Source organism: Rana temporaria, chromosome 1 (genome assembly GCF_905171775.1).
Source record: "Rana temporaria chromosome 1, aRanTem1.1, whole genome shotgun sequence".
In the NCBI taxonomy this organism is placed as follows: Eukaryota; Metazoa; Chordata; class Amphibia; order Anura; family Ranidae; genus Rana; species Rana temporaria.
Genome location: NC_053489.1, coordinates 50834274 through 50978452, shown reverse-complemented (window position 1 = coordinate 50978452; position 144179 = coordinate 50834274). Strand labels below are relative to the sequence as shown.

The window sequence follows — 144179 nt, the reverse complement described above, 5'->3', positions numbered from 1 at the left end:
TCAATGTATTAGTGTAGTTAAATTCACTAATACAGTTAACACTATCTGAAATGACACTTTTCTACAATGTAAAGTAGTGAGTGTACAGCTTGTATAACAGTGTACATTTGCTGTCCCCTCAAAATAACAACAGCCATTAATGTCTAAACCGCTGGCAACAAAAGTGAATACACCCCTAAGTAAAAAATTCCAAATTGGGCCCAATTATCCATTTTCCCTCCCCAGTGTCATGTGACTCGTGAGGCCGGGTACTCACGACCAAACATGTATGGTGAAAGCGGTCCGTCGGACCGTTTTCACCATACATGTCTGCCAGAGGGCTTCTGTACGATGGTTGTACACACCATCGTACAGAAGTCCGCGCGTAAACAATACGCGGGGCGTGTCCGCGGTGTCGCCGCGTCGATGACGCGGTGTCGCCGCGACAATGACGCGGCGACGTGGGCGGCCCGCCTTTAAAATGCTTCCACGCATGCGTCGAAGTCATTCGACGCATGCGAGGCACGGCGGGCGGCTGGACATGTACGGTAGGTCTGTACTGACGACCGTACATGTCCGAGCGGGCTGAATTCCAGCGGGCTGTTTTAAAACAAGTCCAGGAATATTTGTCTGCTGGGAAAAGGCCCGGCGGGCAAATGTTTGCTGGAATTCGGCCCGCTCGCGCCCACACACGACCAAACATGTCTGCTGAAACTGGCCTGCGGGCCAGTTTCAGCAGACATGTTTGCTCGTGAGTATGGGGCCTTAGTGTTACAAGGTTGTAGATTGCCAAGACCCTGAAACTGACTTGTAGCACGGTGGCCAAGACCATACAGCGGTTTAACAGGACAGGCCTCAGAACAGGCCTCGCCATGGTCGACCAAAAAAGTTGAGTGCACATGCTCAGCATCATATCCAGAGGTTATCTTTGGGAAATAGACATATGAGTGCTGCCAGCATTGCTGCAGAGGTTGAAGGGGTGGGGGGTCAGCCTGTCGGTGCTCAGACCATACGCTGCACACTGCATAAAGTTGGTCTGCATGGCTGTCATCCCAGAAGGAAGCCTCTTCTAAAGATGATGCACAAGAATGCCTGAAAACAGTTTGCTAAAGACAAGCAGACTAAGGACATGGATTACTGGAACCATGTCCTGTGGTCTGATGAGACCAAGATAAACGTATTTGGTTCAGATGGTGACAAGCGTGTGTGGGGGCAACCAGGTGAGGAGTACAAAGACAAGTGTGTCTTGCCTACAGTCAAGGATGGTGGTGGAAGTGTCGTGGTCTGGGGCTGCATGAGGGCTGCCGGCACTGGGGAGCTACAGATCATTGAGGGAACCATGAATGCCGACATGTACTGTGACATACTGAAGCAGAGCATGATCCCCTCCATTTAGAGACTGGGCCACAGGGCAGTATTCCAACATAGCGAGCCCAAACACACCTCAAAGATGACCACTGCCTTGTTAAAGAAGCTGAGGGTAAAGGTGATGGACTTGCCAAGCATGTCCCCAGACCTAAACCCTATTGATCATCTGTGGGGCATCCTCAAACGGAAGGTGGAGGAGCGCAAGGTCTCTAACATCCGTAAGCTCTGTGATGTCATGATGGAGGAGTGGAAGAGGACTCCAGTGGCAACCTGTGAAGCTCTGGTGAACTCCATGCCCAAGAGGGTTAAGGCAGTGCTGGAAAATAATGATGGCCACACAAAATATTGACACTTTGGGCCCAATTTGGAAATTTTCACTTAGGCCCCGTACACACGAGGGGATCTCCGCTGGAAACGGTCCGCCGGACCATTTCCAGCGGAGATTCCTCCTCTGGATTTGGATCCGATGGCGTGTACTCACCATCGGATCAAAATCCGCGCGGAATTCATCCGCGGTAACGTGTCGCTCCGTCGCTGCGATGATGACGCAGCGATGTGCGCGACGCTGGAATGTAAGTACCTCCACGCATGCGTCGAATCATTACGAGGGGAGCGGACGGATTGATCCGGTGAGTCTGTACAGACCACCGGATCAATCCGCTGGACCCGATTCAAGCGGATAAATTTCTTAGCATGCTAAGAAATTTATATCCGCTTGAAATCGATCGGGCCGAGAAATGTCCGCGGATAAATATCCGATAGGCCGTACAGACGACCGGATTTATCCGCTGGAACTGATCCGCGGATCTATTCCAGCGGATAGATCCGGTGGTGTGTACGAGGCCTTAGGGGTGTACTCACTTTTGTTGCCAGCGGTTTAGACATTAATGGCTGTGTGTTGAGTTATTTTGAGGAGACAGCAAATTTACACTGTTATAAAAGCAGGGTGTACGAATATCTGTGCTAACTTTTGGAAGCAAGAAGGAATTTGTACAGCTAGCACAGTTTGTTGATTTGGCAAACACAAATATAATAGTCCAAAATGCAGCGCTTCAGTGAAAATAAATAATGGCAATGTGATAGTCCATGTATATGTAGCACTACCCCCGAAGGAGCTGCTGGTTTGTTTTGGGCGGCACGTTACGTCGTGTTTCTCTGATGTCTAGGGTTGTTTGGTGAAAGTTGTAGTAACGGAATGTCCATGACGGGTGTCTTTTTCTGTGCTCTTTATTACCCAGCCGGGTAGATACAATAAAACTTTGGTGAAAAGTAGAGGTTTAGAAGAAATGAAGATAGCTGATCCAGATGTCAGAAATTGGGAAACAGTCCTGCTCCCACGTGTAATGTCTCTTTCACCACTCCTGCCAGAGTGGGTATAGTGCTCCTGGACAGGCCTCTCTCACCAGCCTGGCAGCCAGAATGTCACTCGAACCTTAGGAAGAAAAGTCTCTGCCACAGACCCTCCTGGTAAATGAACAGCGGAGATAATCCTCCTTAGACTTGGCACCTGGATCTCTTTCAGGTAGTTTTGAATTTGGGTACCGACTGACGGGCGGCCAACATCCAGCCTTTCAGTGTCCAGTTCCCCTGGTCCCCAATGGATAGTCAGGCCCCTATCGGAACACCAGCCTCTCTTGGTACTCTTCAGGCAGACTGTCCACTGTACGGCCTCCTCCAACTGGATGGACGACCCAGGACCTTCTTAGGTGGGACCCAGTCGATTACTGAGTCCCCAAGCGGCAGATCAATTGCTACGGGCCAACGTGGTCCCGAAGCCAGGATCCTTGCGTTGCACGCGCAACCCCGGCCCGGAAAGGCCATTCGCCGGAGAGGCGTGACGTGGCTACCCTAAAGGTGGGCGCCACACGAGGCGAGACCCAGGAAGGTGGCGTCTGCCTCATAAAAACTCTCTCCCAGCATGCACAGCGAGGCCGAACCCTCCTGATAGGCTGCTGGGCAAGAGCACCTAATCCTTGACTCCACTGCTGCCACCTGCCGACCCGGGGTGAGATCAGCACCCCAAGAACAGCAGAATGGACCCACAGCACAGCCAAAGCTGAGACAGAGACCCAAATTGGAACAAATCAACATGGTCAGAGCTGAATAACTCTCTGACCCCCTCTAAATTTAGAAAGTAACCAGGCGCTACATATATAAAGTCAATGGGGTAGATCCACGTACCTACGCTGCGCCCGGCGCAGATGTCATATACGCTACGCCGCTGTAACTTACTTTGGCTTAGTTTGAATCCTCAACGAATTTGCGCCGTGAGTTACGGCGGTGTAGTGTATCTCTCGCGGCGTAAGGGTGCGGAATTCAAATGCGGCGGGTAGGGGGCGTGTTTCATTTAAATGAAGCGCGTCCCTGCGCCGAACAAACTGCGCATGCGCCGTCCCTAAAATTTCCCGCCGTGCATTGCGCTAAATGACGTCGCATGGTTTTGACGTGAACGTAAATGGCGTCCAACCCCATTCACGGACGACTTACGCCAACAATGTAAAATTTTCTAAATTAGACGCGGGACGGACGGCCATACTTAACATTGAGTACGCCACCATATAGCAGCTTTAACTATACGCCGGAAAAAGCCGAACGGAAACAACGTAAAAAAATGCAACGGCCGCTCGTATGTTCGTGGATCGTTGGAAATAGCTAATTTGCATACTCAACGCGGAATAAAACGGAAACGCCACCTAGCGGCCGCCGGAAAATTGCATCTAAGATCCGACGGCGTACTAAGGCGTACGCCTATCGGATCTAACACAGATGCCGTCGTATCTTGTTTGGTGGATACCAAAACAAAGATACGACGTGCGAAATTTGAAATTACGCTGCGTAATTTCTTTGAGGATCTGCCCCAATATGTGATAAAACTGATAAAAAGGCGATGTGAAACATCCACCAAGCTTCAATGTGCAAAGCAAAAGCACACCGCACCAACGTGCTATCAATCTTGTAGTCTACTTACAGGAATATAGGAACATTATGACATATAAAAAAACTCTGCGGCTCTTAGTGTGCTTGTATCGGCCAGCCTGACATGTTTCCACATTGGATGAAACATGTCAGTGTGGCCGATACAAGCACGCTACAAGAGCCGCAGAGTTTTTTTATATGTCATGATGTTCCTATATTCCTGTAAGTAGACTGCAAAAAATACTGTATGCTTTTACCTTTAGGGGCTTCACTATTATTGCTTCTCTCTTCATAGTGGGTAAATTTCCGTTGATGATTGAACAATATATCCACTTGATCTTGTGAGTCCTGGAGGTCTTTCTGATGCTGGCGACTTTGGATATTCCTTTGATTGATCTATCAAGTCTGGAGTGTTGTATCTACCACTGACCCTCTGCATTGTATGATCACTTCGCTTATTGTCTTATCTTTCTGGTAAGCAGATTGATAGCACGTTGGTGCGGTGTGCTTTTGCTTTGCACATTGAATCTTGGTGGAGGTTTCACATCGCCTTTTTATCAGTTTTATCACATATTGACTTTGGCCCGGATTCACAAAGCACTTACGCCGACGTATCTCGATATACGCCGCGTAAGTGTAACTATGCGCCGTCGTATCTGTGCGCCGTGCCCACAGAACTAGATATGCCTGAAAATAGGCTTCATCCGACCGACGTAACTTTCCTACGCCGGCATATCGTGGGTGCATATTTACGCTGGCCGCCTCATTGCAAATATGCAAATGAGGAAGATACGTCGATTCACGAACGTAGTTGCGCCCGGCGCATAATATACGCGGTTTGCGTAAGGCTTACGTCCGGCGTATAGTTATTCCCCATCTATGAGGCGCAACTCATGCAAAGGTATGGACCAGGGAACAGCCGTCGTATTTTACGTCGTTTACGTAGTAGTACATGAATAGGCCTGGGCGTAGGTTACGTTCACGTCGTAGGCAGTTATTCGACGTATCTTAGGGAGTAGTTTTGACGTGATTCTGAGCATGCGCACTGGGTTGCGTCCACGGGACGGCGCCGTTCATTTTAAGAACTTGTCTGTCACTCGGCCCATCATTAGCATGGGGTCACACCTCATTAGCATGGCTCACGCCCACTTCCACCTACGCTGGCTTACGCCGAGGAAACCCAGCGTATCTTTAACAGCGAGTGGGAGCAAGTGCTTTGTGAATACTGTGCTTGCCGCTCTGCGCTGCGCTGGCGTAGCCTAAAAAAGATACGCTAGGCCGGCATAAATATGCGCCGATGTCTGTGAATCCGGGCCTATATATAAGGGGCCAGATTCACGTAGCTCAGCGGATCTATAGATCCGCTCGATCTACGTGAATTAAGATCCGCTCCCGCAAGTTTAGGAGGCAAGTGGCTAATTCACAAACCACTTACCTCCAAACTTGCGACGGCGGATCCTAAATCCCCCAGCGGAATTCAAATTCCGCGGCTAGGGGAGTGTCATATTTAAATCAGGCGCGTTCCCGCGCCGATTTAAATGCGCATGCGTCGTCCGGGGAATTTCTCGGCGTGCATTGCTCCCACTGACGTCACTAGGACGTCAGTGGTTGCGACGTGAGCGGGACTTGCGACGCGCGTGTTCGTGAATCGGCGTACGCAAACGACGTAGGAAAATTCAAATTCGACGCGGGAACGCCGGCTATACTTAACATTGGCTGCGCCTGATAAAAGAAAGGGTAAGTATACGACGGAAAACCGCTACGGAAACGACGTAAAAACAATGCGTACGTTCGTGAATTTGCGTATCTCGCTGATTTACATATTATTTATCGTAAATAACCGGCGCCATTTTTAAATTTTAAAAAAGATCCGACAGTGTAACACAGTGTAACACTGTCGGATCTAGCCCTATCTATGCGTATCTGATTCTATGAATCAGGCGCATAGATAGGACCAGTTTACGTCAGAGATACGATGGTGTATCTGTAGATACACCGTCGTATCTCTTTGTGAATCTGGCCCATAGAGACTATCACCTTGTCATTATTTATTTTCACTGAAGCGCTGCATTTTGGACTATTAAATGTACACTGTTATACAAGCTGTACACTCACTACTTTACATTGTAGGAAAGTGTCATTTCTTCAGTGTTGTCACATGAAAAGATAGAATAAAATACTTACAAAAATGTGAGGGGTGTACTCACTTTTGTGAAATACTGTATGTGCCACTTTGTGTTGGTCTATCACATAAAATCCCAATAAAATACATTTACGTTTTTGGTTGTAACATGACAAAATGTGGAACATTGGGTATGAATACTTTTTCAAGGCACAGTACTAGGGTCTGCCAGGGCAAAGGACTCCATTTGGGGAATCAGTAACGGTAAAGGTATAGTAGGTGCTACAGTATGATAACTGTTTCCTGGGTTATCAGCATTTGCTGCCTGAGCCATTTTATTAAAGGGGCAAAAAAGCATGTCTCCAGACCTAAAGCATCTGTGGGGCAATCTCAAATGGAAGGTGGAGTAGCGCAAGGTCATTAACATCCACCAACACCGTGATGTCATCTTGTGAAGCTCTGGTGACCTCCATGCCCAAGAGGACAAAGGCAGTGTTGGAAAATAATGGTGGCCATACAAAATATTGACACTTTAGGCCCAATATGGACATTTTCACTTAGGGGTGTACTCAATTTTGTTGCCAGCGGTTTACAAATTAACCACTTCCAGACCGCTGCATGTACATTTACGTCGGCAGAATGGCACGGACAGGCACATCAACGTACCTATACGTGCCTGCCTAGACGTGGGTCGGGGGTCCGATCGGGACCCCCCCCGGTACTTGCGGCGGTCCCCGTGGCTTCAGGAGCGATCCGGGATGAGGGGGCGGCGGTTCGTTTTTGTCCGCCCCATCCGGATCGCTCTCAGCCAATGCGCGTCCTCTGCCTGCACTGTAAACACAGGCAGAGGAGGAAGTGATGTCACCGCTCCTCCCGCCGGTATTTTCATCCGGCGGAGGAGAGGAGACATCACAACAGTGAGTACACAAGCACTACACTGACACCAGTACACATAGGCACACAAATCCCCCCCCCCCCCCGATCAACCCCCCATCATTTACTGATCACTACATTTAGTGTCAGTGTGTCAGGCAGTTAGTGTTAGGTCCAGGGTAGCCCCCTACCCCCCCAATAAAGGTTTTAACCCCTTGATCACCCCCTAGTTAACCCTTTCACCCCCCTTTTGCCAGCGTCACTAAGCGATCGTTTTTCTGATCGCTGTATTAGGCCGAGTACTCACGGCAGGACATGTCCGATGAAAACGGTCTGCAGACCGTTTCCATCGGACATGTCTGGCCGGGGACTGCCCGGGGACTTCTGTTCGATGGCTATACACACCATCGAACAGAAGCCCGCGCGTAAACATTACGCGGGGCGTGTCCGCGGTGTCGCCGCGTCGATGACGCGGTGTCGCCGCGACAATGACGCGGCGACGTGGGCGGGCCGCCTTAAAAATGCTTCCACGCATGCGTCGAAGTCATTCGACGCATGCGAGGGATGCGGGCGGCAGGACATGTACGGTAGGTCTGTACAGACGACCGTACATGTCCGGGCGGACAGGTTTCCAGCGGACTGTTTTAAAACAAGTCCGGGAAACAGTTGTCCGCTGGAAACCTGTCTGATCCGTCCCAAAATGGTCCGCTCGGGCCAACACACGGCCAAACATGTCTGCTGAAACTGGTCTGCGGACCAGTTTCAGCAGACATGTTTGGTCGTGAGTACGGGGCCTGAGTGTCGCTTGTGCCGCTAGGTAGCTAGTTCTTTTTTGAGGTTCGCCGCCATGTTTTTATAGCGTTAGAAAATTTATGGGGGTACCTAACGCTATAAAAACATGGCGGCGAACCTCAAAAAATAACTAGCTACCTAGCGGCACGAGCGACACTAATACAGCGATCAGAAAAACGATCGCTTAGTGACACTGGCAATAGGGGGTGAAAGGGTTAATTCTAGGAGCAATCAGGGGTTAAACCCTTTATTAGGTACCCCCATACATTTTCTAATAACGGTTTTAACCCCTGATTGCCCCTAGAGTTAACCCTTTCACCCCCTATTGCCAGCGTCACTAAGCGATCATTTTTCTGATCACTGTATTAGTGTCGCTAGTGCCGCTAGGTAGCTAGTTATTTTTTGGGGTTCGCCCGCCAGGTTTTTATAGCGTTAGGTACCCCCATACATTTTCTAATAAAGGTTTTAACCCCTGATTGCCCCTAAAGTTAACCCTTTCACCCCCTATTGCCAGCGTCACTAAGCGATCGTTTTTCTGATCGCTGTATTAGTGTCGCTGGTGCCGCTAGGTAGCTAGTTATTTTTTGAGGTTCGCCCGCCAGGTTTTTATAGCGTTAGGTACCCCCATACATTTTCTAGTAAAGGTTTTAACCCCTGATTGCCCCTAGAGTTAACCCTTTCACCCCCTATTGCCAGCGTCACTAAGCAATCATTTTTCTGATCGCTGTATTAGTGTCGCTAGTGCCGCTAGGTAGCTAGTTATTTTTTGAGGTTCGCCCGCCAGGTTTTTATAGCGTTAGGTACCCCCATACATTTTCTAGTAAAGGTTTTAACCCCTGATTGCCCCTAGAGTTAACCCTTTCACCCCCAATTGCCAGCGTCACTAAGCAATCATTTTTCTGATCGCTGTATTAGTGTCGCTAGTGCCGCTAGGTAGCTAGTTATTTTTTGAGGTTCGCCCGCCAGGTTTTTATAGCGTTAGGTACCCCCATACATTTTCTAATAAAGGTTTTAACCCCTGATTGCCCCTAGAGTTAACCCTTTTACCCCCTATTACCAGCGTCACTAAGCGATCGTTTTTCTGATCGCTGTATTAGTGCCGCTAGGTAGCTAGTTATTTTTTGAGGTTCGCCCGCCAGGTTTTTATAGCGTTAGGTACCCCCATACATTTTCTAATAAAGGTTTTAACCCCTGATTGCCCCTAAAGTTAACCCTTTCACCCCCTATTGCCAGCGTCACTAAGCGATCGTTTTTCTGATCGCTGTATTAGTGTCGCTGGTGCCGCTAGGTAGCTAGTTATTTTTTGAGGTTCGCCCGCCAGGTTTTTATAGCGTTAGGTACCCCCATACATTTTCTAGTAAAGGTTTTAACCCCTGATTGCCCCTAGAGTTAACCCTTTCACCCCCTATTGCCAGCGTCACTAAGCAATCATTTTTCTGATCGCTGTATTAGTGTCGCTAGTGCCGCTAGGTAGCTAGTTATTTTTTGAGGTTCGCCCGCCAGGTTTTTATAGCGTTAGGTACCCCCATACATTTTCTAGTAAAGGTTTTAACCCCTGATTGCCCCTAGAGTTAACCCTTTCACCCCCAATTGCCAGCGTCACTAAGCAATCATTTTTCTGATCGCTGTATTAGTGTCGCTAGTGCCGCTAGGTAGCTAGTTATTTTTTGAGGTTCGCCCGCCAGGTTTTTATAGCGTTAGGTACCCCCATACATTTTCTAATAAAGGTTTTAACCCCTGATTGCCCCTAGAGTTAACCCTTTTACCCCCTATTACCAGCGTCACTAAGCGATCGTTTTTCTGATCGCTGTATTAGTGCCGCTAGGTAGCTAGTTATTTTTTGAGGTTCGCCCGCCAGGTTTTTATAGCGTTAGGTACCCCCATACATTTTCTAATAAAGGTTTTAACCCCGGATTGCCCATAGAGTTAACCCTTTCACCCCCTATTGCCAGCGTCACTAAGCGATCATTTTTCTGATCGCTGTATTAGTGTCGCTGGTGCCGCTAGGTAGCTAGTTAGTGCCAGTAACGCTTACACCCACGCGCAAAGCATATTCCCCCCATATGTGGAATTACACCCCAAAATACATTATGCTGCTTCTCCTGAGTACGGGGATACCACATGTGTGAGACTTTTTGGGAGCCTAGCCGCGTACGGGACCCCAAAAACCAAGCACTGCCTTCAGGCTTTCTAAGGGTGTAAATTTTTGATTTCACTCCTCACTACCTATCACAGTTTCGAAGGCCATAAAAGGCCAAAATAGCACAAAAACCCCCCAAATGACCCCATTTTAGAAAGTAGACACCCCAAGCTATTTGCTGAGAGGGATGTCGAGTCCATGGAATATTTTATATTTTGACACAAGTTGCGGGAATATGATAAACGGATTTTTTTTTGCACAAAGTTGTCACTAAATGATATATTGCTCACACATGCCATGGTTATATGTGGAATTGCACCCCAAAATACATTCTGCTGCTTCTCCAGAGTACGGGGATACCACATGTGTGGGACTTTTTGGGAGCCTAGCCGCGTACAGGGCCCCGAAAACCAAGCACAGCCTTCAAGATTTCTAAGGGCATAAATTTTTGATTTCACTCCTCACTACCTATCATAGTTTTGAAGGCCATAAAATGCCAAGATGGCACACAACCCCCCCAAATGACCCCATTTTGGAAAGAAGATATCCCAAGCTATTTGCTGAGAGGCATGTTGAGTCCATGGAATATTTAATTTTTTTGCCCCAAGTGATTGAATATTGACCAAAATAAAAATTACAAAACATTGTCACTAAATGATATATTTCTCACACATGCCATGGTTATATGTGGAATTGCACCCCAAAATACATTCTGCTGCTTCTCCTGAGTACGGGGATACCACATGTGTGGGACTTTTTGTGAGCCTAGCCGCATACGGGTTGACTGATTAGGAATGCCCGTGGGATAGCGTCAAATGCTGGTTCCTTACTCCAAATGCGTTGTGTCTTTGTGTGGACTTCTTCAGTGGGGTTTGTGCTCTGGTCCAAATCATTTGGTGGAAGGGGGATTATGGTATGGGGTTGTTTTTCAGGGGTTGGGCTTGGCCCCTTAGTTCCAGTGAAGGGAACTCTTAAGGCGTCAGCATACCAAGACATTTTGGACAATTTCATGCTCCCAAGCTTGTGGGAACAGTTTGGGGATGGTGCGAAAAAGGAACGACCAATCATTTTTGTTTGGTTTATGGCCTGCTTAAAGCGGAGTTCCACCCAAAAATTGAACTTCTGCTTAAAGGGAAGGGGACCCCCTGACATTCCCCATTTGGCATGTCATTTTTTTTGGAGGGGGGACCGAAAACCCTCTTTTTAGAGGGTTCCAGCTCGCACTTCCTCCTGAGGCACCGCGGCGCCGGAAGGAAGTTCAACTCTCCCTCTTGGCAATCATCAGGTCCCAGATGATTGATCGCCCAACTATAATGGGGACATTATAGTTCAAGCCCTGATATACCCTCCTCTGTGTTGACCAGTTACAGATTGGTTACAGAAAGATCTGCAGCTGGGCCGGGTCAGAGTAGCAGCACACTAAAAGGAGTACACGGAGGTGCTCAGTACTGAAACTATGACTTGTGGGTTTTTGGTGTGCAGAGGAGATCAATGAATGAAAATGTGGGAGAGAGGCATGTTCAACTATGTTTGGTGGAGGCAGTGACAGGAAAAACATCTACAGTACACCAGAAACATATAAGGCTGTATTTCATCTTCCTTTTAGGATATAGGATATTAAACTGTATACATTTTCTATTTTTGATAACAATGTGCTTTAAAGTGACATTAAACGCTGCATTAAAAAAAAAAATGATATTCTAGCAAACGAAACACAAGAATTCTGCAATGAACAATCTGATTATTTTATTGACAAAATTGAAAACATTTGTGAAATAATTTTGCAGAAAAAAAACAACCAACCTCATCCAGCCAAAGGAAAAAAAAGACATCAACATAAATATTCCTCAATCGACGCTATTCACGCTGCTACCCAGGGCCGGATTCACTCTCCCTGCCGCCCCAAGGCCAGGTTCCACAATGCACCCCCTCCCTGCCAACCGACCCCCCCCCCAAATCAACAGAGAATGTGCGGCACGGTTAGATCAAATATGTTTTGTTTGTTTTTTTACTTTTTTATCACTTTTTTTTTGTAGCTTGTCGCTTACTTTTTAAAATTTTTGTATCATTTTCTTATTATTTTTCTTCTTATTTTTTTTTATTCTTTACTTTTTTATTTTATTAATTTAATTATTATTTCTTATTATTTACTTATTTTTTATCAAATTTTTTCACTTAACTTTTTTGCTATCACACAGGAGAAAACAATTTCCTGTGTGATAGCAATTGGAGGTGACATGTTCTCTATATTGACCCTGTCACCTCCAAAACAGGAGTCCCAGCACTGTGCTAGAACTCCTGTCACAGCTGAGATGGGAAGAGCACCGCTCTCCCCTCTCACTGTGTACATCGGCAGCAGGGACAGGAGACAGACTCGGTGGCCAGGGGGGGGGACGGAGTCCCGAAGACAGAGCCAGCAGAGAGAGGTATGTGGGGTGGGGGAGAGGGGAGAACGGACGGGAGCACATATTTTACAAGTGATTTTGGTGACATTGCCGCAATCACTTGTTAACGAGCGAGCAGATTCCCCCATAACTTACCGCCCTAACTGTATGTTCCGGGCATCGGGGGACTCCATGCCACTGCCGCCCCTTGGAGCCCTGCCACCCCAAGGCCTGGCCTTAGTAGCCTTGTGGGAAATCCGGGCCTGCTGCTACCAATCACCATCAACACCACCGAAAGCATCATCAAAAATCTCCGAGACACTACAGCACCAAACGACATAATTTCTACAAAACTCTTGAAAGAATGTTCCGATATCTTGGCACCCACCATAACACATCTCATAAACCAATCATTCAAAGAAGGTATTGTTCCAATTTCTCTCAAGCAAGGCATAATCAAGCCCCTGCTAAAAAAAAAAACCTTGACCTCAAAGACCCAAATTGCCGAAGATCGATAACAAGCCTTAGCACCATCTCCAAAATCATGGAGAAAGCAGTAGTACAACAGCTACAACTCCATCTGGACTCCAACAACCTCCTGGACCCACTACAATCGGGTTTCCGCCCAGGCCAAGGGACAGAAACGGCACTTCTCAAAATATGGGATGATGCTCTCCAAGCAGCGGACGAAGGAGTATCTTGTCTCCTGGTGCTGCTGGACCTAAGTGCAGCTTTCAACACAGTAGGCCACAAAACTCTACTCACGCGGCTCACAGAAGTAGGTGGAGTCGCAGACTCAAATCTACCATGGTTCGCATCGTTCCTAGAAAATCGTTTACAGACAGTGAAACCGGGAGCCTTCACATCAGAAGCCCGCACCATCACATGCGGAGTCCTTCAAGGATCACCCCTGTCACCGTACTCTTCAACATCTACCTCCGCCCACTCCTCACAATCATTAGCAAACAAAACCTGTTCTGCCACTCCTACACGGACGACACTCAACTTTATCTGCGTATCACCAACAAAAAAGACCAATATCACAGATTGGAAAAATGCCTGACATTGAAAGATAATTGGATGACGGAGAGTGCCCTCAAACTCAATGGATCAAAAACAGAACTTCTCTTTCTCCTCGCAAACCATAAGACAAAATCTAGAACGACATCGACTCCTCCCACAATCTTTGGACAAACCATCACCCCAAGCAGGAAAGTAAAAAGCCTCTGAGTTATCTTTGACTCAGACATGTCTATGGACGCCCAAATCGGATCAGTGGTCAGCGGATCTCACTATCTTCTCTGCTTGATACGTAGACTCATCCCCTTCATCCCGGAAGAAGACACAGCAGTAGTAGTGGGAACACTCATCAATTCCAGACTCGACTGCGCAAATTCCCTCTACCTAGGACTACCCAAATACCAGATGTCTCGTCTACAAGTCGTTCAGAACACTGCAGCCAGACTGGTAACAGGTAAAAAAAACTCCCCAGTCTTGAGGTCCCTCCACTGACTAGCCGTAAAGGATCGGGTGACATTCAAGACCCTCTGCCTCACCCTCTGCCTCACCCACAAATGCACGCAAGGAAACGCACCGCAATACTTATGCGAGAAAATAAAACACTACACCCCAAATCGGGCCCTACAATCAACTAATCAGAACCTCCTCCACATCTACAATTCTTGCTACAAATCTAAAGAAGAACGAAGATTTGCAGTCCAAGGACCACGACCATGGAATGCTCTACCTACAGACATTCAGATGGAAGTGAACCATCGGGCCTTCAGAAAAAAACACATCTATTCTGAAGCGTGGCTGGATGACGACATCAGATACAGTGCTTTGAGGCAATTTAGTTTGCATTTGTAGCACTATACAAGTTACTCACTCACTCTAGATATTTTTAACTCAGAAAAGTCCATTCTATTGCTCTCAGCTTCCTCCACCTTTACAAATTCCTTTTTTTTTTGCTGCTGTTAGAGGGTGTTCATTCTCCATTGTTCCACGGTCTGTAAGAACATAGCCACCCTCTCTAGCCACCCTCTCTAGCTCTCTCCCAGGATGGACTATAGAATATGGGATGTATAAAGGGGTGGAACTACCACCATAGCGACCCAGCCGGGCACACTGCCCCCTCTCTCCTGCACCGCTCTAATCACCATAGATAGATTCATGCATTGCATGAATCTATCTATGGCCATTGTGTATTAGCAAAGCAAAGGAATTCTCTTTGCTAACATTGAATCCGTCTCTCAGCCAATCAGGTTGCCGGGTCTGTTACCAGTCACCTGATTGGCGGAAATGTCAGGCGCTGTGATTGGACGCCTAAGAGAGGACAGAAGAAGACATAGAGGACATGCAGGAGACCACTGCTGACCCACTGCGAGACAGGTAAGTGCTGGGCAGCATCTGATGGGGCACAGTAGCGGCAATTGATGGGCACACTGGCAGCATCTGATGGGGCACAGTTGCGGCAATTGATGGGCACACTGGCAGTATCTGATGGGGCACAGTAGCGGCAATTGATGGGCACATTGCAGCATCTGATGGGGCACAGTAGCAGCAATTGATGGGCACACTGGCAGCATCTGATGGGGCACAGTAGTGGCAATTGATGGGCACACTGGCACCATCTGATGGGGCATATTAGCGGCAATTTATGGGCCCTGCCTGCGGACCGGTTATAAATGGCCCGCAGGCAGGGCGGAGGGTGGCGCGGAAGTGGGGGGGAGTAGATTTCCTTCACATGCAAAGTAGCACAGGAAGTGTCTCTGTCATAAGTTCACTTCTCTGTCTCACGCTGCGGCTGCTCTCCGGCCCCCCCCCTCTCTTCTCGTCCATCCCCATTTGCTTGTGATATCACCTGGGATGGACGGGAAGAGGGGGGGCCGCCGGGGGGCGGGGAGCAGCCGCAGCGTGAGACAGAGAAGTGAACTTATGACAGACGCTTCCTGCGCTATTCTGCATGTGAAGAAAAAAGACAACAAGTAAACGCTGACCTGTACCCCATGTACCCTGATTGTGCCCCATGTACCCCGATTGTGACCTCATGTTCCCCATGTACCCTGAATGTGCCCCATGTACCCTGAATGTGCCCCATGTACCCTCATTGTGCCCCATGTACCCCGATTGTGCTGTCATGTGCCCCATGTACCCTGATTATGCCGTCATGTTCCCCATGTACCCTGTTTGTGCCCTCATGTGCCCCATGTACCCTGAATGTGCCCCATGTACCCTGATGTGCCTTAATGTGCCCCATGTACCCTGATGTGCCTTAATGCACCCCATGTAATCTGATGTGCCCTGATTGTGCCCCATGTACCCTGATGTGCCCCATGTACCCTGATGTGCTGGGCTCTGTACCCTGATGTGCTGTGTCCTATGCCCTGATGTGCCGTGTGCCCTGTCCTGATGTGCTATGCCCTGATGTGTCATGTGCCTTGTCCTGATGTGCCATGCCCTGTACCCTGAAGTAGCCTGTTGTGCTGTGCTCTGATGTGCTGTGCCCTGTACCCTGATGTGCTGTGCTCTGTACCCTGATGTGCCCTGTGCCCTGTACCCTGATGTGCTGGGCTCTGTACCCTGATGTGCACTGTGCCCTGTACCCTAATGTGCTGGGCTCTGTGACCTGATGTGCTGTGCCCTGATGGTGAGTGGTCAGTGTGTAGTGTAGTGGTCAGTGGGGTGTGTAATGGTCAATGTGTAGTGTAGTGGTCATCGTGTAGTGTAGTGGTTAGTGTGTAGTGGTCATCGTGTAGTGTTCAGTGGTCAGTGTGTAGTGTTCAGTGTAGTGTGCAGTAGTGGTCAGTGTGCAGTGCAGTAGTCAGTGTGCTGTGTAGTGGTCAGTGTGCTGTGTAGTGGTCAGTGTGCTGTGTAGTGGTCAGTGTGCAGTGTAGTGGTCAGTGTGCAGTGTAGTGGTCGGTGTGCAGTGTAGTGGTCAGGGTTAATAATGCAATTACTTGGCACTCTAGAAAACAGGACGTAGATCCTGTCCTTCAGATCAAAGACAACCAATCAAATTGCTCAGCTATTCAGAGGAATGAAAATATAATGTTGGGAGTTTTGATTATCAGATAGAGAATATGTCCCCGGTATATTCTCTATATGGACATGAAGGCACAGATCTAGAAGTGGAGAGAATATATATATTCTCTAAGATGAGACTTTGAATTACTTTGTTGGACTTTTGTATCATCTGTGGAATTTGGACTTTGTATGTTATTGGAAGTTAATTACATTTTGCGTTCTTTGGAGAGCCTGGTGTGTTGCTGCAAAACAATGTAATTTATAAGTCATCATACTAACCGGAGTACTGGAGGAACACTACACATCTAGATCACTACATTGGTGCCGTGACCCGGATGTACATCCGGGTCACGGCACCAATGTAGTGATAATGTATCCAGAGAAGGCATTTAATGGATCTTCCACTAACAAACAAAGTCCAAATTCCACAGATGATACAAGAGTCCAACAAAGTAATTCAAAGTCTCATCTTAGAGAATATATATTCTCTCCACTTCTAGATCTGTGCCTTCATGTCCGTATAGAGAATATACCGGGGACATATTCTCTATCTGATAATCAAAACTCCCAACATTATATTTTCTTTCCTCTGAATAGCTGAGCAATTTGATTGGTTGTCTTTGATCTGAAGGACAGGATCTACTTCCTGTCTTCTAGAGTGCCAAGTAATTGTCACTCCCAGAAGGAGTCACTAATTAGTATTAGGGAGCTAACTAGAATACATCCTTGCATACCAATAACCTCCAATAAGTAATTAGATTACCTGTGGCCTAAGTAATGGTTTGATGTGTAAACTAGATTCCTCCTGGACCCCTGCACACTGAAAATTGACAAACCTCCTTTGATGTGTAAAATCTAAATACAGGTCTGATGTGTAAACTAGACTTCGTCCTGTCTCTTTGAATTATTTGGTTCGAAATCCGGCCTGATCAATTTTAGACCTATAACACAATAATACAACACTATATATATCAATATTACAACAACCTGGCGCAGCACCCCATCACTCTCCTTCTTGGTCAAATAGCCCTTACACAGCCTGGAGGTGTGTTTGGGGTCATTGTCCTGTTGAAAAATAAATGATGGTCCAACTAAACGCAAACCGGATGGAATAGCATGCCGCTGCAAGATGCTGTGGTAGCCATGCTGGTTCAGTATGCCTTCAATTTTGATTAAATCCCCAACAGTGTCACCAGCAAAGCACCCCCACACCATCACACCTCCTCCTCCATGCTTCACGGTGGGAACCAGGCATGTAGAGTCCATCCGTTCACCTTTTCTGCGTCGCACAAAGACACGGGGGTTGGAACCAAAGATCTCAAGTTTGGACTCATCAGACCAAAGCACAGATTTCCACTGGTCTAATGTCCATTCCTTGTGTTCTTTATCCCAAACAAGTCTCTTCTGCTTGTTGCCTTTCTTTAGCAGTGGTTTCCTAGAGGATATTCTACCATAAAGGCCTGATTCACACAGTCTCCTCTTAACAGTTCTAGCGATGTGTCTGCTGCAAAAGGTGGCTACTTTGAAGAACCTAGAATATGAAATATATTTTCAGTTGTTTCACACTTGTTTGTTATGTATAATTCCACATGTGTTAATTCATAGTTTTGATGCCTTCAGTGTGAATCTACAATTTTCATAGTCATGAAAATAAAGAAAACTCTTTGAATGAGAAGGTGTGTCCAAACTTTTGGTCTGTACTGTATACCCTCAGAGATCCCAGGCATGCACTCGATGTGGGAGAGATGTCGGCACTTATATGCATATGTTTTGGAGCTGAATGACCAGGTTCTTCTGGGGTGAGGTGATTAACCTTATAAACTCTGCCTTCAGCTGGCCCTTCCAGTTACTCCCAAATTGCTGCTACTAGGTGCCCACGATGATGACCAAAGGCCTACATACACCAAATTGCTGCTTTTTTACTTGTATTATGCTAAGAGAGAAATTATCCTAAAATAGAATTCCCATTCCCCTCCCCCGTAGCCTCTTGGGAAAAGTCCATAAACAGTACACTTCATATGTACAAACTGACATATGTCAGCAGGAACTGCCCTAAGAAGTTTGACCGAGTGTGACAGACGTGGACTGCATAGGAGGGGGTGCCCCCCAGTGCTTTTGCTTGTTTGCGGATATGGCTGTTATACTCTCTCGGGATTCTCCTTAATTGACTCTGTAAATGGGCTCTACTGTTGGAATTTCTATAATTTACCATTGCCATGCATAATTTGGTTCTAAGGACTAAGCTCCTCACTTAATGTAACTGCATAACATGTGACCTTGCTATTTTACATGTTGTTTTAAATATTGTACCATGCCTAAGTTTCAATAAAGGAACATTCTGTTTGTAAAAAGAAAATATATATATAATAAAATATTTACAAAAAAAAAATATTTAATGGAAAATAGATTAAGGGCCATTAAGTAATGGATGTGTATGTATTAATTTTGGAGAATAAGATATTGTTTAGTGTCACTTTAAATGATGAATTTCTATACTCATATTTCACTTCTCTTCCTTCCATAAATTACCTTCTCTTCTCTAGAAGCAAACTCAATAATATCTCAGACAACTTGCAAACGCACATATTAGTTTGCATCTGAAACATTGCAAAATACACTATGCAAGTCATGTGCAGTGCCTTGAAAAACTATTAATACGCCTTGAAATTTTCCACATTTTGTCATGTTACAACCAAAAACGTAAATGTATTTTATTGGGATTTTAAGTGATAGACCAACACAAAGTGGCACATAATTGTGCAGTGGAAGAAAAATGATAAATGGTTCTCAATTTTTTTTACAAATAAATATGTGAAAAGTGTGGGGTGCATTTGTATTCAGCCCCCCTGAGTCAATACTTTGTAGAACCTCCTTTCTCTGCAATTACAGCTGCAAGTCTTTTTTTGGGGATGTCTCTACCAGCTTTGTACATCTAGAGAGGGACATTTTTGCCCATTCTTCTTTGAAAAATATCTCAAGCTCTGTCAGATTGGATGGAGAGCGTCTCTGAACAGCAATTTTCAAGTCTTGCCAAAGTTTCTTAATTGGATTTAGGACTTTGACTGGGCCATTCTAACACATAAATATGCTTTGATCTAAACCATTCCATTGTAACTGACTGTATGTTTAGTGTCATTGTCCTGCTGGAAGGTGAACCTCCGCCCCAGTCTCAAGTCTTTTGTAGTCCAACAGGTTTTCTTCTAAGATTGCCCTATATTTGGCTCCATCCATCTTCCCATCAACTCTGACCAGCTTCCCTGTCCCTGCTGAAGAAAAGCATCTCCACAACATGATGCTGCCACCACCATGTTTCACAGTGGGGATGGTGTGTTCAGGGCGATGTGCAGGGTTAGTTTTCTGCCAGACATTGCATTTTGCTTTTAGCCCAAAGAAGTTAAATTTTGGTCTCATATGACCAGAGCACTTTCTTCCGCATGCTTGCTGTATCCCCCACATGGCTTCTCGCAAACTGCAAACAGACATCTTATGGCTTTTTTTCAGCAATGGCTTTCTTCTTTCCACTCTTCCATAAAGGGCAGATTTGTGGAGGGCACGACTAATAGTTGTCCTGTGAACAGATTCTCCCACCTGAGCTGTGGATCTCTGCAGCTCCTCCAGAGTTACCATGGACCTCTTGGCTGCTTCCCTTTATAATGCTCGCCATGCTCGCCATGCCCGGCCTGTCAGTTTAGGTGGACGGCCATGTCTTGGTAGGTTTGCAGTTGTGCCATACTCTTTCCATTTTCGGATGATGGATTGAACAGAGCTCCGCGAGATGTTCAAAGTTTGTGATATTTTTTTATAACCTAACCCTGCTTTAAACTTCTCCACAACTTTATACCTGACCTGTCTTGTGTGTTCCTTGGCCTTCATGATGCTGTTTGCTCACTAAGGTTCTCTAATACAGTGGTTCTCAACCCTGTCCTCAAGTACCCCCAATATGCCATGTTTACAGGTTTTCCTTTATCTTGCACAAGTGCTTTAAATCAGAGTCAATGGCTTGGTATTTTGGACAGCTATTTTCTCTAATGCTGCGTACACACGACCGTTTTTCATGACGTAAAAAATGAATTTTTTTTACATGGTCATTAAAAATGACCATGTGTGGTCTCCAGAGCATTTTTCTCGATGTGAAAAATGGGCATTAAAAATTTAGAACATGCTCTAAATTTTCACATCGTTTTTCACGTCGTGAAAAACGGTCGTGTGTAGGCTTTAACGACGTGAAAAAAAATGTGCATATCTCAGAAGCAAATTATGAGACGCGAGCACACGTTCTGGTAAAACTAACATTTGTAATGGAGATAGCACATTCATCACGCTGTAACAGACTGAAAAGCACGAAGACTGAGGCCCCGTACACACGACCGAACATGTCTGCTGAAACTGGTCCGCGGACAGGATTCCAGAACGGACAGGATTCCAGCGTACATTTGCCCGCCAGACCGTTTTCGAGCGGACAAATGTTTCTAAACTTGCTTAGAAACATGCCCGCTGGAATCCTGTCCGTCGGACATGTTCGGTCGTCTGTACAGACTTACCGTACATGTCCAAGTGGCCGCCATCCCTCGCATGCGTCGAATGACTTCGACGCATGCGTGGAAGCATTGACCTTTCAGCGTCGCGCACGTTGCCGCGTCATCGTCGCGGCGACGGCGCAAATACGTCACCGCGCTGTCTGTCCGCGCGGATTGTCTCTCATTTCTGTATGATGGTGTGTACAGCCATCATACAGAAATCTCCGGGCGGGCATGTCCGCTGAAAACGGTACGGCGGACCGTTTTCAGCGGACATGTTTGCCCGTGTGTACAAGGCCTAAAAGGCGTGAATCGTCTCTCACCAAACATTTTACTAACACAAAATCAGCAAAAGCAGCCCCAAGGGTGGTGCCATCTGAATGGAACTTCCCCTTTAGTGCTGTCGTACGTGTTGTACGTCACCACGCTTTGCTCCAGCATTTTATTTTCACGATCGTGTGTATGCAAGGCAGGCTTGACAAGAATCACGTTGAAAAAAACGTTGTTTTTTCTAGGACATTAAAAATGGTCGTGTGTACGCGGCTTAAGAGAAATTCCCAAAACATGGCCTGTCTGGGGTACTTGAGGACAGGGTTGAGAACCACTGCTCTAACAAACCTCTGAGGGATTCACAGAACAGCTGTATTCATACTGAAATTGAATTACACACAGGTGGACTCTATTTACTATTTAGGTGACTTCTGAAGGCAATTGGTTCCATAAGATTTTAGTTAGGGGTATCAGAATAAAGGGGGTTGAATACAAGTGCACTCCACACTTTTCACCATAGGTGTGCGTAACCTATTGTATTAGGGTGTGCATCCTAAAGCTCAAGCACACATGTGTGTCTACATATATATGACGCTGACAGGGAGATCAGTCTCTCTGCCGACACAGTGGAAGAGAAGTGTGTAAGTACTTCTCTTATGACAGAGCTGATAAGATGGAGATCTTTCCCAACTTCCTGCTGGCACACAGATCGAAAATGCTAATGTACATGGGGTGATTAGAGTGTGCCAAGGCCAGAGGCGTATCTAGTAAAAATGGCGCCTATGGCCAGGGCAGCCATCAGGAATTATGGGGCCCCTTACACAGCTTCAGGCATGGGCCCTCCTGGAGCAGAGAACCAGGGGGGGGGGTGCTGCCACCTCCTGAAATTGAGAAGCGGGGGGGGGGGCGCTGCCGCGAATTGAGAAGCGGGGGGGGCCCTTTACAAACAAAAAGAAAAAAAAGAAAAATATATATTAAAAAGGGGGGTAGCCATCCGGGGCCCTGAGGACCTCTGGGCCCTTTAATAAAAAGAAAAAAAGGAAATAATAAATATAATTTTTTTTTTTTTTTTTAAAGGGGGTTGCCATCTGGGCCCTGGGGACCTCTGGGTCCTTTAATAAAAAATAATAATAATAATAATAATAAATATATATGTGTGTATATATATATATATACACACATATATATATATACACAAATAATTACAAATTACAAAAAAAGGGGGGTTGCCATCCGGGACCTCTGGGCCCTTTAATAAAAAATAAATAAAAAAAAGAAAATAAACATTTATAAAAAATAAAAAAGGGGGTTGCCATCCAGGGCCCTGGGGACCTCTGGGCCCTTTAATTAAAAAAATATATAAACAAAAATAAACATTTATTGAAAAAAAAAGGGGGGGGGTTTGCCACATGGGGCCCTGGGGACCTCTGAGCCCTTTAATAAATATATATATATATATATAAAAAGGGGGGTTGCCATCCGGGGCCCTGGGGACCTCTGGGCCCTTTATTATTATTATTATTAATATATATATATATATATATATATATATATATATATATATATATATATATATATATAAAACATAAATAAAAAAAAGAGGGGTTGCCATCTGGGACCCTGTGGGCCTCCGGGCCCCTTACAGGTGTACTGCCTGTACCCCCCTGATGGCGGCCCTGCCTATGGCAAGCACTGAAACTGCGCCCCTGTCAAAACATTTGAAACCCGTCTCTTAGATAGAGTCTGAGATGAAAGAGGGAAAGAAAGAAGGATGGAAGGACAGCGGGCCCAGATCCTACACTACAATAGCAATATGTGTATTCCAGAAAGTTTAAAGAGGAAGTAAACCCGGATGGCGGCCATATCTCTTGTCATGTGACTGCAGTCAGCTGACACCTGTGACGGCGGGGCCTTCTGTACCATAGACACTGATTGGCTAGGACATGGTGCAGCCCCTGCTATCTCTGTAGCTGGCTGTTACATCCCTCTCAGCATTCTGTGTGGGCGGCACCGGGTGAGCTGGAGCGGTTCATCTTTTTTTAAAGGGGGGAGGGAATATCACAACTCAGTCCAAGTCCATCCCTGCCTAAGATAAAAAAAATTTTTTGGGAAACTACCCAGGACGGCCATAGCCTGGGAATGTCCCAGTAAAATTGTGACTGTTGGCAAGAGCCTTGCTGCACAGGCCACTCACGAGTGCCCCCTTCAGATGGCGCCCATGGCACTTGCCATATCTGCCATACCCTAGATACGCCACTGGCCTAGGCACACCCAGCACACCCTTAGGTAGATTCAGTAAGAGTTAGGCAGGCTTATCAGTAGATAAGCCGACCTAACTCAGAATCTAAGCCGACTTATGTTTAAGTGTATGCTCAAACAGAGATACGCTTAAACATATCTAAGATAGGACGGCTTGCGCCATCCTATCTTAGATTGCAATATTTCGGATGGCCGCTAGGTGGCGCTTCCATTGCGGTCGGCGTAGAATATGTAAATGAGTAGATACGCCGATTCACGAACGTATGCCCGGCCGACGCAGTACTTTTACGCCGTTTACGTTAGAGATAGGCCGCCTAAAGTTAGAGCTTAGCCCTAATGGAATAGTAATGTTAAGTATGACCGCCGTTCCCACGTCGAAATTCAAATTTTTTACGTTGTTTGCGTAAGTCGTCCGTGAATCGGATTTACGTCGTTTACGTCCACGTCAAAATCAATAGGCCCGTGCGGCGTACTTAGCCGCAATGCACACTGGGAAATGTAGGCGCCCGGCGCATGCGCAGTAATAAAAAAAACGTAAGGTCAAGCCTTATTAACATAAAACACGCCCCCTTTACACACATTTGAATTTGGCGCCCTTACGCCCGCCCGCTTTAGGCTACGCCGCCGTAACAAAGCAGGCAAGTACATTGTGAATCATGTACTTGCCTAGCTAACTTACGGCGGCGTAGCCTAAACACGCTAAGCTACGCCGCCGCAAGTTTAGGGCAATGCACGTGAATCTACCTACCTGTGCCCACACCTATGCTTTTCACATATTTATTTGTAAAAATAAAATAAAAACATTTAACATTTTCCGTCCACTTTGTATTGCTCTAGCACATAAAATCCCAAATAAAATACATTTAAGTTTTCGGTTGAAACATGACAAAACGTGGAAAATTTAAAGGGGTATGAATACTTTTTCAAGGCACTGTATTTTTCTGATCTTTTGCTCATTGTATTTCTGCTCCAGGACAGAGAAACATGCTTGTTTTTCAATAAAGAGACCCAATAAATACATTACAATTAAAGGGAGGTCATTAGTGATTGCAGACAAAAGATTGGGTGCACTTGAAAGCTTCTCAATGCTATCTCACACTCCTAAAATGTCTATCAGGGCTGACAGAAGCCTCGTGAATGTTTTCTGGAAATGCACACTATACTGGAATATATAAATTATGTGCTATAACAGAAACTGTCCATTATCTGATCGGACTGTCAAAAACCGGCACACTGCCAGCCCCGAGCAACTGTCTCAGCATACACAAATATCTTCTAGGAAGACAGCAGAGATTAAAGCCTATCTATAGCCAAAAACCTTTTTGTTTTTGTTTTGGATAGAATGTTGAAGGATTAGACCACCTGTAAGGTTTTACTGCCATGAGAGGCTCTATTAGACAGATTTCCCTTTCACTTCCTGTCCTGGGGACAACCCTTTAACTAGATCCTTGGGTCCAAACCCAACCAGGATACTGTTTGCATGTTCTCCCTGTTATTATGTTTGGTTTTCCTCTCGCACTCGAAATGTATGTATGTGAGATAGAAACCTTAGATTGTAAGCTCCTTGAGGGCAGGGAATTTATAATATGTAAAGCACTTTGTAAATAATAGTTCAGCAAAGTCTTAAAGCAGTATTACACCAAGATGACCAAAATGAATTACAGATGAAACTCAAAAAATTTGAATATCGTGCAAAAGTTCATTTATTTCACTAATGCAACTTAAAAGATGCAACTAATATATGAGAGAGACTCATTACATGCAAAGCAAGATAGTTCAAGCCGTGATTTGTCATAATTGTGATGATTATGGCTTACAGTTCATGAAAACCCCAAATCCACAATCTCAGAAAAATAGAATATTGGGGAAAGGTGCAATATTTTAGACTCAAAGGGCCAGATTCACAGTGCAAGTACGCCGGCGTATCTACTGATACACCGGCGTACTTTCAAATTTAGTTTTAATCCTCAAACCAAGATACGACGGCTTCTGGCTTCTGGCTTCGATCCAACAGGCGTATGGCTTCGTACGCCTTCGGATCATAGGTGCAATACTTCGGCGCCCGCTGGGTGGAGTTCGCTTCGTTTTCCGCGTCGGGTATGCTAATTAGCTTTTTCCGGCAATCCACGAAGGTACGCGCGGCCATCAAATTCTCTTACGTCGTCGCTAGTCGGCTTTTCCCGGCGTATAGTTAAAGCTGCTATTATGAGGCTGTAACGGAATGACCCGGGACATCCAGAGACTTTGTGAGGATGGGGGATACTCCTATGTCAGCGTCACTGATAACTCTTGGGTCTGAGTCCACCCTGTGCCTTTTGGGCATGGGGTGGCAAGGGAATCATAATTCATGTATTACATGAGATAGGACATCAATAATAGTTCATATTGCAGGATCTTGAGAGATTGCAAGATGTTGGCCCAACCAGTCAATAGTGACTCATTTCTAGTGACATGCTAATTGCATCAGGGCTTGGAAGACATTCCATTGTCCTTGTGTAAAGGTGTTGTAACGGACAGGTGTTAATCCCAGGTCTGCTCCCAGAACTCTAATTATGCATACTAAATACCGCTTACGTGTGATAACACTGTCTACCACCTATTGATGCTCAGAGGTGTCAAGCTGTATGCGGAGACGGAGTGGGTGAAGGTGTTTTGATGTTGATTAAGGAATGTTAAGTAATTAGCCTTAGTGTATGATTAGGGGGGTGGAGATCTCATTGTCCCTTTGAATACTGTCACATGGTTGTACTTTATATAAGACTGAGAAGAAACCATTAAAATTGTCTTCATTTGAAACCAGAGAACTCGGAGCAAGTCTCGTTATTCTGGGAAATGGGAGGCCTGCTGGTTTGTCAGATAAGCTGTCGTGACTGGGATGGAAGGTCGTAAACGGTGGTGACCGTTACAGAGGCGTATAGATAGACTTGCCATGTTAAAGTATGGCCGTCGTTCCCGCGTCAAATTTTTATTTAATTTTTTAACAACGTCATTTCGCGCAAAGCACGGCAGGAAATTTCAAAACGGAGCATGCGCAGTACATTCGGCGCGGGAACGCGCCTAATTTAAATGATCCACGCCCCCTACCCGGATCATTTGAATAAGGCGGGCTGGCCCGTTTAACTTGCGGCGGCGTAACGTAAATGCGATACGTTACGCCGCCGCAGATCTACCTGAATCTGGCCCAAAGTGTCCTACTCTAATAAGCTTATTAAGCCATAACACCTGCTAAGGGTTCCTGAGCCTTTAAATGGTCTCTCAGTCTGGTTCGGTAGGAATCACAATCATGGGAAAGACTGCTGACCTAGCAGTTGTGCAGAAAACCATCATTGACACCCTCAAGGTATGTGGAAGGGAAAAGTGTGGAAGAAAAAGGTGAACAAGCAGCAGGGATGACCGCAGCCTTGAGAAGATTGTCAGGAAAGGCCATTCAAAAGTGTTGGGGACTTTCACAAGGAGTGGACTGAGGCTGGAGTCAGTGCATCACGAGCCACCACACACAGACGGATCCTGGACATGGGCTTCAAATGTCGTATTCCTCTTGTCACCCCACTCCTGAACAACAAACAACGTCAGAAGCTTCTTACCTGGGCTAAAGAAAAACAGACCTGGTCTGTTGCTCAGTGGTCCAAAGTCCTCTTTTCTTTTTTGTTTCAATAGTTTTTATTTGTATTTTGAGTCTTATACATAAACAAGTTGTACTTATTACTTTTAGGATACATTAATAAATAATATCTTGGAGCATAAGAGACAAAAGGAAGAAACAATAAGTGTGGATTCACATAAACATATGAATCCTTGTAGAAAAAGAATACGTTAATCTTCAGAAATATCACATTAGATAAGTATCATGGGATACTGTAGTAAGTCAAAATAGCTATAACTTCAGGACAAGAAACATATTTGAAAAAAATTTATCAAACCTAAGTATGGTCATGAAGTCGCCAAATTCGGGACAGGATTTTCATATATAATAAATTATCCAGGAATCGAACACATAAATATAGATCTACTCCTTGTGTTCGAACCATGCTCTCCAGGGGGCCCATGAAATATCGTGTTTATGAAAAGTATTCAGGGAGATAGCTAGTAAACGTTCATACGTCATGTGGAGATTGGTCAGATCAACAGCTTCAATAGCAGATGGAGGGCTAGAGTCCCTCCATTTCCTAGTGATAGACAATCTGGCTGCAAGAAGCAGGTGGATGATAGAATTTCGTAGATTGATCGGAAAATTGTCTATACCTAGGGACAGTAATGCCAATGCAGGGTTAAGGTTTACTCTGGTACCTGTCATAGCGGCTATTATACTGAATATGTCCACCCAGTAATTTTGGAGTTTAGGGCAACTCCATAATAGGACACAAAGTCTTCTTTTCTGATGAGAACAAATTTTGCATCTCATTTGGAAACCAAGGACCCCCAGAGTATGGAGGAAGAATGGAGAGGCACACACTGCAAGATGCTTGAAGTCCAGTGTGAAGTTTCCACAGTCTGTGTTGATTTGGGGAGCTGTGTCATCTGCTGGTGTTGGTCCACTGTGCTTCATTAACCACTTAAGACCCGGACCAAAATGCAGGTTAAGGACCTTGCCCCTTTTTGCGATTCGGCACTGCGTCGCTTTAACTGACAATTGCGCGGTCGTGCGACGTGGCTCCCAAACAAAATTGGCGTCCTTTTTTCCCCACAAATAGAGCTTTCTTTTGGTGGTATTTTATCACCTCTGCGGTTTTTATTTTTTGCGCTATAAACAAAAATAGAGCGACAATTTTGAAAAAAATGCAATATTTATATAATAAATATCCCCCAAAAATATATAAAAACATTTTTTTTCCTCAGTTTAGGCCGATACGTATTCTTCTACCTATTTTTGGTAAAAAAAATCACAATAAGCGTTTATCGGTTGGTTTGCGCAAAATGTATAGCGTTTACAAATAGGGGATAGTTTTATTGCATTTTTATTAATTATTCTTTTTTTACTACTAATGGCGGCGATCAGTGATTTTTTTCGTGACTGCGACAATATGGCGGACACTTCGGACAATTTTGACACATTTTTGGGACCATTGTCATTTTCACAGCAAAAAATGCATTTAAATTGCATTGTTTATTGTGAAAATGACAATTGCAGTTTGGGAGTTAACCACAGGGGGCGCTGATGGGGTTATGTGTGACCTGAAGTGTGTTTACAACTGTAGGGGGGTGTGGCTGTAGGTGTGACGTCATCGATTGTGTCCCCCTATAAAAGGGATCACACGATCGATGATGCTGCCACAGTGAAAAACGGGGAAGCTGTGTTTACACACAGCTGTCCCCTTTCTTCAGCTCCGGGGACCGATCGCGGGACTCCAGCGGCGATCGGGTGCTCGGGTCCCACGGTCCCGGAGCTTCGGATCGGGTCGCGGCCGCGCGCCCACAACCCACGGCTGGACAATAGCACAGCACATACCTGTACGTGCATGTGCCCAGCCGTGCCATTCTGCCGACTTATATGTGCAGGACAGGGCTCAAGTCCTGCGGGAACGCAAGGGAACAGAGTTCCTGCACTTTTTTCACAGCAGAAACTCAGTTCCCTTTGCAGGACTAGAGCAGCCGAGCCGCCCGAGCCAATCCTTCACTAAGCGGCGATGCCCAGCTCGAGTCAATGTCAGGGGCAGGCGAACCTTAGTAATCCTTTATGTTACTGGCCGCTTCCTGTATATGGATTCATCAGGTAGTGTGCGGGTATTCCGTCACTTCCTCGATGCCGCAATGTCTCCTGGGAGCTTTTGTCATTGTTCCCAGGAGACATTGCGGAGGTCTGCCGCGAATTATCGCGGGATTTAGAAAGAACTTGCTTAAAAAAAAAAACATGAGGTTTAGTAATTATGCATATGAGCGTATAATTTTTTTTTTTTTGGTGGGGGAGTGGATCTTGGGTGGGAGTTTCCACACTTTTTTCCCCAGGACTTGACCCCTGGTGCAGGAGGCGGTCCTTAAGTGTTTAAGTCCAGGGGCACCACAGCCATCTACCAGGAGATTTTGGAGCACATCATGCTTTCTTCCACAGACGAGATCTATGGGGATGCAGACTTCATTTTCCAGCAAGACTTGGCACCTGCCCACACTGCCAAAAGCACCAAAATCTGGTTCAATGACCGTAGGATTACTGTGCTTGATTGGCCAGCAAACTCGCCTGACCTGAACCCAGGTCCGAACTGGGAATAAAAACAAGCCCAGGGACTTTTGTCACAGCGCAGTCAAACTTTTTACACTGAACTCTGTGCCTGATGTGTGTGACAGGAGGAGGGAGAGGATCATTGCAGCCGCCCACAGCCACAGCTTGGCTCAAAGTGGCCCAGGGCAGGCAGCCTACCGGGAAGTGTGCCGGTATCCCGGTAGGCCAGTCCAGCCCTGCCTGAACCCCATAGAGAATCTATGGGGCATTGCCAAGAGAAAGATGAAAGATCCGCCCCTGCCTCTGAGTTTACCAGAAACCAAAACCTCTTAATGGGATTTTGAAGGGCAAAAAAACAAATGCATGTGTACAAATTACAATAAACTTTATTAATACATGTTAAGATCGGAGGTAATTACAATGGTAAAATAATGGATGCCGTATCAAGGTGGAGATGGATAGCCATGTTTTTCTGCCAACCCATGGAATGAGGGGAACAGAAATTACCCAATGCGTTTCGAAGCTGCCTCTGGGTTTATGTCATCAAGCTGTCCTTGGCTTATGGGAGAATGCTGCAGAGAACTGTGTCCCCATCAATATGGGGACTTGTTCATTCATGGAGGACCAAGAAAAGCAGAGGATTGGTGATGTTAGGTGGCCAGAGTGAAGAATAGTGAAGAAAGGTATGTCTGAAAAAAATAAATAAAAAAAATAAAAGGCAGATTGGGTTCTCCAAGGTGGAAGGGAGAAATGTAATTGAGCTTCAAAAAATGTAATTGATTAATATTTTGAAGTCTGGAAAAAGTAATTTGATCAGAATTAAACAAAGTTTTCCCACAAACAAAATTTGCCAAAAAGAGCTTCAAATTAACAAGAAAACAACAGCATATGCTAAGAAGGACACAATAATAAAATCTAGTATTACGATACAAAAAAAGCACTTAAATAGAAGCTAGACTAAAATCAATAAATATATGTTATTATGCAATACAATCAATACTAAATTCAGATGGATAGTGTCTAAACCACTGAAGATAAAACTTGAATATTATAAAAAGGCCAAATGTAATGTATTATGTATTCAAAACATTTTGTTTAACACACGTGGATGAGAAGCTGCCTCAAATTTTGGCACAGAAGGTGTGGATCATTGTGTTAACTCTCCATAATAAATTCCCTAGGGACTTTACACACTTCAGATCTGAAAGGTTTTGCCCGCTTTATGACCAGGCCATTTTTGTTGCTATTTAGCACTGGTAATTGTGCAGTAGGTACCTAAAATTAAATTTTTATATTTTTTTCACACAAATAGAACTTTCTTTTGGTGGCATTTGAGCACCACTGGGGTTTTCGTTTTTTGAAATATAAACTAACAAAATACCTTAATTATTTTTTATATATATATATAATTTCTTTATAAATTTAGACCAAAATGTATTCTGCTACATGTCTTTGGTAAAAAAAAAAAATGGCAGTGATCAGCGACTTATAGTGGGACTGTGATAGTGCGGTGGAAAATCTAAGGCCTCGTACACACGACCGAACATGTCCGCTGAAACTGGTCCGTCGGACCAGTTCCCGCGGACATGTTCGGTCGTGTGTAGGGCCGACCAGACAATTTTCCGGCGGATCGGACATGTTTCCAGCGGACAAGTGTTTCTTAGCATGCTAAGAAACATGTCCGCTGGAACCATGTCCGCCGGACATGTCCGATGGTCAGTATGACTCATCGGACATGTCCGCTGGCCCGAGAACCCACGCATGACGTCGAATTGATTCCACGCATGCATGGAAGCTTTGAACTTCCGCATCAGAGAACGTCGGTGTCGTATACGTCATCGCGTTCTCTGTCCGCAGGGATTTTGGTTGGATGGTGTGTACAACCATCAGACCAAAATCCGGCAGCGTACATGTCCGATGAAAACAGTCCGGCGGACCGTTTTCATCGGACAGATCCGGTCGTCTGTACGCGGCCTAACACTAACTGATGCTGGCTGGGAGATACACTAACTGACTAACTGACACTGACATCACCAGTGATACTATTACAATGATCAGTGCTAATACTATAAACTGCCACTGTACTAATGACACTGACTGGGAAGGGGTTAACATCTAGGGGAGATCAAAGGGTTAACTGTGTGCCTAAAAATGTGTAATGTGTGCTGCTTTTTACTAAATATCTTTGTTCCTTCTCCCTGTTTTGCGGGAAGAAGAAACAAGAAGATCGTTCCATGCGGCTGGGACTGTGTGGGGCTAGGAGTTAGAGCAGGGGTCTCAAACTGGCGGCCCTCCAGCTGTGGCAAAACTACAAGTCCCATGAGGCATTGCAAAGCTGACAGTTACAGGTGTTCCATCAGATTAGGCAACCCATCAAATATTTTAACTGAAGTGACATTTCGTCACGGCCATGGTGGTACACCCCATACTTAGCCTACAGTCTGAAGTCGCCAAGCGGACATCTTTTTACACCCAGTGAAGTCTTGCATTTCACACGTATTTTTACCACTAAACTGAGCATATTGTGAAATACAGTATTTAGAAGTCTAGTCTGTGACACTGTTTTGATGTTGAATTTTAAAAGCAGCGGTCTTCTGTCAGATTAGCAAACGTGTGAGATCAGCAGGCTTGCCGCTGCTTTTAAAATTCAACATCAAAACAGTGTCACGGAGTTCTAACTACTGTATTTCACGATATAAGCTCAGTTTACTGGTAAAAATCGGTGTGAAATGAAAAACTTTGCTGGGTATAAAAAGATGTCCGCTTGGCGACTGTAAGCTTAGTGTGGGCGACTGCAGGGTGTATCAAGATGACCACCACAGAACCTCACTTCTGTTACGAAATATGACGGGTCATGAAATCTGACAGGTCGCCTAATCCAACGGGAAACACAGGCATTACTCCCACAGGTAGAGGCATGATGGGACTTGTAGTTTTGCAACAGCTGGAGGGCTGCAAGTTTGAGACTCCTTAGAAGAAACAAATACTAGTAGTAACTGCAGACTTCACAGGGAAAAAATAGAGGCCAGAGACTGAAACGCAGACAGGAATCCTTTGTTTTTTTTAAATGTAGTTTCATGATCAGAAATGCATCTCAGTCCACCCAAAATTCTGTAGCTGGTGTCTCACTCTATAACCCGCAACCCTGCCAAAAAAGCCACCGCAATGTACACAGGCTTTCCATCCTAAAAGAGGGAGAGAGCTGCCTGTCACGTCTGTGCATGGGCTTTTTCACCCCCTCCTTCTCCCTGTGTCACTAAATTACTGAGTTTAATGTGCTGACTCACACAGGCTATTCTGTTCTTCCCTGTGTTCCTATTAGCAGAAGGAATAAAGCCAATTAATGGAGCAGTTACAGGAGCCAATCGATAGGGCTTTAACAAGCAGCTGATGCAAAGGATTCTGGAATGTGTAGTCCCTATCTGAAACGGCCCCATAGCTTTCTATGGGGACAGAAATACAAGAGCCAGTATGCTCTAGGAGGCAGGAAACAAAAGACTCCATTTTAATTCCTGAAGAGATCTCAGTTACCATGAGGCAGTGAAAGAGATCAGACCTGAAGGAGAGATGCTGTCTCTCAGATGATCTCCCCACGCAATTCAGGCCTTCACCGCCAGTTGGGACATCCAGCACTGAGAGAGGGGGATTCCAAGTGCATATCCAGGCACACTTGCACTGACGGTGAAGTGTTCCAGTGTGAGGTGACTAGTTGGGTCACCCGGAAAGCCTGCTGTTCCAGGATGATGGTTTGGGCCACAGGATTTGGTGAGAGGGTATTTTTCCCATCTGCAAGGAGGAGAGACACTGCACCATAGAAGAAGTATGAACACTGCATACAGACATTGTTGCTGGTAGTCATCTTGCTGAAACTTGTAGTGCCACAGGGATAAGGCTATCCATTTCTGGGACACTGTATACAGACACCATTGTCCTCTCACTTTGTTGAGGAGGATCCTACCTGTTTCACGTGATAATCTGGGCCAGTAGTGTTGTTTGGACCTGCTATACAGGAGTTTAAGCACACCAATGAAAGTGGCTAACTGAAGACACCAAATCCTATCTTTTCTTCAGAAGGACTGAAGCTACTAGTGCCATACGTATCCGCACACACATATTCAGGGCTCTGCATATGCATTGGGTGTGTGGGACAGTTTATCTAGAAAGTTAAGCCATTACTTGTTGACTTGAATTGGTGTGTAAAGTTGGGCCTGTGGTGTCCGGGGACAGGAGAGAGAGGCCTGACACAAAGGAGTCATCCTCTGCTCTCCTCCTGCCTGGACTCATAGAGCTAATCTGAGTAAATCAATTTAAAGTGTCATATTGTGCTTTATTTACCATTAAAGTGTTCCCCTGCTCTTGGGGACATTCTAGTTGTTGGAATCCCCTGAAAGCAGCTTGAATATAGGATTGGGAGCTATATTGCGCCTAAATCGCTATTATTGCTCTCTAGCTGATTACTTGAAAATATACGGTTACTGTCTGTTATTCTTCTACATAGTTACATATAGTTACATAGTTACATTACATAGTTACATAGTTAGTCAGGTTGAAAAAAGACACAAGTCCATCCAGTTCAACCACAAAAAAATAAACAAACAAAATAAAAAACACAGTACAATCCCATACACCCAACTCCATACCCACAGTTGATCCAGAGGAAGGCAAAAAACATCAGCAGAGCATGAGATCCAATTTGGTACAGCAGGGGAAAAAATTCCTTCCTGATCCCCCGAGAGGCAATCGGATTTACCCTGGATCAGCTTTACCTACAAATCTTAGTACTCAGTTATATTCTGTACATTTAGGAAAGTATCCAGTCTTTTCTTAAAGCAATCTACTGAGCTGGCCAGAACCACCTCTGGAGGGAGTCTGTTCCACATTTTCACAGCTCTTACTGTGAAGAAACCTTTCCGTATTTGGAGGTGAAATCTCTTTTCTTCTAGACGTAAAGAGTGCCCCCTTGTCCTCAGTGATGACCGTAAAGTGAATAACTCAACACCAAGTTCACTGTATGGACCTCTTATATATTTGTACATGTTGATCATATCCCCCCTTATTCTCCTCTTCTCAAGAGTGAATAAATTCAGTTCTTCTAATCTTTCCTCATAGCTGAGCTCCTCCATGCCTCTTATCAGTTTGGTTGCCCTTCTCTGCACTTTCTCCAGTTCTCCGATATCCTTTTTGAGAACTGGGGCCCAAAACTGAACTGCGTATTCCAGATGAGGTCTTACTAATGATTTGTACAGGGGCAAAATGATATCTCTGTCTCTGGAGTCCATACCTCTCTTACTAGGTAACCGCAGCTTGGTATTGCATGCCATTATTCTACAGAAATATTGCAGTAAAGACAATTTCTATGTTTTATCATAACGTGTGTGTTTCTCATTGGTCATTGCACTTGTCCAAAGCTCCGTGACCGTGCCCGCGGGACCCGCGAACCCGATCGCCGCCGGTGGCCCGCGATCAGTCACAGGAGCTGAAGAACGGGGAGAGGTGTGTTTAAACACACCTTCCCCGTTCTTCACTGTGGCAGTGACACTGATCATGACATTCATGAATGACAATCAGTGACGTCACGCCTACAGCCACACCCCCCTACAGTAAGAATCACTTCCTTAGGGCACACATAACCCCTTAGCGCCACCTAGTGGTTAACCACTGCCATTGTCATTTTCACAGTAATCAGTGCATTTTTATAGCACTTTTCGCTGTGAAAATGACAATGGTGTCAAAAGTGTCCGATGTGTCCGCCATAATGTCGCAGTCACGAAAAAAAATCGCTTATCGCCACCATTACTACAAAAAAAAATATTAATAAAAATGCCATAAAACTATCCCCTATTTTGTAAACGCTATAACTTTTGCGCAAACCAATCAATAAACGCTTATTGTGACTTTTTTCCTACCTGAGCCTGTTCGTTCCAGCGATGTATACAAGTCCAGCGACTCCAGCCGCTGTATCTGTCCTCATTGGGTAGATTGATAGCAGCAGAGGCCATTGGCTCCCGCTGCTGTCAATCAAATGCAGTGACTCGGGAGCAGAGGGCGGGGCCAAGTCCTACTGTCTGTGTAAATGGACGCAGCAGCAGGACTCATGAACGCGCCCGCACGGGTGCCCCCATGGAAAGCAGCTATCCATGGGGGTACCTGATGAAAAGCTGGAGCCAGTAGCGCAACTGGGGGACCCCAGAAGAGGAGAATTTTGGTTGTTCTGTGCAAAATCCTTGCACAGAGCAGGTAAGTATAACATGTTTGTTATTTTTTTTTTAAACTAACCTTTACAATCACTTTAATGAACATATCTGTCCTCCGCCTAAATAGTGCAAACATTTTAGCGGAGCGCAAGGCTTCCTTTCTGGAAGGAACGATAACTGCAAACAAATTGTCACCAAGTTGCCATTGACATCAAGTACAATATTTTGTTGCATAGTTGCTCTGTTTTTAGCTGATAGGTGCGGATATCAGTCTGGATAATTCTATGTGACCTTGAGACCTGCACATGTCTTATGTTGTCTCCTGTAAACATCACTATTCTACAAAGCCAGGCCTGTTCTACACCAGATTCCACTATGACCAGCGCTCAGCACCTGCTCCGTCTCATTTCCTACATTAACTTTTATTGATACATAAATGGGATTGTACAATGATTAACAGACAATCCTAATCAGCTACCTTGCAGCTAATTTATTGGTGTCTGCTGCTGTTTTGACACCTGCCTGGAGTATCCATAGGATCAGCTGGTGACAAAGAAGAGGAGACAGATGAATTGGCATTGGGGATGAAAGCTGCATAGTTACAGCAAGGCCAGACCACAGGAAATCGTTTCAACAGCCGAGCAGAAAGAATGAAAGTTCAAACCGCAAACCATCCTTCAAGTTCAGCTTATGACGCCACCATGGTTACGCCCAAATATTTTCACAAAACACAACACTGGCAATTATTGACATCTTATTTGTGTGCGAATCTAAGTGAAACAATGTATCATAGAAACCATGCTTCTGTATTTCATTTGTGTCTTTATTATTTTAGAAACTCACCTGTTTATTCGAGGTGCGCATCTTCGCTGGTCTCACGATTCGATTACGATTATCTGGTCAACGATTCGATTCCGCGATGCATCACGATTACTGACGAGCTCCCACTTCTGCTTGGGCTGCCTAGGCGCCCCTTACGCACCGCTATCTTCTGGGACACATCACAGGTCCCAGAAGATTGCTATGCAGGACAGCGCAGTTAGACAAGCACTTTAACCACTTAAGCCCCGGACCTTTAGGCAGCTAAATGCCCAGGCCAGGTTTTGCGATTCGGCACTGCGTCGCTTTAACAGACAATTGCGCGGTCGTGCGACATGGCTCCCAAACAAAATTGGCGTCCTTTTTTCCCCACAAATAGAGCTTTCTTTTGGTGGTATTTGATCACCTCTGCGGTTTTTATTTTTTGCGCTATAAACAAAAATAGAGTGACAATTTTGAAAAAAATTCAATATTTTTTACTTTTTGCTGTAATAAATATCCCCCAAAAACATATAAAAATGTTTTTTTTTCCTCAGTTTAGAAAAAAAGTTTAAAAAAATCGCAATAAGCATTTATCGATTGGTTTGCGCAAAATTTATAGCGTTTACAAAATAGGGGATATTTTTATTGCATTTTTATTAATTATTATTTTTTTTACTACTAATGGCGGCGATCAGCGATTTTTTTCGTGACTGCGACATTATGGCGGACACTTCGGTAAATGTTGACACATTTTTGGGACCATTGTCATTTTCACAGCAAAAAATGCATTTAAATTGCATTCTTTATTGTGAAAATGACAGTTGCAGTTTGGGAGTTAACCACAGGGGGCGCTGAACGTGTTAGCCGCGTGCCGTCGTCCTGGATCGCTCCCCGAGGTAAGCCGCCCGCTGTGGGGGGGTCCCAAACGGACCCCCGACCCGCGGAAATGCAAGGACGTTAATATACGCCCATCTGCCTGTCCGTGCCATTTTGCGAATGTAAATAGTCGTGCGGCGGGCGTTAAGTGGTTAAATAAAAAACAATTGTTTTTTTTTTTCCATTGTGTTTTAAAAAAAAAAATGTGATCACTTTTATTGCTATCATAAGGAATGTAAACCAGAAGTGACGTCATGACGTTGTGATGTCGCTTTCGTGTTTACATACAGGAGACTGGAACAAAGCCGTTTCCGGCTCCGTGTCAGTCTGTGTGTAGACGCTGGAAGAGGCGGATCAGGTCTCCCGGTGGGACGGGAGGCCCGATAAGAGCGACGGAAGGCGGTGGGATAGGGGATGCTCCAGCTCCTTCAAGTTGGATGGTTTGCGCTTGTGAGCAGCAATCTTTAAGTCCGACCACAGATTTTCTATTGGATTGAGGTCTGGGCTTTGACTAGGCCATTCCAACACATTTACGTGTTTCCCCTTAAACCACTCAAGTGTTGCTTTAGCAGTGTGTTTGGAGTCATTGTCCTGCTGGGAGGTGAACCTCTGTCCTAGCCTCAAATCACACACAGAGTGGTACAGGTTTTGCTCAATATATGCCTGTATTTATCACCATCCATCTTTCCCTCAACTCCGACCAGTTTCCCAGTCCCGACTGCTGAAAAACATTCCCACAGCATGATGCTGCTACCACCATGTTCTCAATCATCGTCTGGGAAGACCAGGTGATGTCAATCTCAAAGGTTTTAAATGCCCAGACTCATCTGACCTTGCCCCAACAATCAGCACCATGGGTTCTTCTAAGCAGTTGTCTAGAAAACTGAAACTGAAAATAGTTGACGCTCACAAAGCTGGAGAAGGCTATAAGAAGATAGCAAAGCGTTTTCAGATGTCAATATCCTCTGTTCGGAATGTAATTAAGAAATGGCAGTCATCATGAACAGTGGAAGTTAAAGCAAGATCTGGAAGACCAAGAAAAATATCAGACAGAACAGCTCGCAGGATTGTGAGAAAAGCAATTCAAAACCCACGTTTGACTGCACGATCCCTCCAGAAAGATCTGGCAGACACTGGAGTTGTGGTACACTATTCCACTATAAAGAGATACTTGTACAAATATGGTCTTCATGGAAGAGTCATCAGAATAAAACCTCTTCTACGTCCTCACCACAAAAATCAGCGTTTGAACTTTGCAAATGAACATATAGACAAGCCTGATGCATTTTGGAAACAAGTTCTGTGGACCGATGAGATTAAAATATAACTTTTTGGCCGGAATGAGTAAAGGTACGTTTGGAGAAGAAAGGGCACAGAATTTAATGAAAAGAACCTCTGTCCAACTGTGAAGCATGGGGGTGGATCAATCATGCTTTGGGGTTGTATTGCAGCCTGTGGCACAGGGAACATTTCACGAGTAGAAGGAAAAATGGATTCAATCAAATTTCAGCAAATTTTGGATAGTAACTTGATGCCATCTGTGAAAAATCTGAAGTTAAAGAGAGGATGGCTTCTACAAATGGATAATGATCCTAAACACACCTCAAAATCCACAGAGGCGTAAACTGAAGGTTTTGCCATGGCCTTCACAATCTCCTGACCTCAACATAATTGAAAATCTATGGATAGACCTTAAAAGAGCAGTGTGTGACAGACAGCCCAGAAATATCAAAGAACTGGAAGACTTTTGTAAGGAAGAATGGGCAAAGATACCTCAAACAAGAATTAAAAGACTCTTGGCTGGCTACAAAAAGCGTTTACAAGCTGTGATACTTGCCAAAGGGGGCAGTACAAGATATTAACTCTGCAGGGTGCCCAAACTTTTGCAGATGACATTTTTTTGTTTTCTGTAATTTTGAAAGTGTAAATGATGGAAATAAAATCTAACTTTTTTTGACATATTATAAGAATGTCTAATCTGTAATTTGATGCCTTTTGGAGATTTTTCCATCTTTCCTTGGCTTCATTATGCACATTAATACAAATTTTTACCTGGGGTGCCCAAACTTTCGATCCCCACTGTACTTCACAAAAGGGAAGCAATACAAAGAACAGGAGAATACTTTTTCATATAGGTACATGGTACAGCAGGCACATATCAGGAATATGACATGTTGGGGTGACATATCCTTTAAATGTGCTGCTACAGTGGAGGTTGAAGACCTGGGTGTGCTGTCTGGTAAAAGTGCTTGAATCACAAGTCTAGAAGAACAGAACTACAGATCTTTTAGCAAATCTTGTCCAGAGGTAAGAGTAAATAAAGCAACCCCATTTCTCAAAGCTGATGAGAAGCACCTCTTGATGGTGTCATGGAAGACATTAACATTTTTCTAAAGGCAGAAGGTTTTTCATCTTAATGCATTCTATGCATTAAGATAAAAAACCTTCAGTGTGCAGGAGCCCCCTCAATGCCCCCCCCCAATAATTACCTGAGCCCCACCTGGGTCCAGCGATGTTGCACGAGAACCTCCACTGCCTGGGACTCTCCCTCTTGATTAGCTGAGACAGAGTAGTGGGAGCCAATGGCAAAAGTCAATGAGCCAATAAGGAGAGAGGAGCAGGGCCGAGCCACGGCTCCGTGTCTGAATGGACACACAGAGCAGCGGCTCAGCTGCAAGCTGCTTGCTGTGGGGGGGCACTCGGCAAGAGGGAGGGGGCAGGAGCACAAGTGAGGGACCAGCGAAGAAGAGGATCTGGGCTGCTCTGTGCACAACCACTGCACAGAGCAGGTAAGTATAACATGTTTGTTATTTAAAAAAAAAAAAAAAACAAGACTTTAATATAATTTTAAACAATTGTTGGTAAATAGAAATTGGACAAACTTAAAAGAAAGTTTTTTTTGTCTGTTGCTAATGAAGAGTTCTTCCTGCCTGGTAAAATATTGTCATCTGGGCAGAAAATCTCAATAATGGAGCCTCAGGTTGCAGAAGAAACTAGACAGAGATTTTAATCTTTTCTCATTCTATCCAAAACAGAGAAAAAAACATTTGGTTGGACATACACTTAAAAAACAAAAAAAACACCCGTCCCATTCACCATCTGTACAGGACTAGAGAACGCCGTATGAGGACACACGTCAAGGGAGTGAAACTTTCTTATTTTTTTTACAGATGGAGGCTTTCAGTTGTTTACTGATAAATTATTAAAACGCCCAGGTTGTGTAAGCAGTTCTTTATTTAGAGGACATGAAATGCATAAACAGTGTAGAACAGATACAAGGTAAAAAGCACAAGCGCTTCCAATTCTAGGTTAATATCCAATCCAGGAAACATCCAAAAAAAATCCAGATACACCTGCAGAAGAACAGGAGCCAAATCCTTAGGAGGTAAAACGGGAGGATTCACGTTTTTAGATCAAGAAGGGTAACAATCAGTGGCGGCCCGTCCATAGGGTCGCCCGGGCGCCGCCCCCCATCCCACAGTCAGAAAAAAAAAAAAATATATATATTTTTTTAAGTCTGTCCCTTTAAGAATTTTTTTTCCCAAAAACGGGCTTTATGTGCTCTGTGTCCGCGCGCCGGACGCCGGGAACAGTGCTGTTGGAGTAGCGCCACGTCTGTGCAATCACGGGATTGCAGACGCGGCGCTACATTGGCACAAAAAATATGCCATTGTGGCGTTCTCCATCGCGCCACTCGCTTCCGGCGCGATGGAGTGTATTGTTATGGCCGGGCGGGTGCATACACTGTCTGTGTGCACCCGCCCGTCTCTGTGCTCGCTCCGACGTCACTGGGAAAACAGGAAGTGACGTCGGGGCAGCTCGAGCTCAGTGCGCCCGACCGTGGAAGAGGTAAGCCTGCCTGTCTCTACATCGGCGGCCGCTTCACAGCATCCAACCCCTCCCACGATTTCCATAAAGTATTGTCGTATTCGCGTATTCTTTTTTTTGCATCTAATATTCGGCGGCGGCCCCCCCCCTGCTTATTCAAAGTCTTTTTTTGCATCTAATATTTTATATTATATTTATTTTATATTAGTTAAATATATTAAGCTTATTAACAGTTTATTTTTTATATTTGATTCAATTTAGCATTAAGTATAAAAAAAATATATATTTTTTTAATAACTGGGGGGGGGGGGGGGGAGATGGTCTGGTGGGGTAGTGTTACCGCCCGCTGTAGTGTCACTTGTGCTGTAATGAATTTTTACATAGAAAAGAAATGTTGTTAATAAATGGGTGAATGAATTATAAAAAAAAGATTTTTTCCAATAACGGTTATTAAAAAAATCTTTTTTTTATAATTAATTTACCCATTTACAGTGGCGGCTGGTGAAGTTTTATGATGGGGGGGCGCAATACCCCGCCCTTCCACATTTGGTCCCTCCCACTTCTCATAAGCCACACCCCTTATACAATCCACCACTCCGTCCCCTGTATTCCACTCAATGTCAGGAGTATACAGCTCAGCGTCACAGCACAGAGTATATAGCCCCAGCATCACAAATCATGGTATATAGCGCAGCCTTACAGATCGGTGCAAACAAACTAAAATATGACACTGTTAGTAATGAAGGACTCGAAATGGGCAGGAGATTACCAGAGACTGCGGACATACTGCACAAGATTACCAGAGACTGCGGACATACTGCACAAGATTACCAGAGACTGCGGACATACTGCACAGGATTACCAGAGACTGCGGACATACTGCACAGGATTACCAGAGACTGCGGACATACTGCACAAGATTACCAGAGACTGCGGACATACTGCACAGGATTACCAGAGACTGCGGACATACTGCACAAGATTACCAGAGACTGCGGACATACTGCACAGGATTACCAGAGACTGCGGACATACTGCACAGGTTTACCAGAGACTGCGGACATACTGCACAAGATTACCAGAGACTGCGGACATACTGCACAAGAGTACCAGAGACTGCGGACATACTGCAGAAGATTACCAGAGACTGTGGACATACTGCAGGAGATTACCAGAGACTGCAGACATACTGCAAAAGATTACCAGAGACTGCGGACATACTACACAAGATTACCAGAGACTGCGGACATACTGCACAAGATTACCAGAGACTGCGGACATACTGCACAAGATTACCAGAGACTGCAGACATACTGCACAAGATTACCAGAGACTGCAGACATACTGCAGGAGATTACCAGAGAATGCGGACATACTGCAGGAGATTACCAGAGACTGCGGACATACTGCAAAAGATTACCAGAGACTGCGGACATACTACACAAGATTACCAGAGACTGCGGACATACTACACAAGATTACCAGAGACTGCGGACATACTGCACAAGATTACCAGAGACTGCAGGAATTACTTGTCCTGCGACTTGGGACTTAAATGTTGCATGACAAGTCGTTTCCAATGAGAACCGTTCATATCTGTGCGACTTCAAAGTAGTCCCTGCATTACTTTGGTCCCACTTTGATGCAACTTGAGGTCCGTAGACCTCGAGAATACACAGGCATTGCTTTAACCACTTGCTTACTGGGCACATAAACCCCCTTCGTTCCCAGGCGAAATCTCAGCGTCCGGCACGGCGTCGCTTTAACTGACAATTGCGCGGTCGTGCGACGTGGCTCCCAAACAAAATTGGCGTCCTTTTTTCCCCACAAATAGAGCTTTCTTTTGGTGGTATTTGATCACCTCTGCGGTTTTTATTTTTTGCGCTATAAACAAAAAAAGAGCAACAATTTAAAAAAAATAGATATTTTTTTTACTTGTTGCTATAATAAATATCCCAATTTTTTTTAAAAAAAACTTTTTTTTTTTCTCAGTTAAGGCCGATACGTATTTTTCGACGTATTTTTGTAAAAAAAAAAAAAAATCGCAATAAGCGACTGGTTTGCGCAAAAGTTATAGCGCCTACAAAATGGGGAACAGAATTATGATTTTTTTTATTATTTTTTTTTTTACTAGTAATGGCGGCGATCTGCGATTTTTATTGGGACTGGGATATTGCGGCGGACGTATCGGACACTTTTGACACAAATTTGCCGCCATTCACATTTATACAGCGATCAGTGCTATAAAAATGCACGAATTACTGTATAAATGTGACTGGCAGTGAAGGGGTTAACACTAGGGGGTGAGGAAGGGGTTAACTGTGTAGCCTGGGTGTGTTATAACTGTGTGGGGGGAGGGGGGTGACTGGGGGAGGGGACCGATGCTGTGTCCCTATGTACAAGGGACACAGATCGGTCTCCTCTCCTCTAACAGCACGTGGAGCTCTGTGTTTACACACAGAGCTCCACGTCCCTGCTGTTACCGGCCGTGTCTCCGACAATCGCGTGTACCCGGCGGACATCGCGGCCGCCAGGTACACGCATCGGGTCTTCGGCGATGCGCCGGGACAGTTTTTACCCGCCGCGCGCCACCCAGTGGCGCGCGCGGGTAATGCACATAGAAGGCCGTGTTTAAACGGCCACTTGGCACTTGAGAGCCGCGCTGCGGACGTATTTCGTCTATAGCGCGGATCTCAAGTGGTTAAAGGAGTTCTCTGAGCTAAAACTTTTAACCCCCGCTGTGCCCGGGCTGTAAAACTATACAAAATAAACTTTCACTTACCTGCCTACGATCCCCCGTTGTTCCGATATGGCCGTCCCGTTCTCCGGTCCCGGTCTCTTCCACTTCCTGGGGGTCGGTGACTCACAGTGCGCTCAGCCTATCAGCGGCCGCGACGGGACATTGCTGCGGCCGCTGATAGGCTGAGCGCACTGTGAGTCACCGACCCCCAGGAAGTGGAAGAGACCGGGACCGGAGAACGGGACGGTGATATCGGAACAACGGGGGATCGTAGGCAGGTAAGTGAAAGTTTATTTTGTATAGTTTTACAGCCCGGGCACAGCGGGGGTTAAAAGTTTTAGCTCAGAGAACTCCTTTAAGTCACATCAGAATTGCAGTAGAATTGTGCAACTTTAAGACTGCATTAGCCTGAAAGTCGCAAGATTCTGCCACAATTTTTTGGTGCGATTTTGCAGCGACTTGAAGCAATGCCTATGTATTCTGGAGGTCTATGGACCTCAAGTCACATCAAGGTGGGACAAAAGTAATGCAGGGACTACTTCAAAGTTGCACAGATATGAACAGTTCTCATTGGAAATCATCGGGTCCAACTTATCCTGCAACTTTCCAGTCCCAAGTCGCAGGACAATTTGCAAGCGGGGGGTGGGGTGGTGTTGACGGCCGATATTTTCCCTGCACATTAAGTATAAAAAAGTTTTTTTTTTAATAACCGGGTGGGGGTGGGGGGCTTTGGTCTGGTGGGGTAGTCTTACCGCCCGCTATTTGTGCTGTAATGAATTTTTACATAGAAAAGAAATGTTGTTAATAAATGACAATACGGTCAGAATCCACAGAACGAAAGAACCTGCATTGTTTCCCGCTACTGGCTGAAATCTTCAGATACGGGTTATTTGGGAATTTATTACAGAATTCTGTGTTTTGCCTGGGGGGGCCTTCTTCAACCACTAAAGGACTTCGATTTCCCTTCTTAAAGTTTTTTCCTGTCGCATCATGGCAGCATACACCTTTGGGTTGTGGCTCCGCCTCCACAACCTGATAGGACCGCATAGCTATTAAACCCAGAGAGGGCCCCCGTCCAGGTATTCTCCTTTTTTTCTTCACCTGATCAGGACTGGAATCGCGAGGTATCCCTTACTGTTTGTCACCCCACCCAGGTTCAGCCTCTCCTGGGTGAAAGTCCTTCCTGTACAGCCTCTAAATGAGCTACATGGTTGGAGCCCTATTCTGGTGGTGCAGGCTTCTCAAAGAAAGCTTTAACCACTTAACCCCCGGACCATATTGCTGCCCAAAGACCAGAGCACTTTTTGCGATTCGGGACTGCGTCGTTTTAACGGACAATTGCGCGGTCGTGCGACGTGGCTCCCAAACAAAATTGGCGTCCTTTTTTTCCCACAAATAGAGCTTTTTTTTGGTGGTATTTGATCACCTCTGCGGTTTTGATTTTTTGAGTTATAAACAAAAATAGAGCGACAATTTTGAAAAAAATGAATATTTTTTACTGTTTGCTGTAATAAATATCCCCCAAAAATATATAAAAAAAACATTTTTTTTCCTCAGTTTAGGACAATACATATTCTTCTACATATTTTTCGTTAAAAAAAATCACAATAAGTGTTTATTGATTGGTTTGCGCAAAAGTTACAGCGTTTACAAAATAGGGGGTATTTTTATGTCATTTTTATTAATATATTTTTTTTACTAGTAATGGCGGCGATCAGCGTTTTTTTTCGGTACTGCGACCTTATGGCGGACACTTCGGACACATTTTTGGGACCATTGGCATTTTTATAGCGATCAGTGCTATAAAAATGCCACTGGCAGTGAAGGTGTTAACACTAGGGGGCGGGGAAGGGGTTAAGTATGTTCCCTGGGTGTTCTTACTGTGGGGGGGGGGGGGTGGCCTCACTAGGGGAAACACTGATCTTCTGTTCATACATTGTATGAACAGAGGATCAGCGTTTCCCCCCCTGACAGGACCGGGAGCTGTGCGTTTACACACACAGCTCCCGTTCACGCGCCCCTAGTGGCCACTAAAAGAGCCGACGTAGAGCTACGGGCTCTCGCCCAGGAGAGCCGACCTGCCGCCGTAGAATGACGGCGGCTGGTCGGCAACTAGTTAAACAAGCTTTGACGTAAGTCACAGCGTTTCCTTTTGCGTTCCATATGCTTTTACTTCCTTTCTCTGTGTTATGTGCGTTTGCCATTACCAAGATGGCTGCAGCAGAGCAAGTACACGGAGCTTGAGAGGCAGGAAGTGATGTGGCCTCTGTGTTTCCTGGCTAGAGCTTTCCAGGATGGTGATCCGATCATGCTCAGGCACTGATATCATCACTAATGGAAAATGTGAGTTCTAAATGGTTTCACTGCATTTTTGGCAACAAATGGTGGAGATCTCTACTCATGCATGCTGGATGCTCATGTGGTCAATGTTACAGGTATGTATTCACCTTTTATGGCATTTACCTGGGTTTTTCTTATGTCCTTCTCAATGTTGCTCTAGGATCATTGTGCTCTTATGGCATTTACCTTAACTCTTCCTATCTCCTTCTCAATGTTTGCTATAGGATCCTTGTGTTGGGCTCAGTTTCCACTAGTGCGAATTGTCACTGCAAAATTGCATTACAAGCCGTACCCCATGATTTGCAATGAGTAACGTTCATATCTGTGTCCATAGACCCCAAGAATACACATGCATTGCTCCAAGTTGCATCAAATCATGCGACTTTCGGGTCACAATAGTGGAGACTTAGCGTTATGCTGTTTTTCTTTTCAATCTGCCGCTTTGCTCTGTTTCTAGGGAAACGCTGTCCAGTCAGACCACCCATTGCTTTAAGGTATAGGGATTAGGTAAGTAGTGAAGATTGAGAAAAAGAGAGCCAATATCTATAGTCCTGTAAGACCACAGGGAGCCTTCTGACGGTCAAGACAAGTTACCATCTAAAGCCCCATACACACCATCAGATTATCTGCAGATTTTTGTCTTCAGATTTACCAAAACCATATAATATAAGGTCAAACCTTAAGAGTTTCAATTTGTATGCAATCAGGCAGGCCCTTGTACTACATGGTTTTGGTAAATCTGAAGACAAAAATCTGCAGATAATCTGATGGTGTGTATGGGGCTTAAGAACAGACATCCAGACAATGTGAATTAAGCTCATCAACTCGCCCCTCATTATCACTGCTCTCTGTTTACAAACATCACAATTTACTAGCCCTAATAGTTGCTGCATTTGTGCTGGAAAGTCATTGCCTGCCAAGCTAGCACTATACAGTCCTGCAAGGATCTCAAGATGAAGAGAGTCTGCTAAAAGCCAGAACAGTCACCATTCAAGAGCAGTCATACAGGCAATTGATCAATGTCATCGTCTCACCTCTGATTATGTTTGCTCCCCGCTTACAAACACCACAGGTTACCAGTCCTAATAATTGCTGCATTCGTGGTGGAAATGTATTGCTTGACAAGCTACAGTGCATGAATTGCCTAGCACTTTCAACCAGAGCCAGTAGATGGGGTCCAAATTGGAAAGTTTGCCATGGGAAGAAAGCATTAAAGGGGCCACAAGCTTTGAAGCTAGACCATTTTTCTGCAAGGGCAGTTAAGGACGCAATTACCTGGGGTGAAGTGGAGTAAACTCTCCACAAGGTTAGAAAACCAATTCCCTTCACTGAAGAACTGGAGGAGTTAATCCAGAAAGACTTGAAGGGGTCAAAGAAAAATGCCCTTATAAATAGGCGGTCAAAACTGTATACCCTGAAAAAGCTAAAGGTCAACATGCTGTAGTCTTCTCCAATGGTGGATGCATTATTAATGTAGCTGGCAAGACATGCTACTTTACTGTCACATTCAAGGAGGCTCTAGTCCAAAGATTTGATCTAGATCTGAAGTGCAACTACATACTGTAGCATCTGCAGGTGCCGGCACACCAGCAGTAACCAGCCCATGTGCTGAGTGAGTCTAATGGGAATGGTTCATAATTATCAACAAGCTGCTGCACCTGCTGGACTCTGGAAAGTGGCAGGGTCTGCATCCCTTTAGACATGATTCCCTTTTGGGAGTATCTTATCAAAAATAAAAATAATCGCAGTATATGACAAAATCTGTCTTTTATCTTGGTGCAGACTTCTGGAAAAATTAGTGAGCCAGTCATACAAGCAGGAAATGATGTTTCATTGCTTTTTACAGGCATTTGCAGCTCTGCAAAAGTGGAGTATTTCTTTTAATAAGCCCGTCTGGAAGAAGTGAAGAGACAATGTGGTAACAGCTTTGTAAGAGCTGAAATTGGTGGCATACTTTGTGGTGGACGTGTCAGAGGTCAATCGATGTTTTCTCAAGAGCGGTGTTCCCCGCGGTCATGGCAAGGAGTGCATTATGGCTGAAGCCATGGTTGGTGGATCCTGTTAAAAAAAAAATGGTGCAAGACACCAGACTACCGATCCAATCTATTTGGGAGTAGACAGGATACAGCCATCTCAAGGGTGACCATTAGCAGGTCAAGGTGAATATCATCTGTAAAAAAAAAAAAACTTCAGCATACAGGTGGCGACCCTCAAGTGGATACATGGATGCAAAATCCTACGGACTGGGGAAAAGATTAGTAATGAACTGGAGAAGTACCCAATCATCATTATTGAAGTCTTAAAGATCTAAGGCTCCTGTCTTGAAAGAACGACGGAAGTCCCTTTAGGGGCGCACTAATCCAGAGGGTGCCTGTGTGAAGCTTCACACACATAACTGGATGGAAAACCTTTAGGATCAGTGGGCCATATCAGCTATATTGGTGGAAAGTTCACCTTTCAATCTCTTCCAGTCAGCCAGGCTACCAGCGTTGATGGAAAAGTAAAACATTCTGGTCCAGTTTTTAGCGGTTTAAAAAAAAAAAAAAAAGAGCAATCGCGAAGGTTCTAGTTACCCAGAGGAGATGAGGATTCGGTTCCCCTCTGTTCCTAGCAAAAAAAAAATTAACAAATAAATAAAATAAAAAAATCAGGTAATCTATGCCCAGTTAAAAAAAAAAAAAAAACTTGACAAGTAAAGGAAGTTGGAGTCGTGCAAGATGGAAAACCTCCAAGCAATTACATTATTCATAAACCTGGGAGACTGGATGCTCTGTAGGTTTATCAGACACCTACTTGTCCCTATTCATCCTCAATTCCTCTACCAGTTTGAGTCCCTCCCCGGGAGGTGATCCCTTCGGACACCAGCAGGGAGGGCTGGGGAGCACACTACCAGCACTTTGCAGTCCAAAGCCGTTGGCCATTCGAGACACAGGAGGTGGTATTGAACATCCTAGAAATGAAAGCAGCATTCCAAGTCCTCCTGGCCTTCAGTCTTCTTCTGAAGGGGAAAGAAGTCCTGTTGAAGATGAACAACAGGGTGGCAGTTGCCTATATCAACAGGCAAGGTGGCACCAGAAGTCGCTCCATGATGCAGGAAGTTCGCCCAGTCTTCGAGTGGACGTAGTTGAACCTCTCGTGGCTAAGGGCGATGTATGTCCCAGGAGCCCAGAACCAGCTGGCCAACATGCTAAGCAGAAGCTTTGTTTCCAACAACGAACGGACTCTGAGCCACCAAGCATTCTCCCTCATAACCAAACTTGGGGCATGCCGGATATAGAGTTAGCAACACCAGACAGCGCAAAGTGCCAGAGGTATCTGACAAGAACCGCTTGCCCATTAGCGAAGGGGACGGACTGCCTACAGCACTCTTCTCAGGCTCAAGAGGTCAGCATCTACAATTATAGCAGTCCTTCCTTTTTGGCCGAGGCAGCCACGGTTCACAACTCTCCTTTAGCTGAATACAGCAATGCCATTACCGCTTCCACCAGCAGCGGATTTACTCTCAGGGGCAACTTCTTCATCCATCCCCAGAAAGAATGCACCTGACAGCCTGGAGATTGAAAGGGCTAGGTTCCTAGACCAAGGTTGCTTTTAAAAAGTGGTAGAGACTCTTCTTCAAGCCAGAAGGTACACCACCAACAGTACCTACAAGAGAATCTGGGAGAAGTTTCTCTCAGTCGCACAGCAACAAGCCTGGAACCCATCATCTCCAACAGTTGCTCAATACCTTGAGTTTCTCCAGTTAGGCTTAGATAAAGGCCTTGGGTCAAGTACCCCGAAAGTCCACGTATCGGCCTTATCTGCCATGACAGGAGTCAAATGGGTGCAGGAACCTCTCGTCATTCAGTTCCAGAGGGCCTGGCTAAAGATAAGGCCCCCAGAAAGCATTCCTTCCCGACCTGGGATCTTTCAGTTGTACTAGAAGTTCTATCCCATGAACCATCCGTTGGAAAACATCTCCTTGTGGGACCTAACGCTCAAGGTCACCTTCCTATTAGCGATAACATCGGCCAAGAGAGTATCAGAGATGCGAGCTCTATTGGCGAAGGAGGCAAACCTAATCGTCTACCCAGACCATCTGATTGCTTCATTCCGAAGGTTTCATCCTCCTTCCACTTCAATCAGGAGATTAACGTCCCTGCGCTCTCCACAGAACAAGAGAAACCACATCCGCTGGATGTGAGAACCAAAATCATGGCATACCTCTCGGCAACCAATGACCTGAAGTCTGAAAACCTCCTGGTTATCCCACACGGCTTTAGAAGAGGGCAAGTGGCAACCTCTCGCACCATGGTTGGTGAAGACTATCAAAAAGGCTTACTCACTGAGTCAAACACAAATACCTGAGGGCTTGAAGGCACATTCCACAAGGGCAATGGCGACCTTAGGAAGTCTGAAAACCTCCTGGTTATCCCACACTGCTTTAGGAGAGGGCAAGCGGCAACCTCTCGCACCATCGCAGCATGGTTGGTGAAGACTATCAAAATGGCTTACTCACTGAGTCAAACACAAATACCTGAGAGCTTGAAGGCACATTCCACAAGGGCAATGGCGACCTGGGCGGCCTACTGCAGGGTGTCCTCGGAAACTATTTGCCGAGCAGCGACTTAGAAACCCCTTTATATCTCATTACAAGGTGGACTCTGACCAACTGTCCACGGCTGAGTTTGGATGAGCAATTATTCAGTCCAACACCTCCATTCCATGTAAATAAACTTGACTTTATGCTCAGACCCACTCAGTTTGCGAGTTATTCCCCAAAGGTGTATGCTGCCATGATGCGACAGGAAAACAGAAAATTGTGTCCTCACCTTTCCGTAATTTTCCTTTCCTGTTGCATCTTCATGGCAGCATACAGATGCCCACCCATCTGAGGTGAGGTATATATATATACTGAATACCTGGGCGGGGGCCCTCACTGGGTTTAATAGCTATGCGGTCCTATCGGGTTGTGGAGGCGGAGCCAAAACCCAAAGGTGTATGCTGCCATGAAGATGCAACAGGAAAGGAAAATTACGGAAAGGTGAGGATACAATTTTCATTTTTTTCTTTATCTGAATTTCTCGCTTCCTGTTCCTCCTCAATAAGCTGTTCTGGCTGACTAACCCCCAGCCAGAACGGCTCGGATGATGGGGGAAAGCTTACTGAGGAGGAACAGGAAGTGAGAAATTCAGACAAAGAAAAAAACATTTAGAAGGGAAATCGAAGGAAAAGGTAAGTTAACCAACAATGCACTAGTTTAAAAGGAACCTATTTAGAACTCAACTTTGAAAGGGTAATGGAGCAGAACTTCTCAGTCACACGACTTTGATAACTGCTCTTGGTGTTGGCAGAGTAAACTAGATCAGTCGTTGTAATTAGAGAAGCACTGAATGGAAATTTAGGTGCCGTAACCGAAGATTCAGGATGTATAAAGGAAAGGTTAATGGGACTTTAAACGAAGCATGTGCAAGCACATTCCTCCATCCCTATATAAGAAAATCAAAGAGGAAGGTTTGGGATTTCATGACAATATACATGTCTATACTCTTTTTACTTAAAGGGTCACTAAAGGAAAAACATTTTTTGCCTAAAATTAATGTCTGCAAGGTGATTCTGTTAAGAAAAGAGTAAATACCTATTTAATTCCTTCATCTATATCACCTCCGGCGTTCTAGTTTCTGTTCTCTCATTCACGTCCTGGTTTGCGGCGCTCGTTCATGTAAGAACTACATTTCCCAGTATGAATTGTGGCACGCCCAGTAATTCACACCTCCTTGAAGTCTCTAACACGTAGAGAGCGTCCTGCCACACAGATGTAGTTCCCAGGAGGGGGTGAGCACGTCACTGACCACCGCAGTAAAGCCTCCCGTCACGGTGGTCAGTAAAACCAGACAAGCAGGAAGTGAACAGAACAGAGAAGAAATAGAGCAACTTCTGAGCAAAAACAAACAATGAGGAAGTGAAAAGAGGAATGTCTGCAGGTAAAGGATGCTTATTATGAAAAAATAATTTCCTTTACAACCCCTTTAATTGTCTGTAAATTGCCTCATAAAAAGTCCCAAACCTTCCCCTTTGAAGATTCAGGACGCATTTTGCCCAAAATGATGATGTTTTTAAAAAAAATATATATGTTTTTATATATAAAATTGTATTATAGTCGACTTTTTTTTTTTATTAAAGGGGTTGTAAAGGTTTGTTTTTTATTTTCTAAATAGGTTCCTTTAAGCTAGTGCATTGTTGGTTCACTTTTAATATCCCCAAAAGGGTTAAAAAACACTTACAAGATGGAAGATGTAAAGGAGCATGTAGTAAGCGTATCCAAATGATATTCCAGTGGCAGGGAGATCCCAGTCAATAATACTTACAGTACAATCCAAAAACAACAGCTGATGAATGGATGAGTGAAAAAAACAAATTTAGTGAAAAATAAGGAAAAAGACCCCAAGGATAACAAAGGGTTTGTGTTAAAAATTATGATCAAAGAAGTAAATTAATTAGTACAATAATAAAGTCTATTAACCACTTCCCGACCGCCGCATGTATATGTACGTCCACAGAATGGCACGTACAGGCAAATGGGCGTACATGTACGTCCTTGCCTTCTAGCGGGTGGGGGGTCCGATCGGGACCCCCCCCCCCCGCTACATGCGGCGGTCGGATTCCCTCAGGGAGCGATCCGGGACGACAGCGCGGCTATTCGTTTATAGCCGCTCCGTCGCGATCGCTCCCCGGAGCTGAAGAACGGGGAGAGCCGTATGTAAACACGGCTTCCCCGTGCTTCACTATGGCGGCGCATCGATCGAGTGATCCCTTATATAGGGAGACTCGATCGATGACGTCAGTCCTACAGCCACACCCCCCTACAGTTGTAAACACACACTAGGTGAACCCTAACTCCTACAGCGCCCCCTGTGGTTAACTCCCAAACTGCAACTGTCATTTTCACAATAAACAATGCAATTTAAATGCATTTTTTGCTGTGAAAATGACAATGGTCCCAAAAATGTGTCAAAATTGTCCGAAGTGTCCGCCATAATGTCGCAGTCACGAAAAAAATCGCTGATCGCCGCCATTAGTAGTAAAAAAAAATAATTAATAAAAATGCAATAAAACTATCCCCTATTTTGTAAACGCTATAGATTTTGCACAAACCAATCGATTAACGCCTATTGCGTTTTTTTTTTACCAAAAATAGGTAGAAGAATACGTATCGGCCTAAACTGAGGAAAAAAAAATAATTATATATGTTTTTGGGGGATATTTATTATAGCAAAAAGTAAAAAATATTGAATTTTTTTCAAAATTGTCGCTCTATTTTTGTTTATAGCGCAAAAAATAAAAACCGCAGAGGTGATCAAATAACACCAAAAGAAAGCTCTATTTGTGGGGAAAAAAGGACGCCAATTTTGTTTGGGAGCCACGTCGCATGACCGCGCAATTGTCTGTTAAAGCGACGCAGTGCCGAATCGCAAAACCTGGCCTGGGCATTTAGCTGCCTAAAGGTCCGGGGCTTAAGTGGTTAAATGATGGGAAGTGAAGGGAAATAAAGTTGATTTCTTTCACCAAAAGGAACACCTGTGTGGTGAATAGCAATCTCCTTACCAGATCCACTGACCGTTAGTACAGCGGTCAGTAAGGCGCAGAGATGTTTATAGTCTTCTCGATCAGACTTAGTTCCAGCCGGTAAAAAAAGAGGGTCAGGTCCTCAACAACAGTCCCCAGCACATGAGAGATTATGGCTCATAAATTGAAAGAAACAAATAGAAACACTCCATGGTGGAGTGGCCAGCAGTGCGTGTCACGTCATCACGTTTGCGGAAGAGTTACACACACACGGAGAACAGCGGACAGGACCCGATCGGATGCACACGCCGCGTTCTGTTTATACCACGCTGTAAGACATCAGCATAATTGTAAGTGCAATCTATTTTATTAAAATCCCCAAATCCTACAGTACTTCACCATGGAGTGTTTCTATTTGTTTCTTTCAATTTATGAGCCACAATCTCTCATGCTTGGGACTGTTGTTGAGGACCTGACCCTCTTTTTTTACCGGCTGGAACCAAGTCTGATCGAGAAGACTATAAACATCTCTGCGCCTTACTGACCGCTGTACTAACGATCAGTGGATCTGGTAAGGAGATTGCCATTCACCACACGGGTGTTCCTTTTGGTGGAAGAAATCAACTTTATTTCCCTTCACTTCCCATCATTTAATGGACTTTATTATTGTACTAATTAATTCACTTATTTGATCATAATTTTTCACCCAAACCCTTTGTTATCCTTGGGGTCTTTTTCCTTATTTTTCACTAATTCGTTTTTTTCACTCATCCATTTAGCGCTGTACCTTCTTTGTATATATGTTTTTTTTGCTTTGGGTATATTGAGCAATAGGTACTGGCAGCTTCTTAATTGGTTTCATTCAAATTATTCACTCAATTATCTTAGTCGAGACATTATCACTTGTTAGCACAGTGTTTTTCCTAGGGTTCTCTCTAGGAATTTTTTTTACAACAGCTGATGAATGCTGCAGGCTCTGGAGACACAATAAAGCTGTCCAGATCAGTGTGGAGTACAGGACCCGGAAGTGACATCAGAGGAAGTGGGACAGAAACAGGGTGCTATGGGGGCACCTGAGCCAAACCGCAGCTCCATGTGTCCATTCAAACACAGAGCCTCGGTTTGGCACCCTCTCTCCTGATTGGTCAACTGGATTTTGAGTGACAGCAGCAGGAGACAATGGCAGCACTGCTGTGTCTCAGCCAATCAGGAGAGTACTGGAAGACTGAGGCACTCGGTTTTTGTTTCCCTGCCTCCTTTAAGAGTTCACCTTCCAGTGAAGAACCAATTGCACTGTTAGCATACCCTCTGTAAATGTTTCCACAGACATGACAATGTAATAATAATCACGAAGCGCTCGGTGTTTCAGCATTTTATTGGCTCACATTATTAGAAAAGCACGTTGCCATAAAATCTGACATGATTCGATGTACAAACGAAAACCCCCTAACAGTAAAATAAATAGCAGTAAGAATGACTTCTGACATTTACTGTACAGGTCAGTGATGGATGGCACGATTGCAATTATTCTGTTACAGAAATAAAAATCCATGGAATATATTAAATACAGTGATTCCTTTCTTCATCCTGTGAACGCCGGCTTCCAAAGGTTAAGATTCACGTTTTAAAAGTACAAAAGCTCCCATGATTGCCAAAACCGCGTACTGAAATTAGAAATAAAAATATTGGATGTTTAAAAAAAATATATATATTTATATAAAGAAAAATAATATTGAAGATACATAGGCCGATTAATGTTATTTCAAATAAGCAAAGTTGGGAAATTTGATTCACACTTGCTCTTACTCCCTCTTTATATAATGTATTCCCTTTTTACCTCTTTTTTTTTTGTGCAAGATTGTATTCATGTGTCAACCCCACTACGTTTTTATATACTTCCTTTTTATTTAAAAAATAATACAAATTATTGGAAACAAAAAACTCCAGGGAAGTATATTCAACAGAAACAATGCAGCTCTGAATTTATTCATATACCATTAGCTGTAATTTAACCACTTGCTTACTGGGCAATTCCACCCCTTCCTCCCCATGCCAATTTTCAGCTTTCACAAAGCTTTCTTTTGGTGGTATTTAATCCCCACTGGAATTTTTTATCTTTTGCTAAACAAATGAAAAAAGGTCGAAAATGTTGAACATTTTTTTTTTCAGAATTGATATAAAATTTTGCACACAAGCAACTTTTCTCCTTCACTGAAGTGCACTGACAATTAGTGTACATGTCCCATAAGAGAAGTCAGTTATCGGCCCTCTTCTCCTCGTGCTGTCAGCATGAGGAAAGGGGTGCCGATAACCAGCTTCTATTTACATCCGTGATCATCTGTGATTGGACACAGCTGATCACGTGGTAAAGAGCTGCTGACTGGCTCTTTATCTAAATCTGTGATTAGCAATGTCCTCCAGACACAGAGCACGCCACTCGCAGCGGTCATGCGGCAGGTGTGATAACGGGAGAAAAAGAAGACATGGCTGCACATCCAAAGTTTCCAAAAGTGCCTTTTATTGCAGACGGTCAAAATACACCAGGGACACCAGGTGTTAGTCACGTAGATGCGTTTCACACATCTAATCTGTGCTTAATCAATATTAATGATTAAGCACAGATTAGATGTGTGAAACGCGTCCAAACTATGGCCCTCCAATTGTTTTGGAACTGCAATTCCCATCATGCCTGGTCATGTCTGTGAATGTCAGAGTTTTTACAATGCCTCATGGCACTTGTAGTTCCGAAACAGTTGGAGGGCCGTAGTTTGGAGATTCCTGGTCTAGCAAGCAATTAACCCTTACAGTATGGGCACAGCCCCACTTCAAGGGACAATTAAAAAATTTCCAAGTTGAGATTTAAACGATCTTAGCAAAGTGTGTGCTCCTTTAATAAACAAAGTACAATTTGGAAGTCCTAGTGGTACCAACAACTTCCAGTATGAAAAAAATAATAATAATAATTAAAAACGTTTATATTTTGACGATTACCTACCTATATACGTAGGGCTTTGTCTTCTGCACATATAACACTTAGGCCTTGTACACACGACCGAACATGTCTGCTGAAACTGGTCCGCGGACATTTGTCCAGCCGACCGTTTTCCAGCGGACAAATGTTTCTTAGCATGCTAAGAAACATGTCCGCTGGAAGCCTGTCCGTCGGACATGTTCGGTCGTCTGTACAGACTCACCGGACATGTCCGCTCGGCCGCCATCCCTCACATGCGTCGAAGTGATTCGCGGCCATGTCACCGCGTATCGTGTACGCGCGGATTTCTGTCCGATGGTGTGTACAACCATCAGACAGAAATCTCCGGGCGGACATGTCCGATGAAAACGGTCCGGCGGACCGATTTCAGCGGACAGTCCGTCCGTGTGTACGAGGCCTTAATTGTGGTAGGGGGAGAGGACAGATAAAGAGAAGGAGAGGGTTTAGGTCAGCTGTAAAAAAAACATTACGTTCTGCTTACCTTAAATTTGGGATAATCATTCATCACGATAGTTACCATTCCGACATATGGCAAGAACCTGAAAATTGAATAAAAACAGTACATCAGATTTTATTTATTTTTTAGGAAAGTGAATGTTTTTTTATTAAATGAAAGAAGTTTTGTATTTTTTTGTATTATGTTGAGTACCTTCCAATTCCTGCCCAAATAAACCCCTCACAAGCATATATTACCGTATTTATCGGCATATACCACGCACTTTTTTCCCCATAAAATCAGGGGAAAATCGTGGATGCGCGATATACGCCGAAGCATACCTCGGAGGGGGAGGAGCACCCGCCGGAAATCACTGAGCCGTCATCTCCTCTCGGCTCTCACGTCACACACGCACAGTCCCGCCACCGCCACCAGCATTGGGCCAGTGTCCTGTCTGTCACAGGAGATGGTCCAATGCTGATGGCGGAGGCGGGACTGTGCATGTGTGACGTGACAGCCAAGACGGCTCGGTGATTTTTCCGGCAGGCGCTCGCACCCCTCCTTCTCCTCTGAGGTATGTGTTACTTCTTTCTATTCCAGCCACTGAATGGTAATCATATCCTAGGACTTCTGTGCTGGATACTTTGTGCCCCCCCGGGAATTTTTGTTTTTGCTAAACTCGTGGTTTTGCGCCATCGGCAGTGGCAGGAGAAAGAAGTGACTGAAAACAAAAGATGTACGGGAGCGGTCTTTAGAAGTTGTGAACATTGCTGTTGTTTGCTTATATAATACTGTATAGAGATTTGACAATGAACTGAGAACTTTGCTCTATACTGACTTTAAAGGGTTTTTAAATCTTGCCTTATAATACTAAACTCGTGGTTTTGCGCACACCTACGCATCAATTTGCTCTGTCATTCCAGGTGTCTATGCACCTTAAGTCATCAGGGTGTACAGATTGCTTCTTCAAAGTTGTTTATTTAAAAAATTAGTTTTTTCCAGAAAATTCCCTCTTAAAATTGGGGTGCGTGTTATACGCCGATAAATACGGTAATCTTTTTTATCTCAGGTATTTATATAGTGCTGTCAATTTATACATATACATTATGGGCCAGATTCAGAGAAGAGATACAACGGTGTATCTCCTGATACGCCGTCGTATCTCTGAGATACGATTGTCGTATCTATGCGGATGATTCATAGAATCAGTTACGCATAGATAGCCCTAAGATCCGACAGGTGTAACTTGTGTTACACCGTCGGATCTTAGGCTGCAATTCTAGGCCGGCTGCTAGGTGGCGAGGCCATTGCGGTCGGCGTAGAATATGCAAATGACTAGTTACGGTGATTCACGAACGTCCGCGATGCCCGTCAATCTAAATTTACGTTGTTTCCGTAGCGATATGCGTCGTAAAGTTAAGGCTGCCTCCTAGGTGGTCTAAGCAATGTTAAGTATGGCCGTCGTTCCCGCGTCGAAATTTTAAATTTCACGTCGTTTGCGTAAGTCGTCCGTGAATGGCGCTGGACGCCATTTACGTTAACGTCAAACCAATGACGTCCTTGCGACGTCATTTAGCGCAATGCACGTTGGGTAATTTGACGGACGGAGCATGCACAGTACGCTCGGCGCGGGAACGCGCCTAATTTAAATGGTGCCCGCCCCATTTGAATTAGGCGGGCTTGCACCGAGCGGATTTACGTTACACCGCCGCAAGTTTACAGGTAAGTGCTTTGTGAATCAGGCACTTACGCTGTAAACCTGCGGCGGTGTAACGTAAATGGGATACGTTACGCCGCCGTTGCGCAACGTAATTCTTTCTGAACCTGGCCCAGTATATTTAGTCCCTACCCTCAAGGAGCTTACACTCTAAGGTCCCTAAGTCACATGTATACAAACACATACTAGGGACAATTTAGAAAGGATCCAATTACCTACCAGCATGTCTTTGGAGTGTAAGAGGAAACCCACACAGGCATAGGGAGAGCATGCAAACTCCGGGCAGGTAGTGTCGTGGTTGGGATAGAGAAAATGTTATACACACACACGCATATATATATACACATACACACACACACGCATATATATATATATATATATATATATATATATATATATATACACACACACGAAAGCTTAGCGATGCAGGCAGGTGACATAGAGGGGGTCAGGAGTACAATAGAGGTGGTGCATACACCACATCAGCAGTTTTAGAGGAGAATAGTCAGTCCAGGCGAAGACAAGTCCATATATTCTAAAAGGTGTCACAGGTGTAGACAAGCAGCCAGCTAGCAGAGAAGAAGTGGCCCTGTGGAGACAAGATTAGGAAACGTGCAGCGCCGGTGCGGCTCGTTTCCAAATCTTATAAGCTTTTCTCCCCTGCCAGACAGGGCTGTGCTATGTGGCAGAGCTGTATACATCTCAGAGATGAATGGTCAATGTAATACAAATATCTCTTACTAATGCATTTCATCTGTGTATTTTGCTGCTTAAAGTGGTTGTAAACCTTCGTATTTCTTCACCTTAATGCATCCTATGCATTAAGGTGAAAAAACACCTTGCAGTCACCACTCCCTGAGCCCCTGTTTTACTTACCTGAGCCCCAAATCTCTGTGGGCATGATCCGGCGTTGCTTTCCCCCAGCTCTTGTTGGCTATTCATTGGATAATTGATGGCTCCTGCTGCTGTCAATCACATCCAATGACACGGCCTTGGAACCCCCCCCCCCCATTGGTGGCTATGGAAGCCGATTTTATGGCACGGGAGCACGCCCGCAAGCTAACCCCCTTGGGAGAGCGCTTCCCAGAGGGGGGGTTAGCTCTTGCGGGGAGGAGCCACGAGAGCCGCCGTGGGACCCCTGAAGAGGACGATAGGGGCCACTCTGTGCAAAACGAACTGCACAGTGAAGGTAAGTATAACATGTTTGTTGTCTTTTTTTTTAAAGTCATTTGCGAACCTTTACAACCCTTTTAACCACTTGCCGACCTCATGTAGATATACGTCAGCAGAATGGCACGGACAGGCACATGTACGTACCTGTACGTGCTCTGCTTGACGTGGGTCGGGGGTCCAATCGGAACCCCCCCCGGTACATGCGGCGGTCGGGTTCCCTCGGGGAGCGATCCGGGCCGACGGCGCGGCTATTCGTTTATAGCCGCCCCGTCGCGATCGCTCCCCGGAGCTGAAGAACGTGGATAGCCGTATGTAAACACGGCTTCCCCGTGCTTCACTGTGGCGGCGCATCGATCAAGTGATCCCTTTTATTAGGGAGACTCGATCGATGATGTCAGTCCTACAGCCACACCCCCCTACAGTTGTAAACACACACTAGGTGAACCCTAAATGTTACAGCGCCCCCTGTGGTTAACTCCCAAACTGCAACTGTCATTTTCACAATAAACAATGCAATTTAAATGCATTTTTTGCTGTGAAAATGACAATGGTCCCAAAAATGTGTCAAAATTGTCCGAAGTGTCCGCCATAATGTCGTAGTCACGGAAAAAAATCGATGATCGCCGCCATTAGTAGTAAAAAAAATAAAAATGCAATAAAACTATCGCCTATTTTGTAAACGCTATAAATTTGGCGCAAACCAACCGATAAACGATTATTGCGATTTTTTTTTTATACCAAAAATAGGTAGAAAAATACGTATCGGCCTAAACTGAGGAAAAAAAAAAATTATATATGTTTTTGGGGGATATTTATTATAGCAAAAAGTAAAAAATATTGCATTTTTTTCAAAATTGTCGCTCTATTTTTGTTTATAGCGCAAAAACTAAAAACCGCAGATGTGATCAAATACCACCAAAGGCAAGATACATCGGTCCTAGGAAGCCTATTTTCAGGCGTATCTATCTTTGTGGGCACGGCGCACAGATAAGACGGTGCATAGTTACACTTACGCGGCGTATCTCGAGATATGTCGGCGTAAGTGCTTTGTGAATCTGGGCCTAGATGTGTAAAGTTAGTAGAGACATATCCCAACAGACTAAATGCTGTAATTAAAGCAAAAGGTGGTTCAACAAAATACTGACACCAAGGGGGTGATCCTTTTTCCAACTCAGTGATTCTGTTTTTTCTGATATGTTGGTGTTATATCTTTCACATGGATGTTATAAGTTGCACCGAGTACAAATACAGCTGGATAAAACAAAAAATGTGTGTCTTCATTTCAGGCTGCAAATCAACAACATGTGACCAATTGAAGGGGGGCGATTATTTTCTATACCCTCTGTATACATAGAAACAAGGGGGCAGATCCACAGAGAGAGTACGCCGGCGTATCTACCGATACGCCGGCGTACTTTCAAATTACCCGCGTCGTATCTTTAGTTTGAATCCTCAAACCAAGATACGACGGCATCTGGGTTAGATCGGACAGGAGTACGTCTTCGTACGCCTTCGGATCTAAGATGCAATACTTCAGGCATCCGCTGGGTGGCGTTCACGTCGTTTTCCGCGTCGGGTATGCAAATTAGCTATTTCCGACGATCCACGAACATACGAGCGGCCGGCGCATTTTTTTTTACGGCGTCTCTAGTCGGCTTTTTCCGGCGTATAGTTAAAGCTGGTATTTCGTCGCGTATAGTTAGATCTGCCATGTTAAGTATGGCCGTCGTTCCCGCATTTATTTTGAATTATTTTTTTTTTTTGCGTAAGTCGTCCGTAAATCAGGATGGACGTAATTCACGTCCAAGTTAAAAAAAAATACGTTGTTGCGACGTCATTTAGCGCAATGCACGGCGGGAAATTTAGAAACGGAGCATGCGCAGTTCATTCGGCGCGGGGACGCGCTTCATTTAAATGAAACACGCCCCCTAATCGCCAATTTGAATTACGCGCCGTTACGCCGCCAGAGATAGACTACGCCGCCGTAACTTTCGGTGCACAATCTTACAGGATTCGAACCAAAGCCTGGAAAAGTTACGGCGGCGTAGCGTATCTCTGATACGCTGCGCGGGTGCAGATCTCTGTGGATCTGCCCCAAGGGCTTCAAAACATTTACACATACTGATAAATGTATTCACATCAATTTGATCTCTTTAACATTGAATTAGCGAATGACTGACCACACAGTCAAGTCATTTGCATTGCTTAGAATGATTGCAAATCATTGTAGAAACACAGGAAGTTGTTATAGGGGACCTACATCTGTGGTGGTGATATGGATGATGGGGAGTCAAGGGGACTAGGGCTGAATATTGCTGCAGAAAGGAGAGGGTTGCCAAGAGTTAACAATTTAAAATTTAAGACCCAGCCCCTGAACCCCCTGGGAAGAAAAGCATTCAGTGAGGGGCAATGCACTCTCTAACTAGCATGGAGATGGTATTCTAGAGCAGGGGTTCCCAAACTACAGCCCAGGGGCCAATTCTGGCCAACTGCAAAGTTGAATCTGGCCAGTATCTAGAGTCAATGGCCTCTCACATTCAGGTCAGCCTATAGTCTCAGCTTCTCCCAAACATTCACAACCCTCCCCTTTGCCCTACACCAGTCTCCAGCGCAGGTTCCCTCAGTCATTGTGCCGTCATTGGTTGCCAAGTCTGCTGGTATTCTATCAACCAATTACAGGCTTGCCCCATCATTCACAGGAGGGTGGCACTTCCTCTGTCCAGACCTGCTCCACCTCTGCCTGCTGCCACAGCTGTGCTCCTGGGCTCTCCAGGCTTCCACTAAGTGTATGAGGTAGGCGTGGACTCTGATGTTCTCATGTAAAAATATGGTGGGAGTGGGGACTCCGATGGGCACTGTGGTGTAAAGAGAGGGGGGTCTGATGTAGACTCTACTGCCCTGGTACCCAACTATTGGCCCCTTGTGTGCGGCCCTGAGGGTCCCTGAAAACACTGTGGCCCAGATTCAGGTAGATTCGCGCAATATTTGCGTGGGCAAAGAGCAAAAATTTTTCTCAGCGCCCACGCAAATATTGCGCTTTGCCCGCGATTCACGGAGCAATTGCTCCGTAAATTGCGCGGGCGATATGCTAAACAGCCGGGCGTAAGGCTGCCTAATGTAAATGATCCCGCCGGGGGCGGGAATCATTTAAATTAGGCGCGCTCCCGCGCCGAGCGAACAGCGCATGCTCCGTCGGGAAACTTTCCCGACGTGCATTGCGGCAAATGACGTCGCAAGGACGTCATTTGCTTCTAAGTGAACGTGAATGGCGTCCAGCGCCATTCACGGTTCACTTACGTAAACGACGTAAAATTTGAACGTCGCGAGCGGGAAGCGCAGCTATACTTTAGCATTGGTTGCGCCTGCTATTAGCAGGAGCAGCCTTATGCTAAAGTCGCCGTACGGAAACTCCGTACCTTGCGTGCGCAGGGCCCGCGCAACTTTTGTGAATCGGTGGTAGTATGCAATTTGCATACTATATGCCGATCACAATGGCCGCGCCCCCTAGCGGCCAACGCAAGAATGCAGCCTGGGATGTGAAGGCATAAGGAGGCTTATGTTTGTCACATCCTAGGCTGCATTCGGTGTAACGAGGTTCCTGAATCAGGAGCACTCGTTACACCGGAGCAAGTAAGCACTTGCGCCGCGCAACTATGGTTGCGCGGGCGCAAGTGCTTCTTGAATCTGGCCCACTATTGCATTTTCCCATTGTTAAATTATAGTGGTGATTTCTAGCAGCCTGATGTAATGTGTCTCCAGTCTATAACAGTATCCCAAAGCATGTCACTAGTCTACAAAAAATTATTTAAGATGTCCGCAGCCTCTGACCATCTCCTGTGTCATGTCCGCAGCCTCTGACCATCTCCTGTGTCATGTCTCCAGTCTCTGACCATCTCCTGTGTCATGTCTCCAGTCTCTGACCATCTCCTGTGTCATATCCACAGTCTCTGACCATCTCCTGTGTCATGTCTCCAGTCTCTGACCATCTCCTGTGTCATGTCTCCAGTCTCTGACCATCTCCTGTGTCATATCCACAGTCTCTGACCATCTCCTGTGTCATGTCGACAGTCTCTGACCATCTCCTGTCATGTCCACAGTCTCTGACCTTCTCCTGTGTCATGTCCACAGTCTCTGACCATCTCCTGTGTCATGTCCACAGTCTCTGACCATTTCAGTTGTCATGTCCCCAGTCTCTGACCATCTCCTGTATTATGCCCACAGACTGACCATCTCCTGTAAAAGATAAAGTAAACGTAAAACGTATTCATTCAAATCTTATTAATTTAAAAAAAAAAATTTGGCTTGCAAATATTTAAAAACTATATGATGTGGTCCTTGTATTGAAGAGTTTGGAGACTCCTGTTCTAGAATACAGGGTTGCCAGCAACAGGTGGCATTGAGGGAGCTGAATGGCATGGTTCCCTTTGACAGCAATGCCCATCTACAAACACAGCAGACCTCGGACGGCAAACTGTGTTCTCAGTGTGCCAAATTTAAGGCTTTCTTTTCAATTCAGCCTGGAAAGATGACAATTTGTTAAGGTGTGCTTTAAGTTCAAATGTATTCCAGAACAGAAACTATAATAATCTTTCATCAAGCCAGGTGGAAACGCCATGCAATATCAATGTAACGCCACTTAACAATTTCCCACAGGACTTCCAGCTAGTAATTTTCGCCATATAAGTGAGGAGAATACGGCGCTGCGAGTCTAATTGCATAGTTTTGTCTTTTCTTTAGATCATATTGCTACTTAGCTTACAGCCTGGGGGTGTTACATCAAAATAGTTTTATAAGGTGCCAGTTAAAAAGCTCTTGCGCTTCTTTGCTGCCCTTTTCCCGCTAAGCAATTCTCTCTGGAGCTTCTACGCACGAGCTGCGAAATTGTTCTTCCAAAACCCGAGCGCCGCCTGTTCGTGCGTGATTTATATAGTCATTCTAGTCCAAGGCTGCTTTTTTCATTGCCGCCTCCATCAAAGAAATGTGATTTGTAAAACCTTCCGCTTCCCGATGGCCATGGCGACAAATAACCAAAAAGAGTCTTGTTTAACCCCATCTGTGTGCGTTGGGTTTTCGAGGGATAACAGCAATGATGTGAACTTTGCCAAACACCATTCCAGTATTCAAGCAAACCACAGGCAACGTTTTTTTATTATTATAATTATATATATATATATATATATATATATTATTTTTTTTTTTTTTTTTTTTTTATTTGATGTATTTATGTTGTATATATAAAAAAAAAAAAAGGGGGGGGGATATTATATCCAGTGTGTGTGTGTGTGTGTGTGTGTGTATGTATGTATGTATGTATGTGTGTGTATATGTGTAATATATATATATATATATATATATATATATATATATATATATATATATATATATATATATATATATATATATATATATATATATATATATATTACACATATACACACACATACATACATACATACATACACACACACACACACACACACACACTGGATATAATATCCCCCCCCCCTTTTTTTTTTTTTATATATACAACATAAATACATCAAATAAAAAAAATAAAAAAAAAAAATAATAATATATATATATATATATATATATATATATATATATATATATATATATATATATATATATATATATATATATATAGATTTCCTTTTAGAATAAACCTGTAGTAAGAGAACATGTTGGTTGGTACTGCTCAATTCTGAAAGTGCCAATTATTAACGATCCAAAGACCTAAAGTGATTGTAAAGTCAAATTTTTTTATTTATTTTTTAAATAACAAACATGTTATACTTACCTGCTCTGTTGCAGTGGATTTGCACAGAGCAGCTCACATCCTCCCTTTCTCAGGTTCCTCTTCGCTGCTCTTGGCCCCTCCCTCCTGTTGAGTACCCCCACAACAAGCAGCCAACTATGGGGGGCACTCGAACAGAGTTTCAGCTCAGTGTGTCCATTTAGACATGGAGCTGTGGTTCGGCCCCGCCCCCTCTCTCTCCTGATTGGCTTACTGACTGATTGACAGCAGTGGGAGCCAATGGACAATCTGGAGGGAGAAGGACTCTTGGACACTGCTAGACAGAGATGGGGCTCAGGTAAATATTAGGGGGGCTGCTGCACACAGAAGGTTTTTTTATCCTAAAGCATAGAATGCATTAAAGGGGTTGTAAAGGTAAAAAATGTTTCCTCTAAATAGCTTCCTTTACCTTAGTGCAGTCCTCCTTCACTTACCTCATCCTTCCATTTTGCTTTTAAATGTCCTCATTTCTTTAGAGAAATCCTCACTTCCTGTTCCTCTGTCTGTAACTCCACACAGTAATGCAAGGCTTTCTCCCTGGTGTGGAGAAAGCCTCTTGAGGGGGGGGGGGGGCTAGAAGGAGTGTCAGGACGCCCACTAACACACAGCTTCTTTCTCTATTTGCAAAGTAGAGAGCGTCCTGACTTGCCAGCTCGCCCCCTCAAGAGGCTTTCTCCACACCAGGGAGAAAGCCTCGCATCACTGTGTAGAGTTACAGACAGAAGAACAGGAAGTGAGGATTTCTCAGAAGAAATAAGGACATTTAAAAGCAAAATGGAAGGATGAGGTAAGTGAGGGAGGACTGCACTAAGGTAAAGAAAGCCATTTAGGGAATTTACCTTTACAACCCCTTTAAAGGAATACTAAAGGATATATATATATTTTTTTAAATAACAAACATATCATACTTACCTCCACTGTGCTGCTCGTTTTGCACTTCCTCTTCTGGGGTCCCTCGGAGGCTCTCGCAGCTCCTCCCCGCATTAGATAACCCCCTTGGAGAAGAGCTCTCCCAAGGGGGTTACCTTGCGGGCGCGCACCCAAGTCATATACTCGGCGTCCATAGGTGCCCAATGTATGACTCGGCCCTGCACCCGGCACCTGCGTCATTGGATTTGATTTACAGCAGAGGGAGCCAATGGCTGCGCTGCTATCAATCTATCCAATCAACACCAGGACTCCGTGGAGAAGAGGATCCCGGGGATGCACCAAGCTGGTGAACGGGCTCGGGTAAGTAAAACAGGGGGGGGGGGCTGGGGGGCCCGTGATTGCCAGGTGTTTTTTCACCTTAATGCATAGGATGCATTAAGGTGAAAAAACACAACCTTTACAACCCCTTTAAGATACAAAACCTTATGGTTGGTGTTATTACCTGAGCTTTCTATGGAGGGCTGGGAAGAAGCCACTGAGGTTTGTTTTGTTTTCAAGATACTCTTAACACTGCCGATTCATTTATTCAATTTGAATGTATTCATTATTTACATTATACCCCCGCTAAACGGGCTCGTATGGGCTTAGGAATATCTGCGGATTGTTCCAGATGTAGCTTAGCTGATGTAGATCCATTTAATATGTTTTGGAGCTGCCCAACGCTGACATCTTTCTGGCGGGATTTAGGCATATTGAAGGACTTTGTACCAAGGTCCCATACCCGGACCTTAATACGCATAGTTTTGTATTATGCAGGAAAAGTAACCTCACTGCACTGGAAGGATGCTACCTCCCCAACGGCTCAAACTCTATACCGTACTGTTAATGGGGAGCTACCCAAATTTAAGTCAATACACACAAAGTAGAGTATGTTCTAAGAAATTTACCAAAATATGGCAGCCATGGTTGGATGTATCTAAATCAGTTTGGGGTACAGTCTTGTTTTCACAGCTCACCTGATCGGCCTCCATGTCGTCTGCAACCCTACAGGAAAGGTCGGCTATTGAACGGATGAAATTTCTGTTCTGATTAGTCTGGGACCCTGGAGCAGAGGTGTTGGTGTGTGTATATGGTGTGTGTGTGTGTGTGTGTGTGTCTGGTGTTATTTGGTTTAAGACACCTAAACCTATATGCCCTAGTTCTGGATAGTCCCACCTCCCATCACCAATCTGGTAGGTTGTATGGGAGTCGGGAGGGATTGTTTAGATCTCATTCTATCCAATCCATATATGTCTACTGGGTGCGTTTATGCTTTTGCCATATATCAATGGTGCCTTTGCATTGTACGATATTGTATTATTGTTGTGTTTATGAAAAATCTTAAACTTCTTTAAAAGAAATTTATAAAAAAAAAACTTCTGCCTTTACAACCCCTTTCAGCCAAACACCAGTTTGCCCAAACACCAGTTCACTTGCTGACCGCCTTACTGTAAATATAAGTCATTAATTCGACGTTAAATACCAGTGTTATGGCAGCAGCTAGTTCCCATAACCCCAGTATCTTTATAGTAGGCGGCCGGGTTTCCGATAGAGTGATCCCAGCGGCACATTTGCTTTAGGATCACTTTTAAAAAGGCGGAGGGAGAGGTGCCCCCCCCCCTCCCCTCCCAATGTCTTCTGGGTTTACTGGAGCCATCGGTAGACCCAGAAGTGATCCAGTCGGTGGCTGGGCAGAATTTTCATCTTGCCCTCTCACTTGGCTCTATGCCCTTGGAGGACTGGAGCGACGTCTCATGTCACTTCCGCTTCTCAGTCTTAAAGGGCTTTTTCATTTGTAAAGTCAAAATTACACATTGTTTTTATTTATTTTTTTGCTTTTAAAAAGGTAAATAAAAAGGAGGACCTGTCATGCTTATTTCTATTACAAGGGATGTTTACATTCCTTGTAATAGGAAAAAAAAAAGTGATAAAAAAAGAAATAAAAAAGGGAACATTGTAAAAATAAAAGTGTAATTATTTTCCAGTCTGGGGGAACTTTTTTTCCCTCCCGTCTCTTTCATTCATTTTTCTCCTTCCATTCTCTTTCTCACCCCCCCCCCCCCCCCGCTACTTTGATCCCTTCCCCCCCCCCCTTTTTTCCTCTCATTAGATAACCAGTTTATGCTTTGTTTGCATATATTCATGTGGCTTTTGCCACATTCCAGCCCCTGTGCCTTAAGGTTCAGGCACCCTGTGATGACCCCTGGCCTTGGCCGGAGGGTCCCCGTTGATCGACAGTTTATTCTTTTAAGAAAAAAGTGATTTTGTCTTGAGCCTACTGTTGTTATCCCTGCATGTGAATGTTGCATCTGTATCCTTTTTTTTATATTTGAATAAAAATATTGTACCAGAAAAAAAAAAAAAAAATGTAAAAGCACCCCATCTCTCGCAAAAGCGAACACATATGTAAGTCGCGCCCGAATGCGTAAACCGTGTATTTCCACGATTTTTTAGAGCGAGAGCAATCAGTCTAGCACAAGATCTCCTTGTTATGTTAGGTATCTATTTACTCGGCATAACATCATCTTTCACATTATACAAAAAAAATTAGGCTAACTTCACAGTTTTTTTTTTTTTTGTGTATTTATTTCCCCCCAAAAATTGCATTTGAAAGACTGCTGCGTAAATACAGCACGACATAAAAAAAACACACAAAAAATAAAGCTTTGAATTGTCTCTTCACTATGGCCAAAAACAAGTAGAAAATCGAGCAAACATTCTTAAAATGAGAGGGTTCAAACCAAAATTCTGTTCCTGCATGGTCAACTTTAGGGTCCCCATTTAGATGGGCAAAATGCTTCTCCCCTGCAAAAATCTGTGTCAGAAATTTCAGCTTCATGCACACTTAGCTGTTTGCATGTAAGCACTCATCCGAGGGGCTACATGTGGTTAGGAAAGTGGTCTCCAAACTGCAGCATTTTGCTTGCTTTTATTTGGTTCTTGGGGCACTAACCGACACCAACAAAGGGACAATGTTTCTGCCACTAACACCAACAATGGGACACTGTCCCTCCCACCGTCGCCAACAATGGGACACTGTCCCTCCCACCGTCGCCAACAATGGGACACTGTCCCTCCCACCGTCGCCAACAATGGGACACTGTCCCTCCCACCGTCGCCAACAATGGGACACTGTCCCTCCCACCGTCGCCAACAATGGGACACTGTCCCTCCCACCGGCACCAACAATGGGACACTGTCCCTCCCACCGGCACCAACAATGGGACACTGTCCCTCCCACCGGAACCAACAATGGGACACTGTCCCTCCCACCGGAACTAACAATGGGACACTGTCCCTCCCACCGGAACCAACAATGGGACACTGTCCCTCCCACCGGCACCAACAATGGGACACTGTCTTTCTCCGCTGACATCGCTGCCATCAGTAGGGGCAGAGCATCATCCCAACTTCCAAGTTTGGATCTGACAGTTGCCTTGACTAAGACGGTCACTCCCCACCCCTCCACGGCTCAGCGCTCCAATGAACGTAGAAGTAGAGCAGAAGCGACGCTGACTGATAGTCAGCGTCGCTTTGCTCAGGGAGGAGTGAGAACCGAGCCATCGACGATGTTCAGTCTGATCCTGCATCCGAGGCAAGTATGAATAGCAAAAAAAAAAGACAGACTTCTCTTTTAATTAAGAATGACACTGAAATGGAGAATTCCCGAGTGTCCTATATCACAATAGTGTGAAGCCATATTCTCAGTTCTCTAATCCACGGTGAGCAGCTCTCATGAAACTCACTGAAGCATGTGCTGTATAATTTCCTCCCTCTCTGCTTCCTGTATTATTAATTACATATACAGTCCTAAGCCAGGTTGTAACTGCTGCCCAAAACTTCTTCGCTCAGACATTTTTTCTTTTTAAATCAGTCTTTCTGTATGGGAGAAAAGCTTGGAGTCCAAAGTCGGCATATCGGGAAACCTTCATATTAAAGGGGTAGAAAACCTTTATTAGTCGTGCAATCCACAATTCTGGCCTTAATAGAAGAGAGGCAAGAAGAAAGCCATTGTTGAAAGAAAGCCATAGGAAGTCCCGTTTGCAGTTTGCGAGAAGCCATGTGGGGGACACAGCAAACGTGGAATTAAGGTGCTCTGGTCAGAGGAGACCAACATTTTACTTGGTTTAGATCAAAGCATATTCATGAGTTAGAATGGCCCAATCAAGATCCAGACCTAAATCCAAATGAGAATCTGTGGCAAGACTTGAAAATTGCTATTCACAGACACTCTCCATCCAATCTGACAGAACTTGAGCTATTATTCAAAGAAGAATGGCCAAATATTTCACTCTCTAGATGTGCAAAGCTGGTAGAGACATCCCCAAAAAGACTTGCAGCTGTAATTGCAGTGAAAGGCGGTTCTACAAAGTATTGACTCAGGGGGGCGCCATACAAATGTACCCCACACTTTTCAAATATTTATTTGTAAAAAAATGTGACAGGCATTTATCATTTAACTTCCACTTCACAATTACCGTATTTATCAGCGTATAACGCGCACCCCAATTTCAGAGGGAAGTTTCAGGAAATGTTTTTTATTTTTTTTTATTTTGTGGTCAGTGTGCCTAAATGCAGCCTATGTGCCCCAGCTCCAGCCTAAATGCAGCCTATGTGCCCCAGCTCCAGCCTAAATGCAGCCTATGTGCCCCAGCTCCAGCCTAAATGCAGCCTATGTGCCCCAGCTCCAGCCTAAATGCAGCCTATGTGCCCAGATCCAGCCTATGTGCCCCATCTCCAGCCTAAATTCAGCCTATGTGCCCAGCTCCAGCCTAAATGCAGCCTATGTGCCCAGCTCTAGCCTAAATGCAGCCTATGTTCCCAGCTCCAGTCTATGTGCCCCTAAGTTTGATTTGCCTAGATGCAGCCTATGTGCCCATTTGCAGCCTCACCTTCTCTCGTGGAGTGAGGGAATCACCGAGCTGTCATCTCCTGTTCATTCGGCGGCAGTCACATACATAGTCCCGCCTCTGCCATCGGCATTGGACCAGCTCCTGTGATTGATAGAACACTTGTCCAATGCCGGTGGCAGAAGCGGGACTGTGTGTGTGGCGTTAGAGCCGAGTAAACAGGAGAGACGGCTCGTGTATTCCGGCGGCACTCGGCAGCGCTCGTCCCCCCTCCTTCCCTTCCGAGCCCAAGGTACACTATCGGCGTATAGCACGCGCCCGTGATTTTCCCCCTATTTTCAGGGGAAAAAAGTGCAGTATACGCCGATAAATACGGTATGTGCCACTTTGTGTTGGTCTATCACATAAAATCCAAATTAATACATTTATGTTTTTGGTTGTAACATGACAAGGGGTCATGAATACTTTTTCAAGGCGCTGTACGACTGACCATAAACAACAAAGGTGCTACAACACCAAGTTAATGAAACTCCTCCTGAGCTGTCGGGTACAGGATGTGCAGTTGCTCAGCTGCCAACGTGATGAATGGATAAAGGACAATTGGCAACTCCATACATGCTCTTTAAATCAGTCCAAATGTATTGTATATCCAAAAAAAATAAACATACAACAGAGGTAGACGCGTTTCAGCCGCAATGGCCTTGCTCGGCTGAAACAAGTCTACCTCTGCTCTATTTTTATCTTTTATGGAGATGCAATAATTTTCGACTGATTTAACCACTTCTGGACCACCACATGCCGATATACGTTGGCTGTTTGAAGAGGGATATATTTATGGCAGCAGGTAGCTGCCATAACCCAGGCATCCTCCTCTTCAGCCGGCAGTCCAGTTTCCGATAATAGTGGTCTTTGTGGCAGATTCGCAGCAAGATCACTTTTATCGGCAGCGGGAGAGGCCCCCCTCCCGCCGCCACTTACCGGAGCAGTCGGAAGTGGCGGAGGCGATCGGGTCCTTCTTGTGGCTGGGTATGGAGGCAAGTGAGGGGAAGATGGCCCCCCACCCGTCTCCATACCATAGCAGGGCGGAAGTGGCCTCAAAACTTCACTTCCGCCCATAGCTCTTAAGGGGGCATTGTGTTTTTGCATTTTTTTAAATGACAAAAAAATTAAATTAAAAAAATAAATAAAATTGTATTGCATTTTAGGGTAAATATAAGATCTGAGGTCTTTTTGACCCCAGATCTAATTGTAAAGAGGACCTGTCATGCTTTTTTTCTATTACAAGGGATGTTTACATTCCTTGTAATAGGAATAAAAGTGACATTTTTTTTTAAAGAACAGTGTAAAAAAATTAATAAGAAAAAAGGTAAAATAAAAATAAGAAAAAATAAATAAAAAATTTAAACGCGCCCCGTGCCGCCAAGTTTGTGTGCAGAAGCAAACGCATAATTGAGCAGCGCCCCAATATGAAAACGGTTTTCAAACCACACGTGAGGTATCGCGATCGTTAGAGCAATAATTCTAGCCCTAGACCTCCTCTAACTCAAAACATGCAACCTGTAGAACTTGTTAAACGTCGCCTATGGAGATTTTTAAGGGTAAAAGTTTATCGCCATTCCACGGGCGGGCGCAATTTTGAAGCGTGACATGTTGGGTATCAATTTACTCGGTGTAACATTATCTTTCACATAATAAAAAAAAAAAAATTGGACCAACTTTGCTGTTGTCTTATTTTTTAACTAAAAAAAGTGTATTTTTTCCAAAAGAAGTGCGCTTGTAAGACCGCTGCACAAATACGATGTGACATAAAGTATTGCAATGACTGCCATTTTATTCTCTAGGGTGTGAGGAAAAAAAATAATTACAATGTTTGGGGGTTCTAAGTAATTTTCGAGCAAAAAAAATGTTTTTAACTTATAAACAACAAATCTCAAAAAGAGGCTCGGTCTTTAAGTGGTTAAAAAGCATGTATGGAGTTTGTGGATTGTCTTTTATCCCAGGGTTCGACAAAACCCAGGCGCCAGGTCACAATTGCGACTAGAATTAGCGAACCTGGCACCTGGGGCATCCTGTGTCTTCGTGCGCCCCCAACTCCCCCGCCGTGAGATCACATCGCGTTGCGACAACCTGTAATTGAGGCCGCAGCTTTGCGGCCTTCTGCAGGCCTATGGTTCATTCTGTGATCTAGCGCCATCTTGTGGTGGCCGCTGGTATGACAAGACAACCAGCAATGCTAATGGAGCTTCCCCTGTCTGTTTTCACTGCCATCTCCTTCCCTCCAATTAGAACCCCCAAAAATTATATATATTTTTTATTCCAACACCCTAGAGAATAAAATGGCGGTCGTTACAATACTTTCTGTCACACCGTATTTGAGCAGCGGTCTTACAAGCGCAGTTTTTGGGGGAAAAATACACTTTTATTAATTAAAAAATAAGACACCAGTAACGTTAGCCCTATTTTTTTATATTGTGAAAGATAATGTTACGCCGAGTAAATTGATACCCAACATGTCACGCTTCAAAATTGCGTCCGCTTGTGGAATTGCTACAAACTTTTACCCTTTAAAATCTCCATAGGCGACGTTTAAAAAATTCCACAGGCTGCATGTTTTGAGTTACAGAGGGTGTCTAGGGCTAGAATTATTGCTCTCGCTCTACTAATCGCGGCAATACCTCACATGTGTGGTTTAAACACAGCTTTCATATGCGGGCGCTACTCACGTATGCATTCTCTTCTGTGCGCGAGCTCGGCGGAACGGGGCGCGTTCCTGGCTCCTAACTTTTTTAGCTGGCGCCTAGATTCCAAGCAAATTTGTCAAGCCCTGCTTTATCCATTGTACAACTGACTTAAGACCCGGACCAAAATGCAGCTAAAGGACCAGGCCAGGTTTTGCGATTCGGCACTGCGTCGCTTTAACAGACAATTGCGCGGTCGTCCCAAACAAAATTGGCGTCCTTTTTTTCCCACAAATAGAGCTTTCTTTTGGTGGTATTTGATCACCTCTGCGGTTTTTATTTTTTGCGCTATAAACAAAAATAGAGCGACAATTTTGAAAAAAATGCAATATTTTTTACTTTTTGCTATAATAAATATCCCCCAAAAATATAAAAAAAAACGTTTTTTTTCCCTCAGTTTAGGCCGATACGTACTCTTCTACTTATTTTTGGTAAAAAAAAAAAAATCGCAATAAGCGTTTATCGGTTGGCTTGCGAAAAATGTATAGCGTTTACAAAATAGGGGATAGTTTTATTGCATTTTTATTATTATTTTTTTTTTTTTTACTACTAATGGCGGCGATGAGCGATTTTTTTCGTGACTGCGACATTATGGCGGACACTTCGGACAATTTTGACACATTTTTGGGACCATTGTCATTTTCACAGCAAAAAATGCATTTAAAATGCATTGTTTACTGTGAAAATGACAGTTGCAGTTTGGGAGTTAACCACAAGGGGGCGCTGAAGGGCTTATGTGTCACCTAATGTGTGTTTACAACAGTAGGGGGGTGTGGCTGTAGGTGTGACGTCATCGATTGTGGATCCCTATAAAAGAGATCACACGATCGATGACACCGCCACAGTGAAGAACGGGGAAGCCGTGTTTACATACGGCTCTCCTCGTTCTTCAGCTTTGGGGACCAATCGCGGGACTCCAGCGGCAATCGGGTCTGCGGGTCCCGGAGTTTCCGACCGGGTCACGGGCGCGCGCCCGCGACTGGGCTTAAAAATCAACGTACATATACGTTGATGTGCCCAGCCGTGCCATTCTGCTGACGTATATCGGCGTTAGGCGGTCCTTAAGTGGTTAATATCCTATACAGCAGAGCACAGACTGTGAGAGTGATAAGCAGCACAAGGAGACAATCAGCAGCGCTGCAATGCTCTTCTCTTAACAAAGAGCGTGCTAATAGGAGATGAGGGCTGAGTAATAGAGATGAGCTCATTAATCTAGTTCTTCTCCTTCACTGTCAAGTCACCTACAAGGGGGAGGGGGGATACGGCTTTTTAAAGTGGATGTGCCACAAAAAAAAAAAAAAAAAATATTAAAAGCCAGCAGCTACAAATACTGCATCTGCTGACTTTTAATATTAGGACACTTACCTGTCCTGGAGTCCAGCGCCGTCCGCAGCAGAGGACGAGCGATCGCTCGTCTCTCTGCTGCTCCCCCCCCCCCGCCTGCCATCCTCGGTGAGGGAACCAGGAAGTGAAGCGCTCCGGCTTCACTACCCGGTTCCCTACGGCGCATGCGCGAGTTGTGCTGCGCCGCTGATTGGCTCTCGCTGTGCTCTGGGAGCCGAGTGTTCCCAGAGCACAACGGGGGGAGGACGGGAGGTGACGTCATGTCCGCAGTAAACCCGAAACTGTGTGGCCGGAAGTGGGTGCAAATACCTGTCTTTAGACAGGTATCTGCACCCCCCTCCCCCCTGAAAGGTGTCAAATGTGACACGGGAGGGGGGGGGAGGGTTCCGATCAGCGTGAGTTCCACTTTAGGGTGGAGCTCCCCTTTAAGTGTTATTTAAGTGCAACATAATAAAAAAAAAAAACAGGTTTCAAGGCCTGCCAGGCAATGCTATGCTGTGAGGCGGAGCTGTGCAAATTTCAGAACTGGAAAAACAGAAATCCTTTGGCAGGTACCCATGAATTCCTTTCATCTTTGCATTTACCGGTTTGCCTGGAGTTGAGTTTATAAGAATGGACTGGGGGCTGTAGCTTTAAAAACAAGTCAAGCAACAGCAACTGTCATATTTCTGCCCTCGCGGGTCTCATTTACTACTAGAGATACAATACATAGGAACTTCTCACCTAAATTCTTCCTCTTGCCAAAGTATACAAAATGCTCCATAATTGCTGCAGTATAATCAGTATTAATGGGCTTCTTTTTCCAATGTATTAGCAGAACAAGGAGGGAGGGACGGGCGGACAATAATGAATTTAGAGAGGCTGCTGTGCAGAGAATAGTTAATGCGTCTTTATAAAAAGAAAACAAGAGACCACTTAACGAGCGATAAAAAAAAAAAATGACTTGCCGCCCGAAGTGTCTGCATCTGCGAGTTTTTTGCTGGAAGCCGCCTGAGCGGAGAGCGCCGCTAACGCTGAAATAATGTTCATTTCTAACTTGGCACAGAAGGTTTTTTTTTTCCTCCCCCATCTTACATAATACCGGCACGCAAGACTGAGTAACATAAAAATGCAATTTGCTTTATGCTGGGGCCCAATGAATGGGACGCTAGTTGCAAACCACTTTTATTATTACAGAAAGGCTGTGCAGAGCTGAGCAGAGGAATTTTTTAACACAAAATGCAATGGGAGAATTTCTTTTACAGTTCAATAAATAGGACTGTGCTGTAATTACAGCTAGACGGCTCTTGAAGAGTACCTGTCATCTGCCAACAGAAGAGAACACAGCAAGTGAGACTGTTACTATTGCATGGGAAGAGGTGGATGTAAGATCCCGATTGAAGGCCCACTTCTAGGACCACAGACTTTGTATTGCTCCCGGGTTGAGGATGTCACTGGCAGGGAAGCTGAAAGTTCCGGTTTATGATCTGGAACCAAGAAGAGGCCACCAATGCAAGGACAAGACTACTAGAACAGTTTTGAGGTTAGGCCGCGTACGCGTAGGTGGCATGAAATCTGAACAAAGCAACCCATTCAACTATTCTAGCAATAGACTTCCTCTGTATCTCTAAACTGGTAACCTGTAAAAAAAAATGAAAGCGTCGCCCATGGAGCTTTAAAGCGGGAGTTCACCCATTTATAAAAAAAAAAATGTTCTCCCCTTAGATTCCTGCTCGTTCGGTCTAGGGGAATTGGCTATTTGTATTAAAATATGAGCAGTACTTACCCGTTTACGAGATGCATCTTCTCCGTCGCTTCCGGGTATGGGTCTTCGGGAGCGGGCGTTCCTTCTTGATTGACAGTCTTCCGAGAGGCTTCCGACGGTCGCATCCATCGCGTCACTCGTAGCCGAAAGAAGCCGAACGTCGGTGCGGCTCTATACTGCGCCTGCGCACCGACGTTTGGCTTCTTTCGGAAAATCGTGACGCGATGGATGCGACCGTCGGAAGCCTCTCGGAAGACTGTCAATCAAGAAGGAACGCCCATTCCCGCAGCCCATACCCGGAAGCGACAGAGAGGATGCATCTCGTAAACGGGTAAGTACTGCACATATTTTAAAACAAATAGCCGATTCCCCTAGAGAAAACGAGCAGGAATCTAAGGGGAAAAAGTGCCCTCTAAGGGTGAACCCCCGCTTTAAGTACAGAAGTTTGGCGCCATTCCATGAGTGTGCGCAATTTTAAAGTGTGACATGTTAGGTATCTATTTACTCGGCGTAACATCATCTTTAACATTATACAAAAAAATTGGGCTAACTTTACCGTTTTGTTATATTTTAATTCATGAAACCATTTTTTTTTTTTTAAAATGATTGCGCAAATACCATGCAAGATAAAAAGTTGCAATGACCGCCACATTATTCCCTAGGGCAGTGACGGCGAACCTTGGCACTCCAGATGTTTTGGAACTACATTTCCCATGATGCTCACCTACACTGCAGAGTGCATGAGCATCATGGGAAATGTAGTTCCAAAACATCTGGGGTGCCAAGGTTCACCATCACTGCCCTAGGGTGTCTGCTAAAAAAAATATATATATATATATATATATATATATATATATATATATATATATAAATGTTTGGGGGTTCCGAGTAATTTTCTAGCAATGAAGGAGAGAAGTGCCAGAATAGGCTCGGTATTGAGGTGTTAAATCTAGTTTGTTCCCCAAGACTCTGCTGTCTGATCTACAGTGTTCCTGTGCTTTACCTGTTGTCTGAACCTGATCCTGTGATTCCCTGGGTTGCCCTGTGTCTACCCCTGTATCTGACGCCGGCTTGTCTACTACCTCGCACCTGCCTCATCCTCTGATCCATCCGTGCCTGCCTGTTACCGACCCGGCTTGTTCAGTGACTCTGTTCCTGTCTCCTGCACCTGTTCCTGTATCATCTGTGGCCCGGATTCAGCTAGATTTGCACATTTATTACTGAGGCGCAGGGCAACGATTTTGCCCTGCGCCCCCGCAATTTTTTTGCGCTGCCCTTGATTCACGGAGCAGAAGCTCCGTAAATTGCGCGGGCGCGCTGGCAAAATGCCCGGCGCAAGCGCGCGCAATTTAAATGATCCCGTAGGGGGCGGGAATCATTTAAATTAGGCGCGTTCCCGCGCCGATCGTAGAGCGCATGCTCCGTCGGGAAACTTTCCCGACGTGCATTGCGGCAAATGACGTCGCAAGGACGTCATTTGCTTCAAAGTGAACGTGAATGGCGTCCAGCGCCATTCACGAATCACTTACGCAAAGTACGTAAAATTCAAATTTCGCGACGCGGGAACGACGGGTATACGTAACATTGGCTGCCCCTGCTAATAGCAGGGGCAGCCTTACGCAAAAACCACCGTACGGAAACAACGTAAATTGCGTACGCAGGGCTCGCGCAACGCTGTGAATCGGTGTTAGTATGCAATTTGCATACTATACGCTGAGCACAACGGGAACGCCACTTAGCGGCCATCGCAAGAATGCAGCCTAAGATATGCGGGCATAAGAGCCTTATGCCGCACAGATCTTAGGCTGCAGTCGGCGTAACGAGGTTGCTGAATCAGGAGCACTCGTTACGCCGGGGCAAGTAAGCAATTGCGATGTGTAACCTATGGTTACACAGGCGCAATTGCTTCTTGAATCCACCCCTGTGTGTTTGACCCAGCTTGCCTGACTTTCCTGTGCACCAGTCCCTGGAGCTACCTACCTGTCTCCAGCGAGTGTCTTCTGATACAAGTCCGTTTCTGTTTCCTGCCAAGTCTGCTGATCCAGCTACAGTGTCCTCCGGAACCTCCAGACCTGCCCTCCAGCTGTTGATCCTGCCAGGTACTCGTGCTACCTTGAGTGAGTGAGTGAAAAACTTATATAGCGCAACACATGCGAACTGATTCGCCTCTGGGCGCTGTATCCATTCTCTGGGTAAGGAACCCCTTGACCTCAGAAGAGATGGGTTTTTATCTTTCTCCTGAAGGCCAAGTGGTCCAACTCCAGTCGGATGGTGGTTGGTAGCGCGTTCCGCAGTCGAGGTCCCTGGACTGCAAATCTTCGATCTCCTTTGGACTTGTATCTGGCTTTGGGTATCTGGAGTAGGTTTTGATTGGTGGATCGCAGAATGCGATTGGGGTTATGGGCTGTGACGGTATCGGTATGATATCCCCGTCAAGCATTCCCTCCTCTCCATACAAGAACATCACAGGATTCCCCACACATGAGTCAAGACTGGATGCTGGAACCAAGACACTTTATTGACACAAAAACTCAGCTTATATGTGGTTACAGCCTGTTAGGAACGCCCCCCTCACACAGTGGGGTTTCCCATACAGATTATAGGAGACAAGTCGGAGCCGACCATGCAGACACGTTTCTTTAGATAAAGACATCAGGGGAGTTAATTAATACACTGAAGCAATCAGAATAATTAACATACTACTTCTCTAATCATTTAGCCTGATGATACAATACACATCTTTTAAGGGTAAACACAGATCTTCTTTACACAACACAATAGATCAATTAACCTTTAGAATAGTGAGGGGACATTAGCACGTCAATAACCGGTCAGAGGAATGAATCACACATGAAATTCCTTTCTACCTCTACCCATGGCTAGCAGGGAGCAGTATACTGAGACATATAGGCAAATGTATCACAATGGCCCCCCTTTTGCTCCCTGCTCCGGCAAATCCGGTTGGACCTTCCCTGGTCCAGTAGGGTTGACGGGTTCAGAGCTTTTAGTCCGAGGTTAACTCCGTTTGGCATGACTGACCTCCCTTGGCAACTGCTTCAGACTCAGGTATGTCACCGGGTCGTCAGATCACACGCCGGTCAGTCCCCAAGTCTTTGTGCGATCTGCAAAGTCACCAGAAGTCAGTGTGAAGACAGCGAATGGGTCTGTGCGCCGCCGTCTAGGTGTCCCGCTATGGGAGGGGGCAGGTTATGGCTCTGAAGTGACAATCACAGGAGATTCATAAAAAGAAAAAGTTATATTTGTTGAAATGCTGTAGCACTGGTGCTCAGAGTCCGGGGGGGGGGGGGGGGGGGACTCAGAGCCCCATAAGGTCAGCCACCCCTTGCTCCCTCCGCAGCCGCCGGTTCTCCTCTTTGAGCTTCTCCAGCTCCATCTCCAGTTCATGGAGCCTGGGGGGGTCAGCCCGCTGTGACCTCAGGTGGTTGTTCTCCTCCTCCATGCGGCTTATGCACTCCTCCAGCTCTATGTACTCACGGATCAGATCCTGCTTGCTCATGTCCTGCAGGCTTTCCACGTGGTCCTTCATCATCAGGAACTGGGTGGTGGTGTAAGGGGCCACCGGTGGGCCCTTGGCGAACATCTCGGCCCGCATCTGGGGCGCCCGCTGCGATTCCATCTCCTCCAGTCGCTTCTTCTCCTCCCAGGTCCGCTGGTTATATGACTTCCAGGACCTCTTCTTCTTGGAGGGTAGCTGGTGGTACCTCTTTCTGCCCAGCTCCCTCCAAGGCCCCTCCGGCTCATGGCTGTCGCCCATGACCAGCTGACAATGGTGTTCCCTGTTGTCCGTAATAACAGATTGTACCATGAGGGCTTCGTAAGGGGTGCCCAATGGTTCTTCCTGACCCAGCTCCTGGGGATCCCAAGCCGAGTCTACACAATGGGCTGCTGCTGGTGGGCGGTACCCAGGTTGAGACCAATTTGACCTGGTGTTGTCATTCATGGGGCAATTCTGCTTGAAGTGACCCAACTGTTTGCACCGGAAGCAGCGTTGTTCGTTGTCCTCCTGGCGTGGGTAGCGAGGGCTAGATGTCATCGGTCTGTTAGGCGGTTGGTATCTAGCGGCTGGTGGATGTGAGGGTGCCGTTGGTCGTGGAGGTTGTACCCGTGGTGTGACCTGGTTTGTCTTGCGAGTATCCGCATATTCATCCGCCAACTTCGCGGCCTCTGGTAGAGTCATGGGCCTGCGATCTCTCACCCAATCCTTGACGTCCGTCTGGATGTGATTGTAAAATTGCTCCAGGAGCATTAGTTGCAAAATGTCCTCTGCGGTGGTGGCCTGGCTGCTGTTAACCCAGTTAGAGGCCGACAGGGACAACTGGCATGCCCATTCCGCGTAAGAGTCTTTCGTGGTTTTGCGTGAGTCCCTGAACTTCTGTCGGTGGGACTCTGGGGTTACTGCATAACGAGCCAGGAGCACTTCTTTAACCCTGGCGTAGCTATGGATATCCTGATCTGGCACGGTCCGGAAAGCATCAGAAGCTTTGCCTGACAGTTTGCCTGACAATATTGCAACCCACTCTCTTCTAGCTATTCGGTGCAGGTTACATTGTCGCTCAAAATCCGCCAGGTAGTTATCAATCTCACAGTCCTTTTCATCAAAAGCTTTAAAAGCGCTAAGCGGAATCTTCCTTGCGTCTGCTGTGCTGTACTCACTGTTCGGAGAAGGTGCGGCTGCTTGTTGGACTGCTGCCAGTTTTAACTGTAGTTCTGCGTCCCTTATTTCTTTAGCCTCCTGTAGCTCTGCGTCTCTTATTTGTTTGTCTCTTATTTGTTTAGCCTCCTCCGCTAACAGGTCCATCACTTTCAGCACCACATCCGGCGTTGGGTTCGGGCCGAACCACGCTAGCTTCTCTCTCATTAGCTTGTTGGCTGGCGATTCCTCCTCCTGAATCACTGGTATCTCCATCTCTTGTACTGCTGGCGTTGCTGCAATCCCGTCCTCCTGGTCTATCTCCATTGATTCTGCTATGATGACCCGCTTGGTTTTGTTGCTAGCAATCCTTCCACGAACTTCCAGTAGTTCTTCCAGTGTCTGCTTGGAATCCGGGTGTGAAGGGGAATAGAAGGGAAAAATCCCACCGCTGCCAACCAATTGTGACGGTATCGGTATGATATCCCCGTCAAGCATTCCCTCCTCTCCATACAAGAACATCACAGGATTCCCCACACATGAGTCAAGACTGGATGCTGGAACCAAGACACTTTATTGACACAAAAACTCAGCTTATATGTGGTTACAGCCTGTTAGGAACGCCCCCCTCACACAGTGGGGTTTCCCATACAGATTATAGGAGACAAGTCGGAGCCGACCATGCAGACACGTTTCTTTAGATAAAGACATCAGGGGAGTTAATTAATACACTGAAGCAATCAGAATAATTAACATACTACTTCTCTAATCATTTAGCCTGATGATACAATACACATCTTTTAAGGGTAAACACAGATCTTCTTTACACAACACAATAGATCAATTAACCTTTAGAATAGTGAGGGGACATTAGCACGTCAATAACCGGTCAGAGGAATGAATCACACATGAAATTCCTTTCTACCTCTACCCATGGCTAGCAGGGAGCAGTATACTGAGACATATAGGCAAATGTATCACATGGGCTTTTATTTTTTCGCATAGATATTGGGGGGCGCTACCTTGAATACACTTATGCATTAGGCAGAGTGTTTTGAAAGTGATTCTGTCTTTTACTGGCAACCAATGAAGGGATCTCCAGTGCCTCCTGTTTACTCTATCAGGGGCTGCGAGTCAAGGGCACAAGAGAGGCCTCCCTCTGCATACCGGGCTCATCTACTAGGTACATGTACTTGTCTCACTTCAGAGCTCCAAGTGTCATTTCTGACTGCTACTTCTTTCCTCTGCTATCAGCACAAGTCACTTCTGACATTCTTTCCAGACACCAAAAGAAAAAATGTGACGGGGAGGGATCTACAGCACACAGCCTGTGATTGACAGCCTTAGCTCTGTTCCTGTGTGAAGGGGGGTTAATCTCTTCCCTTCAATCAGCACTCTGAGCTCTCTTCACTTAGCTCTGTGGTGTACATTTTCATCTCTCTGCCCCCCTTTTTTCTGACATCTCAGACAACCTTAATAAATTTAGGACTTTGAATTGGTGTAGGGAAGAGAAGTCTGCAGATAAACAGGTACAATACATGTAGGAGGATTTGTTTCATCTATGTGAATCACCTAAGGCCAGCCACTTCACTGAGTATATGTAAGGGTTTACAACCACTTAAAGTGGTAGTAAACCCATCCATAAAACTGTCCGAAACTGACAGAAATGTAACGCTCCCATTGGTTGTGCTCTCAACCAAACTGTCAAACCATCCAATGGCTGGTGTCATAACTGATCACATGTGTAGCATAATGGCAGTTGTAGATTAAACAGAGGCAAAGATGGCAGCTTCCTTGGCTGAAAACAATAGGGGGGTTTACATACACTTTAAATTATACTAGGGTTGCACCGATACCAATACCAGTATAGGTACCGATACCAAGCATTTTCACAAGTTTTGGTACTCGCGAAAATGCTCCAATACCCGAGACCAATACCGGTAGTGACATCACCTTGGGGGCAGACAAGCATCGGTAGGTGGGTGCAGGCCGCGCATGGGTGACACCCGCCATCCACACGTCCCCAGGCAGCTGCGGCGTGAGTTTAACGAGGCAGAAAAAAAAGGGAGAGAAGAGACCGATGCTGCGTCCCTTGTATATAGGGACACAGATTGGTCACCTCCCCCAGTCAGTCCCCTCCCCCTACAGTTAGAATCACTCCCTAGGGCACACATTTAACCCCTTGATCGCCCCTAGTGTTAACCCCTTCCATGCCAGTCACATTTATACAGTAATCAGTGCATATTTATAGCACTGTTCGCTGTATAAATGTGAATGGTCCGAAAATAGTGTCAAAAGTGCCCGATCTGTCTGCTGCAATAACGCAGTCCTGACAAAAATCGCAAATTATCGCCATTACTTATTTTGTAGGTGCTATAAATTTTGCGCAAACCAATCACTATATGCTTATTGCGATTTTTTTTTTTTTTACCAAAAATATGTAGAAGAATACACATTGGCCTAAACTGAGAAAAAAAAATGGGATATTTATTATAGCAAAAAGTAAAAAATAGTGTTTTTTTTCAAAATTGTCAGTATTTTTTTGGTTTATAGCGCAAAAAATAAAAACCACAGAGGTGATCAAATACCCCCAAAAGAAAGCTATACTTGTGGGTAAAAAATGGACATAAATTTTGTTTGGGATCTACGTCGCACGACCACGCAATTGTCATTCAAAGTGTGACAGTGCTCAAAGCTGAAAATTGGCCCGGGCAGGAAGGGGGTGTAAATGCCCAGTATTGAATTGGTAAAAAGAGGCAAAGATGGCAGCTTCCTTGGTTGAAAACAATAGGAAGGTTTACTTACACTTTAAATTATACTAGGGTTGCACCGATACCAATACCAATATCGGTATCAATACCAGTATGGTACCAGAAAATACACAAAATATGTAAAAGGACCACAATACAGCAAGCACCTTCTGTGTGTAAAGGGTTAACAGTGAGTGATGCTCTACACTGGCCGGTCATTGCAGGAAAATATGTATAATCTGCATAATGGTCCTATTATTACAGACAGGCGTAGCGTGCCTTGCTGCATTGGCGTACAATGAGTTTGATCAGTACATGTTGATTTTGACAGCTCCATATAAATTGCTGGAGACTGCCAAACATCTGAAGTAGTAAATTACAAGCTGACAGAAAGATCTGAATTGCAATCTGATCAAGGAAAATTTTCATTTATAAAGCATGTATTTTTGCCATTTCTGCAGGCCTTGCAACACTTACCTTTTCAAGCCTGACAGGGATATGACCTTAATGTATATCTAATCCCTGTGGAAGTGGATAATCACTGTAATAGCCACCGCTACTACACCGATTCTCACCTGTCTAGCACATCCGTGCCGAGCAGCTGCCCTGCTGCATAGTAACATCAGGGGGGTCACCCGCATGGTACAGGCACCATTCAGAGAAAGCTTGGCATTATCTCAATGAATTCAAACTGCCCTCAAATCAGGCAAGGTGGAGAAGCTGACTGGTGACGTTGCTATCTCCACCTCACCCAATCAGATTACACCTTGTATTCTTTGAGAAAAACACCATGCATTCTCTGAATGGTGCCCATGCCGAGCGAGTCACCACCTTGTGGTTACTCTGCAACAGGGCAGCTGTTTGGAGTGGGATCTGGAAAGAATGAGGATCACTGTAGTGGCGGCGCCAACTACAGGGAGTTCCAGCTTCCACAAGGATCAGCCAGGTATGGAATGTGCATTCTAAGGCTGCATTCACACCTGAGCGTCGGTCGTTTTTTTTTCTGGCGTTTTTTCGCGCGTATTCATGCGCGTTTGCATACAGCGTCGTCCAACGTTTTTGTACTTTATTTTAGCCAATAGGAAAAATTATCATCTTTTCATCACTTGTTGCTATGTTGGTAGATTTTTTTAATCTTCTGCCTGGGTGAAAAGTTCTATTGATTAAAGCGACGAAACGCCCGTAGAAAACGCTCGTTGTCGCACTAGTCGCTTGAATCGAGCGTTTCCATTACTTTCTATGGGAAATGGAAACGCTCAAAAACTACCAAACCGCCCAATACGCGCGACAAAAAAGGGTCCGGAACTTGTTTGAGATTCAGTCGTCAAGGCGTTTTGGAGTGGAGATGTGAACCATCTCCATAGGGAATAATGTATTTTTTCCCCTCTGGCGTTTTTGAGCGTCGCGCTTCAGGCGACAAAACGCTCAGGTGTGAATGCAGCCTTAAGCCACGTACACACGATCCAATTTTATGGCCATAATTGTCTGATGGACGTGTTGTGTCGGATAATCCGACTGTGTGAAAAATTCAGACAATTGGCTGAATTAACGACAACAAAAGTTGGCTGTTCATGCTCACCAACTGTCTGGCAATAAATCTGTTATGTCGGTTTATCTGATCGTGTGTACAGAAGTCTGTCCAACTAAAATCCGCTGTACAAACACGCATGCTTCGAACAAATGCTAAACATCAGACAACAGCAGCAGAAGTTGCCCAAAGGGTAGCACTAAAGAGCAGAAAAAACACGTAGTTTCTGTTTGTTAGCCAAAAAAGTTTTGCCATCTGTATGCATACAAAGTTCACGGCCAAATTCCACGGATTTGTCCGATGGAAATCCAATCGAGTGTACGAGGCTTTACATTGATCTAAGCTGGACCAATGTAACGATGCAAAAATATCCATACCTGGAATACATTTTTTACTTTCTGCAACATTATATAGCAGCCAAAAGCATCACCTGCATGATTTAATAATTTTCCTAGCTAAAGAAACAAAAAATACCAAACAATAGATAATATACCTGTAACAGGATGACCGTGACACCCAGAGACTTTGTGAGGATGGGGGATACTCCTGTGTCAGCGTCACTGATAACTCTTGGGTCCGAGTCCACCCTGTGCCCTTTGGGCATGGGGTGGCAAGTGAATCATAATTCATGTATTACATAAGATGGGACATTAATAAAAGTTTGTATTGCAGGATTTTGAGATACTGCAAGATGTTGGTTAATTGTGACCCAACCAGTCAATAGTGACTCATTCTATGATTAGCCCTGACTAGTGACATGCTAATTGAGTCAGGGCCTGGAAGACATTTCATTGTCCTTGTGTAAAGGTGTTAATCCAGGTCTGCTCCCAGACCTCTAATTATGTATGCTAAATACGGTTTATGTGTGGAATGTACTTGTCGGAGACAGAGCGTCTGTCTGTGGATGTGGATTGGGAAGAGATCATTGTGTGATGGTGTTTTGTTTGTTACACTGTTAATGGAGGAATGTGCTGTGATTAGAGGCCGGCGCAGACATGTCTAGAATGTTTAGTAATTAGCTCAAAGAATGTGATTGAAGCCCCACGGTGTGATGTGTGGGTGGGGAGTTGATTGTTCCTTTAATGCCTTGTACTGTATATAAGACTGAAATAAACCATTAAAGTGGTCATTACATTTGGAACAAGTACAGAGCTGCGTGTCTCGTCTTGATTCTGGGCAAATGGGATGTCTGATGTCTGTTGGACGGTTGGAGTGTCGATAAGCTGTCGTGGATGTGATGGAAGGTCGTAAACGGTGGTGACCGTTACAATACCTATGTGCATTTTGTTATTTATTTTTTAATCTTGACAGGTGTACAAAGCACACACTCAATTTACAACAAATTCCTTCCATAGGAGGAGTCTACAATCTAATGCCCCTATGACCGCTATGATGATACATATTCAGGTGTACAAATTCATGCAATCCAAATGAAAGAAAGTCCAGGTAGGAAATAAACTTGAGGTCCCAGAGCTACAAGGCAAATACACAAACCACAAATAAAACACATCCTCCATCAGAGGAGACCACAACTCACCCTCTCGCTCGGCCTACTACGTCCTTCTTCTCCAGCCAGTTCTGGCCTTCTTTATAAAGACCTCGGTCATCAACTTCATTGTTATCACCTTTGGTCAGGAATTTAATGTCCCCATTTTCCCTGAAAATCAAATACAAAGTCAGGATAAGTGGCAAACCAAGAGGACACCAAGTGTCTGGTTCACACTAGCACAGTGCGGGAACCAGCGCGATTCCAGTGTCGGTTCCCGCATCGCATAGAACTCGTAGGCAGACAATGCCCTATGCGAACCACTGCGGGTGTCAATAGAAAGTTAATGACACCCCCAGATCGGTTCACAAATCGCAGTGAGAACGCTCAAATGGTGCAAAATCAGATCGCACACGTGTCAATACCCATGCGATTCGATTCCAGTGCAGACCAAAAAAAGGGTCCTGCGCCATTTTTGGCACGAATGCGATGCAAATTTAGCCATACAACTTGCATCGCACAGACATCAGATGTGATCTGCACAGCGGTGTGAATCACATGCGATGTCTAACATCGCACCAGTGTAAGCCCAGCTTTAGACCGATGCATGATACAAAATAAATTTGGCATAAATACAAGAGGTTTGATATACTAAAACTGGAGAGTGCAAAATCTGATGCAGCTGTGCATGGTAGCAAATCTTCTAACTTCAGCTTGTTCAATGAAGCTTTGAAAAAAAAACACTGGAAGCGGATTGGTTTATATGCAGATCTGCACCAGATTTTGCACTCAGTTTTAGTAAATCAACCCTTAGACTCCTTCACCAAAGCTGACTGTAAATTTATTATATGATTTACTAAAGGCAAACAGACAATGCACTTTGCAAGGACATTTGCACTAGTTTCCCCAAAGCTTAGTAAATGAGGGGAAGCTCTGCTGCTTTCAATCATGTGCAAGCATAATGCTTCCTTGCCTGATTGTAAAGAATACCCAAAGTGAAGATTTACAACACCTGCTAGCTATGACTATGACAACCTTAAAGTGGATGTAAACCCTCCATACACCCAGTGAAGTGAACAGCCTTAGATGATACACAGAGATGAGCCAAATCTCCCTACATAAGTATTACATGCATATCTGCTGTCTTCACACTTATAGTCCGTTTAGAAAGTTGAGATCGTGTTAGGAGATTTTCTCTTCCTGTTTAACGGAGTGTGATGTCTGGGCATACAGCCAAGATAGCTAAAATTGCTGATTGGAGGAAAGTCACACACCCCCTCACATCATAGGAAGAGACTCTCAGAGGTGTTTTGTAACAGGGCCAGCTCCCTGCTAATCTATTTATAGCAACCTCCCCTGACACAAATGTCAGGCTGCTTTTATCTGATGTGCCCAAGAATTTGTCAGGAGTCAACAGGCTGATAAGAGGAACAGTTCAGGAGAGAGCTACAGGACCCAGCTCTTTGAAGAGAGAGAACGAAACACTGCAGATATATGTGCCCAGCTCAAATTTCACAAATCGGGTTTACATCCACTTTAACAGTTTGCAGCATAAACACAAATACTTAAATTAAAGGGTCACCTTGGTGTGGTCTGGGACCAAACTCAAGTAGCTAATTGAAAGCATCCTTGTGTATTTATTGACCCCTGAAAATCAGCTTTAACCACTTGCCGACCGCCGCATGTATATGTAAGTCCACAGAATGGCACGTACAGGCAAATGGGCGTACAGGTACGTCCTTGCCTTTCCGCGGGTCTGGGGTCCGATCGGGACCCCCCCCCCGCTACATGTGGCGGTCGGAATTCCTGCGGGGAGCGATCCGGGACGACGGCACGGCTATTTGTTTCTAGCCGCCCCGTCGCGATCGCTCCCCGGAGCTGAAGAACGGGGAGAGCCGTATGTTAACACGGCTTCCCCGTTCTTCACTGTGGCGGCTGCATCGATCGAGTTATCACTTTTATAGGGAGACTCGATCGATGACGTCAGTCCTACAGCCACACCCCCCTACAGTTGTAAACACACACTAGGTGAACCCTAACTCCTTCAGCGCCCCCTGTGGTTAACTCCCAAACTGCAACTGTCATTTTCACAATAAAGAATGCAATTTAAATGCATTTTTTGCTGTAAAAAGGACAATGGTCCCAAAAATGTGTCAAAATTGTCCGAAGTGTCCGCCATAATGCCGCAGTCACGAAAAAAATCGCTGATCGCCGCTATAAGTAGTAAAAAAAAAAAAAAAAAAAAACTATCCCCTATTTTGTAAACGCTATAAATTTTGCGCAAACCAATCGATAAACGCTTATTGCGATTTTTTTTAATCAAAAATAGGTAGAAGAATACGTATCGGCCTAAACTGAGGAAAAAAAATGTTTTTATATATGTTTTTGGGGGATATTTATTACAGCAAAAAGTCAAAAATTTGAATTTTTTTCAAAATTGTCGCTCTATTTTTGTTTATAGCGCAAAAAATAAAAACCGCAGAAGTGATCAAATACCACCAAAAGAAAGCTCTATTTGTAGGGAAAAAAGGACGTCAATTTTGTTTGGGAGCCACGTCGCACGACCGCGCAATTGTCTGTTAAAGCGACGCAGTGCCGAATTGTAAAAACGCCTTTGGGCATTTAGCAGCATATTGGTCCGGGGCTTAAGTGGTTAAACAAACCAGCCAAAATAGATTTAAGATCTCTGGGAAAGAGCTGCCAGACCCAGACATGCACTCCTACAAATGATGATGTGTAAGGCAGGCCCTAGATTATGCGATTTTCTTTCATGAAAGCCCTGTACACACGACCGGGAATCCTGTCTGTTTGAAAACCGTCGGTTTTCCTGCCAAGCTTGCCTTGAAAAGCCATGTACACACACGGCCACACAAAAGACCCGCCATTCTTTTGAATGGCAAGAACGCGATGATGTCAGACTACGACGAGCCAGCTAAATTACGTTTTATGCTACCACGCATGCGTCAAATTGTTATCGAGCATGCGTGGTTTATTTTCCCTTTAGGTAAGCGTACAGATGACTGGTTTTCTCGGCAGGAAACACTCTGCCGGGAATCCCGACGGGAAAATAGAGAGCAGGTTCTCTATTTTTTTCGCCCCGACAGTTTTCCTGTTGGGAAAACTGCAAGGAAGCATACACATGGCCAAGATTCCCGGTCAAAAGCTCTCCTGGCAGTTTTCTTGCCGGGAAAACCGGTCGTCTGTACGAGGCTTTACTGTGAAGAAACCTTTCCGTATTTGGAGATTACATTTATTTTCCTCTAGACGAAAAGAGTGCCCCTTTGTCCCCTGTGATGACCTTAAGGTGAATAACAACACCAAGTTCACTATACGGACCTCTTATATATTTGTACACGTTGATCATATCCCCCTTAATCTCGTCTTCTCAAGAGTGAATAAATTCAGTTCCTCTAATCTTTCCTCATAGCTGAGCTCCTCCATGCCTCTTATCAGTTTGGTTGCACTTCTCTGCACTTTCTCCAGTTCCCCGATATCCTTTTTGAGAACTGGGGCCCAAAACTGAACTGCATATTCCAGATGAGGTCTTACTAATTTGTACAGAGGCAAAATTATATATCTCTCTCTCTCTGGAGTCCATACCTCTCTTAATACAAGAAAGGACTTTGCTCGCTTTGAGTGCGCACTTTGAATTATGGGACATAGTAACAGTTCTAAGTCGGTACTGGCCTGTGGTACAAGCCTGGGCTTCTCAGGGCATGCAAGCTTTAACTAAACCAAAGTACAGACATTATACTGCCTGCCACTAAGCATACATTCATTTCAGAAGGTGACAGACATGCTGTAAAAAAGACTGATCTAAAATGATTCATTTATTTCAGGTAGCGAGTGAAGGTTGCAATGAATGTTTAAGAGATTATTCAGCTGTATAGGAAGGACATGAAGATGGAGCAATATGAAGCTGGCCCCCGGACCTCCACTGTTTGGCAGTACTGTAATTTTTCTGCTGCTGCTTGTCGGAGTTAAGGGTCCTTTGACACTAGCGGACCGTTCGTCCGTTCATTACAAGTCCGTTTACGGACTTGTAATGAATCCCTATGGGATCGCGTCCGTTAGCGGATGGAGCATCCGCTAACGTCCACGTCCATCGGGATCCGCTTTTGCGAACGGAAGAAACCCTATTTTTCTTCCGTCCGGCGGAACGGATCGGATGCAGACGGTCTGTCTGCATCCGATCCCCCATAGGGGAGAACGGAGCAGAGACAGGGTGGTCTCTGCACTGTGTGCGGGGACTGCCCTATCCGCCGACAGCTCAGCGGGGATGACGGATGATCCCCACTGAGCTTTGGCAGACACACGGAGCGGACACAGAAACGGTCCGCTCCGTGTGAAAGACCCAAAGAGCAATCCTCTGAAAGACCTCTTTTTTTTATTTTATTGACGGACTCAAAATAATTGTATTCCTTTGAACACCTTAACACCACCTTGGGGGTGTCCTGAGCCCTAGAAACAGTGCTTTGCCTTGGTCTTCTGATTCATAATAATGAAGAACGATGATACATTACTTTTCATGAACTTTGATGACTCTGTGGACGATAGGGATATCTCTTCCTTCTACTTTGAACACCACAATTTCTCCGGCTCTGATGGGGTCTTCCTGGAAGTTTGTTAGGAAAAGCAGGTCTCCCCGATGGAATGCTGGTTCCATACTGCCACTGCAAGAGGATAAGATAGGCGTTACTGAGCGGCCCGTGAGCTCTAGGTGTATATTTGCCAAAGAGCAGACCTTCGTCTTATCAACAGTAGACCAAGTCTATTACAAAACTCATACACAGTCCTCATACGTGGAAGATGGGAAAGTCACAAACCGATCTATACAATATGAAAAGGAACAAAGCATTATTCTGCTTGAAGCAAAGTGATGTTAATCCCAAACTATCTAACTGAAAAACCAAGGATTTCTAAGTCCCTGAGCCATGAGGCGGCTATACCGGGGCTTAGAACGGGCGATACTTAGAACTCCCTCTGAATGTTTAGATGTTGAATTTTAAAAGCAGCGGACGGACTTCTGTCAGATTAGCAAACCTGTGAGATCAGCAGGCGTTTACCGCTGCTTTTAAAACTCAACACCTAAACAGTCAGATGGAGTTCTAAGTACTGTATTTCACCAAATAACCTCAGTTTACTGTGGGCGTAACAAGATGCCCGCTTGCCCCTTCCCACTCTATCCTTACTGTGGGCGAGTGCAGGGTGTAGCAAGATGGCCGTGATGGAACGTCACTTCCGTCATGAAATATGACAGGTCGCCTAATCTGATAGAACGCAGGCAGGAGGGTGTGCTCATCTGAGAAAACCCGTTTTCCCCTCCTCAAGACTTCTGGGATGTATGACAGCATTTGCCTAGGCATGTAAATTAGGATGTAACTAAGGAATGTAAAATACAACATTTATAAAACAAATAAATACAATGGGCCAGATACTCAAAGGACTTACGACGGCGTATCTCCACGTACGCCGTAGTAAGTCCGAATGTGCGCCCTCGTATCTATGCGAACGATTCATAGAATCAGATACGCCTCACTGTTGCCAAGATACGACCGACGTAAGTCTCCTACGCCTTTGTATCTTGGGTGCATATTAACGCTGGCCGCTAGGGGCACTTCCTTAGATTTACGCGTCGAATATGCAAATGACCTAGATACGCCGATTCACGAACGTACTTGCGCCCGATACGCTGTTTACGTAAATCGTACGTCCGGCGTAACTCTACCCCTCATAAAGCAGGTGCAAGTCATGTTAAGGTATGGGCGCGGGAACAGCGTCGTATTTTACGTCGTTTGCGTAAGTCGTACATAAATGGGGATGGGCGTAGGTTACGTTCACGTCGTATGAATGGAGCCGGCGTATCTTAGGGAGTAAATGTGACGTGAATCTGAGCATGCGCCGTTCGTTCGGCCATTCATTTACATGGGGTCACGCTTCATTATAATACAACACGCCCACTGCCTTGCAAATTTGAATTAGGCGGGCTTACGCCGGGCCATTTACGTTACGCCGGCATAAATATGGGAGAAAGTGCTTTGTGAATACAGTACGAGCCTCTCTAAGTTACTCTGAGTTGCGCTACGCCGGCTCAAAGATACGCCGCTGTACCAGAATCTGGCCCAATATACCTGCCTATCTATTTACTAATACTAGCAGCATAGGGATTCAAAAAAATCAACGTTGATTGAGACAGTGAAGGTCCGCTATAACAGGACACAGCCCCGCCCGAGAAGAACATGAAGGCGCACTGTGAATACCCAGCGAATGCATACACTGACATTGATAAAACGGCACACACATGAGTGGGGCTACAGTGATGAGTGCCAAAAGCAGGTTCCAAACCTGGAAGAGGTCTCTTTGGGACATATACAACTGGCTTACGGCAGGGTTGGAAAATTCCCATTTCCCAAGTGTGCTCTGCCCCTCCCACCCAAATATTCAAGATTAAGGTTGTCCCCATACCACTTTTTTTTAGGACCAAGTACAAGTACCGATACTTTTTTCAAGCACTCGCTGATACCGATTACCGATACTTTTTTTTAATGTCATGTGACAGTTTGACTGATGGGCACCAATAGGTGGCACTGACTGACGGCTGGCACCGATAGATGGCACAGACTGATGGGGACTGATAGGTGTCTGGCACTGATAGATGGCACTTATGGGCACTGACAGGTGGCTGGCACTGATATGCAGCAATAAAAGACACGAGGAAAGGATTTATTTTGAAATGCTATGCTGCGACTCCCATCTTGGTACACCTTGCACTCGGCCGCAGTAAAGAGCAGCAGACATCTTGTTACACCCAACCCGAACTATATGGGCTGGGTGTAACAAGATGTCTGCTGCTGACTTACTGCAGTCGAGTGCAGGGTGTACCAAGATGGGCGTCAAAATGTTCAGCCGATAACGGCGACCGAATGTAACGGCTCTGGTCACCGATCCTGATGCGGCAGCGCCCTGCACCCCTAACCGCTTACCTAGCTAGTTGCGCTGCAGGTGAGGACTCACCCTCCGCTGACTCCACCGACCAGGTATCAGAAAGGCATCGGGAGCATTTGTAGTACAAGTATTCGCACAAATGCTCAGTATCAGTCCCGATACTAGTATCGGTATCAGGACAACCCTAATCAAAATACTGCCTGAAATCTAGCTATTTTTCCTGAGTTTCCTTTTTTGTTTTTTATCATAGCAAGACAGGTTTCTATGTGTCGAGGTACCCTGTTTCCGTGGCAGGTCCTCTTTTATCCATCCTATGATAACTGACTGCCTTGTTTGTCCTACACTTCAGGATATCTGTAAACCTGATTTAGTTTGTAGGGTGTAAGGTTTGATCTCTGTATTAGTGATATGGTGACCTGTCCTGAGTTGGTGTCTATATGATATTGTTCTCTGTACATGCTTACTTTTTATTTCCCTCTAATAAAAGCGTTTGTATTAAAAAAAAATACTGCCTGAAATTCAGAAACCATTTTATTTTATTGGTTATTGGAAAATATGCCCAATAGTCCCTTGAAAATGTACATATTGACCCCCACATTCTGCAGAAGCCTGCCCAACCCTGACTTACGATGAAGAATCATTATTAATGGTAGCTTTGATGTATAAAAATGATATTCTGCATAGCGTTGCTCCTGTAAATATAAAGTAATGTATATTGATAATACAAACAGTAAAGTGAGAAGTAATAGTGGGTGGGTAGGTACCTTAGTACGACAACTATGGGACTCTCGCTACCAGTGACCACAATAAGGCCTTTCCATATCATGAGGGCCGACGATACTATCATGGCAAAATTCAACACCTGATAGTACAGCTGTGGAGACACAAAAAAATATATATATACAGTTTAAATCACAATTCAAATTATTCAAGGTAAATAAAAAAAGTAAGGTTCTGTTTCCAGCGCAGCACCTAAAATGTGGAAAAAAAATTAGGCAAATCATTATTGTGCATCTACACCCAAGAACAATAAGCTAATGCATTGCAGTTTACAGTCCTTGTATGTGATGGCCGAACTCGTCCTTTTTTTTTTTCCCAAGCTTTTTTCATCACCCGGCGCGCCTGTCAGTAAAATACTTGAGTTCTAGAGTGACAACGCTCACTATACTGTATATATAGAAGAGCAGCATTGGCCCCCTACAGCAGAAATAAGACAGGACTACAAAACACGTCTCTATAACAGAGGGGGGTGTTCTGTACTTCAGAGAGAGAAGCAAGATCGGGGTTATAACATTGTCTGATGTTTCAGTACAGCTTTGTCAGCAATTTATAGAAATTTAGCAGCTCACTGAATTTCTGGCAGGATCAACCAGTATTTATTTTCTCTCTTTTATTGGATATAACTAAAAAAATGTCAATGGTACATTTAACAGATCAAAAGGGAGAAAAAAGGAAAAGTTCATTGTTGGGGTTTACATACACTTTAAATAAATAAACTCATTTGACAAGTTAAAGTGATATTAACCACTTGCTTACTGGGCACTTATACCCCCAATCCTGTCCAGGCCAATTTTTAGCTTTCAGCGCTGTCGCAATTTGAATGACAATTGCGCGGTCATGCTACACTGTACTTACCGTATTTATCGGCGTATACCGCGCACTTTTTTTCCCTGAAAATCAGGGCAAAATCGCGGGTGCGCGGTATACGCCGATACCCGCTTTCCTGCGCCGAGTTTGAATACTGCACCGACATAGACCGAGCGCAGTACACTCGGGTATAGTCAGGCAGTCTCAGCTCCTTACGCGCTCACGTCCTGGACGTACAGGACGTCAGCGCGAGAGTTGCCGAGCCTGCCCGACAATACACGAGTGTACTGTGCTCTGTATATGTCGGCGCAGTATTTAAACTCGGCACGGGAAACGAGCGGGGAGGACGCGAGGACACCGCAGAAGGACGCCGGACCCGACGAAGAGGACACCCGAAGCCGCAGACGGACGCCGGACCCGACGAAGAGGACACCCGAAGCCGCAGAAGGACGCCGGACACGACGAGGCCGCCGATGGACGCTGTGCAAGACACCAAAACTGTAAGTACAAAAAAAACTTTTTTCCCACAGGATTCGGGGCAACTTTAGGGGTGCGTGGTATATGCGGGAGCGCGTTATACTGCGATAAATACGGTATATGATTTTTTTTCACACACACACACAGAGCTTTCTTTTGGTGGTACTTAATCACCACAGTTTGTTTTTTTATTTATGCTAAAAAGCCTAAAATTTCGATTTTTATAGTTTGTTATAAAATGTTGGAAACAAGTAATTTTTCTGCTTCACTGAGGGGGCACTGATGGGTACCGATAGGCAGCACCGATAGGTGGCACTGGTGGGCACAGATTGGGACCGATGTCCCTGTAACAGAAGTCAGTTACTCGTGTTCTATTGATTTTTTCCCCTCTGTCGAAAATTGCCTGCGCGTGTGCAGAACGGAAGGGCACTCCAGCTCAGTTGCCGTTCAGTTGGAGAAACATCACCATAGCGCATGCGCACATCGTAGGAGTTTTTTTTTTGACGGGCAATACCATTTTACGGGCACAATTGAAAGCTATGCAAAGAGTGGAGGGACACTGTAGATGTCAGATTTTGCCTCGCTGTAATCCCGAGGCGCAACAGCGAGGCACAATATGACTAATATAGTGTCCCTCCGCTGTTTGCATAGCATTAAATTGTGCCTGAGAAATTATATCTCCCATCGAAAAAAGGCTCCTACGATGTGCGCATCTGCTATGGGACATCACTTCAGCTGATCGGCAACTCAACTGGAGTGCCCTTCCGTTCTGCTCATGCGCCGGTGATCTGCCAATATGGTTCTGGCTATCGAGATGGTTCCGGTAAGGCAGGGGTGCCCAACCTTTTGAAGAGCGAGGGCCACTTAAGCAACTTGGTAACCAGTCGCGGGCCACAATGAGCAGAGCGGGCGGATGACAGGTCACGGCTACTCTATTGGTCCTCCGATCCACCCAGATGGAAGGGGACAAATTCCCTTTTGTTTTTCGGATTGGAGGTAGGCGAGCGTAAACGGACATCTGTTGCTCTGTAGAGGTGAATTGAGGGTCCCATTTGGTCAGGCTAATCGTGTGAAAAGGGACTAAGACTGCTTTCACACTGATCTGCTGCAGTTTACCCACACAGCGGGTGCAGCGTAGTGCTTATAGGGCTCTGCACTGCAGCCGCTTTCTTCCTCTACCACCAGCTTAATTCACGACACTGATGTTGCAGTATGGCAGGTCGGCAACCTGCGATCTGGGCTTGCCAAGCTGCCATTCCAGAGTAGGAGGTCGCGGGCCGCATCAGAGGGCTCCGCGGGCCACTGGTTGGCCACCCCTGCTGTAAGGACTGCGCAGGCGCAATCCTTGCCGACGGAAATCTCCGAATCTCGGCCGGCATCCAGGGCGACGTGGAATTTGAGGAAAGTGGCCAGTCGGCCTCACTTTGCTTGGACGGCTCGCTCGGCCTCCTGGCTCTTTTTTTTAACATTCTCCAATCCACGGGGATGTTAAGGAATGAGCCTGGATGCCGGCCGAGGTTCGGAGATTTCCGTCGGCAAGGATTGCACCTGCGCAGTCCTTACAGGAACCATCTGGATAGGGGAACCATAACGACAAGTCACCGGCACTTTTCGACGGTGGGCAAATATCGACAGATGTTTGTTATTTTTTAAATAACAAACAGGTCATGTTCACCTGCTCTGTGCAGTGGTTTTGCACAGAGCAGTCTTGATCCTCCTCACCGGCGTTCTTGGCCCCTCCCTCCTGCAGAGTGCCCATAGAGCAAGCAACTTGCAATAGGGGCACCCAAGCAGGTTCCTTCACAAGCCACGGCTCTGCGGGTCCATCCATACACACTCGACCCCCTGCCCCTCTCTCCTCATTGGCTCACTGGCTGTGATTGACAGCAGTGGGAGCCAATGACTCCTACTACTTTCTCAGCCAATGAGGAGGAAAAGCACCTGGAGAGCAGAGACTCTCATGCACATTGCTGGAGGAAGATCGGGCTCAGGTAGGTAATTAGGGGGGCTGAGAGGGCTGCTGCACAGAGAAGGTTTTTTCCCTTCATGCAGTGAGGGCCGTAAAGTGGGTAAACTGCACTCAAGACTGCAGAACAGCAAGCTTTAGAGTTGCCTTTCTCAGCCTTTTTACCCGAGTGGTGTCGCTAAACTCATTATTTCCCCTTAGGGGGTAACACAATAAAAACCAATAGGGACATCAGTGCTGTATTGGGTGACCAGATTGGCCAGGATAAGGTCTGCCTTTTGTGTACTTTTGGTGGAATTCTTAGTTCGGTGAAAGGGAGACAACATGCTGCCCAGATATAAATGGAACGGGGTGACTTTTTCTAAAACAAATGGTCTCCGTCTGCCCGGTCTACTCAATGCGGGCATCCTCCATCACTCTTGACAGGGACAGATAGCGTACATCAAGAGAAAAAGGTAAGGGAAAGGCATCTTTGCTCGTGCTAAGTCTGGCACACTGTGCCCCCAATCTTCCTCAGTGCTATACAGCAAAGACGATAAAACCATGTCTTTCTGGAAAAAATACGACTTTATACTTACAAATTGGCAGTCAACCATTTGCCTATTACAAGACTGCAATTTTTCCTGAAAGTACGACTATCCTTTAAAACACACAAATAAGCCATGTGATAGCAAAGCTTCCAATACCGACGAGCCAATTACTGCAGAGAAATAATGGGCACCTTGAATAGGCCCTGCATATCAGCCAGAACACTTGGCTGCTCTTCGACTGAACATCGAAGAATGAATAGGCTGGAACTGAACAGGCCACGTGTGAGAGGTTTCTAATAGAGGATTGCGCATTCATTATATCTTCTTCTCACAGATGATGCTCTGAATGCTGCACACGGCTGAAAAGAGTCCCCTGGACTACAGCTCCGAGCGTGGCCGGTGCCAAGGGTTTTATAGAAAACAGGTGTCAATCCGGTCCTTCTGGGAAGGTTACCGACATGTTTATTTTTTTTTTAAACTATCTCTATTGGTTTTCAACGTTTGCAAAGGAGAACACAAGCGGAAGTCAGACACACGCAGGAGAAGACAAACCCACATAAAAACAATGGCCCAGATTCAGGTACCACTTGCGCATTATTTGCGGAGGCACAGGGCAACGATTTTGCCCTACGCCCCCGCAAATAATTTGCGCTGCCCTCGATTCACGGAGCAGTAGCTCCGTGAATTGCGAGGGCGCGCCGGCAAAATTACCTGGCGTAAGCGCGCGCAATGTAAATGAATCATTTAAATTAGGCGCGCTCCCGCGCCGAGCGTACAGCGCATGCTCCGTCGGGAAACTTTCCCGACGTGCATTGCGGCAAATGACGTCGCAAGGACGTCATTTGCTTCAAAGTGAACGTGAATGGCGTCCAGCGCCATTCACGAATCACTTACGCAAACGCAGTGAAATTCAAATTTCACGGCGCGGGAGCGGCGGCTATACTTTAGCATTGGCTGCCCCTGCTATTAGAAAGGGCAGCCTTGCGCTAAAGTAGCCGTACGGAAACTCCGTACCTGGCTTTCGCGGGGGCCCGTGCAAGTTTGTGAATCGGTGTTAGTATGCAATTTGCATACTACACGCTGATCACAATGGGAGCACCCCCTAGCGGCACACGCAAGAATGCAGCCTAAAATCTGCGAGGCATAAGAGCCTTATGCCGCGCAGATTTTAGGCTGCAGTCGGTGTAACGAGGTTCCTGAATCAGGAGCACTCGTTACACCGGAGCAAGTAAGGAATTGCGCCCGTGTAACTTATGGTTACACGGGCGCAATTGCTTCTTGAATCTGGGCCAATGTATGAAAAAAAAAAACACAACTCAAAATATAATAGGAAATATACAAAAAAGCTGTAGTAAAGGTGTGCTTTTTAAATGGCTAATTGTGCCCACATAGATGGCAGAAATAATAACTTATCATCGGCCCCCAACTTAGTACAGGATAACTCAGATAATAACTATAGAACCCCTCTTTTCCTTGGCATATGACAAAGTTCTGTCAATATTTATAACACCATCTTCAAGCCATTTTGCCCACATTTTTTTAAATTTACAGTACAGCCTCTGTTTATATATATGTGGCTTTATACAGTGGGAGAAGTAAGGTTTAATAAAGCACTATCATCAACCTTAATTATTGCACAGTGATCCAATATGTAGACAATTATATTAATATCTAGTGAACCTCCACTAAAATAAATGAATAAATAAAGTGGTTCCGAAAATAAATGAAAGCGCTTTCCAAATATCTATAAGGCCCCTTTCACACTGGGGCGGGAGCCGCGGTGGCGGTATAGCGCCGCTAAAAATAGCGAAGCTGTACCGTCGGATTTGCCTCGGGATTCGCCCGCTAGCGGTGCGGTATTAACCCCGCTAGCGGCCGATAAAGGGTTAAAGCGGATGTGCCACTAAAAAAAAATATATTAAAAGCCAGCAGCTACAAATACTGCAGCTGCTGACTTTTAATATTAGGACACTTCCCTGTCCTGGAGTCCAGCGCCGTCTGCAGCAGAGGACGAGCGATCGCTCATCACTCTGCTGCTCCCCCCGCCATCCTCAGTGAGGGAATCAGGAAGTGAAGCGCTCCGGCTTCACTACCCGGTTCCCTACGGTGCATGCGCGAGTTGCGCTGCGCCGCTGATTGGCTCCCGCTGTGCTCTGGGAGCCGAGTGTTTCCAGAGCACACTGGGGGGAGGACGGCAGGAGAAAACTGCCCGCAGAAAACCCGAAACTGTGTGGCCGGAAGTGGGTACAAATACTTGTCTTTAGACAGGTATCTGCACCCCCCTCCCCCCTGAAAGGTGTCAAATGTGACACCGGAGGGGGGAGGGTTCCGATCAGCGTGAGTTCCACTTTAAGGTGGAGCTCCGCTTTAATACTGCCCGCAACACTGTCATATGCCTTTGAAATTCCCCAACCGGCCCCAGCGATCTCACAAAGTGGCTTACCTGGGTTGCCTGCAAAAATGGGAGCTCAAAAACGCCCCCTACCTTTGTCAGGCCGCCCTTGGATGGCCAGGATCCCGACTGCATAAAGTGCGACACCTGATAGAGGCCCTTCTCTCTAAGTTTATCGAATTTACCCCTTTCCAGACCTGGTATAAAATTAGGGTTTCCTAATATGGGTAATAATGGTGAGTGACTTGATGAGAATTTCTGATTCCTACATATCCTTGCTAAAATTTGTAACGTGGGTCCTATTGTAGGGTGTTTCTTAAGATGGATAGGTAGTGCTGCATAGCACCATGGTGCTCTAGATCAGGGGTCTCCAAACTGCGCCTCGAGGGCCAGATGCGGCCCTTTGCTAGCCTTTATCCGGCCCTCAGGGCTTTATTCCTCCCACTGATATGAGGCACTATTCTTCCCACTGACTCCAACAAGGGGGCACTTTTTCTTCCACTGATACCAAGGATGAGATACAATTACTCCTACTAATAGGGGCACCAATCTTTATCCTACTGATCGCAAACTATGAGGCCATATTTATTCTCACCAATGCTGGGCCCGGGGCTTTTTCTGCCCCCGCTGGCCACAATCCAGCCCTCCTAAAGGCTGAAGAACAATAAACTGGCCTTTTGTTTGAAAAGTTTGGAGACCCCTGCTCTAGATAGTGGTGTTGGGCTCACCTGTTCCATATCCACCCAGCGTTTCATCTCCCTGTGTCTACACCAGTACACCAACCTTGTCAGGTGTGTTGCTCGGTATTATCAGCAGTTACTGGTTTACAGAGACTGACAGGAAGGATAAAGTCTAAGGGGGTAATCCACAAAGACCCGGCGCAACGTAACTTTTGGCATTTAAGTTACACCGCCGCAAATTACACAAGGTAGTGCCCGATCCACAAAGCACTTACCTGGAAATTTGCAGCAGTGTAACTTAGAATCATCCGGCGCAAGGCTTTCCTAATTTAATGGGGCGAGTCCCATTTAAATTAGGCGCGCTCCTGCGCCGGACGTACTGCGCATGCTCCCGACGTAATTTTCCCGACATGCTTTGCGCGGTTTTACGTTGCGCCGGGTTTTGAGAATTCGCGACGGGCGTAAAAAAAAAAAAAATCCAAGTTGCGGCGGGAAAAAAAAAATTAAAAAAAGAAAAAAAGACACTGTCGCGGGAAAGAAGGGTCTACTTTTACATGGTGTACTAACTTTACACCTTGTAAAAGCAGCCCTAATTTTACAATAGCAAACTAATACTTACGGAGAAAAAACGAAGCTGAAAAGCTTTGTGGATCTCCATAAGTGCTAATTTGCATACCCGACGCGGCATTTCGACTCGAAATGCCCCCAGCGGCGGCCGAGGTACTGCATCCTAAGATCCGACAGTGTAAGTCCCTTACACATGTCGGATCTTCTGCCTATCTATGAGAAACTGATTCTGTGGATCAGTTCCAAAGATAGAAACAGGGATACGCCGGCGTATCCCTTTTGTGGATTACCTCCTAAGTTTTTGATGGGGTACACACTCTCAGGGCTGCCATCAGAGGGGAACAGAAACCATGTTCCAATTCTATGGGAAAAACAACAAGGGAAGAGGCGCCTCTGGGTGTAGTGTAGTTTTAAAACAATTTTAATAGTAAGACATAGGTAGTGGTCACTCACATTTTGGAGGTGACAGGTAAGCATGTAACAGATGTTCCAAAAAGAGGGAGGGGTGTCATCCGGCCGTCACTTTCACCCGAGTCCTGCTGGAGCGCTGTGTGGGGAGGTTGCACTTCCACCGCTGATGGAGAGTAGCCGGCTGCGATGGAGGATCCTCAAACCGAGGCGTGGAGCGCAGATGGATGGCAGGCGGAGGATGATGGCGTCACCGGGTATGCGACGCTTTTCCGAGTGGTCAGACAGCGATGACGAGGCTGCCGCACTCCTAAGGATGCTGGAGAAAGGAGTGCGGCAGCCTCGTCATCGTCACTAAGATGAAAAAACCTTCTGCCTTTGCAACTCTCTTAAATGCATTCTGTAAATAACGCCTGATTTTTAGTGAATGGACTATTTTTGAGATAAATGCAGAAGTTCCGGTTTAATTTGATTCTCAGGATTGGATTACTACTAGATATACCATGACCTGGATACATGGGAACCTTCACAGATATGTTGGCAATCACTGAGTGTTGGACCCAGAACATGTACAGTCTATAGTTACTGAAATAAGAACTCCAGATCTGAATACTGAGGAACCCACAGGATCAGCATGACAGCCAGGTCACTGGCATTTTCAGACTAGAAACATTATCCCCCACATTTCCCCCCCGACTTCCTTTAAAGTGGATGTAAACCTGATTCATGAAATTTAAGCTGGGCACATATACCTGCAGCATTTTGTTCTCTCTCTTCAATGAGCTAAGCAGCTAGGGTTGTCCCGATACCACTTTCTTAGGACTGAATACAAGTACCGATACTTTTTTTCCAAGTAGTCGCCGATACCGAATACCGATACTTTTTTTTAAATGTGTCCCCAAATGCAGCCATGTCCCCCCACAGATGCAGCCATGTCCCCCACAGATGCAGCCATGTCCCCCCCATATCCAGCCATGTCCCCCCCATATCCAGCCATGTCCCCCCCATATGCAGCCATGTCCCCCCCATATATCCAGCCATGTCCCCCCCATATATGCAGCCATGTCCCCCTTACCTGCATACTGCCGCTCCGCCGCTTGGTTAATACGGGCGGGGAACATTACAGCTTTCATTTGAATAGCTGTAATGATTCGCGCCGCGTATAGACACTCCCCCTTGCTCGGGATTGGACACTTCACCTGAGCAAGGGGGAGTGTCTATACGCGGCGCGGCGGGAAACACTACAGCTATTCAAATGAAAGCTGTAATGTTACCCGCCCGTATTAACCAAGCGGGGATGCGGCGGGATGCGGCGTAGCGGCGGGATGCGGCATAGGAAGTATCGGATCTGGCATCGGGGGTATTTGCGGGAGTACAAGTACTCCCGCAAATACTCGGTATCGGGACAACCCTAAAAGCAGCATTCAATTTCTGTCAGGGGAGGTTGCTATAAATAGATTAGCAGGGAGCTGGCCCTGTTACAAAATACTTCTGAGAGTCTCTGCCTATGATGAGAGGGGGTGTGTGCCTTTCCTCCAATCAGCAATGTTAGCTATCTTGGCTGTATGCCCAGACATGACACTCTGTGTTAACCAGGAAGAGAAAATAACCTAACAAAATCTGAACTTTCTAAACAGTAAATAAATGTGAAGACAGCAGATATACATGTAAAACCTATGTAGGGAGATTTGGTTCATCTCTGTGTATCATCTGAGGCTGTTCACTTCACTGGGTGTATGAAGGGTTTACATCCACTTTAACCTCTCACAGCGCAGCCGAAAAAATTGAAATGTGAAAACAAGACGTAAAAAAGGTGAGATGCTGGCTTATTTTCTAAACAGTGGCAATCGTCTTTATAAATCTGGCAGTAACTAGGCAGGAACATTTATGTAAGGCTCTTAGAACAGCACCACAGGGACCAGAGAGGAAAAGGCACGGAAAAACAACACAAAGCATTCAACGCTACCTGCATTGTAATGCAGCTAAATACATCAGAATATGAATGTCGGCCTGCTGGGATTCCAGAAACGGCTAAGAGGGCTGAGATAGATTGCCTAGTCCCAGTCAAGTCATGCGGGGCCTTAATCACAGAGTACGAGAGGGGAGAGAGAGAGCGCGGGCACAGCGCAGGATGGCGGGTATGAGGCTCGCTGTGAAATACGAGAGTAGGAGAGCACAGCATGGAATATGCCACATAACATGCAGAAAACACAGTCAATGGGCCTTATTCATTAAGCTGCAATATGACCCAAAGGGTTAAATAGTACCTAAAGCTTACTAAAATGACCTACCAAAGCATTGGATGAAAAACTAATTAAGCATGCCCCTCAACTCCAGACAGATATTAAAAATATTTTTATTATTATTATTATATTATTATTATTAATAATAAAAAATATATGCAGTATATTAGTAGTATGCATATGAATATACATATACCAACATGGTTCTATGCTGGTACGGACTTGGAGACTAAGGTACAGTGAAGGGAATGGCAAAAGGTGTGTAGAAAATGTATTAAATTATATATAGAGTGATATCCGAGGGAACAACCCAAAGGTGGATGTGTAAGGACATAGGACATACTGAAGGTATGCACTGGAGTGTACAGATTCAAATGGTACCTGAATGGAGTAAATAGGTGAAGGAATATGTGCTTCACCTCAAAAAAATTAGGCTGTTGCGTGTAGATCAGTGGTTCTCAACCTGGGGGTCGGGACCCCCTCGAGGGGTCAAATGACAATTTGCCAGGGGTCACCAAATCCTGGGCTGTTCCTGAAGCCTGCACCACTCTCCTAACCTCTTTGCAGCCACCCAGCGGGGCTGTCCCTGGAGCCTGCAGCCACCCACTCAGCCTCTTCACAGCCACCCACTCAGTTCATGGCATGGCTGGGGGGCAGAGACTAGAGGTCAGATGACTGGTAAAGAATGAAGTGGGAGGGGCTGGAGGAGATCCTATCTCCTAATTTCGGCATAGGTGTCACTGCTGCGAGACACCACAAAGTCGGAAACACAGTGAGTAACACTACCTGTGATTATAGTTGCCATTAAACAACAAGAAATATGGCTGAGAGAGTGATGGGGGGGGGGGGGATTAGGATAGAGATGAAAGGGAAAAAAAATGAGAACAAAGAGAAATGGTGCTCCATCCTAAAATGTAGCATTATGGGATTTAATACTGTATGTGTGGAAGGAACTCGGGGAGCGTTAAATGTCCATGGGTTAGGGGCACAAATTCCTTGTCTTGCCTTGGGTGCCGACAACCCACGCTACAAAATAATTTTACTGTTAGGGGTCCCCACAACTTGGGAAACTTTATCAAGGGGTCACAGCACTAGAGGGTTGAGAACCACTAGTGTAGATAAAAAAACCATGAGAGAGGGATCCCAGCCATGTCAAGCCTCCAACTTATACCCCCTGGAAGGGCCCAGAGGCTCCACCCCCAACGCCATGTACGAGTGGCAAGGCACGCGAGCACTTCAAAAGCTCGCCACCGATAGCGGTGCACGTGTGCGGACACCCATGATAACTCACCTAGCCCAGACGTGATGATGCCCAGAAAGCGGGCGTCAACCGGTGGGTATGGTGACATGGTGCCGATGTGCAGGTGGCCCCACCCATCCATACCGACAGGAGGGGACAGCAGGAGTTCGGAGAGCTGGGTGGTGAACGCCGCCACCAGCAGGGAACAGCACTCACCTCATTTAAAGTCCCAGGGCGACTATGTTTTTCTGTACAATATTGGAGGTGACACCAAACCATTTTTCTTTTTCTTCTGAGACAAGAATGTAGATCTGCACGAGGCTGGAATGGGCTAAAAGACCATGTCGGAGCGATTATTCAGAAATGGAAGAAATACAAACTAACCACCAATTGCCCTCGGTCTGAATCTCCATGCAAAATTTTGCCTCATGGGGTAAGGATGATCATGAGAAAAGTGAGGAATCGGGCCGAGAACTACACAGGAGGAGCTTGTGAAAGATCTCAAGGCATTTGGGACCATAGTCACCAAACAAACCTTTGGTAACACAATACACCGCCATGGATTGAAATCCTGCACTGCCCGCAAGGTCCACCTCTTCAAGAAGGCACATGAAATGGCCCGTCTAAATTTTGCCCATAAACATCTAAACGATTCAAAGAAGGATTGAGAGAACGTGCTGTGGTCAGATGAGACCAAAATGAAGCTCTTTGGCATTAACTTGACTCGCCGTGTTTGGAGGAAGAAAAATGCTGACTAGGACCCTAAGAACACCATCCCTACAGTCAAGCACGGAGGTGGAAACATTATGCTTTGGGGCTGTTTCTCTGCTAAGGTTACAGGCTGACTTTGCAGTATTAAAGGGCCAATGAACGGGGCCATGTATTGTAAAATCCCTCAGCCAGAACACTGAAGATGGGTCTTCCAGCATGACAATGACCCAAAACATACAGCCAAAGCAACAAAATAGGGGCTTAAGAATGAGCATATTAAGCTCATGGAACGGCCTAGCCAGTCCCCAGACCTTAATCCTATAGAAAATGTATGAATGGAGCTGAAAGTTCGAGTTGCCAAGCGACAGCCAAGAAACATTAAGGATTTAGAGAAGATCTATAAAGAGTGGACCAAAATCCCTCCTAAGATGTGTGCAAACCTGGTAACCACGTACAACATACTGTAGAAGTAGAAGTAAATTGGGCAGTCGCAGAGCCACTCAGATCACTTCTACAGAAAAGCCAATTGCCTAATCAAAAATGTGGTACTGGGTGATAGCAGCAGCCACTTCAACCGAAAGACATACCCATACCAGTAAGGGGTTGAAGTGGTTCGTAGCCCTGGTTCACACTGGTGCGATTTGACATGTCAAATTGGCGGCATTTTCCGGCAATTGCATCGTCCTAATTGGTGCAACGCCGCAAATGCGGTGCTGCACCTACAGTGCCTTGCGAAAGTATTCGGCCCCCTTGAACTTGCGACCTTTTGCCACATTTCAGGCTTCAAACATAAAGATATAACACTAATTTTGTTTGAGGAATCAACAACAAGTGGGACACAATCATGAAGTGGAACAAAATGTATTGGTTATTTCAAACTTTAACAAATAAAAAACTGAAAAATTGGGCGTGCAAAATTATTCAGCCCCCTTAAGTTAATACTTTGTAGCGCCACCTTTTGCTGCGATTACAGCTGTAAGTCGCTTGGGGTAGGTCTCTATCAGTTTTGCACATTGAGAGACTGAAATTTTTGCCCATTCCTCCTTGCAAAACAGCTCGAGCTCAGTGAGGTTGGATGGAGAGCGTTTGTGAACAGCAGTTTTCAGTTCTTTCCACAGATTCTCGATTGGATTCAGGTCTGGACTTTGACTTGGCCATTCTGACACCTGGATATGTTTATTTGTGAACCATTCCATTGTAGATTTGGCTTTATGTTTTGGATCATTGTCTTGTTGGAAGACAAATCTCCGTCCCAGTCTCAGGTCTTTTGCAAACTCCATCAGGTTTTCTTCCAGAATGGTCCTGTATTTGGCTCCATCCATCTTCCCATCAATTTTAACCATCTTCCCTGTCCCTGCTGAAGAAAAGCAGGCCCAAACCATGATGCTGCCCCCACCATGTTTCACAGTGGGGATGGTGTGTTCAGGGTGATGAGCTGTGTTGCTTTTACGCCAAACATAACATTTTGCATTGTTGCCAAAAAGTTTGATTTTGGTTTCATCTGACCAGAGCACCTTCTTCCACATGTTTGGTGTGTCTCCCAGGTGGCTTGTGGCAAACTTTAAACACTTTTTATGGATATCTTTAAGAAATGGCTTTCTTCTTGCCACTCTTCCATAAAGGCCAGATTTGTGCAGTATACAGGGACTGATTGTTGTCTTATGGACAGAGTCTCCCACCCCAGCTGTAGATCTCTGCAGTTCATCCAGAGTGATCATGGGCCTCTTGGCTGCATCTCTGATCAGTCTTCTCCTTGTATGAGCTGAAAGTTTAGAGGGACGGCCAGGTCTTCGTAGATTTGCAGTGGTCTGATACTCCTTCCATTTCAATATTATCGCTTGCACAGTGCTCCTTGGGATGTTTAAAGCTTGGGAAATCTTTTTGTATCCAAATCCGGCTTTAAACTTCTCCACAACAGTATCTCGGACCTGCCTGGTGTGTTCCTTGTTCTTCATGATGCGCTCTGTGCTTTAATCGGACCTCTGAGACTATCACAGTGCAGGTGCATTTATACAGAGACTTGATTACACACAGGTGGATTCTATTTATCATCATTTGTCATTTAGGTCAACATTGGATCATTCAGAGATCCTCACTGAACTTCTGGAGAGAGTTTGCTGCACTGAAAGTAAAGAGGCTGAATAATTTTGCACGCCCAATTTTTCAGTTTTGTATTTGTTAAAAAAGTTTGAAATATCCAATATATTTCGTTCCACTTCATGATTGTGTCCCACTTGTTGTTGATTCTTCAAAAAAAAATTACAGTTTTATATCTTTATGTTTGAAACCTGAAATGTGGCAAAAGGTCGCGAAGTTCAAGGGGGCCGAATACTTTTGCAAGGCACTGTATTTCAAAAAGTAGTTTCTGTACTACTTTTTGCGATTTCGGCCGCATTTACATTGACATCTGTGCAGAGACCTGCACAGATGTCTCTGTAATCGCGGCCGATATCAGGACTGACAGGCGGGAGTGAAATCGGGCGAGTTCATCTGAACTTGCACGGCTTCATTCCCGCAGCCTAGTGTGAACCTGGGCTAAAGGCTGAAGTTTTTTTTACCTTCAAGCATTCTAAAAAAAACAGCAGCCCCCTAATACTTACCTGAGCTCCCTCTGAATCCAGCAACGTGCACGAGAGCAGTGGCTCTCTGGGCACTCCCCCTTCTCATTGGCTGAGACAGCAGCGGGAGCCATAAAGCCAATGAGGAGAGAGAGTTGGTGGGGCCGAGACGCAGCTCCATATCTCAAACATGCAGAACAGCAGCTCAGGAGCGTGCCTGATTGGGCGCCCCTATTGCAAGCTGTAATGGGGGCACTCGACAAGAGGGAGGGGCCAGGAGCGCCGATAGGGGACCTCAGAAGAGGAGGATCTGGGCTGCTCTGTGCAAAACCGCTGCTCGTGGAAGGCAAATTTGCTTTAAATCTAGGGTCCAGCTAAAAAAGGTTAGGAGCCAGTTTGTGCACGGTTATATGTAAAGTGTATCGCATTCGACATTTTCATGCGTAGGCACCCCAACGTGTGCGTTTACATTTCTAAATGCGTATATAAGTGCATGTCTCCCCTGTGCTCTACTAAATGTAATGCAGTGCTTTGTGGGGAGGGTGGGTAAAAGGAACTGAAGCAATTCCAGCCAGCTGCCCCACACTCCCCGGTGGTAAAGAAAGGGTGCCAGATCAAGCCTGCAACACCTTTAACTTCAAACAAGCTATCAAACTGGATAGGAGATGACGGAGGTGGGCGAGCAGTGAGAGCAAGCAAGGGAAGTCCTCTGCGACGTTAGTGACTGCTTGTTGCAGCCCCACCCACTGGAGGAGGGTGCCAGTTCCCCAGCAAATGTAAGCCTTGTATCCCGCTCCAGCATCCCACAAAGCCGCTGCCTCAATTACCGGCCGGCCCAACCTCTTAGTCTGTGCACCTGCAGGGATGGGGTCCCACATGGGAAGACCAAATCCAGACAGGGCCCCTGCTGCAGTGTAGTCCAGGAGCCAGGACCATATTTTTACTATGCCTTTATCACATAGTTAGTCACTGCAATCTTTCACGGTCACTTTTTGTTTTACCTTCGCACGGTTTACTACTCGATTCGATATTATGTAACATAAAAAAAAAAAAAATTGTAACTACCATCCTGTAATTCCACACGGCCTCTGCGTTACGAAAATTGTGATTTTACAGCCTTAACCACTTAAGGACCGCCTTCTGCACATATACGTTGGCAGAATGGCACGGCTGGGCACATATACGTACCGGTACGTCCTGTACTAGTACCCAACCGTGGGGCTCCCGCGACCCCGGTCTGAAGCTCCGGGACCAGCGGACCCGATCGCCGCCGGAAACCCGCGATCGGTCCCCGGAGATGAAGAACGGGGAGAGCCGTGTGTAAACACAGCTTCCCCGTTCTTCACTGTGGCGGCTGCATCGATCGTGTCATCCCTTTTATAGGGAGACACAATCGATGACGTCACACCTACAGCCACACCCCCCTACAGTTGTAAACACACTTCAGGAAACACATAACCCCATCAACGCCCCCTTGTGGTTAACTCCCACACTGCAACTGTCATTTTCACAATAAATGATGCATTTTAAATGCATTTTTTGCTGTGAAAATTACAATGGTCCCAAAAACGTGTCAAAATTGTCCGAAGTGTCCGCCATAATGTTGCAGTCACAAAAAAAACGTTGATCGTCGCTATTAGTAGTAAAAAAAAATTTTTTTTATAAAAATGCAATAAAACTATCCCCTATTTTGTAAACACTATAAATTTTGCGCAAAACAACCGATAAGCGCTTCTTGCGTTTTTTTTTTACCAAAAATAGGTAGAAGAATTTATATCGGCCTAAACTTAGTAAAAAAAAATAATTTTTATATATATTTTTGGGGGATATTTATCATAGCAAAAAGTAAAAAATATTGTTTTTTTTTTCAAAATTGTCGCTCTATTTTTGTTTATAGCGCAAAAAATAAAAACCACAGAGGTGATCAAATACCACCAAAAGAAAGCTCTATTTGTGGGGAAAAAAGGACGCCAATTTTGTTTGGGAGCCACGTCGAACGAGCAATTGTCAGTTAAAGCGACGCAGTGCCGAATCGCAAAAAGGGGCAAGGTCCTTTAGCTGCATTTTGGTCCGGGTCTTAAGTGGTTAAGATGCGAGTGAAAAATGAAAAAAATTGTTTCAGAGGGAAAGTAGTTAAAATAGTACCGGTATTCAGCCCCCTGTTCATGGTACATTAGCTCTAAATGACTACATTTTCTATAATTAATCATGAAAAATATTAAAAGAGAAGTGTGGAAATAAATACCTAGATAGTTGCAGCACTGATTCCAGCTGCAGTTGGCCCCTGTTGCCTCTAGAGTCTAGACCAAGAAATCAAAGACAGCTGATCGCTCAGTTCTCGGGCTTCAGTGAGCAGAGAGCCGGTGACCATCACTATCGCACACTGGAGTGCCGGGATGTGGATGGGGCAACTCGCTGAGCCCGCTGTCGGCTAAAAATGGGTCACAGGAATGCAGAACAAAGTACACTCCTGAGACCCACAGGAAATGTATAGCCAAAAGAGCTTTGGCCATAATTCTCCTTTAATGGCTTGGAATTAATGACTATAAAATTGCCATGTCCCCTTACACTGGTGGCCAGCGGAGAAGTACCATTTTACATTGGATGTGAGGGTAAAATTACCCCCCTTACATTGATGGTCTGTCAGGGAGGGAGATTAATATCCACAATTTCTCACTGTTCAAGGAACTTCTGGAGACACCCTAGGGTTCCATAGAACTGTTTGAGAATGGGTGATCCGAGCCGGGGTCTTCAAACTTTCTAAACAAAGGGCCAGTTTATTGTCCATCAAACTTTAGGAGGATGGGGGGGGGTTAACCACTTCCATACAGGGCACTTATACACCTTCCCGCCCGGTCATGCTACACTGTACCCAAACTAAATTTTTATCATTTTGTACCCACAGATAGAGCTTCCTTTTGGTGGTATTTGATCACCTCTGGGATTTTTATTTTCTGCAAAAAAAATTAAAAAATGACCGAAAATTTTGAAAAAAATACTTTTTTTTTGTTTCTGTTATAAAACATTGTAAATAAGTACGTTTTCTCCTTCACTGATGGGCACTGATGGTACTGCACTGATAAGGCGGTACTGATGTGGTGGCATTGATGGGCACTAATATGCGGCACTGATAGGCGGCATGGATGGGCACGGATAGGCGGCGTGGATGGGCACGGATAGGCGGCGCGGTTGGGCACGGATAGGCGGCGCGGTTGGGCACGGATAGGCGGCATGGATGGGCACTGATAGGTGGCACTAACGTATATGTTGTACTAATGGATGCCAATCAGTGCCAAGAATTGCATACGATTTGAACAGAATTGGGGTGCGATTCTTGTCTGAATCTCATTCGGATTCCTGCATGGACGGTGCTGACCAATCAAAAGCCGTCTAGCCCATACTGTCAGCACTCCAAGGAGAGCAGAGAAAGTCACAGGATTTCAAATCCCCAGACCTATGAAGTGGCTTTTCATTGTCTGACCAAGGGGGATGGGATCCAGTGGATGGCTAGAACCACTGGAGGCTAGGGGGGAAACGCCATGGGAGAGGCAGATGGAGCCCAAGCCGCAGCCGCTGATTTCCACAGTGGGAGCGAGACCCAGAGATGGTGGAACCCATCATGCAGGGAGGTTTCCCGCACTTCTCCTATGTGAGCTCAGGCTCAAAGTCACTATGACAAGCCTGGGTTCACATAGGAGCTGAGCGGCAAATCGCATGCAATTCTGACAGCAATCGCACTGCATTCCTGTTAAAAATCGCATGCAGTACGTGTTGAGCACATTAATTTTGTATGGGCTCAAATCACTCCGCAAAAGGTATAGGTTACGGTACTGGGAGCACAAGTGAGTACTTGGTATCGGCACCTATAACGGTATCAGTGCAACCCTAGTAATTACACATAAGTGTACTGACCAGTAATTCGCTTTTCATGAGAGATCTTCTTTCATGCACAATATAAGCTACCCTGTTTGCCCAAAAACAAGGCCTACCCTAAAAATAAGACCTAGCGTTATTTTCCAGGAGGGCTGCAATATAAGCCCTACCCCCGAAAATAAGCTCTAGTTAAAAATGTTTGTAAAATCTTATAATGCACTCTATTACAGTAGTATATAATGTACAATGTGTGTGTTTCTGTAATATAATTGTGGGGAAGAGAGCTCCGGCGGGTAACAGAAGTGCAGAGCGGCGCTATAACGAAGGTATTTGGCACAATTATATTACAGAAACACACACATTGTACATTATATACTACTGTAATAGAGTGGATTATAGGATTTTACAAGCATTTTAACTCAGTTCACACTGGGGATTCCTGACAGGCAGGGAGGGAGAGGGGGAGAGAAGACAGCACATTACATGGAAAGACCTACCCCGAAAATAAGCCCTACTGTGTCTTTTGTTGCCAAAATTAATATAAGACCCGGGCTTATTTTCGGGGAAACACGGTAGTCAAAATCAGTAAATTACCCTCTTAAACCAGGAATGCTAACCTCCCACTAGCCACCTGCTGGCTGCAATTGGTAAATATTAAATATTCATGTTTCAGTGCTTCCTTGCTGTCCAATGTGCAAAGAATTCCAGATAATTTGGCCAAGTAAAACCAAACCGCAGTCACTTATTTCAGATTTCTATATAGCCGTCTGCCTGCGGTCACGCTCGTGGCTTCTGCCACCAATATGAAATGGAATTACTGAGCCGAATATTCCCGAGACAAGCGGGAATGCATACTCGGAAGGGGCAGATCTACAAAGGACTGACCTATTATCTATGGAGAATCTGTTGTTTAAACATAGCAGAGAGCTCACATTTATCTGCCCCACTAATTTACGTTATTCCAGAAGTACAGTAATAAAAAGTGACTGTAAAAACGGTAATAATATTAGATATGACTCTTTCGGCAATCGCATGATATGCAGCTCCACATTTTACCGCTTCTTAAACCTCGTCCTCAGAGACATCGCTATAATACAAGACGGCCTGGAAGGGATAATGTCAGAGAGGCAGTTAAAAGGAAAACGTTGCTCGGTGGTATGTATTAATGATCTGTGTTATGGCCGTTACGGGCCGGAGCAATGTAGCATTTTTAAACAGCGGCAATCTGCTTTTTATTAATTTTAAACGCCCTAAAGTAAATGGAAGTCTGCAAACCCACGTAAAGTGCCCATAATCACACATAATGGGATTTAATTATCCTGAGATCGGAGAGCATCTTCATTTCACAGCACCCTATGAATTATGATGTGTAAATAAATTGAACGCAAGCGCTCAGACATGAATACATAAGCGAGGCGGTTTATACTGCGATTTAATGAAAACACAGCGGGAGGTTACCCGGCAAGGTGCAGAGTAAAGCGGACAATAAATCAAGAGCCAATCGGGTCAATCGGGAGGCTTTTCTGCTTTTTAAAGTAAAGCTCCGGACAAAACTGTGTTGGAAAGCACATGAAAGGGTTAGAACCCCTGCCCAATGGTTCCTGTATAATCCAGCCAAGAGATCAAAATGAAAAGTGGGTGGAATGCAGCCAATGCCAAAAAGGGGGGTTAATGTGCCAACTGAATGAGTTTACTATTCCCACTTACCATCTCAGCATAGCGGCCTTCTTGCTCCCATTGCCGAATGGCACAGGGGCATTATTGTTCTCAATGGCATAGTGGCCTTCTTGCTCCCATTGGCCAATGGCACAGGAACATTCCTGCTCTCAATGCCACAGGAGCATCCTTGCTCCCTTTGGCCAATGCCACAAGAGCATCCTTGCTCCCTTTGGCCAATGCCACAAGAGCATCCTTGCTCCCTTTGGCCAATGCCACAAGAGCATCCTTGCTCCCTTTGGCCAATGCCACAAGAGCATCCTTGCTCCCTTTGGCCAATGCCACAAGAGCATCCTCGCTCCCCTTGGCCAATGCCACAAGAGCATCCTCGCTCCCCTTGGCCAATGCCACAAGAGCATCCTCGCTCCCCTTGGCCAATGCCACAGGAGCATCCTCGCTCCCCTTGGCCAATGCCACAGGAGCATCCTCGCTCCCCTTGGCCAATGCCACAGGAGCATCCTCGCTCCCCTTGGCCAATGCCACAGGAGCATCCTCGCTCCCCTTGGCCAATGCCACAGGAGCATCCTCGCTCCCCTTGGCCAATGCCACAGGAGCATCCTCGCTCCCCTTGGCCAATGCCACAGGAGCATCCTCGCTCCCCTTGGCCAATGCCACAGGAGCATCCTCGCTCCCCTTGGCCAATGCCACAGGAGCATCCTCGCTCCCCTTGGCCAATGCCACAGGAGCATCCTCGCTCCCTTTGGCCAATGCCACAGGAGCATCCTCGCTCCCTTTGGCCAATGCCACAGAAGCATCCTCGCTCCCCTTGGCCAATGCCACAGGAGCATCCTCGCTCCCCTTGGCCAATGCCACAGGAGCATGCTTGCTTTAAATGGCACAGGGGCATTCCTGCGCTCATTGTCCAATGGCACAGGAGCATTCCTGCGCTCAGTGTCCAATGGCACAGGGGCATTCCTGTGCTCAGTGTCCAATGGCACAGGGGCATTCCTGCGCTCAGTGTCCAATACAAAAGGGGCATTCTTGCTCTCATTGACCAATGGCACAGGGGCATTCCTGGCCTCATTGTCTAATGACAAAGGGGCATTTTTGTTCCCACTGATCACCACTATAGGACCTTTTGTTCTCCCACTTACCATAGCTATAGGGACATTTTTTCTTCCATTGACCACTATTTTTATTTTATTTTTACTTTTCATAAAAAAAAGGGAATGTCATACTGCTGGCACTTTATGCACAGTCTACCTGGAGTTTAGGTTTAAAAAGACTGCCACTTTACTCATTCAGAGCAGCGTGACAGAGTCCCTTAACAGCCCAAAACAGCAAAGCTCAGACTGGGAGTGAAGGGTGGGGAAGTGACCCATGCTGTGGCTGGCTGCGCTCTCTGGCAGGGTGGTATTAATCTCAGGACAGGATGGGTTGAACAAAAAATCATTTGGAAGTTAAAACAGCTCCCTTAAGTTTTCTATATATATATATATATATATATATATATATATATATTAGTGGGACACCTCTGGCGTATCTTACTCTTGCTGTAGAGACACTTCTGATGTGGTATGCCTGTTTCCACCAGATATACAACAAACAATTGGAGATGCAATCTCAATTTCTATTCAAAAGCATTTTACTTCAAATTTTCATGCATATACAAGTAACCGGCACAGTTCCAGACAGGAACTCATCGAGTTGCATGTGAAGGACGGAGTTCCTGTCAGAAACTGTGCAGTCGTTACTTGTTGAGATTGCATCTCCCATTTGTTGTTGTTATTATATATATATATATAGCCATTTGCCAGGAACTCGGCTTTAAAGGGCTCACCCATATGTCTGTATTCTACTCCGGCCTCCAACAATCAGACTTTTGAAAAGAAAAAGAAAAAAAAGCAGAAGAGAAAGATCGCAGATGGAGAGCAGGAGGATTAGACAATGAACAGCTATTTTCTCTGAATAGAGGACTTCTGTAAACAAGGAACGCCAAAGAAATGTAAACCAAAAAAGGCAAAAAATAAGTCTGCTGTACATCTCCCGACATGCCGTCATTTATACAGCACAATGGCTGGGGGGACCCCATTCATATTTCGGCTGAGTGTCTTTGATCATATTTTTTTTTAGGTGTTTTTTGAGTTTTTGCATATGTTTTGGAGTGCAGGTAAATTTTAATTGATTTTTTCCAACAGAGAAAACACATGAAACATGAACATAACTCGTGATTTCCAGTGGCTTAAAGGGGTTGTAAAGGTAAAAAAAAAAAATTCCCTAAATAGCTTCCTTTACCTTAGTGCATTCCTCCTTCACTTACCTCATCCTTCCATTTTGCTTTTAAATGTCCTTATTTATTCTGAGAAATCCTCACTTCCTGTTCTTCTGTCTGTAACTACACACAGTAATACAGCACTTTCTCCCTGGTGCGGAGAAAGCCTCGAGGGGGGAGGGGGCAAGCAGGAGTGTCAGGACGTCCACTAACACAAAGCTCCTTTCTCTATCTGCAAAGTAGATAGCGTCCTGACCCTCCTGCTCGCCCCCTCAAGAGGCTTTCTCCACACTAGAGAGAAAGCCTTGCATTACTGTGTGGAGTTACAGACAGAAGAACAGCAAGTGAGGATTTCTCAGAAGAAATAAGGACATTTAAAAGCAAAATGGAAGGATGAGGTAAGTGAAGGAGGACTGCACTAAGGTAATGGAAGCTATTTAGGGAAAAACATTTTTACCTTTACAACCCATTTAATGGTGTATAATTGGACTTAAAACGCACAACTCAAAAGACGTTTATGTACTCTTTTATTTGACAAGCTGCATGCTCCATTCACACTTGAGCTTAGCATCTATGCTATCAGTTTTTGAACATTTGAGTGTTTGTTAAGGCATTATTTTGCATGTTTCAGGCTTGTAGGTTAAGATTTTTTCTTCTTCTTCTTTTTTTTTAGCCAATGGAAAGCTTGTTACTAGGTAAGAAAATGCCCATTACTCGCATTTTTATATGGTCCCATCGGAGTCAATGGAGGCCAAAACATGCTACACTGCCCCAAAAGAAGCTACTTTTTTAAGTAGCCACCATGCTCAGATGAACATGGGTGCCACTGTATTGAATCCCAATGTAGAGTTTCTGGTGAAGCTTCAAATTGCTCAGGTGTGAACAAGGCACGTTGCGGGTTCAGAAGCCCATTCATTTAAATGGACTGCTTGTGAGAAGCACAGGTAAAGAGGTTCCTGAATCTTAATTTTTTTTATCGGGCTGCCCCTAACTACATTTTGCTGTGCCTCCATGTGGTTTGGTGCTTGCAAAACCTGGTTGGGGGTTCCATTAGGAATAGCAACCCCCCCATGTCTGCAAATGTGAAGCACATTTCTGTGCAGGTTGGGAACGTACACGATTATGTACATGTTTCAGATCCACGATAGCATGAATCTAGCCTTACAGGGTAATAACCGATCACCTGCAGGTTTATCTATAGTGTACTTCTAACAAAAACTTTTTTTTTCTTTTTGTCTTGATAGTGTACGGTTGGAGAGATTTTTCTTCACTTCCTGTCCTGGTGAAGAGGAAGAAGAGGGGGGAGAGAGAGAGAGAGAAAGAGCAGAGAAAGAAAAAAAGAAGAAGAGGGGGAGATGGAAAAGGTAGAAGGAAAAAGATGGGGGAGAGAGAAAGAGAGAAGAGGAAGAAGAAAGAGAGAGAGAGAAGAGAAGATAAGAGAAAGAAGGGGGAGAGAGAGAAGAGAAGAAAGAGAATGAGAGAGAGAAGAGAAGAAAGAGAATGAGAGAGAGAAGAGAGAGAGAGAGAGAGAGAGAAGAAAGAGAAGGGGAGAGAAGGGGAGAGAAGGGGAGAGAAGGGGAGAGAAGGGGAGAGAAGGGGAGAGAAGGGGAGAGAAGGGGAGAGAAGGGGAGAGAAGGGGAGAGAAGGGGAGAGAAGGGGAGAGAAGGGGAGAGAAGGGGAGAGAAGGGGAGAGAAGAAAAAGGAGAGAAAAGAAGAGAAGAAAGAGAAGACAGAGAAGGAGAGAGAAGATGAGAAGACAGAGAAGGAGAGAGAAGAAGGAGAAGGAGAGAGAAGAAGAGAAGAAGAGAAGAAAGAGAAGGAGAGAGAAGAAGAGAAGAAAGAGAAGGAGAGAGAAGAGAAGGAGAGAAGAGAAGAAAGAGAAGAAAGGAGAGGGAGAAGAGAAGGAGAGAGAGAAGAGGAGAGAGAGAGGAGAGAGAGACGAGAAGAAAGAGAAGACAGAGAAGGAGAGAGATGAAGAGAAGAAGGAGAAGGAGAGAGAAGAGAGAGAAGAAAAAGAGAGAGAGAGAGAGAAGAGAAGGAGAGAAGAGAAGAAAGAAGGAGAGGGAGAATAAAAGGAGAGAGAGAAGAGAAGAAAGAAGAGAAGAAAGAAGAGAGAGAGAGAGAGAGAGAGAGAGAGAGAGAGAGAGAGAGAGAGAGAGAGAGAGAGAGAGAGAGAGAGAGAGAGAGAGAGAGAGAAAGAAAGAGAAAGAGAAAGAGAAAGAGAAAGAGAAAGAGAAAGAGAAAGAGAAAGAGAAAGAGAAAGAGAAAGAGAAAGAGAAAGAGAAAGAGAAAGAGAAAGAGAAAGAGAAAGAGAAAGAGAAGAAAAAAGGGATTTTTATTAACAGCTTACCTGTAAAATCCTTTTCTTGTAGTACATCACGGGACACAGAGCAGCATAGCCATTACATATGGGTTATATAGTGTACCTTCAGGTGATGGACACTGGCACTCTCCGACAGGAAGTTCCCTCCCTATATAACCCCCACCCATAGTGGGAGTACCTCAGTTTTGTAGCAAGCAATATGCATCCCAAAATTCCCCATAAGAGGGGTGGGAGCTCTGTGTCCCGTGATGTACTACAAGAAAAGGATTTTACAGGTAAGCTGTTAATAAAAATCCCTTTTTCTTTATCGTACATCACGGGACACAGAGCAGCATAGCCATTACATATGGGATGTCCTCAAGCAATGCTCCATGAGGGGAGGGAGACAACCAGAAAAAACCAAACAAGAGGTGCCACCGGACAAGAGGAGATTAAACTGCGGCCCGTAGTACCGCCTGCCCAAAGGCTGAATCAGCGTTCCTCCTAACGTCCATTTGATAAAATTTTGCAAATGTGTGGACAGATGACCAGGTTGCTGCCCTGCAGACCTGAGCCATAGGGACCTGGTGATACGCTGCCCAAGAGGCACTTATAGCTCTAGTGGAATGAGCCTTAACCGATAAGGGTGGACTCTTCCCCTTCAGGCCATAGGCCTGAATAATCGTCTGCCTAATCCACTTAGCAATAGTGGCCTTAGACGCTGCCTGGCCCTTCTTGGGCCCTTCCGGCAGAATGAATAAGACGTCCGTCTTACGAATCTGGGCTGTAGCTTCCAAGTAAATCTTTACAGCTCTAACTACATCCAAGGAATGTAGTAACCTCTCTTCCTTAGAAGAAGGCTTTGGAAAAAATGATGGAAGAATCACATCTTGATTAAGGTGAAAATTTGATACCACCTTAGGCAGGAAGGACGGAAGCGGCCGCAAAACGACCCTGTCCTTATGCAATAATAAATAAGGTGCCTTACATGACAAGGCTGCCAACTCCGACACCCTTCTGGCGGATGCCATGGCCACCAGAAACACTAGTTTCCTAGTCAAAAGGACCAAAGGAATCACGGACAAGGGCTCAAAGGGCTGCCTTTGCAAGGCCGATAGAACCAAATTTAGATCCCAAGGATACAGGGGAGCTTTAATCGGGGGATTCACCCGAATAACACCTTGTAAAAAGGATTTCATTAAGGAATGGGCAGCCAACGATCTCTGGAAGAAGACCGACAAGGCAGACACCTGCCCCTTGATTGTGCCGACCGCCAAACCTTTTTCCACTCCCAACTGTAAAAACTCCAGGATTCTCCCAATAGTATATTTGCGGGGATCCCATTTCCTGGTTTCACACCAGGTAATATAGGCCTTCCACACCCTATAGTATATTAACCTGGAAACTGGTTTTCTTGCGTTTATAAGGGTAGAAACGACCTGCCCTGAAAGGCCTCTGTTTCTGAGAATCAGGGACTCAGCCGCCAGGCCGTTAAATTTAGGGCCTGTAAGGCAGGGTGGTAGAATGGCCCTTGTGAGAGGAGGTCCGGACGTAGAGGGAGGACCCAAGGCTCCTCTACGGTCATCCTTTTTATCAAGGAGTACCAAGGTCTTCGGGGCCACGCTGGGGCCACTAGAATCGCTGGCTTGCGTTCCCTTTGAATTCTGTGAAGAAGACGGGGTAGCATCCGTATTGGAGGGAAGGCATAGATTAGCGCAAACTGATGCCAAGGACACACCAAGGCATCTGTCCCGCAGGCCAATGGATCCCTCGTTCGAGAGACAAAGTTTGCTACTTTGGCATTGAATCTGGACGCCATAATGTCCACCTCCGGAGTACCCCACTTCCGGCAAATGACCTGGAACACTTCGGGATGGAGGGACCACTCCCCTGGGGACATCTGTTGGCGGCTGAGGAAGTCCGCTTGCCAATTGTCCACCCCGGGGATAAAGATAGCTGAGATGCAGGGGACATGGGCTTCTGCCCATGAAAAGATCCGATCTACCTCCCTTTGGGCTGCCTGACTCCTGGTGCCACCCTGGTGGTTTATATAAGCTACGGCAGTGGCATTGTCGGATTGTACCCTTACTGGGGAGCCCTGCAGAACCTCCGTCCAGCCCAAAAGAGCCAACCGAGCTGCTCGGATCTCTAAGACATTTATGGTTAGGGCTGATTCTGCCCTTGACCATTTCCCCTGTAGGGTTAAATCGTCTAGGACTGCACCCCAACCTGATAGGCTGGCGTCCGTGGTTACTATCCTCCATGAGGGGGGATTGAACGATCTTCCTTTCAGAAGATTTTTTGTGACTAGCCACCAACACAGGCTCTGCCTTACCGCATAGGGAAGGGAAATGGGAAGATCCAAGGCCTGGAGTCTTTTGTCCCAGGCCGCGAGAATTGCTCTCTGTAGCCTCCGAGAATGGATCTGGGCATAGGGCACTGCCTCGAAGGTGGCCACTAGCTTTCCCAACAGGCGCATGCAGAGGCGTATAGATGGCCTTGTGCTGCTTAGGACTATGTGGATTAACTCCCTTATCGAGTCCACTCTGGACTGGGGCAGGAAGATCCGTTGTTGTCTTGTATCTAAAATCAGACCTAGATACTCCAACCTTCTTGTGGGCTGTAAAGCCGATTTGTCCCGGTTTAGAACCCAACCCAGGGACTCTAGGCAGTTTACTGCTAGCAACACTGCCCGATTTAGACCGGCCGCTGAGTGGTCGACTACCAGAAGATCGTCTAGGTAGGCCATGATCAGAATGCCCTGTTCCCTTAGGATGGCTAATACGGGGGCCAGGATCTTCGTAAAAACCCGAGGGGCCGTGGCTAGTCCGAACGGAAGAGCCACGAACTGATAATGCCGATAGTTTAGGGCAAAACGCAGATACCTGTAATGGCCTGGGAAAATCGGAACGTGCAGGTATGCGTCCTTTATATCGATGGAGGCCAAGAACTCCTTTCCTTGGAGGGCGGCCACCACCGAACGAATGGACTCCATTCGAAAAGACCGGACTCTTAAAAAGCGGTTTAATAACTTTAGGTCCAGAATAGGCCTGACGTCGCCGTTTGGCTTCGGGACAACGAAGAGGTTTGAGTAAAACCCTTGTCCTTGCTCCCCTGCTGGTACTTCCATAATCACTCCTTGAGACAGGAGTCGCTCTAGGGCGGACAGAAGCGATGCCTGTCTCTGAGGGTCGCCTGGAAGTCTTGACATTTGAAAGTGAGGAGGGGGGGAACTCCCAAAACTCCAGCTTGTACCCCTGAGTTACTGAGGACAGAACCCATTGGTCGGTAACTTGGGCCCCCCACAACTCCGAGAACAACCGGAGTCTTCCCCCCACTCGAGAGAGTGGGGGCGCCCCTTCACAAGGCTGCCTTAGGGGCAGCCTTAACCGGCTTACGGTTCCACGGTCTCTTGTTCCCTGCAGCTTGCCCCTGGGGCCTGTTTGCAGCTGCGCGTCCAGGAGGCCGTCGATACTGCCTAGAGAATGAGGGCCCTGGAACTGGAGAGGTTGGGCGCTTAAAAGAGGGACCTCGGAACCTTTTCTTAACCGGCAAAAGGGTGCTCTTACCACTAGAGATCTTTTGAATATATTTGTCAAGATCTTCTCCAAACAATCTCTCTCCTTGAAAGGAGAATCCTGTAAGGAGTTTTTTGCAGGGGGTTTCTGCAGACCAGTTCTTTAACCAAAGTAATCTTCTCATGTGGACCAAATACAGGGATAGGCGGGACGCCTGTTGGATTGAATCCTTGATAGCGTCTACCGCGAAACATAAGGCTCTAGGTAGATCGGCTAGGTCCTGAGCCTGTTGAGCCGGGAGGTCCTTTAGGGCCTGCTTGGCCTGGTCTTTTAAAGCCTGGCAGACGCCAATGGCAGCTACAGCTGGCTGGACCACTGCCCCCGCTGTGGAAAAGGATGCCTTTAGTAAGGTCTCAAGCCTTTTATCCACAGGATCTTTGAACATGTGAATATTGTCCACTGGACATGTTAAAGCTTTATTGACACATGATATGGCTGCGTCAACAGTGGGGACAGCCCATTTTTTTGAAAACTCCTCCTCTAAAGGGTACATAACTGCGAACCTTTTAGGAGGCAAAAAAATCCTGTCTGGCTTAACCCAGTCCTGAAATATCAGGTCCTTTAACAAAGGATGGACCGGGAACACCAGGTTGGCTTGGGGCGCTTTTAGGGAGCCCAATGAGGACACAGCGGAGGCCAGAGGCTGAGGCAAAGGCATTTTAAAAGCTGACCGTACCATATCCGTTAAGGACTGAACCCACAATTTTTCTGCGTGAGAAGCTGAAAAAGGTTCTTCTATAGTAGAATCTTCAGAACCCAAATGGTCCAGATGATCCTCAGCCTGGTCTCCTGTATCTTCCAATTCCTCAGTGGAAAGGACATCTTCCTCAGGAGATTCAAACCTGGGAGACGGGGACCTAGCCCGCTTCTTCCCGGATAAAGAGGCCGTAATAAGAGCGGCCATCCTCTTTTCAAATCCACCCAAGGTGGAGGCTAACATCTCTTCCGTGACATAGGAAGGAGTTGGTTGAATAGGGCCCGCCATAGCACCTAGCAACCCCGATGGCTCACCCAGGGCAGCAACCTCCGGATCCTCCGGGGAGGTAGGGGCAGGTGGATTCTGGGAAATATCCTCCGAGCCCGATGGGGAACCCTTCGGCTTTTTAACACCTTTAGCATTTTTAGCGTTCCCTGCACCCTTAGGAGCCATAATAACAAATCTGAGATACTCCGCTAATATACAACTAACTGTAATAGCTGGAGAAAAACACACATTTAAATAAATGAGGAAAAAAATTTAGGCTAGGGTAATGTTAGACAGAAACTAAACTTCCCAAAACCTAACAAGAGATAGCAATATTGAGCCCCAAGGGCTTAATCATATCCTAATATTGCTTCCCTTAATGCTGGGCTAAGAGAGTACCAAATACTAAGTACTCTGACTGCTACTTAGTACACCGGCTTTTCAGAGAAAATATGAGCTTAAACAGCTCTTTAGCAAGGTGTGTACAAAAAAACGGCCACTAGGTGTCACCGTGTCAGCATAACATAGGCAAACCTATCCTGCTCAGCTCAGCATCGCTGCTCCGTGTCCCTTCACAGCCTTCAGCAAACTGACAGGCTAAATAGAGTTTTTCCCTCTGATGTACAGAGGGGAGGGAACTCCCTGGGCGTCCCCCGCCCCTCCACGCAGCGTCGGCGCCTATAACAGTGCGCGCGCACGCGCGCGCGCTCCCGACGCCGCTCTCAGGAAGCAGGAAGCAGAATCCATGTGGGGAGAGGAGCCCGGGAGCTGCTGGAGACACACAGACATCAGGAAGTAAGTAATTTAAACCTGACATGCTCCCTTTTACATTTCATGGAGCAAAACACCTTGTAGCAGCAGTCTATTAGCCCAGCCAGAGGAACAGTATACCTGGGTGTTTGAGCCATCCAGTCATGCAGACTTTGTGGTTTCTCTTTTAGCCCATGCACAGAGGCATAAAAAAGGCTTTTCCCCAGAGTCCCCTGTGGGGAGCCCACTGACAAACCAAGTTCCGTAGGCCCCCCGCTTACCTTTCCACGCCGCAGGGTATTGCTCATGCAAGAGGCCCAATCTTCCCCCTTCACCGTGGGTATGGTCATAGACCTTCAGGGACCGGGGTCCAAGTCAGGAACACCACACACCTGGACCTATACAGCACTACTGGCAGCAGGTATTCATAGGTTAAAAAAAAAACCCAGTCCTGGAACCCAGAGTCCAGCCCTCCAAGGAGAGGCATTATAGGCAAAACCCCATCCACGAATTGGGGCCCGGGTACCGTCCACTTTGGCTATGAAGCACCTTGGACGGATCCGGTCGGCTGGCCCTGGTCCCAAGGACAAACTGCAGGCACAACCTTCAACGTGCACCAACACCTAAGACACTGGCGAAAAAACTGAGGTACTCCCACTATGGGTGGGGGTTATATAGGGAGGGAACTTCCTGTCGGAGAGTGCCAGTGTCCATCACCTGAAGGTACACTATATAACCCATATGTAATGGCTATGCTGCTCTGTGTCCCGTGATGTACGATAAAGAAAAGAAGGAGAGAGAAGGAGAAGAAAAAGGAGAGAGAAGGAGAAGAAAAAGAAGGAGAGAGAAGGAGAAGAAAAAGGAGAGAGAAGGAAAGAAAAAGAAGGAGAGAGAAGGAAAGAAAAAGGAGAGAGAAGGAAAGAAAAAGAAGGAGAGAGAAGGAAAGAAAAAGAAGGAGAGAGAAGGAGAAGAAAAAGGAGAGAGAAGGAGAAGAAAAAGGAGAGAGAAGGAGAAAAAAAGGAGGAGAGAGTGAAAGAAAAAGGAGAGAAAAGGAAAGAAAAAGAAGGAGAGAGAAGGAAAGAAAAAGAAGGAGAGAGAAGGAAAGAAAAAGAAGGAGAGAGAAGGAAAGAAAAAGAAGGAGAGAGAAGAGAAGAAAAAGAAGGAGAGAGAAGAAAGAGAATGATAGAGAAGAGAATTTAAGAGAAGAAGAGAAAAAGAGAGAGATGGGGGGAAAGAGGAGAAGAAAAGAGAGGAGGAGGAGAAGAAGAGAGAGGGGAGGGGGAGGAGAAGAGAAAGGAGGAGGAGGAGGAGAGAAAGGAAAAGGAGGAGGAGAAGAAGAAGAGAAAGGAGGAGGAGGATGATGATGATGGGGGAAGAGAGGAGGGAGGGGGAGGGGGATGGGGAAAGGGAGGAGGGCGGGAGATGGGAGGAGGGAGGAGAGAGGAGGGAGGGAGATGGGGGAAGAGAGGAGAGAGGGAGATGGGGGGAGAGAGGAAGGAGGAGGGAGTGAGATGGGAGGAGGAAGGGAGGGAGATGGGGGAAGGGAGGAGGGAAGGAGATGGGGGAAGGGAGGAGGGAAGGAGATGGGGGAAGGGAGGAGGGAAGGAGATGGGGGAAGAGAGGAGGGAAGGAGATGGGGGAAGAGAGGAGGGAAGGAGATGGGGGAAGGGAGGAGGGAAGGAGATGGGGGAAGGGAGGAGGGAAGGAGATGGGGGAAGAGAGGAGGGAAGGAGATGGGGGAAGAGAGGAGGGAAGGAGATGGGGGAAGAGAGGAGGGAAGGAGATGGGGGAAGGGAGGAGGGAAGGAGATGGGGGAAGGGAGGAGGGAAGGAGATGGGGGAAGAGAGGAGGGAAGGAGATGGGGGAAGAGAGGAGGGAAGGAGATGGGGGAAGAGAGGAGGGAGGAGGGAAGGAGATGGGGGAAGAGAGGAGGGAAGGAGATGGGGGAAGAGAGGAGGGAGGAGGGAAGGAGATGGGGGAAGAGAGGAGGGAGGAGGGAGGGGGGAAGGAGATGGGGGAAGAGAGGAGGGAGGAGGGAAGGAGATGGGGGAAGAGAGGAGGGAGGAGGGAAGGAGATGGGGGAAGAGAGGAGGGAGGAGGGAAGGAGATGGGGGAAGAGAGGAGGGAGGAGGGAAGGAGATGGTGGAAGAGAGGAGGGAGGAGGGAAGGAGAGGAGGGAGGAGGGAAGGAAGGAGATGGGGGAGGGAAGGAGATGGGGGGGAAGGGGGGAAGAGAGAAGTGTGTGTTGGTTGGGGAGGAGTGTATATTAGATTTATCAGCAATGAATATTAAATTAGATTGTAAACTCAAAGGAGCAGAGCCCTCTGATTCCTCCTGTATTAAAGTGTATTGTATTTGTAAACTGTTGGCGCTATATAAATCTTGTATAATAATAATAATAATCACACATCCCCTTCCTGCACAGTATGGAGGGGTGATCGGTGTCTGATGTCATCTCCCATATAAACAGTCCATTCCCCGACCATATCATCTCCCCTACACACACACTATATTGTAGTGTATATATAGTGTAGTGTAATAAATATAGTGTATATATATAGTACAGTAGATCACTCCTAGGAATGACAACTACTGGCACCTCCAGGAGATCACACAACAATCACATAGTAATCAGTCCTCTGCTGCCAGCTGTTCCCTCAGACCTCACAATACATGGTATGAATGTTGTATACAATGTGATGGTTTTAGTGTGACATGTACATTTCCCATTCATTAATAAACATACAATGCCCCCCAGATTGGATGATCAATGTGCCCCCCTGTAATAGAGGAGCCCACGTGTATTGTAGAATACTTGTATGAAGTCTGATAGAATGGAGATAATAATGACGGACGGTGGAGCGGGTCCATGCGCTGGGTTGCCGGTGCCCCCCTCTGATATAGAAGCCCGGTGTATGATAAGAATACAGATGGCACAGGCTCAGTGCAGAGGAGAGTCTCCTGCCCCCTGCTACAGCCGAGGATAAAAGTTACTGGTTATCAGTGTGGCCCCTGGCAGTCACCCACCTGCCTCTTGTTCATCCTCCGCAGGTCCCCGAACAGATCCATGTCTAGGGTGCCGGCCGGGGAGAGGGGTGAGGAGAGCATGGGTTTGGAGCCGGGGCTGAGCTGCCACAATACACAGGCTGGCAGCGGGAGGAGGAGGAGAGGATACCACCCCGCTCCCCCTGCTCCATGTGGTACTCGCTCATAGGCCACTCGCAAAGCATCCCGGGAGTTGTAGTCCGCGCTGTCCCTTCTCGCCGTAGGCTTGCTCTCTTCCTGGGCCCCGCCCACACTACAAGTCCCGCGATGCACTGCGGCTTTCACTAGAGGCGGCGGGGGGAAGTGGACAGGTGCATTGCCAAGGCAAGCTGTCACCCTTAGCATGAGGTGATAGAAAGTCTACCGTACCAATGCACCTTGTATGAATGTAGTAATAATAAAGATAAATCATTTATATATGAATTCAAATTCAAAAGCTTTTAGGTAATGATGAACTTGGCTTGTGAATTTATGTTTTTTCTTCGTTTTGGGACTGCTTCTCCCCTCATACAAGTCAACGGGAATGTAAAATCAGCCTGACACTTTCTATTGTTAAAAAAAATCAGCCTGACACAAAGCGGGCTGAGGGGTGATAAAATAAAAGGACAGGATGTGCAATCAATGGGGTGGATTCAAGAAGCAATTGCGCCTGTGTAACCATAGGTTACACAGCGCAATTGCTTACTTGCCCCGGCGTAACGAATGCTCCTGATTCAGGAACCTCGTTACGCCGACTGCAGCCTAAGATCTGCGCGGCATAAGGCTCTTATGCCCGCATATCTTAGGCTGCATTCTTGCGCTGGCCGCTAGGTGGCGTTCCCGTTGTGCTCAGTGTATAGTATGCAAATTGCATACTAACACCGATTCACAACGTTGCGCGTGCCCTGCGTACGCAATTTACGTCGTTTCCGTACGGCGGTTTTTGCGTAAGGCTGCCCCTGCTATTAGCAGGGGCAGCCAATGTTACGTATACCCGTCGTTCCCGCGTCACGAAATTTGAATTTTACGTACTTTGCGTAAGTGATTCGTGAATGGCGCTGGACGCCATTCACGTTCACTTTGAAGCAAATGACGTCCTTGGGACGTCATTTGGCGCAATGCACGTCGGGAAAGTTTTCCGACGGAGCATGCGCTCTACGATCGGCGCAGGAACGCGCCTAATTTAAATGATTCCCGCCCCCTACGGGATCATTTAAATTGCGCGCGCTTGCATTTGCATTTTGCCGGCGCGCCCGCGCAATTTACGGAGCTTCTGCTCCGTGAATCGAGGGCAGCGCAAAAAAATTGCGGGGGCGCAGGGCAACGATTTTGCCCTGCGCCCCCTCCTAAATAAATGCGCAAATCTAGCTGAATCCGGGCCATGTGATTAACAGCTCATTAGATGTGGGGCGCAATTTGGCCTTTTCACCTTGGGTGCTAAAGGACCGTGTCCAGGGTGGATGAAAGGTAGAAGCAGGCCAGAAGCGCCTCAAACTGATACAGGCCTCATAGCACCACTGATGTACCCCTAGTATGTGCAGTGCACATGGGCCCCAGGGTGGAGGGGATCCATTATCCCTTTCAAGACTAAAGCCCTGTACACACGGCCGGGATTCTCGTCAGGAAAAAGACATTGTTTTTCCTGACGAGATTCCTGGCAAGATCCTCTTGCCGGCCGAGTGCACACACGTACGATTCAAAAGAACCACCGTTCTTTTGAATGGCATGAACGCGGTGATGTCATTGACTACGATGAGCATGCGCTCTTCACATTCGATGCTGTCGCTGCCATCTTAATTCATCCTACCTATGCCTTGGAAGCTACCGCGCATGCGTCAAAGTAATTTCGAGCAAACGTGGGTTTCCATGGAGGCAGGTAAGTATACACACCCTCGGGTTTTTCGGCAGGAAAACACCGCCGAGAATCACAACGAGAAAATAGAGAGAAGGTTCTCTATTTTTTTCGTCGAGATTCTGGGCAGTTTTCCCGGCGAGAAACCTCAAAGCCTCGTACACACGCTCGGTATACTCAGCAAGAAAGCTCTGCCAGCTGTTTTCTTGCTGTTTCTGGCCGAGAAAATTGTGCGTGTGTACAAAGCTTTAGCCTATTTCTGACATTTGGTGTTTACAAGTTAAAATCTGTATTTTTTGCTAGAAAATTACGTAGAACCCCCAAATATTATATGTATTTTTTTAGCAGAGAATCTAGAGAATAAAATGGCGATTGTTGCAATATTTTAAGTCACACAGTATTTGCGCAGAGGTGTTTTAAAAGCACCTTTTTTGGAAAAAGGTCACTTTCATAAATATAAAAAAAATGAAAAACAGTAAAGTTAGCCCAAGTTTTTTGTATAATGTGAAAGATGATGTTACACCGAGTAAATAGATACCAAACATGTCACGCTTTATAATTGCACGCACTCGTGGAATGGCGACAAACTACAGTACCTAAAAATCTCCAGAGGCGATGCTTTAAAAAAAAGGGGCAGTACACACCAAGTAGCTTTAGGTGCAAACTGCAGAGAACAAAGGCAGTACACACCACGTAGCTTTATGGTGCACACTGCAGAGAACACAGGCAGTACACACTACGTAGCTTTAGGTGCAAACTGCAGAGGACACGGGCAGTACACACCAAGTAGCTTTAGGTGCAAACTACAGAGGACACGGGCAGTACACACCACATAGCTTTATGGTGCACACTGCAGAGGACACAGGCAATACACCACGTGAGAATACTGCATCTAGCACAATCACCTGCCTGCCAGTAAATTAGGAATAGCTGATCTAGCTAAACTATACAGTGTATAAATATATGTACAACACCTGGGATGTATATATATCCTCTACACTCTGTAACTTTAACTGACTAGTACTTAACATTGGCTGCGCCACCTAATAGCAGGAGCAACGTTATGCCGAAAAAGCCTTAAGCAAACAACGTAAAAAACTACCGCCGGGCGCACGTACGTTTGTGAATCACCTTAACTAGGTAATTTGCATACTCTATACCGAAAACAACGGAAGCGCCACCTAGCGGCCAGCGTGAGAATGCACCCTAAGATACGACGGTGTAAGAGACTTAGGCCTCGTACAGACGAGAGGATATCCGCTGGAAACGGTCCGCCGGACCGTTTCCAGCGGATAAATCCTCTGGCGGATTTGGATCTGATGGCTGTACACACCATCAGATCGAAATCCCAGCGGAATACATTGTATTCCGTGGTGACGTGGCCGCGCCGTCGCCGCGACGATGACTGGATTCCAGCGGATAGATTTCTTAGCATGCTAAGAAATTTTTATCCGCTGGGAACCCGTCGGCTGGATTTTTATCCGCTGGGAAATGTCCGCTAGGCCGTACACACGACCGGATCTATCTGCTGGAACTGATCCGCGGATCAATCCCAGCGGATAGATCCGGTCGTGTGTACGGGGCCTTATGCCAGTCGTATCTTAGGCTAATGTCGACGTATCTTGCTTTCTGAATACAGAAAGAAGATACGCCGGCGCAGCTTTGAATTTACGCGGCGTATCTATGGATACGCCGGCGTAAATCGTTGCTGAATCTAGCCCAATGTCTTTTAGGGAGAATCAACAACAGGGTCGAATGGAATAATGAAAAAAGCTTTATTGATGAATACATACACAATTCAATATTAAGAAGTCCAATACAAAATAACAATGTTGTATAATTAAAAATTGCTATGAGACAGACCAACCGCTTCTAAGCCCCGTACACACGTTCGGACCAAACCGATAAGAATGAACCGAAGTTCAGTTTCATCGGACCAAACCGACCATGTGTATAGGCCATCGGTCTGTTTTCCTTCGGTCCAAAATTTTAAAAAATGCTTCAAAACCGAACCGATGGACCGCTGCCCGATCGGACCAAACCGATGGTTAGTACAGAAAAGCATCGGTTCAAAACCCGCGCATGCTCAGAATCAAGTCGACGCATGCTTGGAAGCATTGAACTTCGTTTTATTCAGCACGTCGTGTGTTTGACGTCACCACGTTCTGACCCGATCGGATTTTGGACTGACGGTGTGTACACATATCAGACCATCAGGCCACTTCAGAGGTGAACCGATGAAACCGGTCCGACGGACCAGTCACATCGGTTTTGTCCGACCGTCTGTACAAAGCCTGACTGAAAATGAACACCTCTCAATCTGTATGGTCAGATGTCCAATATATGTGTTTGGCTCATCCCTAGTAAGCCAACTTCAGGGCAACAAATGTGCTGTAGAGAGCTGCATGAGCTTGCAAGGTAATTTCTTCCACCAGCCATCTGCCCACCATCGGAGAGATGAGATTGTTGTCACATTCTCTGGTCAGGATTAGGCTCTAACTTTGCACAGTTCAATCCTCCTTAGTTTATAAGACCCGGTTCACACTGGGGCGACTCGTCAGGTGACGCAGCCGCCTGACAAGTCGCGTCCCATTCTAGTGAATAGAACCGTTCTAATAGGAGCGACACAAGTCGCTCCGACTTAGAAAAAGGTTCTTGTACGACTTTGGGGGCGACTTGCATTGACTTCTATACAGAAGTCATTTTGCAAGTCGCCTAAGAAGTCGTCTTCAGGTCGCCTGGCCGAGTCGCCCCCGAAGTCGTGCCACCCCTGTGTGAACCGGCTCTAAAGGTTATGCTTCCTTGGTCACTTCTTTACTCCCCCTTCTATGAAATGGACAAGGAAGGAGAAGAAAAGAAAGAAAAGGTTGTTCTTGTTCTCACCCCACTTGTTAGGAAGATCCCAGTTTTTGGTGCCCATCTGTATTCTGATTGTTGCAATAATGTAATTATATGTACAAAAGTTCAGAGAGGCTGGAAAACTTTTCGTTGTTTTTAATGTGTCACCAGAGTGTGCTATATAGTAGATTTTTTATTTTATTATCGCTTATAATATAAAGTGATTTATGTAAGCACCTCCACACGCCTGCTTTTATGTTCTCCTGTAATGTTGAAAATCTTACCCAAGTGGCATATTAATTTTTATGGTGATTTCTAAACATCTTAACTCTTTTAACTAAATCCTAAAGTGTTCCTGTACTCACCTTATTGCAAATAAACTGCCAGGAGGAAGTAAGTGTTGAGGGCATTTAGATGCTCGCAAAATTTATCAGGAGCCTCAAACCAGCAACCTATTTTATAAATATCAGTTTTTGAAGTCAAGCTCAGGGTTGCACCCTCTTACTACGAGTCAGTAATGGCCTTATTATTGGTCAGTTACGGCCTCAGTATGGGTCAGTGCTGGTCTCACTATTGGTAAGTAATGACCTCACTATGAGTCCATGATGGCTTTGGCGTGGGTCAGTAATGGCCTCACTATTGGTAAAAATTATCACATTATTGGTCAGTAATGGCCACACACATGTGAATTGGATGCTTTTTAAACCACATCCAATTTGCATGACATGTGAGAAAAAACATTGCTTTCTATTGTGCCTGTTCACGTTGTTGTGCGAAATGAAAAATAGTCCTGTCAGTGTTCTGCGCAGTTCAGACCGGCTCAGGTGCAAATTCAAACCCTTTGACTTCTATGGGAACGCTTCTGAATCGCACATGCCATTCAGTTGTGAACAGAAAAAAAATCCTGACCTGATAACTGATGTAAACCTGACCTGATCAAAAACTGACCTGAAATATTGAACTACCGTATATACTCGAGTATAAGCCGATCCGAATATAAGCCAAGGCACCTAATTTTACCACAAAAAACTTGGAAAACGTATTGACTCAAGTATAAGCCTAGGGTGTCCATCTGCATGCCTCACTGTGCCTCACTTTGCTTCTCTGGGCCAGATTCAGAAAGGAGATACGACGGCGTATCTCCGGATACGCCATCGTATCTCTGAGTGTGCAGGGTCGTATCTATGCGCCTGATTCATAGAATCAGTTACGCATAGATTTCCCTAAGATCCGACTGGCGTAAGTGTCTTACACTGTCGTATCTTAGGCTGCATATTTACGATGGCCAGTAGGTGGCACTTCCGTATATTAACGCAAGGAATATGCTAATTAGGTATTTACGCCGATTCAGAAACGTACGTCCGGGCGGCGCATTTTTTTACGTCGTTTACGTTAGGCTTTTTTCGGTGTATAGTTACCCCTGCGTATCCTATGTTAAGTATGGCCGTCGTTCCCGCGTCGAGTTTTGAAAATTTTACGTTGTTTGCGTAAGTCGTTCGCGAATAGGGCTGGACGTAATTTACGTTCACGTAAAGCAATGACGATTTGCGGCGGAATTTCGAGCATGCGCAGTGGGATTTTTTCAACGTCAAATACGCGGGGTCACAGTTAATATACATAAAACACGCCCACATCATCCACATTTGAATTAGGCGGGCTTACGCCGACACACATAGGGCGCAAGTTGTTTCTGAATACGGAACTTGCGCCCTGAGATACGTTACACCAGGCGGATAGATACACCAATGTATCTGAATCCGGCCCACTGTGTCCATGTGCATGCCTCACTGTGCCCATGCCTCACTGTGCCTCACTGTGTCAATGCCTCACTGTCCCTATGCCTCACTGTGTCCATGACTAGACTTACGTTTAACATGGGATTAGATAAAAGGGGTGCCCAGCTTTGAAAAATCTGTGCTTCCCGGCCATAGGTCCCCTAGACAACAAACTTTGCACACTTGTAGAGGAAGTGTTGGGCTATATGTGTGCCAAACTTGGAGTCCCGGGGACCTACGGCCGTCCGGTACCGGGTCCCCAAATTTTGGGAGATCAGGCGCAAAAAGATGACTCGAGTATAAGCCGAGGGGGGGCATTTTCAGCACCAAAAAATGTGCTGAAAAACTCGGCTTATACCCGAGTATATACGGTGCTTTGTCAATTATATGCTGCATTTGTGTAATACCCCAGCGCAAACAGATAAAGGTAGGGGTGCAACGGATCACAGTTGATCCGTGATCCTGAACGGGTCGCCCCCTTCGGATCGGAACACACTGTGATCCGCGGATTGCCACGGCTCCGGAGCTAGGCCGAAGCCGCGGTCTTTCCTAATGTTACGGTGGCGGCTCCGGAGCTAGGCCGAAGCCGCAGCCTTTCCTAATGTTATGGCCGCGGCTTCGGCCTAGCTCCGGAGCTGCCGCCGTAACATTAGGAAAGACCGCGGCTTCGGCCTAGCTCCAGAGCTGCGGCCATCTTGGTACACCCGGCGGCGGCCCTCCTCTGTTTACACCCACAGAGGAGGAGCCTGCACTCGTGGGACACGCCGCTCGTCTGTCGGTACTAGCTGGGGGGGGTCACTGTCCTGAGCCGGGGGGGGGGGGGGGTCACTGTCTTGAGCTTGGGGGGGTGGTCACTGTCCTGAGCTGGGGGGGTCACTGTCCTGAGCAGGGGGGGTCACTGTCCTGAGCAGGGGGGGTCACTGTCCTGAGCCGGGGGGGGGGGGGGGGGGGGGGGGGTCACTGTCCTGAGCCGGGGGGGGGGGGCACTGTCCTGAGCCGGGGGGGGGTCACTGTCCTGAGCAGGGGGGGTCACTGTCCTGAGCAGGGGGGGTCACTGTCCTGAGAAGGGGGGGTCACTGTCCTGAGAAAGGGGGGGTCACTGTCCTGAGAAGGGGGGTCACTGTACTGAGAGAAGGGGGGGTGTCTGCCATCTTGGTACACCCGGCGGCGGCCCTCCTCTGTTTACACCCACAGAGGAGGAGCCTGCACTCGTGGGACACGCCGCTCGTCTGTCGGTACTAGCTGGGGGGGGGGTCACTGTCCTGAGCCGGGGGTCACTGTCTTGAGCTTGGGGGGGTGGTCACTGTCCTGAGCTGGGGGGGTCACTGTCCTGAGCAGGGGGGGGTCACTGTCCTGAGCCGGGGGGGGGGGGGGGTCACTGTCCTGAGCCGGGGGGGGTCACTGTCCTGAGCAGGGGGGGTCACTGTCCTGAGCAGGGGGGGTCACTGTCCTGAGAAGGGGGGGTCACTGTCCTGAGAAAGGGGGGGTCACTGTCCTGAGATGGGGGGTCACTGTACTGAGAGAAGGGGGGGGGTGTCTGCACCGAGGGGGTACTATAGTTGGTGGGGGGGGAGATTTTTACATATTACAGTGGGGGAGATTTTTTTATTTTTTTTGCCGATCCGAAAAATGATCCGATCAGTGACTCCTGATCCGAGGAACGATCCGAACTGTGAGTTTTTTGAACCGTTGTACCCCTAGATAAAGGTGTGTAGCCGACTGACAGTTTGCCACATACAACCTGTCAGTGTCCGGTACCCAGATCCCCAATGGTTTGTTCAAGCCCTATTGGATCACATGCCTCCAGGTTCACCTCAGACCGACTCCCCACTGAACAGCACAACTCGCTTGGGATCTTCTCAATAGAGGTGGGGGACCCAGTAAGTCACTTGGGCCCCTTTACAGCATCAGATACTCCAGGCCATGAGGGCCCAGAGTCAGGAACTCCGCGTAGCACGTGCGCCCCGGCCTGGTAGGCCATATCGCCGGGGCCCCTGATGTGCGCACACCTTAAAGGTGGGTGCCGCACCTGGAACCAGGAACCCGCAAAGAACCCCGAGCAAAGGCCTCCGCCACAGAAATACCCCTCCCCAGTATGCTCCGCGAGGGAAAACTCCTCTAATTGGCTGCTGGGGAGAAGCGGCTCCGCCTGGACCCCTCTGGCGCCACCTGCCATCCAGAAATGAGACGGCATCTCTGGAGCACAGAATGACCCACAGGACAGTCCAGGGCTGGTGTCAGCCAAATTTTAATAAATCAACATGAATGAGAGCAAATAAGTCTCTCATCCCACTAAATTTAACATAGCACCTGTACTGATAAGTACACAGGCGCTACAGGTGTAATGAGTGTTCTGCTGCTGACACAAAACAATTATTCACACCTGTAACTTTTATGGCTATTTCAAATAAAAAAAGAACTGTGGCGCGTAAAACCTCCTTCAAATCTAATATCCACTATACCTCTAACTAACTACTAAAGCAATAATTGACTGTGAAAAATGTTAAAATGTTTATACAGTGATAACATTTTTCACAGTAAATTTTTGCTTTAGTGGTTAGTGTGGCAATTGTATTTTATTTTATACATATATTTTTTATTTTTAGTGTGTATGGTTGTATATAAGATATTGGAGCACACACTTGCACTGTGTATGGGGAGTGGGACACGTTGTTTTGCACATAAGGATTGATATGTACAGTATATATGCAGTATTATAGTGGCTAATAGATTTGAATAGAAGGTGGTTTTGCAGGGCACAGTCCTTTTTGATGTAATACTTTGTCAATTAGCTGTGAAAACGAAGCTTTCATTTTCACCACACATGTGTGAACCCAGCCTAAAGGTCAGTGAATCCCTCTCAGCAATGGCTTCACTATGAGTCAGTGTTGGTCTCGCTGTTGGTCAATGATGAACTCACTATTGGTCAGCAATGAATTCACTATAGGTCAATGATGCTTTGGTATGGGTCAGTATGGCCTCACTATTGGTCAAACATGGTCACATTATTGGTCAGTAATGATTTCACTGTAGCTCAGTGAAGGCCTCACTTTTGGTCAGTAATGGCTTCATTATGGGGGAGTGGTGGTCTCGCTATTGGCCAATTATGAACTCACTATTGGTCAGCAATGACTTACTATAGGTGAATGAAGCTATGGTATGAGTCGGTATGGCCTCACTATTGGTCAAAAATGGTCACATTATTGGTCAGCAATGACTTCACTGTAGGTCAGTGAAAGCCTCACTTTTGGTCAGTAATGGCTTCACTATGGGGGAGTGGTGGTCAGGGCTGGACTGGGACAAAAATTTGGCCCTGGACTCCATTTGGCCAACTTTTGACAGGTCTCTCCCACAGCGGCCGGACAACTCCCGCACCCCCCCCCCCCCCGGTCACCCGCACCTTCTCTCCCCCTTCACTAGCCACTAGCCGTTTTACTTTATTAGAGTAGAATGGCTGGTACTGGTACTCTTATAGGCAGTACCAGTTGGGAAGCTAGACATTATTTCTCCTGGGGCAAAGAATCAGTTTGGTGCCCCCCCCCCTTATGGGACAAGATTAGGCAGAAGTGAGAAACTCCCAGGTCGCTGTCACTGAAGCCGGCCCACTGAGCCATTGGCCCACCAGGAAACTCCCTGTAGTCCCAATGGCCAGTCCATCCCTGGTGGTGGTCTCGCTATTGGCCAATGATGAACTCACTATTGGTCAGAAATGACTTACTATAGGTGAATGATGCTATAGTATGAGTCGGTATGGCCTCACTATTGGTCAAAAATGGTCACATTATTGGTCAGCAGTGACTTCACTGTAGGTCAGTGAAAGCCTCACTTTTGATCAGTAATGGCTTCACTATGGGTCAGGGCTGGCTTCACTATTGGTCAGTGACGCACTCACTATTGGTCAGTGATGAACTAACTATTGGTCAGCAATGACCTCACTATAGGTCAATAATGCTTTGGTATGGGTCAGTATGGCCTCACTATTGGCCAAAAATGGTCACATTATTGGTCAGTAATGACTTCACTGTAGGTCAGTGAAGGCCTCACTTTTGGCCAGTAATGGCTTCACTATGGGTCAGTGGTGGTCTTGTTATTGGTCAATGACAAAGAGTTATCTTAAACTCAACGGAGCAAAAACAGAACTTCTCCTGTTTCACGCCAAGCGCATGAATCAACCTGCAACAACATGGATACCCCCGCGCATTCTGGGCAAAATCATCACCCCTAGCGCCAAAGTCAAAAGTCTCGGGGTCATCTTTGACTCCTACATGACAATGGACGCACAAATAGGGTCAGTAGTCAGCGGATCTCACCATCTGCTGCGCCTACTACGCAAACTCACTCCTTTTATTCCCAAAGAAGACATAGCGGCCGGGGTGGGAGCAATTGTAAACGCCAGATTGGATTATGCAAACGCCCTCTACCTCGGACTCCTAAAGTACCAAATCACTCGTCTGCAAGTCGTTCAAAATACGGCCGCCAGACTTGTGACTGGGAAAAAACCCTGTGAATCAATCTCACCTTCACTGAGAACTCTACACTGGTTGCCAATAAAAGACAGAATTGTCTTTAACCACTTGACAACTGGGCACTTAAACACCCTTAATAACCAGACCAATTTTCAGCTTTCGGTGCTCTCACATTTTGAATGACAATAACTCAGTCATACAACACTGTAACCAAATGAAATTTTTGTCCTTTTTTTCCCACAAATAGAGCTTTCTTTTGGTGGTATTTGATCACCTCTGCGGTTTTTATTTTTTTCGCTATAAATGAAAAAAGAACGAAAATTTTGTAAAAAAATGAATTTTTCTTCATTTCTATTATAAGATTTTGCAAAAAATGAATTTTTCTTCATAAATTTGGCCTAAAATGTATACTGCTACATATCTTTGGTAAAAAAAAAAAAAAAAAATTGGATATTATTTAGTCTGGGTGAAAGTTATAGGGTCTACAAGCTATGGTACCAATTACTGAAAATTGATCAATTTGATCACATCTGAAGTACTGACGGCCTATCTCATTTCTTGAGACCCTAACATGCCAGAAAAGTACAAATACTCCCTAAATGACCCCTTTTTGGAAAGAAGACATTCCAAGGTATTTAGAAAGAGGCATGGTGAGTTTTTTGAAGTTGTCATTTTTTCCCACAATTCTTTGCAAAATCAAGGTTTTTTTTTTTTTTGTTTTTTTTCCACAAAAGTTTCATATTAGCAGGTTATTTCTCACACACAGCATATGCATACCACAAATTACACCCCAAAACACATTCTGCTATTCCTCCCGAGTATGGCGATACCACATGTGTGAGACTTTTACACAGCGTGGCCACATACAGAGGCCCGACATGCAGGGAGCACCATCAGGCGTTCTGGAGCACCCAGACCAATTTCTCTCCTACATGTAAAAATCATCATTTATTTGCTCGAAAATTACATAGAACCCCAAAACATTATATATGCTTTTTTAGCAAAGACCCTAGAGAATACAATGGCGGTCGTTGCAACTTTTTATCGCGCATGGTATTTGCACAGCAATTTTTCGAACGCATTTTTTTGGGAAATAAAACAGTTTTGTGCTTTTTAAAAAAAAAAACATTAAAGTTAGCCCAATGTTTTTGCATAATATGAAAGACGAAGTTACGCCGAGTCAATAGATACCCAACATGTCACCCTTCAATATTGCACACGCTTGTGGAATGGCGCCAAACTTCGCTACTTAAAAATCCCCATAGGTGACGTTTTAAATGTTTTTACTGGTTACATGTTTTTAGTTACAGAGGAGGTCTGGGGCCAAAATGATTGCTCTCGCTCTAACGTTCGCAGCGATACCCCACATGTGTGGTTTGAACTCAGTTTTCATATGTGGGCGGGACTTACGTACACATTCGCTTCTGTATACGAGCACGCGGGAACAGGGGCGCTTTAAATATTTATTTTTTATTTTTATTGTTCATTTTACTTAATTTATTTTAGTTTGACACGTTTTTCCCCAAAAATAAATGTTTTGATCACTTTTATTCCAATTACAAGGAATGTAAACATCCCTTGTAATAGGAATATAGCATGACAGGTCCTCTTTACAGTGAGATATGGGGTCAATAAGACCCCACATCTCACCTCTAGGCTGGGAAGCTTGGAAAAAAACAAGAAAAAAAACAAGAAAAAAAACGATCCTGGCTTCGATCGCAGCGGTGAGTCAGAAGAAGCACCGGAGGGCGAAGGGAGTGGGGACGTCCCTTTTTGCCTCCCGTAAGAACGATCAAGAGGCGGAACAGCCGCCATGATCGTTCTTATGGTGTAGAGAATCGCCGGCTGAAAAAAATGATATCTGAATGATGCCTGTAGCTGCAGGCATCATTTAGATATCCCTGCACAAAGTCAAGGACCTCATATGACGTGGGCGGGAAGTGGTTAAAACACATTTTTTTCCCCAGAGTATTTTCTGGGTATTGCAAAGTATTGGCCGGGGTATTGCAAAGTATTGGTGTGGGGGTATTGCAGAGTATGGTGCGGGGGTATTGCAGAGTATGGTGCGGGGGTATTGCAGAGTATTGGTGCGGGGGTATTGCAGAGTATGGTGCGGGGGTATTGCAGAGTATGGTGCGGGGGTATTGCAGAGTATTGGTGCGGGGGTATTGCAGAGTATTGGTGCGGGGGTATTGCAGAGTATTGTGTGGGGGGTATTGCAGAGTATGGTGCGGGGGTATTGCAGAGTATTGTGCGTGGGGTATTGCAGAGTATTGTGTGGGGGGTATTGCAGAGTATGGTGCGGGGGTATTGCAGAGTATTGGTGCGGGGGTATTGCAGAGTATTGGTGCGGGGGTATTGCAGAGTATTGGTGCGGGGGTATTGCAGAGTATTGGTGCGGGGGTATTGCAGAGTATTGGTGCGGGGGTATTGCAGAGTATTGTGCGTGGGGTATTGCAGAGTATTGTGCGTGGGGTATTGCAGAGTATTGTGCGTGGGGTATTGCAGAGTATTGTGCGTGGGGTATTGCAGAGTATTGTGCGTGGGGTATTGCAGAGTATTGTGCGTGGGGTATTGCAGAGTATTGCGAGTGGGGTATTGCAGAGTATTGCGCGGGGGGTACTGCAGAGTATTGCGCGGGGGGTACTGCAGAGTATTGCGCGGGGGGTATTGCAGAGTATTGCGCGGGGGTATTGCAGAGTATTGCGCGGGGGGTATTGCAGAGTATTGCGCAAGGGGTACTGCAGAGTATTGCGCGGGGGTATTGCAGAGTATTGCGCGGGGGTATTGCAGAGTATTGCGCGGAGGTATTGCAGAGTATTGCGCGGGGGTATTGCAGAGTATTGCGCGGGGGTATTGCAGAGTATTGCGCGGGGGTATTGCAGAGTATTGCGCAAGGGGTACTGCAGAGTATTGCGCGGGGGTATTGCAGAGTATTGCGCGGGGGTATTGCAGAGTATTGCGCGGGTGTTTTGCAGAGTATTGCGCGGGTGTTTTGCAGAGTATTGCGCGGGTGTTTTGCAGAGTATTGCGCGGGTGTTTTGCAGAGTATTGCGCGGGTGTTTTGCAGAGTATTGCGCGGGGGTATTGCAGAGTAATGCGCGGGTGTTTTGCAGAGTATTGCGCGGGTGTTTTGCAGAGTATTGCGCGGGGGTATTGCAGAGTATTGCGCGGGTGTTTTGCAGAGTATTGCGCGGGTGTTTTGCAGAGTATTGCGCGGGTGTTTTGCAGAGTATTGCGCGGGTGTTTTGCAGAGTATTGCGCGGGTGTTTTGCAGAGTATTGCGCGGGGGTATTGCAGGGAAGGCAGAGCATTGCAGAGTATTGCGCAGGGAAGGCAGAGTATTGCAGGGGTTAATGCAGGGATGGCTGAGCAGGGATGGATGGATCTGTGACTGCAATAGTCACAGATCCATCCCACACTGCTGCTGCCATCCGCGCTCTCCTCTCACACTGTACCGATCGGTACAGCGAGAGGAGGGAGGAACCGGCGTCATCAGATGACGCCGGTTTGTTTACCTGTGGTCGCGCCGTCATTGGACGGCGCGATCACATGGTAAAACACCGGCGTTGCCGGTCAGTTACCGTGATCTGTGTAGCGCCGGGTCTCATAGACCCGGCGCGCACAGAATTTTCTGTGTGCGCGCCCGAGGCGGCGCGCATTACTGCTTCTGGTGGGCGCCGTTTCAGAACGGCGACCCCCAGTTAAGCAACCACCTTGCCGCCGTTTGTAGACGGCGGCTGGTGGTTAAGTGGTTAAAGCACTCTGTCTAACGCATAGATGTATCCATGGGAATGCTCCCCATTATCAATGCGACAAAATAAAGGCTCACAACTCCAATCGCATTCTGCGATCCACCAATCAAAACCTGCTCCAAATACCGAAAGCCAACTACAAGTCCAAAGGAGAAAGAAGATTTGCGGTCCAAGGTCCCAGACTATGGAACGCTTTACCAACTAACATTCGGTTGGAGGAAAATCACTTAGCATTCAGGAGAAAGATCAAAACTCATCTCTTTTGATATCAAAGGAGACAGGAACAACCAGCGCCCAGAGGCGATTTAGTTTGCATGCGTCGCGCTATATAAATTCTTCATTTATTCATTCATTCATTCAATGATGAACTCACTATTGGTCAGCAATGACTTTACTATAGGTCAATGATGCTTTGGTATGGGCCAGTATGGCCTCACTTTTGGTCAAAAATTGTCACATTATTGGTCAGTAATGACTTCACTGTAGGTCAGTGAAGGCCTCACTTTTGGTCAGTAATGGCTTCACTATGGG

The 144179-nt window shown here is 45.8% G+C and overlaps 1 protein-coding gene across 1 annotated transcript; it reads right to left on the bottom strand.

Annotated features, from left to right (window-relative positions):
- Positions 1–55481: 55481 nt before the first annotated feature.
- On the bottom strand, positions 55482–129129 carry SEC11C (SEC11 homolog C, signal peptidase complex subunit). Its single transcript, XM_040337818.1, has 6 exons — positions 128966–129129; positions 95949–96058; positions 92763–92912; positions 88291–88410; positions 57598–57655; positions 55482–55788 (listed from the first exon to the last, which is right to left on the bottom strand). The coding sequence occupies exons 1-6, from the start codon at positions 129044–129046 to the stop codon at positions 55735–55737; spliced, it is 573 nt and encodes a 190-aa protein (XP_040193752.1). The 5' UTR covers positions 129047–129129; the 3' UTR covers positions 55482–55734.
- Positions 129130–144179: the final 15050 nt, after the last annotated feature.

Excerpts from the sequence above, each read along its gene's own strand:
- SEC11C (XM_040337818.1), bottom strand. The coding sequence starts at position 129,046 with ATGCTCTCCTCACCCCTCTCCCCGGCCGGCACCCTAGACATGGATCTG. Across the intron at positions 92,913-95,948 it reads CCCATAGTTGTCGTACTAAG|TGGCAGTATGGAACCAGCAT; the intron begins GTACCTACCCAC and ends ATCCTCTTGCAG. Across the intron at positions 88,411-92,762 it reads GTCATCAAAGTTCATGAAAA|GGAAAATGGGGACATTAAAT; the intron begins GTAATGTATCAT and ends TTTGATTTTCAG.